Source organism: Poecilia mexicana, unplaced genomic scaffold, assembly GCF_051168715.1.
Source record: "Poecilia mexicana isolate PSO_F unplaced genomic scaffold, ASM5116871v1 scaffold_12, whole genome shotgun sequence".
Classification (NCBI taxonomy): Eukaryota; Metazoa; Chordata; class Actinopteri; order Cyprinodontiformes; family Poeciliidae; genus Poecilia; species Poecilia mexicana.
The window spans coordinates 24,050,948-24,195,126 of NW_028263381.1; the positions used below are offsets into that span (position 1 = coordinate 24,050,948).

Sequence of the window (144,179 nt, forward strand, 5' to 3'; positions counted from 1 at the left end):
ACTACAAGTGGCAACAAAGTCAGTGATAAGAATCAAAATATTCCCCCACAAAATTGGACACTTATTTTTTATTAATCTACTCTGAATCAGCTTGTTTTGTTCTTCAAGACCAGATTTTATGAAAAACTGGTGATTTGTGAGCAGAAATGTAGTATAAACATACAGAACGGATATAATCATACAGATATAAGCTGATAAATCATATATGGCTATTTTTACATGATTATTATATTTATTAATGCATGACCCAAATCACTATTATTTTATTTTCAATTTTATTGCCATAATGTTTTATTAATGAGTTTTCTCTCACTTTTTTAATCACACATTGATTCATTTTCTCTAATATTTCTAATATGTTCTTTTTTTGGACATACAATTTGGCACATTAATTAAGATCAATAGTACACAACAAAAATTAAAAATGAGTAATTACTTTATAAAGCCATTTCTGTATTTCTTTTTTTTTTTTTGCCAATGTTGGCAGAATCAGTCCTCCATAATCAGCAACTGACAACAGTAATATTTATTTATTTAGAGAAACTGAATATTGGAGTTTAAGCACAATAAATAAACACTTGAAATATTGAAATCTGTTTGAGTGTCAATTTATTTAAATTACTGAAATAAATAAACCTGTTTCTGATTATGTTCAGTTTAAATTATACATATTTTTATAGCATAAAATGTTAATTTATAGGAGTTACAACAACATTTAATTTATCTTTGAGATCAATAAAGTATTTTTGAATTTGATTTTAGTTCATGGTCTGAATGTAAATATTCCCTAATATACATTTTATATATATTTTTTTCTACTATGTGGTTTTATAATTTTTTGTAATTTTTTGAAATAATATTTTTTGTTTAGTATATTTATTTCTTTATTATTACTGCTGTCTGTTAAGTTTGTTTTCCATGAACGCAGCCCCTGACGTCACCAGCAGCGCTCCCACCGCGGGCCACAGCGCCCCCAGCGGCCGCTCCCGGCAGCGTGTCGCAGCACTCTGCAGGTTGCTGATGGAGTAGGCGGGTCGGAGCCGCTGTTTTCCAGCATCAGCTGCTGCTCCTAAAGGCGCTTTGTGCTTCGCTAATCAGCTCTGATGTCACGGTGCGGAGGGAGGGGGCCGAGCTTTCCGTTTTAATCCCACCAGGTTGTCCGGAGGAGGGAGCAAACCGAGCCGAACCGAGCCGACCCGGGCGGGACGATGTGGACCGGAGCCGGGCCTCTCCTCCTCTAACATGAAGGTAAAATCAGCGGCTGTCACGTCCGACAGTCGATCATTTATTACATTCGTTGGGATTATTGTGCACCTGCGGGGGGAAATCATAGACAGCGACGTTTATAAAACCGCTCCGACATTTTTGGATGGATATATTTTCAAAATAAATGTCATTAATTTCTAAAATAAGGCAGCCAAGGACGTTTTGTTTCAGTCTCTAAATGACAGGAAACACGGGAACAGAGTGACCAAACAGGCCCGGAACCACAGATGTTTTTAAAAAAGAGGAACCTTTGGGCCTTAATGAAACAGAACATGACCACAGGAGGGGATTTAAGGCCTTCAAAATAAAAGTACCTGCCTGTCTTTTTATTATTTATTTATTTTTTTCTCATGAATTCATCATCATGAGCGGTCGTGACGCCTGTAAGGTGATAATTGATGCATCCCAACACGGAGCATATGCTGGCTGGGAGCTTGTGTTTGTCATGGTGTGTGACTGACACACACACACACACACACACACACACACACACACACACACACACACACACACACACACACACACACACCCTGGATGAATCAGGCTAGGAAGAAATACTCACATCGTCTTTAATGTGAAGGTTTCTTAAAATAAAACTATATTATCAGTTCTTTAGCCTCACAAAATGGCTGTTTCTCCTAAATGTTTCATATTTTTCACGTATTTTAAGTGTTGGAACAGTAATCACACCTGTAGAAACACCTTTAATGTTTTTTGGGATCTGCTTCTCTCTGCTTTTCACGTCTTCGGGTTTTTGAAGAATTTGTAAGGCATGATGCACATGTCAAATGTTTTTAATTGGTCTCATCTGAGCAAACTACTGAGTTGTGTTCTACGATAGAGTATTACTGCCAGGCTAATTAAAAAATAAATAATTAAAATAATATGTGAGAATAAAATTGTAATAATACAATAATAAACTCAGAATATATACAGAATACAGATATGATGCGAGAATAAACTTGTATTGAAAAAAAGACAGAATATTGCAGAAAAAATTTAAGTCTTAAGAGAATAAAGTCATAATTTTAACAGAATAGTCATAAAATGATAAAATAGTCGAAATAAATGAGAAAAAAGAGGTAATGATACAAAAATAGTAATAATATTGCCAGAATAAAATTGTCATACACAAAAAAAGTACAAGTCTAAATAATATGTTGATAAACTTGTAATATTAACAGAATAAAGTCATAATATTGTACTACGTGCATTAATTCTCACAGTGATAACCATTTTAGCACTACCACAAACGCTGACATCATTGGTCTTCCATATTTCCTCTGGAGAGTTCAGCCAATCAGCACCAAGGATTGACTCCTTGAAACCAGTCAATAGCGTTTCAAGTAGCAGAGAGTCTAGATAGTCCAGGTTCCCAAGCTTCATTATTTTCCCAAATATTTTAGTTATGTGCTACAAACAAAATCCAGGAAGAGGCAGATTGTTTTTGCCAATAACATGGAATCAAATTCCACAGAATAATCTGATATTATTGCACCAATATATAAAAACCTAACTTGTTTCATAGCAGAGGGAGGTAATAAGCTAAAAATTAAAGTCTTGCTTTCTCACAGCCATTACATGTAGAAAATGTTTCTTTATTATGTCAAACATCACACTGCCACCTACAGGCCTGGAGTAGTTACTACAGCGTTCTGGGTTATTTTATATGTTTGAACGGATGAAAATATTTCTAAAAATGATGAGTTTATGGGAAATTTCATTAAAAATTGCTTTAGAAAACCAGTTTTTGTGGCATCTAAAGCAGTCAGCTGAGGCGCTAACCCTTTTCCTCTGCAGTGAACTCAATCTGCTGACTGTCGGTTTCTGACAGCCTGCTTTCAGGCTACACAACAATCAGAAACCATATTTAATTTATATTGCTTCATGTTCCTCTTTCTCTGCAGGTTTACATATTTATTTTATTCATGGTAAGCATATTTGACAGTTCAGAGAGAGAAACAGAAGGCGTCTCTGCCTGAAGGAAAATCAGAAAAGGAAGATTTATACTTGGTTTCTTTGTGCAAACAGACTGTGGGGATTTAAAATATGCTACTCAGGCAGCAAAATACATTTTATAAACTTAGCAAAAACAATACAGAGAGGCTGTATGGAGAGGCTTTACTTTTTTCTAATACCTAAAGGCCATCTTGGCATTAATAGTTGGAAAGTGTCGCCGTTTCTCATCAAGGTGTATAGCAGTATTTCAGAGGCATCAGCTGTTTTTTCTGTGCAGTTTGAAATACTGCTTTTCCACCATCATACAACGTTACTGCAGATTTACTGTCAGATTGAGGTTCCTCTGTCCATCTCTGCTCTTCAGTTTCGCCCTTTTCACCGTTACAGTTGCTAATCAGTCCTAAACCTCTGGTAGCCACTCAGCAGATGCATCCAGACTCCACTGCATGCTTGAGGTGTCGTCAGGATATGTTCAGCAAGTTAATGATGCCTCCAAATCCCCCCAGCAGCTTTCACTGCAGATGGCCAGATGGAGGCGGCTCCGGCCCGGTCCGGCCATCAGCCTCGCTGCCGGGCCATCTGTGACCCAGACTGCCTTTTCCTCCCGACTCTCCTCGTCTGAACACATGACCGCCGCCTGCCAGCTCCTATAAACCCCAAACGGGGAAGACTATTAAAGACTATTAGCCTTTCTGGTCCCATCCTGGCAGTTGTGGTTGGTGCTCAAATTACTGGATCACTATTAACCTTTACTCTTACACCCGTTTATCCGTTTCCAGTCCAGATGCCATTATGTCCACATTTAAAGGGATCTGATATTCAAAATTCACACATTTTGCATGTTTTTGTAGATTTCTGCTTCTAAAAAACAGCCCTGTTAAATTTGATTTGTGTTACTTAAACTGGAGCAGTTTTGAACATATTTTTACAATGATTTGATTAGTAAAATATTTAAGCACACAAGTGTTATATTAAGGTTTTAGAAAAGTAGCTACAGTGGCCTGGATTTGGCCTGCGTGCCTCCAGTTTGACATCTGTGGAGAAGAGACAGTTTGAACTTTCCTCTTCTCTCTCTGCTCTACATCCATCAATCCTTCTTTTTTTGACTCCTTTGGGATTCAAGGTCGTAGTTCAGGTATTTTTTTAGCTTTTGAAATGCTAATCTGCTGCTCCTGCTAGTAAAAAGAAGAAAAAAAGGCACCTTGTTGCCACGGTTACGTGTCATAGCAACTGTCAGAAAGTTAAAAAAAGTAAGAGGAAAAAAATCCTCCTATATGCATCTAAAATAATTGTTCAAACATGCAACAACTCAACCAGGAAAACGAAGAACTAAATGATCTGATGTTTGGGTAAAATAACTCTAAAGGCTTTTTAAAAATCTTAAATCAGGTTTTCTAGTTTCTGTTCTTCCTCTGACCTTTTCTGGAGCTAATCTGATATTCGGTGAAGTTGCAGTAAATTCTGGTCATCTTCTGAGCATCGTATTAAATAAATAGAACAGGTCTGGTTGTTTTCGTTCACAGAGCATATTTATTATTCAGAGTGCTGCCCGATCTGCTCCCCTCTGTCAGCTCCTATCAGGTACCAGATAAAGGTCCCTCCTTGTCCTCCTGCCCTTCCTCCTCCTCCTCTTCCTCCTTGTGCCATCTGCCAGCTGCTGGTGGACGGATGAACGCTGCAGATTAAAGTGATTCTCCGAGGATTTACATTTTTAGTATTAGTGAAACAAAAACAGGGTGGGGCCAAAGTTAAACATCATGTCATGTTTGCCTTTTTATTTTCACTCAGTGCCTTGAAAATGTTTTTATACCTTCTAAACTTTTATCAGTTTATTTCATTGGGATTTTATGTGAAACATCAACACAAGGTAGTGTATAATTGAGTCATAGAAGATAAATACAGTGACTTTATTTTAACATATAAATACACTCACTGTTACATGGTGTCGTTTGTAAAGTTACAGTTTAAAATGATCAGCAATAAATTAGATTATTTAGCCCATCAAATAAACATGGGACTTAATTTTGAAACCAATTTTTTTCACCTCTACTAAGCTATATATGGTAATGTTAAATATTGTATCTATCCATGCTAGTATCCATGCTATTTAGTTAGCTTGCTAAATATTTAGATTGAAACCAAATATTTAGTTTGAAGGTAGCTATTTAACTTGCTAACTAAATATTTAGCAAGCTAAAATTAACATCTTTACCCAATTAGCGCTCATTAGCGCTTTAGCCAATTAGCAGAAGTGTGTATCTTTACAATAAAAAGACAAACATATATTTTTAAAACAAGCTGTAGCTGTCTGCAGTGGCAACAGACAGCTATACTAGCTAGCAAGCTAAATATTAAATTTGTTAACTGAAATCATTAATCATAAAAAGTAGCTTACAGACATAGTACCTTGTGAAATCTAATGCTAAAGTGCTAAACGTCTAACTTATTGAAGATTTCTTAACAGTCTGTAACCAAAACTTCATTACTGATGTCAAACTTTATGCAACTGAATGTTTCCAAAACAGTCGAGCAAAATGGAGCTTTATAACCTCCAGGAAAAAAATAACTTAGTTGAAGCTAAACGTTTTCAAAGTTAGCAAAAATGCTGAAGCGCTAAATGAAATATTAGGTATTAGAACATTAGCGGAAGTGTGCCCACAACTGGACTTTATTGTGACAAAAAAAAACTTTGAGGTTGTTTTAAATATTTTTCACAGTGCCCCCAAGTGGTAGCAAACAGCTACAACAAGTACATCTGAAAAATGTGACATGGGTAAAAAGAAAATCACAACAACACAGATAGTCATCTGGTTTTTGGAGTACTCTGTGTTCAGTCTTTTTGTACGCTTTTATTCAGTTTAATGAACAAACTCCATGACATTTCCTGCCTGTCTCTTGCCTCTTTCTCTTCCAGGTTGGTCTGTGAGTGGGCTGATGATCTGCAAAGCCGTTTGAGTCCAATCCCATCCCAGCAATGAGTCAAAAGTATCAGGAAGATGCCACAGGCGAAGCAGATGAGGAGCAGATGGGGGCCTCAGTGCCTCCAAGAACCAGGCAGTCCAACGGAACCAACGGCGAACCGCCCATCCGTCGCTCCTGGAGGCCATGTCAGATGCAGAACCAGGATGGGGAAATGCCTCCTCACCATCCCCACCGGCATCACCACCACTCTGCACATCATCACCACCATCACCACCCTGCAGGTCGTGGACCTCCTCGCCACCGCCGGCGGCCTCCGTCTGGCCAAGTTCAGAGTCCTGGTGGGGCCCCGATGGTCGTCTCTGCCAGGTCAGATGGGGCTGAAGGTCAGGATGCCGAGCCCCGTCCCGTGCAACAACACCGCCCTGCCGTTACCCGCTACCGCCGTCATGGTGACCCAAACCCCAGACTTAGAAATCACAGAGAGAGGCAGCAGTTTAGAGAAATCCAGGAGTCTTCGCCCGGCGTCGGAGAGAGAGAAGGTCCAGCTGAGATACGGGAGCAGGAAGTCTGTTTTGTTGATCCTGTACTGAACCAATCACAAGACAGAGGATCTCCTCATCAGACTCCAGTTGCTATTGTTACTCCTACCCACGTCTGTGTTGCTCCTGCAATGAATGACGTGCAACTTGAGCCCCAACAAACACCGGCTGAAGCTGAAGAAGACCACGTTGAGTACAAAGCAGAGCATGAAGAGGAATCTGAGGAAGTCAAAGAGAAAGAGGAACAAAAAGAAGTAGAGGAGGATGGAAACTTCCAGCCCACTGGCGGGAACCCAAGCTGTAGTCAGAATGAAAGAGCAGAAGAAGCAGAAAGGGTGGAGGAGGACCGGGAAGGTGTCATGGAGAATGCCGAAGAGGATCCTACAGCTCAGGGAAGTGAAATTACAGATCTCTGCTCAGACACGGAGAGCGCCGCCTCGCTGAGCATGGATGGACCTCTCCACAGCCCACCTCCTTTACAATCCCCAACTCCTCCCTCGTCTCCTGACGTACCACCTTTCCCCCAGCTGGATCACTTCAGTGAGGACATCAGTATGAGCTCGCTACCTGACAACAACCCTTTACCTGAAGAAGAGGAAGAGGATTGCTCTGAATCTTGCTCACTGTCTCACTCAACTTCTTGCTCCGAGTCTCACCCTAAAACCTATGCAGAATTTTACACGGAGTCCCACCAGAAGACATACACGGAGCCGGTCTTCGAGTCGTATTCTGAGCCAAAATGTCATCCAAACTCTTTCCCGGAGCCTCTGAAGACCTCTTACCCTGAAATGCAGCGGGAACCTTGTCGGCAATCTGGCTGGAGACCCGAGTCTAACAAAGTCCAGCAAGAGTCCCAGCAGGAGACCTTTGTCGGACATAGACTGAAGAGTGTTCAAAAAGGGGCGCCATCCTCCCCTACGGAGAGTTCCCACCACACTCCAAGGCAGGGTAGGAACCGTGGGTCCCGTCCCTTCCCTATAGACCGCTCTGTTGGCTGCCGGCTGCACCACTATGACGGGCAGTCCGACAGCGAGGGTGATGGTGCTGATAAAAGCCCTCTATCCAAGACCGGTAGGCTGGCAAGTAGGCAGCCACAAACCCAACCTAAGACCCAATCACCTGGACCGGCTGGTGTGGGTGAAGACAGGAATTTGGCGGGTCTCTCAGGGGACGCTGCAAAAGGATCGGGAGATGCCATCAGCCTGGCAATTAAAGACATCAAAGAGGCAATTGAGGGAGTGAAGACCAAGGCGGTGCGGTCTCCCTACACACCAGACCAACCGATGGAGCCGATCTGGGTAATGAGACAAGAGATCAGCCCAACGGAGGAAGCATACTCAATGCAAACCAACGTTAGTATAACTTTCTGGGCATATTTCACACCTGTAGATTGTTAATTTTGGTCAGAGTTTGTAACTTGTTACTTTTTCCAATGAAGAATCCATTTCTACAAACCAAGTGAGAATGTTCAGTCTGGGGTAGAAAACCAGATGTTTTCCTAGTTGGTAGTAAACAACCTGAGTGAAGTTGGCCCCACCAGCTCCTTCAAATTAAACAAAATTGGTGTCAAATGATAGTGGCACAAATTTTCTGTTTGTGCCGCTATCATTTTAAAGATATTGATAAATGTTTCCAGAGATCATCAAAGGTCAACCAGCCAGTCCACATTTACCAAATCAAACACATTTGGTGTCAATCAACTGCGCTACGAAATATTTTAGCAGCACGTCAGTTTTGTTTGATTTTGTACATTTTGGACTTGAACAATTTTGTTTTGCATTTACTCATGTTTTGTGTTAATACCAATGAGTCACACATTCTTGAATTATTTTTTCAAGGTTTTCTGAAGTTCTTAACTAGATTTGATCTTTCAGACTGTAAAAGGGGATTGACTTAGATTGATCAAAAACACCATAAAACCTTTACTGCATGTCTCCCCCTCTCTCATTGCTAACTTTCTTGTCAATTCAATATCAAATAAAGATCACTAGAGCCAATAAAACATAAAAAATAGTCGTATTTAATGCGCCAGTTCGACGCTATGAAGCTTATTTGTTATTGCTTGCGCCTTAAACAAATAAAATCTACTGCGAAAAGAGGAATGCGAGTTGAACAAAATGGCTGTTAATGTTATTTCAACATTTAGAGGCGTAGCCGACACGGACATGAACGGCTTCGTTCGCTACTTCTGCCGCCATTACTAAAACTATAGGCAGACTACAGCGCAGAAAATTGACGTCACGTTCAGAATTTCTCCTGTTCGCTGATTGGCCCGTTAGAAATTCTACCGGAGGAAGTTCTCTGCTTGCTAGCTTATGCTAGGTACTAACTTACAACTTTTTCCGCCATCTTCTCCCCGCAGACGTCTCCTCACTCCCCTTCTCGGTCGGCTTTGGAGTCTCCGTCCCGCTACAGCGTCAGTCCTCTGAGAGCCGAGACATCCAGGAACCCGCAACATGGCCACGCACCGCCGTCCCAACACAACCATCACCACCACCAGGGCTACCAGTCGCAGCCACGGGCACCGCAGACCTACACACCCACGACGCCGACTCAGCAACCATCAAGTCAACGTCTGCAGCAGCAACAGAGTCCGGAGCAACCTTCTGCGCAAGCGCAGCCATCCTCGCCCCCTCAGAAGCCGTCCATCCAGGAAGTAAGAGTTTAACAACACTGCGATAGAAACACATTAATAAGTTATTCAATAAATATTTATAATTTAAATAGTACCATATTATCAATATGTAACAATATGCCAAAATATTCATAAAAATATTTACTAATTACACTGTGGAAGCAACAATAATTACTTAAGTTTTTTTTTTTTGGTAATTCATAATCTTATTTTCAACTTTGCAGTAAAACAAACTTTAATGTTCTTCTCAGTACTAAATTATAGTAATTTAAAGATTACAGTAAGTTAAACTCTCAAAGCAGCAGAAAATCCTGTGGAAGGAAAACCTCTCTAAGGTCCTGCTTTGCGTAAATGAGTTTTGGTCTTTGGTGTGAAAGTGACCAAAATGCTTTGTGTTTTTGTGATTTCTCAGATTCGCCGAGCTCTTCCTCCTTTTCCCACGTTTGTGGACGGTGAGTGAAATCCTGGATAGAACAAAACAAATTATCCTTTTTGTTTTAGAATAATGTCTTGAAATATAAACTGCTGTTCTGCACATACAGTAAAATCATCTTAAATTTAAATATAAAATAGTTAGAAATCTTTTCCTGTACATTTTGTTTTGGTTTGTTGTGGATGTTTCTAGTGCTAACTGCTGCATAGTTAGCTTTAGCTAAAAGCAGTTCTTTGTCTGGATTCTCTGGTTTTGAAAGAGAGTTTGGGTCAATAGAACTGGTGCTAAACAAGCACTAGCACCAGTTAAACCACTGGATCCAGTTTGGTAGAAAAGACTTCCAAAGTGATGAGTACTTTAACATCTGTGCGTCGTTCCTGCAGTCCCAGGACCGTGCGACCCTGAGGATCTGATTGACGGCATCATCTTTGCTGCGACCTACCTGGGCTGCACCCACCTGCTGTCGGAGCGGACGCCCTCCAAGAGCGCCCGCATGCAGCAGGCGCAGGAGGCCATGAGCAGAGTCCGGGTGAGAAACACAGACGTTACAGGAACATTTCACTGGACCGGATCTACGACACTCAGATCCAAAACATGGACCTTGTTGTTTTTTTAAAACTAATTTGGCTTTTTATGTTGGTTTTAATACATGAATTAACAATATTAATGGCTTCTTCCTCACTGATTGGCCTTTCACCACATTAGTATAACGTCCTGCCAGCATCTTGACGTCTTTTACTTTTTAGTCTTTGGTTAATTAGCATAAATTCTGTCTCATTCTGACATTTGATTGATAAAAATAATTTCGCAAAACCTGAAAAAATTTAACTTTTATTCTGATTTAACTTTAAACCATAAGGAAAAATTATGTCAGATGTATTTAACTTAAATATTTAAAGTCTTCATTTCTGTTTATTTTGATAATATTTAGCTTATGAACTAAATATTTAGCTTATAACACAAGTATTTATCTCCAAAATAAATATTTAATAACTAAACAGTTAAACAACCTTTAGCTTGCTAGCTAAATATTTAGTTTGAAAATTAAATGATTAGAAAAAATATTTTCTAAATTGTAAACTAAATATTTAATCTACAAGTTAAGTGTTTAGCTCTAAATTACATATTTAGTTAGGAAGCTACATTTTTTAATTTGCTAACTAAATATTTAGTTACAAATTTTAACATTTAGCTTTCCAGCTAAAAGTTTACCTTGGAAAATAAATACTTTGTTTTCCAAAATAAACATCATCTGAATATTTAGTTTGGAACGATATTTAGTTCACAAGCTGTGACATTTATTAATGTACAATTAATCTGGTGAAAATATGACATGAAAAATGAACAAATTTAATTAAATTCTTCCTGACAGGCTAAATAAACCAAAATATTTCTGTTATTTTTTGCTGTGTGATTTCACAAATGGCACTCCATATATAAATGCTTGAAAAGCAACTTTTAACCTTTAAGTTTTACTTTTTAAGTAAATTATTCAATTCTTAGTCACTGCAGAGATTCGTTACACTTTTTAAAATGAAGTAGAAGCTTTTATTAGTTTTTATTTTTGTGCTTCCAGACTCGCTGTCACGTTGCTCTTTTTGCAGTCAGGTGACGCCGCCTGCGGCTTTGTGCGGCAGGATTACTTTTGGATCGCTGCGTCCTTCCCAGAGTCGGTCCGGCTTTTCCTCCGGGGCCCCGCTGCTCGGCGACGGCGCTGGGGCCCCAGAGATGTCAAACACGGTTAGCGAGAAGCTTTTAGCTTCATTCTCTGGCAGCAGAACCACCAATCCACCAGGATTTCTGCTTGTATTACCGTCCAGGAAGTAAATAGTGCAGAAGCCACAAATATATCTAAAAAAGAGACGATTAAGTGGAGAGATTGGAGAGCTGGCAGGCAGGAAGGAGAGACGAGTGAAGGAAGACGGGAGATTTTAAAGCTGCTTTAAACGTTTTTCTGTGTCCAGATCTTATTAGCATTCCTCCTGCAGACTGAGCTCATTCTGCAGCCTGGATCCAGAAAGACTTTATTTACTCCAGAAAGAAAGGAGTAAGTAGAGAAATCAGAGCTGAAATCTGTCAGCAGACGACTGTAGATGGTTGTTTTTTAATATGATTACACACATACACTGTAAAAACACAAAATATTACCAAGCTTGTACTGCAAATACCTCGGTTCACTTAAAATAAGAGAAACTTTGAGATCAATCTCAGAAACTTTCTAACGGTAAAAAGCCTGGAATTTTTCTAGTTTTAAAAGTTGAAAATTTTCCAGAAAAACACTCAGTAACTGAGAGATTCATCTCAGAAATTTTTGAGAAAAACTAGGACATTTATGAGTTTGAAAAGTTTAAAATTTGCTAGAAAAAAAGTCAAACTTGGGAGTTTGATCTTAGAAATTAAAAAAAAATTGCAGAAAATAATGAATAATAAATGAATAAATCAAGAATAATACCAAATGTGTCCATCTAATCCTTAAAATGCATCTTAAAATCATGTACATTTATAACAAAAGGTGAAAAATAATCTGTTTTTAAAATTATGCTCAATTTTAACATTTCCAGAGTTTCTGAGTTAATTTTGGTCGCATTGTGACTCCGCCGGCCGCCTCAAACACATGCGGTCCGTTTTGTCTTCAGGCCGCGTTGTGTCACTCTGATGCAGAGGAAACTGGTGACGATGTCAGTCGCAGACGCCACTGGCGTCCTGCTGCTGCCAAACATGGCCGCCGCTGACCTCCCACACACACGGAGACATAGAAACAGAAACCTCTGAGCCTCTTTTGTCCCTTTGTTTGGCATTTGGAGTCCAGTCAGTCTGCGGCAGACGAGGCAACTGAGTTTTTCTGAAAATGTTTTCTGCTTTCTGATCTGCAGGCGGCTCAGAAACAGGCGAAGAACAGGAAGAAGGTGAGTCGCTGCTGGGTGGTTGTGTTTATGTAAAAACTGAAGCTGATTTACTGCCAGAGGTTTTTTATTTCTGTGTCTCCGTAGAGTCCAGACAGCGAGAGTCCGTCCACAGCCGAGGTCGACCTGTTCATGTCCACACAGAGGATCAAAGTCCTCAATGCAGACACGCAGGTAAAGAACCATAATCAGGCATTCCTTTTCTGAGCTAAAACCACAGCAAAGCAGAGAAATACGCCACCACACATTCTATAGAAGCAGGAGATTATACCACTAAAAAAACTGAGGAAGTAAAATGAATGTCATTTAAAGGCTTCCAGCCTTCAAAATGGCTCATGTAAAAAAGTAAATACAAATGTATGTACTGAGTGATGTTTTTATCAATGGATTTTAATGACAAAGATATGGAGCTAAACTGGGGCCAGAAAGTTAGTTTAGAAAATACATTTTAACACAATAGTTATTTGAGCCTGAAAAATATTTCTGAAACTGGAAAAAAGTAAAAAAAAATAAAATAAATTAAACTAGAACAAATTTAAACCTGAAAAATTATTTTAAATCTGCAAAAAAAAAAAAGTATTTAAATGTATTTATATTTTATATTAAATTAAATTGAAGATAAGACAGTAATATTCCAGCATCTGGTCTGATTTCTGGCCTGCAGGAGGCGCTAATGGACCTGCCGCTGAGGACCATATCGTACATCGCTGACATCGGCAACATGGTGGTTCTGATGGCGCGGGGTAAGATGGTGAGGTCGCGCAGCGCTCAGGAGAACCTGGACCACACATCTGAGCAGACGGACCTGAACCACGACGACAGGAGGATGTACAGGATGATCTGCCACGTCTTCGAGTCCGAGGATGTGAGTCATTGTCGAGTTATTAAAAAATCAAAATGGTGAATCAAAAGGTTTTCATTAACTTGTTTGAAAAAGTAGCTCAAAATGAGTAAAAATGGTGATTTTAATGTCAGAATATGCAACACTAGTCATGAGTCTGTCGTGTTTAATATGAGTGAATTACATAACTGGTTGACAAAAGGAAAAAAATCTAACATGTTTTAAAACTTTTATAAGTAATCATGTCAATATAACACTCTGGTCTGAACAAATCAGTTTTCAAACCCATCAAAATTAGTATGGAGCTAAAGTAGAGCCATAAAGTTTTTTGAAAAACCCCAAAAACCTCAAACTAAATATTTTTGAGAAACTTTTTTTGTTTGTTTCTACACATTTAAAAAAATGTTTTAACAACAAATAAACTTCATGGCAAAATTTTGGGTCCATACAATTTAGAAACTACTTAGACTGAAGGTTTTATTTTTATTTTTTTGTTTCAATTTGTTTTTCTTAAATAAACTTTATGGCCCCAATTTAGTTCCATAAATCACAGGTTCAAAATAATTTTTAATTTTCCAGTTTTAGAATGTTTCTTTTTAGCCAACTAGATGGCCCCAATTTAGCTCCATAAAAGTTTGGAATACTATCATGAAACAGGAGCGGAATCCCTTTACAGATAAAAAAACTTGGTAATTTGAGTTTTTAGTAAATATTAGTTAAATAAACCTTGTTTTTAAACAGTTTTCGTGACGTTTTTTATTTCAGGCGCAGCTCATCGCTCAGTCCATCGGCCAGTCCTTCAGCGTGGCCTACCAGGAGTTCCTCAGGGCCAACGGCATCGACCCCGAGGACCTGAGCCAGAGGGAGTACAGCGACCTGCTCAACACTCAGGACATGTACAACGACGACCTCATCCACTTCTCCAAGTCCGAGAACTGCAGAGACGTAAGCCCGCCACCAGAGGGAGCTAAACTAACTTTGTTTCACCTCTGTGTTACTCTGTAAAAAACTGTAAAAAAAATATTTAAAACTAAAATTATATTTTTTTTTACAAAAGAAAATTTGAAAAGTACTTTTTTTCTGGGGGTTTTTTCTACTTAATGGCCCCAATTTTGCTCTGTAAAACTGGGTCCAAAAAATGTTCAGCTCCAAAAAAAAAATAAATAAATATTTTGGAACTGAAAATTAAGTTCCAAAACTCCTTTTTAGGTTTAGTTTAAAAAATCAGAACAAATACCCAAACAAAAAAGTATGGAGCTAACATGGTGCCATAAAGTTAGCTAAAAAAAGACCAATTTTTTTAAAACTGAAAAGAAAATTAACTTAAAATAAGTTCAAAACTGCTGTTCAGATTCATCGTATTAAAAGTAACAAATATGTTGAGGATTTTTGCAAACCATAGACACCCAAGGATGCTACGGTATAATTTTTTTTTTAAACTGAAAAAAAAAAAACCTCAAAATGAAGTTCAAAACTACTTTTGAGATTAAATAAATAAAAAGTATGAATTTATTGTAAACAGCATTACCTCCTCTTCTGTGCTTGTTGTCTCAGTCATTTTTGGCCTCTCTGGCCCTCCGGCAGGTTTAAATGAACAGCTGGTTTTTCAGACGCAGCTGTGCAGCAGCTTCATAAACAACCTTCCTGATCTCAGCTAAGATGAATTTCTCAAACCATTTCCCACCTGCAGGTTTACATCGAGAAGCAGAAAGGCGAGATCCTGGGTGTGGTGATCGTGGAGTCAGGTTGGGGCTCCATACTTCCCACCGTCATCATCGCCAGCCTGATGCACGGCGGGCCGGCCGAGAAGTCTGGCAGGCTGAACATCGGAGACCAAATCATGACGATAAACGGGACAAGCCTGGTGGGGCTACCGCTCAGCACCTGCCAGAGCATCATCAAGGTACCTGCAGCGTTTCTCCTGGTTTTCCTCTCATGAGAATAAATTTAACCGCGTTTTTGTTTCCTTCAGGGTCTGAAGTCTCAGTCGAGGATCAAGATGAACATCGTCCGCTGTCCTCCGGTTACCATGGTGTTGATCCGAAGGCCGGACCTGCGGTATCAGCTGGGCTTCAGCGTCCAGAACGGGATCGTAAGTAACGAAAACGAACAGAACTTTAGCAGAAACAGCAAAGGACAGGAAGTAGACGATAAAACCACACAGAGGTACTTTCTGTGGGAAAGAAAACCAAAAGTGTTTAAAAGATCTCTGTTTCAAACAATCAGCTCTGAACCAAAAACTGGAAGTCATAATACAAAAATTATGTCATATTATCAGAATAAAGTCTGAATAACATGAGAAGTCGTACGACAAAGTCATAACTTTGAGAATAAAGCAACACCAGAAAAAAAAGTCAATATTAAGTCTTAGTAATACGAAAAATTGTCATTCACTGAATAAATTCAGAATGCAAAAATAAAGTTGTACAACAAAACATCATAATATAAACTAAAAGAAAAACAATAAACGAGTGGACCAGGAATACTTCCTATAGGAAAGAAAAAAATAAATGTTTGAAAGAAATCTTTCAAATGTTCTGTCTGGAAATGAAATGGGGAAAAAAGAAGGAAAAACCCCCCTGGATCAGGTGTGCTTTCTAATAGGAAAGTAAAAACATAAGAAGTGTTCAGAAAGTAACTCCGTATGTGGCTCCATCCAGAAAGACGATTCAAAAACAAGTAAATGGAAAGAAAACTGAATATGAAGTTACTTTCTATGAAAAAAAAAAAAATTCAATCAATGCTATTGACAGCAAAACAACACAAAAACACTGGACCAGAAATGCTTTCTACGAAACAAAAAACATCTTTCAAAGTCAATGGTTTAACTTTAAAACCATTAGTTTGGGTTTCAGATCATTTTTTTATTATTTTATGGATGTTTTGTTTCTCCGTTCTTCGTCTTCTTCCTGCAGATCTGCAGCCTGATGAGAGGCGGCATCGCCGAACGTGGCGGCGTCCGCGTCGGCCACCGCATCATCGAGATCAACGGGCAGAGCGTCGTGGCAACGCCTCACGAAAAGATCGTCCAGATCCTGTCCAACGCCATGGGAGAGGTGAGAATGGAAACCAGTTTGGAACTGGTTTCCAGGACAAAATGTCTCCCATCACAGCCAGCAGTAGGAACTGGAGATAATTTATAGTAGAAGCCAAAGGTTTCCCTGATGAAATTTAAATTACCAGAGAAAATAAAAGTATTTGAAAGATTCACTCCACAGTGGGTTGATTTAATTAGCCGCTTTGCTAACTGACGAAGTAAATGATTAATTTTGAGCAGAATTTTCATTTTTCCCAGATACAAACAACGTTTTGGTTTCTTTTTTCTCCAGATCCACATGAAGACGATGCCTGCAGCCATGTACCGTCTGCTGACGGCGCAGGAGCAACCCGTCTACATCTGAGCTGCTCTTCTCTAAGCTCCGCCCCCAGTTTAAACCCCGCCCCCCTGTTTAAGCCCCACCCCTCATTCCGGATCGATCTCACTGGACTTGCCTTAATCTGTACAGCTGACTGTCGTGTAAATCGTCTGCGGTGTGGCAGCAGAAGGCAAACCGTCTCACTTTAGGCCGAGTGTTAACGTGACATTTTAGGTTCGACCAAAGATAATCTGTGGGTTTGTTTTTTTTTCTTGTGTATATTTAGGCTGCAAACAGAGACAATATTAGATCGGGTTGAATAGCCGTAATATCTGAATGTATTTCAATCATGATGGACCTATAATATGAAAGAGGATTGCATGTACAATTCTGCAGAATAAATGTATGAAAATATAATAAATTCAGTTTTCTTTTGTTCATTATTAAGAAAAAGTAAATTGCTGAGGTAATGAAGGTTACATGCTTAAATCCATCATAAATAGAAAAAAACTTTAATATATGGAGATATATTGGTGTCAAAAGGCAACATTTTGGCTTAAACAAGCCTTTACGCCGTTTTTATTTCCCCCTGAATATAAAATAAATATTTTACTGTATGTGTAATCTACAACTTAAGAAATACAAAGGTTACAAGACTAAAGTTGTAATAATTCCAGAAAAAAGTCACATTACCAGAATGCAGTTATGTGACAAAAAGTCAATTTTGCAAGAATAAAATAAAACGGTAACGGTACAAAAAAAATTGTTGTAATGACTCAAAAATGTTGTTACTTGAATAAACTCAATTTAAGTTGTAATTTTAAAGCCATGATTTTAGAGCATAAAGGCCAGAAAAAGTCACAATATTGCGAGAAAAATTTTGTATAAGAATTAAGTCAGTATTTTATGAGAATAAAATTGTACGACAGTAACACGAAATACAAGAATAAAGTTGCAATAGTAAAAGAAAAAAGTCGTGATACGAAAATTATGTCACATTGCCAGAATAAAGGCAGAATACAAGAAATCAAAACAAAGTCATAACCTTAAGAATAAAGTAATACCAGAAAAAGAGTCATATGGCGAGAATAAAGTCGTATACCAGTAAGTTGAAATACAAAAAAATTGTAATTGTAAATTGTAAAGTTAGAATAATACCAGAATAAAGTCGTAATACTACGACAACTCCTACACACAAAAATAATAAAATAAGGAATGTTGAGCATCATGTGAATGTTAAATTATCTAAAATATTAATAAAACTTTTCCCTATTGGTATTTAAAATACTAACATTAGAAACTACTCCAATCTCGAACATTGTTTTAAATCTGGAAACAAAACCCTGAGCTGTTCCTTTTAAAATCCAGCATCTCCCACGTTTTATTTCCCCTGCAAAAGGTTTGAAAGTGACACAAAAACAGAACCGAAACTTTTTAGAATGTGTAAAAAAAATGTTTTATTTATCCGAATTTTCCAAGAGTGAGAAGTGAAACACTCAGATCACAAACTACAAAAACCATAAATCACAAACTAAAGACATCATGATTGTCGCCATTTTCCTCCTGTGCACAAACACTTAGACTAGAGTGGGTTTATATCGTCAGTATAAAAATAGAAGCAGTAAAAAGGTGATTGTCTCGGCTCAAAACAACCTTTTTAATTTCTCGCTCGGTTTGTTCCAGAGGAAACCAGAAATAAATGAAAACTTTCCCTCCAGACTGAAGAATCGGCTCAATAAAAACAGTAACAGCAGGAATTTACAACGTTGCGTTACGGCCAGTTTAGGTGGAAACAACAGGACTTAATTTCTGACAAAAAACGTAGAAATTTTTAGATTCTCAGAAATTTTCTAGAAAAAATTTGGACATTTCTGAGTGTCAAAAGTGAAGAAAAAAAATTACTTTTGGAAGTTTTCATAGTTTGAAAAGAAAACAATTTCCATGATTTTCAAGAAAATTACCGAGATTTTTTTCTAGTAAATGTTTGACTTTTCAAGAAGGATTTTAAACGTCAAGTTTTAGTTTTAAGTTTTTAACAGGAAAACAAACCGAATGCTTCCAGGTTTTCCATCCAGCCTCTGAATTTGACAGCAGCTTCATTTCCCAGCAAGAATCAGGAGTAAAAAGGCACCGCGACAGTTTTCTGCTACCCAGAATGCAACTGTCTCCCCCAGTAATCTGGGTTTTATTCTGGAAATCAAGAAGCCGCTGGGAAAAACTACTTTTCCTCTGATTGTTTATTAAACTCTGTTTTTAGGGGAATGATTTCTGCTTAAATTGTGACACGAGACGGTAAATATTTCATCATTTCACTTACACTTAAATATGCTGAAATTACATAAATAGTTCTGTACAAAAGTCTCGAGTTTTCCCTCATTTCTTCCAAGGCATCCAGATTTTCTAAACTGAATAATTCAATCAATAAATCGCCACAATTTCTGAAGGTCTGAATGTTTCTTTGGACTCTGGCAGCTTTTTCCAGTTTAACGGACAGAAAATGATTCTAGCAGCAGAAACATGATTATTTTATTCACCCTGACAGCAGCAAAGTGTGAATAAAAACTGAAATCAAACTGTTTGCAGCTCAATTTCACAGCAGTTATGGTTTACAAGCAAAGCAAAGTCATTAAAAATGTTGTGGACGTGTCAAACAGAAACAGATTTTAAATTATCTGCAGAAAACTGGGGAAAAAAAGTTCCAACTGCAAAAACTAAATTTGTGATTTTCAGCAATAAAACACAAACAAAAACAGCGGTTATACTTTGTGTTGTAGGTAAAGTCACTCCAAGCTGCAAGGAAAGGAAACTTTATTTTAATTTAGTTTTGTAAAATGTTTAGTTTTTTTTAGAGCAAGAAAATCACAATTAAACTGATGAAAAGAGACATTTTAATGTTTTTGTTTCACAGCGGTTACACTGTGAAACAGAATTAAAGTCACCAGAAGTTCATGTGTAAACTTCATTAAATGAGCCATTAATGTGCATTTTTTTATTTTCACTAAAGAAAATGTAGACAAAACAGCAGCCAGGCATCAATACAAGATGGTGGCAGGAAGTGTCAAAACAGATAACATTCAAAATAAAAGTTGTTTTTTGATGAAATTACCAGATTAAATCCCTAAAAACATCTTTAGGGAGAATATTAGTGCCAATCCACGTTGAATTTAATGAATAAAAATCAATTTCTCCACTATTTTTATTCATATATTTGATTATAAGTCGTCTAAATCGTGACATTCATCATGTTTTACCTCATTAATACAGGTTAAAGTTTCCCATTTCTGGAAAATATGAGATGTAAAGGAATTTAATCTGAAATAATGGAATTATTAAGCTATATATAAGCTCAGGGTCAATTATAGGACCAATTTAGACCAGTTCTGTTTCAATTTTAGAATCTGGACTCAATTATTTTATGTTTATTGCTGAAAAAAAAAGAAAAAAAAGTGTATTGATGCAAATCCTGTTTTAAGATAACAGACAAAAAACAACTGCTTGTTTAGTTTTTTTCTGTGGGGATATTTAGATAGAAATAAAACTTTTAGACGGTGGAACATGATTACTGAATCTCTCACCTTGTGGAATCAGGCAGCAGCTCTGGATTTGACTTTGAGGTGAAATTGACTGGAAGGAAGACCTTCCAGGAACTTTTCTAGATGCTGCACCTTTTTAAGACCTTCAGAAACTCTGGATGAATATCACCAAACCAGCTTTAAAACCTTTAATCTGCTGCTTGGAGGAAAAACAAAAATTAAAGTTAAGACTTCTGCTGTATATCTGTGATGGATCCAGAAACCCTCGACTCGCCGGTGAAACACTGGAGGCTTTTAAACCCAAACTGAACATTTCGTCTCTGGAAATCAGGACCGACATTTCTTCCTCTGTGGCGGGTAACGCCACCACCGGCTTCCACAGAGTCTGGACTCGAAGCCGAATGTGAGAAAAAAGAAGTTCAGAGAGCGACAGAAGCTGTCGGACGACCTCACTTCCTGTCAGGAGCCTCACAGCTCGGTGTCCTTGTACTTCTGGGGGTTGTAGTATCCCCTCCGGGTCTGATCTGCCAGCTGGCGGCGGTACTCCGCCTCGGTGTCCTCGTTTCCTCTCGTCTCCGAGTACGCGGGCCTGGACATCGTCTGCGGCTCGGCGTTCGAGCTGAAAACACGAAACAAGTCAGATCGGGTGGAAAAGGGCAAACAGGACACCGTCTACCAGTTTAACAGAAAATATGACTTTAGCAGCAAAAACATGATTATTTTAACAGCAGTGTGATTAAAATGCTAAATCAAACTGTTTGCAGCTCACAGCAGTTACAATTTACAAGCGAAGTAAAGTAATCTGAAACTTTGTGGACGTGTCAAACTAAAACAGATTTTAAATTATCAGCAGAAAAACAGGAAAAATTAAAAATGACGACTGTTACAGCGGTTACAGGATTAAAGTCACCAGAAGTTTTTGATGGATAAACTTCTCTAAAATGACCCAAACATGGTTAAAAATATGCATTTTTTCAATTTAGCTCTAAAGAGAATTAATCTCTTAACTCTGAAAGTCAGAGTTAATACTCTTCTGTAGAAAATATACAAAATAAGGGAAATATAGGATAAAACAGGCAGGTGAGAACAAAACTGTTTGTTTCTAAACACAAAATGGTGGCATGGACAGAAAATATGACTTTAGCAGCAAAAACACCCCGACAACAGCAGAGGGCAGAGTGAGGAAAAACCTCAAACGCTTTCCTGAAAAAACAAACAAAAGGAAAAACTCAGAAGTTTAACGGAAAACGAAAAAACTCCAGAAAAATATTTAAGTTTGAGCTTCAGAAGTCAAAGAATTTCGATTCTTGAAACAGAGTCAAACGTTACTCAGCAGGTTGTTGCTAGGCAACCAAAGTTTGAAACGGCTTCCTACCCAGCAGCTTGTTGCTAGGCAACCAAAAGAGTCAGTTGATTCCACCAACTTAGCCTAGCTTAGCTAGCTGTGCAAGGTCGAGTGGCTAACGTCCTCCTCTGCCTACATCTCCCAGAATGCTGTGCGGTTCTGGATTGGAGCTCAGTGAATATCCTATCAGATGCATCATCTATTGATATTGATCATGTGTCTATTGATTAGATGTTTTATAAAAAATATCCAGGAGATTCTGCTGCTTTGATTTTGATTTACATAAACAAAGTGAAGGTTTAATCACTTTGTGCTTCTTCCTGTATTCTTGCCACTGACAGGAATTTAAATCGTTTCCTTTTCTGTAGAAAATGAGACAGAAAAAGCTCTGACCCGATTGGCTGGGGGCGGTTCTGGTTGGGTTTTGGCAGCTTCACTGGGACGGCGTAGATGTCTGGATGCTTCTGGGCGATTTCCAACTGGAACAGACCCAGAAATGTCAGAGTGAATCGCAGCAAAACCACAGAGGAGCCTTTCAGGAAGCTACTGTTCTGGCAGCCGGACCCGGAAACCTCAACGGGTCTGAATGCAGACTAAACGAGCGGCGGGTTTTCACTGACTCGAGCGTTTTCCGCCTCCTGCAGCTCCAGAAGACGCTGAGCTCGGGCCAGGTGGTCCATCTTCTCAAAGGCTTTGATCTGGAAGAAAACGAGGTTCAGTTAGTGGAAGGAAGAAAGAAAGAAAGATGGCCGACATGGAGAGTGGAGGATTATGGGCTGGTTGTGACTGATGGACCCGGGTTCCAACACGTCTATTTTATTGATTCATTTCAGCTCATTTTCATTAATTTTTATTTTAATTGCCAATATTTTCATCTCATTTTGAAATTTGTCGTTTTTCTGTCTAATTTTGCCAACATGAAACTAATTAAAACCTCAAAAGCAAATAAAAAGTTAAATGTGTTTTCCTCTAAAGCTGATTAAACCTTTCCACCAATATTTAGAGGAAAAAAACACATTAAAATGAACTAAAACCTTAAAATCAATTGAAAATTCAGTTCTATAAACTACTTCAGCTTAATTTCAGCTGTTTAAACCATTTTTAAATTAAATTTCCAAAATATTCAGCTCATTTCAGACACTACTACTTTGAATTTTGTTTTGTTTTACAATTTCCAACATATTTAACTTTTTCTTTCTAATTTTGCTCAAATGAAACAAATCAAAAATGTTAAATTCCCCCAAAAACTTGGTTTAAGTTCAACTATTTCATCGTTTTCATTTACTTAAACCGTTTACCAACCAATATTTTCAGAAACTTTATACACGATTGTTAGTTTCATAGTTTTAAGTTGTAAAATTTTCTTCAAAAAACTTTAATGAAGTTAAAGTTTTAAAATCCACTGAAATTTAACAGCCATGAATAAAATTACAGTTTTACCATGAAATCAAACAAAAACTTTCTTTTCTAAAGCTCGACTATTCCAGCCACTTGAACCATTTCCTTATTATAATCATTATAATTACCAATATATTGAGCTCATTTAGACATGGCTACATTTAATATTGTTGTCAATGTGTTTTAATTTCCAAAGTTTTAAACATTTTCTGCCTAATTTTGCCAAAATGGAACAAATCAAAACCTTAAATCCAGCAAAAACTCTATTTTCTCCAAAGCTCAACAATTTACAAACCTAAATTTTGATCAATTTTATACACGACTGTTAGTTTTAACATTTTTGCTTCAAAAAAATGAACGTAAAACCTTAAAATTCAACAAAAGCTGAGTTGTCCCTGCTAAAACTTTCCATTTTAATCCCAACTTATTCATCTCATTCAGGATATGTTGACTTTTCAAACCTTTTATTTTGTTAACTTTGTGTAAAATGTCAAACTGAAATTAATGGAAATCTTTAAAATTGTAAAACTATTTGTTAATAAACTAACTCACATTAATCTCAACCAATGGCCTTCTTGTTTATAGGCAGGATAAATACCACATTATTTTTCTCAAATATTTGCGTAAAACTTTATATTTAATATTAAATTTACAGTTTTTTTTATCATAGCTGCATCATTTTCAAAGAGTGAGAAGCTTAAAGTGTGTCGAGCTCAAAGGATTCAGGTTTAACTTCTGCTTAAGTCCAGAAAACGGAAAAGTTTTGTGCAGGAACCCAGAAACAGGATGTGGACAAGTGGAGTTACCTGATTGGCCATTCTCTATTTCATAACAGGAAGAGAGAAAAAGCAAAGAGGAAGAAAAGGAAACAAGTTTACTAAGCGAAGCGTAAAGGCAGACGGCAGTGAGAAAGCGAGTCTTGAAGGAAACGGGTCGTTCTGTGTTCCCACCTTTCCCAGGAAGGACTTGTTGGCGGGGTCTTCCTCCTCCTGCGGGTTCGCCGGCGCCGGCTCCTCTGGGGCCTGGTGCAGGCGGGCGATGTTGGGCTTCAAGGCCACCGGCGGGGGAGCCGGCCGGCTGGCGGCCACCGCGTCGATGCTGCTGATGGTGCTGCTGGAGTGGGACTCGTAGCTGCGCACCGAGTCGGTCCGGGCCTGGGCTCGGACCTGCAGCCGGGAGAGAGACGCTGGGAATTCATTCATGATGGGACCTTAGTGCAGCTAAAATATCATCTTAAAGATATTAATAAATGTTTCCAGAGGTCATGAAAGGTCAACCAGCCTCCACTGTCTTCAAACCAGACAAATCTGGTGCCAATCAACTCGGCTACGTTTGTGCAGCAAACATTTTAATTTGTGCTGCTGCGGCTGTGAAGATCTTAATAAAGCTTAAAAGTCAAAAGGTCAACCAGCCACCAGCATCACCAAATCTGACCAAAGTTAAATTTTGTGCTGCAAAAAATGGAGATGTAGATTATTCATACAAGATGACATAAACCAGGAAGGCCCGCCCTCTTTGAGTCACCGCTGTTGCTAAGCAACGCATCAAACACTTTAGATGATCAAAAATGGTCGACTGTTTATAAAAGGTTTCATCCTTTTATAAAGTTAAAGTTCTGAACTTGTTCCAACTGGGCCCAGAATCGTCTGTTTGGTGAAAAATAAACAGATCTTGCAGCTCTTCTGCTGCGACGCCATCTTGGATATTTTCTAAAGCAAAATACGGAGCATCATCACGTAAAATACGTCAAATCTTTATTGGAGCAGCTTAGCGAGGCGTTGAGCTGCGGCTCCCATCCTGAGGTGGAAGGTTTGAAATCTGCCGCTCACCTTTGGTGGTTCTGGAACAAACGAAGGCGGCGGGCTGGGGTCCCGGTTCAGAACCTCTCTGCTCCCGGGCCTCTTGGCGCGGCGCGGCTCTTCGGGCAGGACGGGCTCCGACGACCTGCTGATGGCGGAGACGGGCGTGGGGTCGTCCAGCGGCTCGTCCAGCTCGTTGTCGGTGTAAGCCCCGCCCTCGTCCGCCGTGTCGTCGTAGTCGCTGGTGAGGCGGCTGTCCATGCTCAGGTAGTCGGCGCTCATGGCCGACAGGTAGGACATGCGGTCGTCCTGAAGGTCCAGGTCCTCCTCTGACCCGTCCATCTGCAGGGGAAATTAATCAGAAACTTATTTATTTCAAAACTCGGATACAAAATCCTGGTGGAATTTGAATGAAATCATTTCATTAATATTCATTTACAATGTTGTGGTTGATGTTTTACTTTCTAAAATATTTAACTTTTTCACATGTTTTGCCAAAACAAAATTTTAGAATTGAAATAAAATCTTTGTTTTCATTATAGCTGAACTGTTTCAGCCATTTTCAGCAACTTAAACCATTTAATCACCAACATTTTCAGCTCATTCCAGACAAAACTACATTGATTTTTTTGTCAATTTGTTTTACAACTTAAAAGATTTTCAACATTTTATGTCTAATTTTGCTGAAATTAAACTAGTTACTTTTCCTTTAAAGTTTAAATACTTCAGCCATTTAATTATCTTTACTTTAGGCTCATTTTACACCTGGTGGTTAGATAAAAACAGATCATTTTAGTCCAGTAAAATGTCAGTTTCATAGTTAATTTTAACAGAATTTTAAAAACGACCAACCACTTCCAGCTACTTAAACACTTGTATTAATTTATTTACCAATCTATTCATCTAGTTTCAGATATGGCTGATTTGAATCCTGGTGTCGACGCTTTTAATTTCCCACATATTTAACTTTTTCTAATTTTCCCAAAATTAAACAAATCAAAAACCTTAAAATCCAACAGACTTTGTTTTTGTCGTCTTCAGCTACTTAAACATTTACAGACTGATATTTTCAGCAATTTTATGATTTGATGGTTTGTAATTTCTGTAATTAGACTTTTTCCTTCCACTAAACCTTCCATCAGTGTTAGCAGCAACATGTCTGTCTGTGCATATTTCTAATAAATTAGATGATATTCTGATTTCTTTCTTTCGACTCACCTTCCCCTCGGACACCCACACGGCTTTCTGCTGCTGCTCCCGGATCGAGTCCTTCACGCTGCCGTACCAGGCGTCATTCGACGAGTTCAGGTCGATGGTCGCTGGATTCCCAACAAACAGGAGCATCAACAGTGAGCGAATCGGACAGAAAGTTTGAAATGCTTCGCTCTGAGGCGCCACTGACCGGTGAAGAGGTGGGAGCAGGTCTTCTTCAGCCGCACCGCCTGCTCGTACAGCTTCCGCGCGCTGCGGTTGGATCCGGGTATCAGGCGGGTCCTCATGGTTTTGACGCCCTGCTTGCTGTCCGGGTTCAGGAAAACCACGATGGGATACCACTGGGTGTAGTTCAACGTGTCCACGGCTTTGGGGGTGACGTCCAGCAGCGCGTGGAGGTCCTACACGACGCCGCGTTTCAGGATTTTATTTCCACCAAAAAAAGACTTTGAGCTAAAAGTGATAAAAAATAAACCAACTACCTGCTCAATGATTTCTCGGATGGTGTTCAGTCTCACCACTCCAGAGGATTTCTCACTTCCAGCGTCTTTGGGCTCAGTTTCTGAAACACAGAAGGTTTTAAGTTTAAAATAAACTTTGGTATAAACCATAAAGTTAATTTTGAATAATAAAAAAAATGAGTTTCTACAGTAACAATTTCTGTAGTTCATTGAAAGCGAGAGAGAAAAATGTCCATCTGATAACAGGAAGGCTGAACGGAAAACAGCAAAATAAAGTTTTGAATTTCTTTTCAGTTTTAATTCTTAGTTAAATCTTTTTCCATTTCTTTTTTTAATTTAGCCCCATTTTAGCTCCATATCCTTGTCATAGTTGACAATTTCTGTTTTGAATTTAATACAAAAACGTGAATTTCTTTTTTTTTCCCACAGAAAAAAATTAAACTGAAAACAAAACAGCTAGAATTGTTTTATTTACTTTTCCTTATTTTCCATTTTTATGTTTTATTCATTCCAAATTTCATGGCCCCAATTTAGCTCCATATTTTTGCATCTTTCCAAAGCAGAAACTGTAATCAGCCTAAATCAAAACCAGCAGGTGAAATATTATTGACACACATTAATCAGAGGTCGAAGGTCTTTTTGAGGATTCCTGACCAACAAAACAGAAATTATTGATTTATTGCTGATAGTAAATGCTAAAATGTTCTTCATAAGCACTGGAATTAATTGTAATTACCATAAATTCACAATTACAACATCCTTGAAGAATCCAAATTGTATTTTTATTTGAACAAAGTGCAGCAGTTGTTACTTTGAACGGTTTCTAACAGAAGCAAGTTTGGACGATACTTACTGGCAATAATGAACTCTTTGGGAAGGTCGTTGGCCAGTTTCTCGTTCACTACGTCGGAAATCGGTCCGAATATGACCACCGGCCTCCTGAAACCAGCTGCAAACAAACTGGATGTCAGGGTTTACCGTCGCCAGCAGGAGAACATGGGAGGAAACGTTTCCTACCTTCTCGGAGCACCACTCTCTCGTACGCGGGGAACTTGGTGGTGACCGGCGCGGTGCTCAGGTCCTCCCGGCTCTTCCGCAGGTCTTTCTTCTTCGCCGCCCTTTGACCTCTCAGCCTCCAGAAGTCTCCTCTGTCGTTGCCTGACGCCGCTCTGGCAGCGTTCTGCACGTTGGCCATTTGTTCAGCTCTGAGACACAAACAGAGACTTTCAGAGGTTTTCTGCACTGACAGGTTCACGGCTCAGACGCGTTTCTCTGACCGCCCACCTGCTCTTGTTGGGGATGATTCCCTTTTTCACTTCGGGCGACTGGTTGTCCTGGTCCATGCGGATGGCCAGCCAGTGGCCCAGCTTGCCGTCGTACAGTGTGTCGGTGACCTTGAAGATCTCTCCCCTGCCGAACGGGAGGCTCTGCGGCGCCTCCTTCTCGTACTCAAAGTGGGTCCTGATGTAGAACGAGTCGCCGCGTCCGGATGCCAGAACGTCTTCATACACTGAAGCCAGAAAAACACAAATCATCTTGGATCCACAGATGCGTTGTATTGGTTCCATGTACGTTTCAGTAACATTAGTTATATAAGCTTCTTATTGAGGTTTCTCTGTTGTTTTTCTCTTTCTGCAGGTTTATAAACAGACTTTTAACACCTTATCTTGTATTCTCTCTACTTTTCTCTCCTTTGCCTTTGAGTTTATTATATGTCAAATAAATCCAAAGCAGTTTCTGAAACAGGGTTTCTGGAGGTTTCACCATCTTTTTTAAGACCATTATGAATGAAATTTAAGACCTGTACAACAAAAAGGTACAAAGGGAAACTAATGTATTGTATTAGTGCCAAGCACATAGCATCAAAGACAAATGTCAACCAATCAACTGACGATTACAATTTTCCAGGATATGCGCTAAATAGCTAGCAAGCTAGGAAGGTATATTAGCAGCTAGTTAGCTGTAGCATCAACAACATGAAGCTACAAAATGTAAAAAAAAATCTGTGCGTCTCTCACATTTGCTTGGTGAAAAAGTCACTACAACATTAAATATTTCTGCCAAGACAACTTTTAAGAACTGTGATTAAAATATTTAAGGCCAACTTACATTTCCCCCCTGAATTTAAGACATTTTAAGGCCTTAATTTCAGTTAAATTAATTTAAAACTTGTTAGGGATGTGCAAACACCCTGTAATAAAGTTTTATATATAAACATCATAGTGAAAGCTGTAATGCTCCAGTCGTGGAAGTGAATTTGTTGGGCTTGGATGGAGAAGTTCTTATTTTTACTTTAGTAAATTTTCTGGATTTTCCACCCACTGAATGAAAAACAAACATGTTTAACCAAAATGTCACCAGACACAGACACACCTGCAGGTTTTGTTAAAGTTTCATAATTTTGAAAAACATTTTTTAGAAAAAAATGTATTTTGAAATTCTGCTACTTAAATGAACTATTGTCATTTTGATCTTTAAAATACAAAAATTTCAACTTTACATTTTGTTTCGTCTGATTATGTAATTTTTAAATATTAAATGATTGATAATTTGATCAGTTACTCAGTGCTTGAGTCGACCTTTTACCACATCATTTTTTACTCTTACTGGAGTTTTATTTCTGTGTTCGTACCTTCTGGTTTGCTCTGAGCCAGGATGGTCACGTCTTCTCCTTTTGGGATGTCCAGCAGGTAGAGGACGGCGTCTTCACGCACCATCCCTCTGAAGTCAACGCTGTTCACCTGAAACAGAGACCAGAAAGTCACTGAAGGGTTTTCATTAGATTCCATGCGAACGTTGGAAGACGAGGACCTAAAAGCGGCACCTTGACGATCTGATCTCCGGTCCGAAGACCCTCCTGCTCGGCCGCACTGTCCTCCTGAACGCCAGCAATGAAGATGCCGACGTCGTTCCCTCCGGCGAGCCGCAGCCCGACGCTGTCGCCCTTCTTGAAGCGCACCATTATCGTGTTCGGCCTTTTGTCACGAAAACAGTCAAGTTCAGAAAAACAGACAAATTCTCCTTTAATTGCTCATACAGACCGATCTGGCAGGGGGATAAAAAGCTGCTGGCTTAAGATGACTACCATTGGTTTTAGCTGTTAGCATAACGTGCTAAATCTTAAATGAACGCCTGATGTATAAAAGAAAAAGGGACGCAGTGCTTTGCTACTAATTATCAACACTACAACTAGATAAGATCAGGAAAAAGTTTTGAGAGAAAAGAAATGGCGAGGAAGAGAGAAGCAGGTCAGCTATGCTAGCTTGACTATGACAACCTGAACATGTAGATGTGCTGTGGAATTTGGCGTTTCAGTTCAGTTACAAAATATAAAAAAATGTAAACTACTGACCCGTAGACTTCCTGATCCTCCAAGCTCGGCTTCAGTGGGACTTTTGGAGGAACCTGAACTCTTGGGGCGACAGCTGCTGCTGCGAATGAAAACGGTAAAACGATCAGATCAGCCATATTGTGCTTTAATCAGCTTGTCTTAACATCTTCAGAAGCAGAAAGACATTTACCTGGCGGCGACACAGATCGAGTTTCGTCCCTCTCTGGCGGCAAAGGGGAGGAATCTTCATGCCTCTCCAGACTTTTGAGAGGCGTCGGCATCGCGCCCATTTTCGCCAACCTGCTAGAAGGATCGTCTCTGAAAGTAAAAAAAATAAAAGTTAGCAGGAAATGCTACGAATAAGTATTACACAAGAACATCGTAAGTCATGTTATGAGAATAAAATGTTTGTGATAAAAGAATAAAGTTGTAACAATGAGAATAAACTTGTAATACAAAAATAAATAAATGACCATAATAAAGTCATAATATGAGAAAAACGAACATTTTAAAATTCAAACATCTCTAGGAGTACCACAAGGTCGTGTTCTGACCCACGAGAACTTGAACCACAAATAACAGTTTTTTGCCATCATTTTAGCTGTTGCCACCAACATTGTGTCATTAATTTTGACGATGCTAACTGACCTGGAATAGATAAAGTATTACTGCCAAACAGAGAATACAACATCTTTTTACAGGTGTATTTAGCAGGTTATTCCTTACTTTGAATATGTGAATCAAAGCTAAACTGTGTTATTTTAAGATGCTGAAAATAGACCAAAGCGAGCCGCGTTTGGCTGCATGACAGCGTACCTGGGTTTGTCTCGAAGCCTCTCATTGGACGAGTGTGAGGAAAGGTCGGAGGGATGACCTCGCTCCTGTGGAGAGTAAGAGCGGTACGACTCGATCTCAGAGATATCTGCAAAAAACACGACAGACGAAGTGAAAAATGTCTCTTTCCTGCAGCCCAACGAGAAACTGAAACACAGACGCAAAACAGATTCACCTGTTTCGAAATCGAACGTCCCCGACTAAATTACAAGCATAAGCAGATCTGTGGATCTTAAACTGAAAAGCATCAGACAACGACAGCAGCACACTGCAAAAACACAAAATATGACCAAGTATTTTTACTCTAGTTTCTAGTGTAAATATATTAATACACTTGAAATAAGAGAAAACTAAATAACTTTTCACCAAGACATAGGAGCTTGTTTTAAGTGAATAATTTCTTAATATTGACAAAGATGTTCTGGTTCCATTGGCAGATTATTTCACCTATGGGAAAAATCTGCCCGTTACCTAGCAACCCCAGCAGAGTTCCGCCAGTCACCTAGCAACCAAAGCCTGTGCCACGCAAAATATGTTCACTACATTCTTTCTTTGCACAAAATCATTTGAGGAAAATAAGATTTTACTCTGGTTGTTATTTCAGTTATAATATGGGAACAATGTCTTATTGAAATCATCAATGAAACAAGCACATTTTTGTCTATTTAGGAATAAAATAAGCTGCTATATCTTGCTGAAAAGTTACTTTTAAAGTTAGATTTGTCTTATTTCAAGTGTGTTAAAATATCTACACAAGAAACTAAGCAAAAATACTTTTTGTGTTTCTACAGTGCAGGGAAAAAAATGAAGTGGATGGATGATGTTTGGGAGCTAAAAAAAAATAAACAAAAAAAATCCTTGCATTGTGGAAATCCAACAGCAGGATTATAATCTGGGATTAGATCACCCTGCTGGAGGGGAATGAACACTTTCACACATGAAGACAAAACCAGACAAAGTGGGTCACGCTGGACCAATCAGAGTCCTCCGTCTGGGTCATGTGACCCCAAAAAACCAGGTATAAAAAGAGGAGCTGCTGCTGCTGCATGGAGTGAATATTTAAATACGACTAAAAGCGGATGAGAGTAAAAGTACAAGCTTTTATTTGATGAGCGTAAAACAAGTTACAGCAACATTATTGGCAACAATTTCTTCACAAATGGAAGTTCACATGTGCTGGGTTATTTTTCTCTCTTAAGCGATTTAAAAGTATGTCTATGATGATGGCGGTGATGATGATGATGGCGGCGGCGGCGAGCATTCACACCGGGTAGGTCCTGCTGGTTTTCAGTTTGGAGGGTCTCTCACCATCGAGCTCCGAGTCGCTGTCCACCATCGGCGGGATGCGGATCAGGATCTGGCGGCGGTCGCGCTGAACCACCAGCTGCAGCCGGCCGCGAGACTTCTCGATCAGCTTCCCGGCGTCGCCGAGGGAGAGGTTCTCCGTCACCGTGCCGTTGATCTGAGGGAGGAGGGACAGAGGTCAGAGGTCAGAGAGGAGGAGAGACCAGTTGAGTTTATAGATAGTTAAAGAAAAACCAGATAAAGAATGAGGAGTAATTTCTCTCTCTCTGTTTATTCTTGTTTTCTGGGCGATTCTGTTTTTGTAGCAGCTGAATAAACTCTGATCATGAATCCCCCTCCCTGCCTCTCTGAGGTCCCACCTTCAGGATGATGTCTCCCTCCTGCAGGTTCCCGTCTCTGCCGGCCAGGCCGCTGCTCGTCATCTCCTTGATGAAGAGCTGGCTGCCCAGGCGCAGGCCGTACTCTGCAGGACGAGATCACAAACATTTCACATTCACTCTGATGTCAAACCTGGACAAGCTTACACACACGTCACATTTTAAAGACAAATCTGGTATGAATCTGGAAAAAAACTAAATAATTATTTTTTGGAAAAGTATTGTTTTACCCTGAGAAATATAGAAATTTCAGCCTTTGATTTGAACATACTTAGTGAGGAAGGAGAATAATTTACCGCTGATTAAAGGTTTTAGTTCAGAGCAGCAGCCTGCAGTAAATACTGAAATATTTTCAACCTCTAGAAACAGATGTAAAGCTTCTCATTGTCTTTAAGTCTTTTTTGTGTTTTTATGCCTGTTTTGTCCAAGATGAATAATTTCATAAAAATTTAATGCATCATTATTTTTGGAGAAATGAAAGTAAAGAAAACAAACTCTTCATCCTCGGGTCCCAAAACATTTAATGTCAGACTTGGAGATGAGAAAATTTTACATGTTGGAAGATTTAAAAGTAGAGGAAGTCACATTTAAACTTATTAAAGTGTTCATAAATGACCATTTCTGCATAAATCCCTCCTGGTTTAGGAGTTTTAATCCCATCTGGAGCCAACTAGGCTAAAAATCTTATTTTTTTCCCTTTAATACTTCAGTAAATTCATTATTTGCATCAGAAGAATCACCACTGGAGACTGGATAAAACTATTAATATGTTGAAAAAACTACATTAAACCTAATCCTTAGTTTTACTGTAATAATCTCGTTTTATGAGTTTAGCTTTAATCAAACATCTGAGCTGCTGCTCTGCTAATCTGTCAGCAACTAAATCAGATTCAAAGGAAGAGATGAAGGCCAGTCGCCGCTAATTAACCTCTCAGGTTTTATTTTAATGAGCATCTCCATTCTGTTCTGAAGATCTGGACCCAGAACGACGCTGACGTGTGTATGCTAAGCTAAGTGCTATTTTTAGATGTGAAGGAAAACCAAAAAAGAAATGGCTAGAAAACGACAAACGGTCAAAAAAGTGGAAACATTTTAAATTAAACCGAAAACACAGAACAGTTCAGTGCACAGCAGAATTATCTAGGAGGAAAATTTTTAGCTAATGTTACATGTGACAACTAATCATAGTGGCCAACAACCTGGGTGTTAGCCAGGTTGTGTCAAAAAACAACAACTGTGCAGCAATTAATGTAATGGTGTCCAATAGATACAAGGTTATAGCATTTTAAGCTATATAATGTTTATTTAAAATTGAATTAAATTGGTTGTTTACTTAAATGTCTTTTTTGGGGGATGGTAATAATCATAAAATGTGGATTCCCCAGAACTTAAGTATATTGTTTTCCCAATTACTTGATTAATTGACAAAATAATCAATAGAGTACTGAGAGTCTCTGCATAGTAGACACACAAAAGACTAGCTAATTAGCAAACAGGGGTTTGTTAGCAGCTAGTTAGCGGTAGCCGCAACTACCTCGAGCCACAGAACGCAATCATGATGTTTGTGTGCAACAAGCTTTTTGACTGACTGAAAAGTCAAAAACTATCACGACTTTTTTACATTTCTGTCTCAGTTGCTGCTCTTAATGTGTTGTTCTTTCAGCAAATGGCCTTTTTTAAAAGTTTGTTTAGTCCAGTTAGCGATTAATTATTTCAATAATCGATTAATCATGATTAATCGCTTCAGTCTTAAAGATACCAAAGTACATTATGAAACTAAGGAATATGTCAAAATTATTAAGTCAAATCTGATTAACTTATTTTATCATCAAAATATGTTGTACATAAATTTAACCATGCATTAAGGACTACTACAATTTCAATAATTGATTAATCACGATTAATTGATAAAAAATTAACATTAATTTGAATAATTGTGATTTCAACAATTGATTAATCGTTTCAGCAAATGAAACAATTAGTCGTTTCAAAGAAGTCCATGCATTAAGGACTACTATTACTATTTCAGTAATCAATTAATGATTCATGATTAAACAGATTAATCACTTATTTAAATAGATGATTATTTGGATCGTGATTTCAATAATTAATCATGACTAATTCAATTAATTATGATTAATCAAGCATCTTGATAATTGAAAATAATCGATTAATCACAATTAAAATCATGATTAATACGATTAATCGTGACTAAGTGACTGAAAACATCCATTACTGACAATCAGTGATGATTAATCTGCTTAATTGTGATTTCAATAACTGACAGTTGTGATTAATCTAATTAATCATGATTAATCGTTTCATAGACCAAAGCTGAGACCATTAGAACCGTGGACAGATCGTGTTGTTCTGCAGAGTTCGGGCCGCTCACCTTCGTTGGGATGGTTCTTCAGCAGCAGCACGTTGACGGGTTTCTCCAGCGGCTCCTGGTCGCGGCCCGGCCGGGGCAGTGGGATGGGAGCAGCAGGGGGCGATGGTGAGCGATCCAGGCGATCTCTGCTGGCCGTCCTACGGACCGGCTCGTTGTACCTCGGGTCCCGGTCTCGGTCCCGGCCGCGTTCGAAGCTCGGGTCGCGCCGCTGGCTTCTTCCAGGGCTATAGCCGTCCCGGCCGTAGCGCGGCTCCGGGCTCGGGGCGCGGTCCAAAGCTCGCTCGCTGCGGTAGCGTGGCTCTGGGCTCGGGGCGCGGTCCAAGGCTCGCTCGCTGCGGTAGCGCGGCTCCGGGCTGTAGTCACGGTCGAGGGTTCGCTCGCTGCGGTAGCGGCAGTCTGGGCTGTAGTCGCGGTCCAGGGTTCGCTCGCTGCGGTAGCGGCGGTCTGGGCTGTAGTCGCGGTCCAACGTGCGGCCCCTGCTGCCGTCGCGCCGGTAGCCCCGGTTGGGGCTCAGGTCGCGCTCGGCGCTCCTGCCGCGGTCATAGTTCCGGTCGTAGTTCCGGTCGTCGTAGCCGCGGCGCTCCAGGCTGTTGTCGCGGCCGCTGGTCATGCTGCGGCGGTCCGGTTCGTAGTTGTAGTCGCTGTAGTTGTCGTTGCTGAAGACCTCAGGCGAGGCGGGCCGGGGCATCACGCTAACTGGGACTCTCTTGGCGCGCTTGACTGTCTGCAGAAGAAGAAGAGAAACCTCGCAGTTTGTGGATGTTACCACGGCAACAGCACAGTTCCTTTAAGTCACGGATCCAACAGAACTTTCCAGTTTTCTGTGAAAGCAGGTCCCAGCAGAGATCGTCTATTAGGGCCAATCTATGTAACCAAGTTCTGCATTTTTCCTCACATAACAAAAACTGTTGATGTTACCATGGCAACAACACAGTAGTAGCATAGTGAAATACTACATTTAGTGGCCAGGAAGAGAGAAATATGCGTTCTAACAACAAAGGAAGAAAGGAAACAAGAGCAAAGGATAAAGGAAGGAAAGAAGGAGGGAAATGAGGACAAATAAAGGAAGGAAATAAGCATAGTATGAAAGGAAACATGAAGAAGGGAGGAGACAGTCGAGGCGGGCCTGTGTCCTCCTCATATGAGGTAAGAGCAAGGTAAGGAAACATCTAGGAAACAATGGCAAAGGAATTAAGAAAACATGAAATAAGGATACATCAAGGAAGGAAAGAGTAAAGATAAAGGAAAGAAGAAGGGTGTGAAAGGAGGGCAGAAGAAAGTAAGAAAGAAAAAGAGAAGGAAAAGAGAAAAGAAAGAAAGGATACAAGTAAGAAAGGAAGGAAGGAAATAAAAGCAAGGGAGGAAAAGAAATAAAGAAAGAAGGAAGAATACAAGAGCAAATAAGTCAATAAGAACAAATAAGGAGACATGAAGGAAGGAAACGAGGACAGAAGGATGAATCCAGTGTAGCTCTGAGTTTTGATGTCATTCTTACGATTTTGGCCGTTTTGCCACATTTCCTGAGGGTCTGAACAGCGAAGGAGTGCAGCGCTCCCTCCATGGGCGTGTTGTTCACCAGAACCACGCGGTCCTTCTCACTGAAACACACACACACACACGGGTCAGCGCTCTGAAACACACACGGGTCAGCTCTCTGAAACACACACACGGGTCAGCTCTCTGAAACACACACACACACGGGTCAGCTCTCTGAAACACACACACGGGTCAGCTCTCTGAAACACACACACACGGGTCAGCGCTCTGAAACACACACACGGGTCAGCGCTCTGAAACACACACACGGGTCAGCGCTCTGAAACACACACACACGGGTCAGCGCTCTGAAACACACACACACGGGTCAGCGCTCTGAAACACACACACACGGGTCAGCGCTCTGAAACACACACACACGGGTCAGCGCTCTGAAACACACACACACACACGGGTCAGCGCTCTGAAACACACACACGGGTCCGACCCAGACCCTCTGACATGACACTCACAACAGCAGCCCCTCTGCCGGGCCGCCCTGCAGGACGTCCGACACCACGATGGACGTCTCGCCCGTGTCCTCGTTCGGGTTGTCCCGTCCTCCTGAAACCGCGATCCCAAAACCCATTTTGGAATCCTGGGGAAAAAAAACAAATACTTTAAACATTTAGAACCATTTCCAGGAGAAAAGTGTTTTTCCACCAACGACCCGGTTTAATCTGGTTTTTATTCCACCTGGTGATGAACCGGTTTTCCCACCAGATGAGATTAAGTTGGAGATTTGATGACCTCGCCTCTTTATCCCTCCCTTCAATCTGAACCATTTATAAAAACAATTCAGCGCTTCCCTCCGTCTCTAGCAGATGGCCGATCGAGCAGAGGGAGGGAGAGAGAGCGCAGAGACAGAAGACGAGCCGCCATTTTGGTTTCGTCCTTCCACCAACGGTAAAGAAAACACTTTAAATGGTTCAGATTAAAAACCTCGGTCTGGTTCGGTTGAACTGAACTGACGCTGAGCGGACCAGAGATCGCTCCGAAGCAGGAAACCAACTACAGGCCATTCTGGGCGTGTATCCAGTTTAACTAGAGGTTAGTGGAGGTGTTGTGTCGGTTGTCATGGTGACAGGTATTCGTGTAGCATAAAGTCGACCCAAACAGCGAGGAAAAGCAGAATATAAACGGTTTAAAGTTATTTTCCACCTCGTTTATCAGCCGCTATTATTTTTAAACATTCAATAAAACTGGAATATTAATTAACTTGTTTGTCGAACTTGGTGATATTTATACGATCAAATAGGGTCAAGTGTTTCCTAAAGTATATAAGCCGTTTTCTGTTGGATTTTAAATTATTTACCAATGTACAAGAGAAATTTGCTTAGTCATCTCTGGCATCTTAGCAGAATCCAAACTGTTTATAGATTTATTTATATCCAGAGAGAATAAATATTTTATGAATAAAACCCATCAGCCATTTTCTCATCTTTAATTTAAGCCATATTTTACAGAAACCGAGTAAGAAATAAAGGCACTGCGACCATTTCAGTGACGGATTCCTCCTCATATTGCCACAGTCTGGTTTTGTGGACATGACTCAGTGACTCTCAGTAATGGCCGCCTGCAGGAGCGTTGCTAGCGTTAGCGGCTAACGTCCAAACCAGTAGTTTATATTAATGGAGGAATCCTAACACCGCTAAAATCTGATGCTAATCCATTTCTGTTTACATTTTGTGAAGCAGGAAGTTGTGCCCAGCGTGAGATTTGTGACGTTTCCTTCAGTGGTTCTTGGTGCAGCGCCCCCACAGGCCAGGAGGGGAACAGGTTTTTCAATTAGTTTGGTTTGTTTGACTCGGTGCAAAGTGAAACAGCACCAGCAGCTGAAAAATGTAACAAATGTTGCAATTTTGGTCCCCAATCAAACCGAATCTACCGAACCATCAGGTGTGAAAACAGCCTCACTGTATTAAACTGAAATAGTTTGAGAGAAACGCCGTCTCAAGAGGATTACTGTTAACATAAAACAGTAAACTGGGTGTCGTTTGGTCATTTATTTTGATCCAGCAGGGAGAGCGAAGCCGCCCGCCTCACCTGATGACTCTAATCCAACAAATATCACGCAGCGTTGAGGCATCAGATAATGAACGGCAGGAGAGCGACAGCTGGCTGCCGGAGGGGAGGGGTAGGAAAAAAAAAAAAACGTTTCCTGCATTAAATCAGCTCCGTTTGTCCTGCACGTGTTCACAGTCAAAACCATGCAGAGGCCTGATATGATTGTCAATAAATCAAATGATAAATTAAAACAAGCTCAATAATTTAAATTTTCATGATTTATCATCTTTTTTTCTTTTCTACCAAAACCTGGATGGTAAAAGTTTTCAGTTTGGTGTCAACTAAACTTTCTTTGAAGGATAATTTTGTTTACAGAGACTTCATAATTCATTTTATTTTTATTTCTGTTTTGTTTATTTACTTTGGATATTTATAAAGTATAAAACTGTTCAGATTTAGAGCGTTAAAGATGCTTCAATTAGTTTAGATCTGGATATTTCTTCCAGTTGCAGTTTTAAATGCTCATTGGAAATTAAAGTTTGTTGATCTCTGATTGTGTTCTTGCTTTATTATTTTGCCATTTCCATTATATTAGCTGAAAATGGTCTCAAAACAACAACATAAACTAATGGGACCATTTATGGTCCAGTAAAGTTTGTCGTGTTGACCGGCCTGAACACGCGTCATCTTCTGCTTTTACAAGAAAAGAAAAGTGAAAGTGTGTCCATCTTTAGCCGTCACTCAGTAATAATTCATCAGCACTCAGAGCGTCTCTGTGGTGAATAATGTAAAGATGGCGGCGTCTGGGACTCACCCTCTGCAGGGTCACGGTGTACTGCTCCCACACCGTCTGCTCCATGACCGGGTTCTGGGGAACAACACAAACATTTCCATTTCAGACTCAGATTAATAATGCATTCTGTGATGTAACCAACAAAGCCGCTCCACTGGGCCCGTCGTTACACAACCAGAGGAACGGCGGCGGCGGACCGCTCCCAGCTGGAGACCCACCGACCAACCGGCCACAGATCAGAACCAGACGATTTCTCACTCCAGCATATGGAGCGATACATCATGAAACACTCGGTTGGAAACTTAAAGAACTTTTTAGGAGAGAAATAGAAAAAAATCTGATCGGTGCGTCTGAATGAAGCTGCTAACAGTAATTTAACTTTTGTAACATTTTCAAACTATCAAAATACTTTTCAAAAGAACAGAAATCTGAATTTTTCTACATCACAACTGAAGCTTCTTTCTTCACAGGACAAAATCAGCATTCATTAAGTTTTCTTGTGACTAAAGTGAAGAGCATTTTAAAATATTTTTAATTTATGTGTCAATTCAAGCAAACATTTTGAGGATTTGCATTAAAACCAGAGTCGACGTTTTAGCAGCAAAAAAAACTTCCGTCTGAATAAATGATCCATTATTCAGCAAGTTGTCAGTTCTCAAAGGGAAACTCCATATTGGTTTAAATGAAACGTAAAAAAAAATTAAATATGAACTGGAAAACAAAAAATTTAAAAGGAAGAAAAAACTTAGATTTTTTCCAAGCAAAAATAAAATAAACATTTTCCTCTAAAAAAAAAAAAGACAGGAACTGATTTCCCGTCTTTAAAAATAAAAAAATTGTTAAAAGTATTGAATAAAAATACAGAATTTTTTGTTTAAGAAAAGTTATTTTCCCCCCATGAAAAATAAAATTAAAAAAAGGTTTCCCTTAACAAAATTATCAGCTTTTTGTCTTAAAAAATAGAAGCAAAAAATAAAAACTATACATTTTCTTTGTAAAAGAAAATTAAATTCCACTTATCCGCCTCCAAAACATGGCCTCACTTAAAACAAGCAGCAGTTCAACCACCTGAGCAGCAGGTAGGAAACCTGGGTGAGGATCTAGAAACTCAAGTTTTCAAGATTTTCACTAAACGTATGTGAAAGACAGCAGACAGTGAAATCTGCAGTTTAACTTTTTCTGACTTAAAAGCTCCAGAAATCAGTACAGAGAAAAACCTGACTGGTCAATCTGTGTGAAATAGATTTTCAAAACACTAAAGATTAAGATTAAACGGGTTACAGAGAGAAATTAGAGGCAAAATTCATGTTGGGATTAAATGAAATCAAAACTTTCAATGCAGAACCTCAAATCTTTTCTAAACCCAAATCCCTTCCTTCTCCATCACACAGCCTCCATGACCAGCCGGGTCCAGCGGCGCGACTCGGACCCAAACCGGGTCGCCGCGGCGACGGAGCGGCACTCACAAGTCCCTGCAGGATGCGGATGGTCTTGACAGCGTGCGCCCATTTCCTGTGCAGGCTGAGGACGGTCTTCATGGTGGCTTCCTAACCGCGTGTGTCCTGGTTCAGATCGATGTGCGCCACAGCCTCCATGACCACATCTGCACACATCTGCAGCTGCAGCAGCAGCAGCAGCAGCTCTCTCCCTGCCTTTGACGTAAGCGGGATTCTGCTGGCCTACATTCAGCACAAATCCCACCGTCTGCAGGAAGTGGAAGCAGAGACGCTCCGACTTCTGGGCTGCGTTCAAACGCTCAGCGCAGGAAAACTCCAGCTCTTCCCACCACTTCAGAGGGAAGTTTGGAAACTTTTACAGCACCGCAATTCAGAGATACAAATAAATAAATAATTAGTGTTATTTATTACTGGTATTGCTAAGGTGTTGCTGTGGTGTTCTACACTCTACAGCAGGGATAAAACAGATAAAATATAAAAACATTTCATGTTAAATGTCTGATTGGTCCAAGAGGGCGGCTCATTTAGAGTTAATTTAAAATGTACTATACCTTCTTTTATTCTAACAGCTGATTTTTTCATAAATAAAAAATTAAAAACACTGATTTTATTTTTGCTTAAAAATATTTTTTCTTTAAAATTATTTATGTTTTAGGCTTAAAAAAGATATTTTAAACAAAACTTAATATTTCTAAGTGAATAACTTTTTAAATGGCTTCACTCTCTTAAAAATGCAGTAAGAAAATGGACCAAAAATTTGAAAAAGATCCCATTTGACGAGTTTCATTTAAAGCTCAGAAATGAATTTAAAAAATGTCATATTTTGGTGAAAAACTGATCCATAAAAGACGATATATTCAAAACGATAAGACGGGCATTTGGGTCGATTGGTTTTTAGTTGTAGTAAAAGTTGTTTGGATGTTTTTGTTGTTTTATTGTAATATTTCTTTAAATCTTCTTCTGTATCAACCGATGGGATCGGGGGCCACTTAAAATCCATCAAGAGGGCCACAAATGGCCCCCGGACCACACTTTGGACACCCTGATATAAACCAACCTGTATTTCAGATCAACAAATCAATGAGTCATTAAATATTACATTGAAAGTATCCAAACAAATTAAGGTAAACGCTTAAATATAAAATACAAAGAAAGTCACAAAAAATTCTCTAAAATGTGTTTTCACCAAGTTTTATAGTATTTAGCAAATATAAATAATTTTATTGACCCTAACTGACCTAAAATAAGAAAAATGTAATCTGATTTAACTTCAGACACTGAGAAAAAAAAAAGTTTGTTTATCTGGTTTCAACTAAGTAATGTTTTACAGATTTGGGCTTTTAATCAGACATTAGATTATATTTTATTACAAAACTGTTGCGTTTACATATAAAGCAGTTTGAAGACGCAGATGAATAATCTGAGAATAAATCAGCGAAAGCTTTTCCTCTGAATGTCGAGAGTCATTACATAAACGTTTCCTCTGATGAGGATCAGAATCACAGGATGCGACTTAAACTAATTATTTACAACAAGAAGAAAAAGAACCAGGAAGCTGCAGGGGAAAAAAAAAATCTACTCTGGGTTTATTTTTAGACGCCACATAGAGACGTGGATAAAAACCTTCAGATATAAAAAGGAAGCAGCGTTATTTGAAGAAACTCTCTCTCTGAAGCAGATGGACAGGAAATGCTAATGATGCCCCATGCTAGCTGCGCTAACGCTACAAGCTAATGCTACAACACGGATGTTTGGAAGCAATTTAAACTCCAGCTTCTGCTTTTTGTTCCTTTAAAGTTACATTTCGAACACAGAATCCATGTAAGCCCTTTAGAGTAAGACTTAACTGTTTATCAGATTCTACCAGAGTAAAAATGGTATTTTCAGAGATGAGGGTAAAAAATACATAAATTAAAACAGGAAAAACTGGTGGGAATTTAAGGCTCAGTTAAAAAAAGTGAGTAGCTCAGAAAGCCCCAGTTATAATCCCAGGCTTTTTCCACTTATTTATTAATGAAATCATAAACAAACAATTCCCACAAAAAGGAGGAAAATTCCATATTTCATTCCCGTTAGATGGGAGAACAATAATCTGTCAAATTCAGGTAAAATAAGGACCTGTGTCTTCCTGCAGGAGGCGCCAAAAGCACTAAAACCAAACCACACAGAGGATGTTTCAGAGCGCTGACTCACCGTTACAGAAAATTATGAAACAAAGTCTAATTTTATCCACAGAACAGATAAAACTTGAACAAGTCAGCAACCTAGACTCAGCATAAAAACCAAGAAAAACATTTCTGTGTCTCATTGAACTGAAATCAGATCCATTTTGTTCAAACCGTTACCAACAGAAGCAGATTTTGTAACAAACTCAGGGTCAAAGGTCAGATTAGACGACTCTGCTGGACAATACAATCTGAAACTAATGTTAAAAACTAAATTAGTCTTTTTTTTTATACTTCTTTCCAGAAAAATCCCAGAATCTAAAATCTAATGGATGCTGGGAGAAATGTTATGCAGTGGCGCCCTCTGCTGGAAACAAAGCAGCATTACACCATGGATTTTAAAATGAAGAAACAAAATTATGAATAAAAATCTAAATTTAAATACAGAACAAATTCAGTTCTTACCTAATAATACATGAAATTTTTCATGACCACAAAAAGAAAAAGCTACAGAATAAATCAGATACAAAATTTATCTTTTAGTGAGAAAAAAAAAGATTTCACATCTTTTAATATCAAACAGACATTAGCATCTCATGAGATATTTGACTCCTTTTAAAGAAACGGCAACTATAACCATCAATTTAATTGTTTTTCCCCTCATAAAGGAAAAAGTGATTTTAATGTCTTTATTGCCTTTTTATACTCTTTACATGATATCTTGCTTGCTGATTTTAATAAAATAAATTTCTTAAGCATGCATTTCCCCAGATAAGTTATTCTACTCTTCCTATGAAATCCTTAAAATGTCTCAGGTTTAAAACATTTAATCTATTTGTAAAAACTGGAAAAATGTAATTTGGACTGAAATATCCTAGTTTATTTTTTTTAATCTGTCATTTCAAACCCTATAAATTAAATCCAGTTGCTACTACTGTGGTCAATTTTTACTTTTTATGGATAGAAACAGAAAAAGTGCCAGAGTTTTTAATTTTAAAGCAGTTTAACACATATTGCTGCCCACAGTCAGCCAGCTGGCTGAAAAATCTCTCTGTTTTTCCTCATACTGGCAAGAAAACACTAATTTCTCTCACTTGAAACGCATCTAGTCGCACAAAAACAATCAATTTGAAATATTTGAGTGTAAATACAATAATATTGTAACGATCTGGTATATTTATACTCTAATTTATGTAGGGATATCAAACTTCCTTCCCACTGATTATTAAAACTCATACTTGTGACTTCTAATAATAGAAAGTTACAATTTTATTTAAGATAGGTTTTAATTTAAAAATGCCACCCTAGGTGAGGCTGAGTTGTAAAAATGTTTAACTAGTTAAACTTTGATTATTAGTTGATTAATACACAGTTTGTCATATAAACACCAACATAATGTTCAAAATAAGGTTTTTTTTTTTAGGTTTAACCAAGAGTGGAAAAGTTCCTGAGGATCACAAACTGTGTTTTAATGAATGTTAAGTTTTGAGTAACTGGGTTCAGGTTCAGGCCTGGAGCTGATTAATAATCCGTTAAAAACGGTGGAACAGCCCTTTACTGGAGCTTCCAAACGGACGCCAACTTCGGCGCCGTCCTATCAGCAGGTGCGGCAGGATGCAACAGGCTTCAGTTGGGATCCACAGGGGAAAAAACCCGAACATTCCCGGTTTTCTCCCCCTAAAAACAGCCACACGAACCTCTGTGGCCGCTCCAGTGTCACTTCTACTCCCGGTGGAGGTTTATAACTTCAGTTTGTTTTAAAAACGGAAGATACTTACGGTTAAATTGCGGGGCGTAAATCTTCTCAGAGAGAGCAGGGCCCCTCTGTTCACAGGCATCACGCACTTTGAACCGTCCCGGACTGGTACCACTGGTTTCCAACCGAACTCCCTAACTGGATGAACGTTTCCGGGTGGCACGTCGGCCAAAGTGACGAATAAAAGTAGGAAAATACACAAGTTTAAAGATTTTACAGCCACTTCGGCTTGACTTTAAATCACGAACTTCGCTCCCTAAAAAAAACATTAAAAAAAAAAAAAATAGCGCCGAGGGCTGTGAGCTCGAGCCGGACTGAACCAACGCAGGCAGCGGCGGGGGGTGACGCCTTCACAAATAGTCAGGATAAATCCACTCCGACGTGAAAATCTCCTTATAACCACACTATTAAGTCGTTTAGCTCATCTTTAAATATTTCATAACAATTAAAAACCAAACCGGAAGAATAAAAATACATTTACACAAAAGATGTTGGCGTCTTTAACACCCGGTCGGATGGAGTAGTCCGAATTTCCCATTGATTTTTAAAGCTGTGAAGCTCCCAGGCGGACAGAACAAAAAGTATGACACAGGAAAACGACATCTGAGCGTAATTTATCTATTTTTAGACAGACTAAAAATAAATCTGCATCACAGACACAATGACTTTTTACACTCCCACACATCAAAAAATCCCAAACTGCAACATCTAGCATTCAAAGTATTCACACCCCTTCAAACGTTTTCACATTTTGTCCGGTTAGAGCCACAAACTTCAGTTTATATTATTAGGATTTTATGTAATAAAAGGAAAAGGTTTTTTTATTTAAACAAATGTTTATAAATGAAAATCTGAAGTGTGTGGCATGCATTTGTGATCCACACAGATGTTCTTTATCCAATCTGACTAACTTAGAGATATTTTGCAAAGAATACTGGCACAAATTCTGAACTTTGTGTTGGTTTATTACATAAAAACTAAACAAAATCCATCCAAAATAGTGGTTTTAAAGTGAGAAAAAAATTTAAGCTCAAGATATATTAATATTTCATGAAATTATGCTAGAAATAAGTTCTCTCTAAAACTATTTAGAATAGTTTAAAAATAAAATGTAGAGTTACTAAACTATTAATTGTCTCTGTAAATAGTTAAAAAATGTATATTACATTCCAAATGTAGTTGCTTTTAAATTATATATATGTATAACAGCTTTTATGACTTTTATTTTATCTTTTTTGTGAATAATTGTACAAAGTCTTTGGTGGAGACGTCAATTCAGACCTTATTAATTTGATCTTTTGTGTGTTTTGTTGTGCCTAATAAATATGACCTCATCATAATCTTCTAATACAACCAAACCAAATTGTTTCCATATTCTGCCGCCACAATGTCTGAAATATAAAAGGAGGCTATAAGTCGAATTATCCAGGCAGATAAAGCAGGGATTGTCCCAATTATAAAATCAGGGATTAGTCCATGAAAAGAGGTTCCCAATTAACAACAAACAACAAAAAAAATGAATCCAAAGTCTAGCAGATGAATCATGGCTGCAATTATTTAAATTTGAAAATGAAGGATTATTTCTGACTCATAACAAGCAGATTGTTTTTTTGAAACCTTTATCCCATATAAATATGATTTTTTGTCATTTACTTTCAATTTTTTACTTATTGTATTTTTATAGCAATTGTTTTTTTTTTTTACTTAATTGCATTTTTTTCTTTTTAGTATTAGTACTTTGTAATTTTTGTATTTTTTACACTTTTAAAAAATTAAACCATTTACTACATATTTTATATCTTCATATTTTTACTTTCATTGTATAGCTCACTTTTTTCATAGTCTGATTTAATTTCTATTGTATATTTTATGTGAGTTGAATCCAGTATTTAATTTTCCAACTTTTCAGTGGACAGTTATCTCCTAGTATTCACCCGGTTATTGATCCCAGCCGCCCAAAAATAGCTAAACACCTTAAAACTCCTTTAAAATGCTTATAGCTACCAATTTTAATAGTACAAACCTTAAATATATCTTGATATACATGAATTCACAGAGTGGAAACCGTCTTAGCTAGCTAGCGCTGCTACAGAAGCTAACAACAGTCTTCCTAATCTCCACTGTTGGAGTATTAGCCAATCAGCATGAAGCAAAATAAAAGGTGCTCCTGGATTGGCTGTTACATAACGGGTAGCCAATAGCATGTCACGTAGCATTGTACCTCAGTGTTCTAGCTTCGAGTTAAGTTCCACAGAAAAATCTCAATACGAACCCGCAAATAAGGGAGGATTCACTGTTTAATGAGTAATAATACCGATAAATTATTTTATTTTTAGCCTGTTTTGGCCAGAACAATCAACTTAATCTCAGCAGTTTAACTTTCTTGATAAGTAAACAGCTGTTTCAGGTTTTAGCTGCAGTAAAACAACATAAATAAGCTAATTTCAAAACAAATGCAGCTCTTCTGCACTTTGGACACACCTATGACTTTTTTCTGGAAGAGGAGTCAGTGTGGTAGAAATAAGCACATTCCAGGGCTGCTGAAAAATGTCAGGCACAGCTCAAAATAGGCCAACCTTATGCAAAGCAGCCTCCCTGACCTGAATTATTTGTGAGACTGAGCCATTAAAACAATGAAGCTTTCTGGATCTGACATGTCTCTCTGGTTAATCATCATCCTGGGTGGGGGAGAGCAGGAGGAGGGGAATCTCTGCAGGAGAGAGGAGTGTTCAAAAATGTTGATAAAAAAGGAAAGAAGCAGACTGGGAAACACCGAGTCACTGATTCTTTTAAATCCATGTCAGCACACTGATTCTGCTTTCTGAATCAAGGTTTGAATCATCCGGGGCCAGGATTATAAAACGGCTTCATTAGAAGGTAAAACTAAATTTTTCGTTAGTGCAGAAGCTTGAAAATAAAACCAAAGACAGAAAGACTGATGCTAATCTTCCAGAAGGAAGTTAGCAACATCCATAAGATATGATAAGACCTAAACTAAACAAACAGAAGGAAGTTTACTGGATTTCAACGGCTGGTCTCCATTTTACACCAGATTTCTATCTTTAAGATTTCCCTAAAAGAAGCTTCAACAACAACAATCTATAAAGTTAAACTCAAATATATAAGGATGAAAATAAAAACTGCATTTCAGTGAAACGTTATATACAAATTAATGGCACACAAAGTGATTTCAAGCACTATTTTTTGTTAATTTTTCCAGGTAAGGCCTACAATAATACAAACGTTTTGTGGGAGAAAAAAGTGTGATGTAAAAAGGCTCAAACCTGACCTTTAAATTATATATTTCACAAAGAGGGTAAGCCACAAAATGTCATTCCTAACTATGCTTGATGATCACAGGGGGAAGTATCTCAGTTTATAAATGGAAAGTTTAGTGGAAGGAAAAACTGTGGTAGAAAAAGGCTCCAACCAGACATGTAAATGACATCCTTCACAAGAATAACAAGCCACACAAGGTTATTGCTGACAATGCTCGTTTCAATATAGAATGCTGTACCACAGTAAGCAAATGGAAAGTTTAGTGGAAGGATAAAGTGTGGTAGAAAAAGGCTCCGACCCAACAGTTGTTCTCCAGAGTATAAATGACATCATTCACAAGAAGGATAAGCCACAAAATGTCCTTCCCAACAATATACACTGATCACAGAACTCTGTACCAGAGTATATAAATGGAAAGTTTAGTGGAAGTAAAAACGGTGGTAGAAAACATAAAGACTCTGACCTGACAATTGTGCTCCAGAATGTAAAAGACATTCTTCACGAGGTGAATAAGCCACAAAAAGTCATTGCAAACAATATTGACTGTCCACAAAATGCAGTATCCCAGCTTACAGGGAGAAAGTTTAGTGGAAGGAAAAAGTGTAGAAGAGAGCTCTAACCTGACAAAGAATAAATGACATCCATCACAAGGAGGAGAAATCAGAAAACATTTCCAACAGTGCTGAATGATCACAGAGTGCTGTATCTTATTTTGAAAGTTTGGTGCAAGGTAAAAGTGTGGCAGAAAAAAAGCTGTGATATGACCTGAAATGACATCCTTCACGCAGAGGATAAGTCACAAAATGTCACTGCTAAAAAAGTTGTAAAATCCTTTATCTGTTACTACCAATTTTACAAAAATTAAGACTTTAAATCTTTAAATGCATCAATTTACATTTAAATGACTTTAAATGTAAATTTGTTTCTGTAACAAATTTACACAAAATTTCCCTTCCAAAACTAATCACTGAAATAAATTACTTGAATATTTACTGATTTATAATAGGGAACATACTGAGAGATGTGACTGAATTTAAACTATTTGCATCAACACCATTTAGTTCTGTTGGTTGGGATTTTACTCCCTGTGGTCGCTGCATCATAAAACCACAAAACACGTTGTATCCAAATCAGAGTTTTTAACCACATAAAGGTAAATATAGTAAACCTGGTTTAACTACATCAGTCCCCAGATTAGTTTACCATCTCTTATTTTTCAGCTTTTATTTGTATTAGATCAGGAAGCTGCTTCAAATGTTTAATTCTGATGGAACAAATCAAAACAATAACAGCTTCTGATTTATTGCCAAGATGGAGGAAGAGACTATGATTAAATTAATGGTAGAAAAAGGAAAAACACTGAGAAAAAAAAAATAAGGTAAAAGATTTTTGAAAAAAAAAACACAAACGAGAAAAGGTGCCAAAAATGAAAAAAAGGAAAATGTGGAACAATTAAAAAAATAAAAAAAAAAATAAAAAAAGGAAAAGGTGAAAAATTTAAAAAATGGTAAAAGGTGGAAAAATTTTAAAAAAATAAGTTAAGGAAAGAAAAATGAGCGTTTAAAAAAATATTAAGAAAAAACATTAACAATGATATATACAAAAAAAGACAAGAGGGGGGAAGGAAATATCCAGCGTTTACTAAGAACATATTTTAACGTTACTCCATAGCAAACATACATCTGGATCTATAAGCTGAATTTGACATAAACATCTGAACTAGAACCAAAGCTGCTGTTCATTTGGTGAGATTTTAAACTCTGGGTAATAAATAAAATCTCTTTCACAGCAGCTGCATCATCACAGCAAAGCTTCCTGACCCGAAGCTCTGACCCCATGTTGACCCCTAAACATGGAGGACGCTCCCTCTCCAACGCTCAGCATGTGAAACGTACCATGGTGATGGCGGAGAGGCTCCTCGACGACAGGCGGCGAAGGTACAAGTACTGGGCTTCTCTGGACCAGCAGAACTTACGGCTGGACTTGAGCAGGTCAGTACTGGTCTGGTCAGAGCAACCCTGGTCCCTGAGCAGAAGAAGAAAAAAAAACTCAGGATTTCTCACAGATCAGGGACGTGTGAAAGGGCAAAGGTCGATTTATTAAGTTATAAAAACTGATCCCAACATGACCAGTTGGGATTACAAAGGGTAAAACTAACCAATTATCTGGATCATAACACATTTATCATCTTATTAAACTGAATATAATTATTAAAACGTTTGAAAATGAATAGAAGTGCAATAAAGTAGGTTATACGGAATCATATTGCTGCCAAAAATGCTGAGAAGCTTGTTAAGCAAATTAAAACCGCACATTTATTAACTGATCACAGGCATTTCTATTTATTCACAGCCATTACATCCGTTGGAAAAATTGTGCTTTTAATGTATACCGAGTATTAGTCAGAAAGGGAGGAAGCAGTTCTGATTGGTTGGATTTTCAGAGTACACACAGTGACAGCCAACAGGAACAGCATACAAAGAGGAGGAACACAAAGAATATAAGGAAGAGGAAAAGTTGTGATTTCCCCCCTTCTTACATTCAACATTTTTGGCATGAATGTGACGCCATAAGAACGGACCCAAGTTTTTCCTGTCACTGTAGAAAATGATGCAGATCTCAAACAAGGCAAAAATAAAATAAATTTAGATGAGTGTCAGAGAACTGCAGTGAAAAGTGAAATAAATTGTAGATATTTAAAAAAGCACTTCCTGTAGACTTAATTATGGCAGCACAGAGGTTCCCAAAATGGGGGTCAGGGATTTCTGGAGGGCCACGGGACACCAAATGAGGGGTCATGAAATGATTATCAGAATCATAGTAGAGCCAAAATTAAATAAACACATCATGAAGTAAACGTACCAATAAATGTCACATTAAATATCAAGGAATATAACTTTTAATCATTTTTATAAAATAAATTCATTTAAAAATGTTTATTTATAAGAAGGATGTTTGTCCTTCCAAAGGCCGACAAGGATAAAAAAAATTTTTTTTCTAGATTTAATTTAAAAGTTGGTTTATTACAAATTTTTGCTTCTAAAGTAAGAGATTAAAAAAAAAACTTTTCCATCATTTTTATGCCAATAATAAATTCTGCAAACACCATATTGAGTTTATTTAGCTTAAAATGTGATAAAAATCTGAGAAAACCCAACATTGCAGTTATTGTCACCGATATTATAGAACTGAGCAGAAATCTGTTTGTAATTCTGGATGTTTATGAGCCGTTGTGACGAAGCGCGCTGCGGCCCTCAGCTTTAAATTTTTAACGACGCTTCTGAAATATTCAGAGGGAAAGTCTCAGCGGCCGGACTGTCAAACTGTCAACTCTTCAGTCTGAATCACCCAACACTTCAGGATCCGCTTTTAGAAAGTCCAAAACACAGTTTGACCTTTAAAACCTGCAGCCAGACCAGCATCTGCCTCAGATTATTATTATTATTATTGATCTTTATATTCTAAAAGTAAACTAATTTAGTAAACATCAGCTGTGATTTGATGATGGAAGACGTTAAATGTGATAAGAACAAAGACGTTTCTCGCTCTTTTCTCACCCTGACTAACCGTGAGCGACATGTTCAGTCCTCTGCCAACATGGCTCTCGTTTCCCTCTCCAGGTTCCCATGGAAACGGGTCCCTGAATAATGGCTGGTGCTGCCAGCTATGCGCCCGCAGCGGGGAGGATGTGAAGATGGTCGGGGGTTTCTGATGGTGACGTTTTAGGAAAACAGCTGCTGAGACGATCCTGCGAAACTCTCATTTTATTGGTTCATAACATTTTCCTCCACGTTGGTCGTGGCGACGGATTCTTGAGGATTTACATCAACAGTCCACAACAACTAGCCTCTTAAAGATATTATCATAATGTCACGACTTTATCTTGGTATCTAACATTACAACTTTGTGCTGGTAACCTTACAATTTTATTTAGGTACGTCTTTTTCGTATAACTTTATCCTAACGTCGCGACTTCATTGTCTTACAACTTTATTCTGAAAATATTACAACTTTTTTTCATGATATGATGTATAATATTTTTGTAACAAAGACATTCTCATATTGCGACTCGTAATACTTTATATTACGAGTTTTAACTTGTAATATATCTATTGTTGTACAATTTATTCATGTAATATTACGACATTCTGGAAATGTGACAATTCTCTCACATCACAACGACTTTGTTCTGGTAATACTACGACTATCATAAGAGTATTCTCATATTTTTACGATATTCTTGAAACATTATGAATTCATCTTGTAATACGTCGTCATACAATTTATTCTTGTAATCTTACGACACAGTTGTAATACTTCTTTGTTTTGCGACTTCTCATGTCACCATGACTTTATTCTAAATGTCTTGCAGCTATTTTCACCTCATTACGACTTTATACTTCGGCCCACTCCACTGTCCGCTGCAGTGCATTCACACCTAAAGGTTCGGACCGACGGGGGAAATGAACTCTGGTCCGTTTAAAGCGAACCGAAACTCTCCGGTGTGAATATGGAAAACCGGATCATTGTTCTCTGGGAACGGCTTAACGAAAGTCAGAGGAGTTTGTTGTTGTGTCATCGTGCGTTTTCTGGATCCAGAGAACGCTTTAATCAGACATTTTTAATGAATATCTTGACCTTGAATACCAAAAGTGAGCGCCGTCTCAACCACATATTTTCTTAATAATTCCTCTTGCAGGTGGAGTTTCTTTTTAAATTAATGTCCTGTGTATCGGAGCACAAATAGGCCGATTCAGACTGAGGTTTTCCCCTCTGAGAATAAAACCGCTCCAACAGAAAACAAAAGGTCAGTCATCCTGACATTTCATCTCCGTTTGCTCCACTCAAATAAACCTGAAGCAAAAGTATATTAGATTAAAAAAAAGATCAAATCAACCCAAAGGACTGGAGAGAGCTGCACTGTCCTCCCGTGACTCAACAGCTGCAACATTTAAAGCAATCCTCATTTCTGATGCAACAACATTTCCAATCGGTTTCTGCTCGTCAGCCTCCAACATTCGGGAAACTGAGCAGAGAAAAAAGACCTTGGAAGCTTAAAGAGCTGAACTCTGAATGCAACAATGTCTCCTTTTACTTCAAAATATTCTGTTATGACGCCTGGAGGCCAAAACGACCAGATATTCAACTCCTCCTGCTTTCAGTTCACCGGACCAACAAAGTTTGGACTTTAATCCAAAATATCAACAAAAAGCTCAATTTTCACAAAAAATAAAACACCCGTTAAAACAGATTTCTGGTTAGAAGCAGAGTTTTTGGGGGTATTTTCCAAGTTATAAGTCAAGGGTGTTCAAAGTAGGGTCCGTGGGCCGTTTGCTGCCCCTGGATGGATTTTCTGTGGCCCACCTGACCAAAACTCAAGAACAAATTCAATAAATTGGGATAAAACTACAATTTTAAATTGAAATCTACTTACAAAATTGTTAGATGCAAAACAAAGTGATCATCTTTTCAAGTTTTCTGTTTTCCTTCTGTTGTCATGGTAACAGAGACAATTTACGCATCGACTTGTAATCTAAATGACAGATTGATGCATCCAAATCTGCTTTTAATTGTTGTATTGAAACAGGAAGTGTTGTCAAATAAAGACCAACTTAGATCCTGTTTTTATTGATGAGAAAAGATTAAATTAAAATCGAGCCCAAAATAATAAAAGGTTTTTCATTTTACAATGAAAACATGCTAAAATAATTTGAAGTTTTGTATCTATTGCCTCAAACGTGCAAGAAAAAAAAAGATTTTTAATTAAAATAGTCATGCTTCGTCTATTGTTAAAAGAAAATGGATTTACTTTAACCGCTAATTATTTTAATTTGTTTTATTGTTGGTTAAAAAACAAGAAAAATCAGAAAAGAAAAACGTTTTTGTTGATTTTAATCTTAAAAATTACATTGTTTTGACCAATAAATGATTTTGACCCACGTGACAAAAATATTTTAAATTTTAGCCACTTTCTTTTTTGGCAATATGGCTGTAATATAGTTTAAAATTGCCGTCTTACTCTAATATCTAAGATGTTTCTGAAAGTACGAAGCACATAACGTAATATTCCAGGTTCAGCCATAAAGACTCGATTCCCTTGATACACTCAGTTTAAATATAATGTATTACAGTGGACAAATTAACACACAAAAAAGAGAATAATAATGATCAGTATTTTTCTTTTCATCTTCTCTTATTGGTGCTGATGTTATTTTTAAAGCTGAAGTCTTAAAGGTACAGAATCCACCTGTTCCTTCCCTGATTACCAAACACTGAATCTTTTCTGTCTATTTGTGAAACGTCCATCTCACCCCGGGGGTCGCCACAGCTTCCTGCCCGGCGGCATCAGCTCCCGTTTGTTCAGCGGAACGACCCCCATGGCCGCCTGCATGATGGTGATGAACTTCTTAAACTTCATCTTCTCTTTTTTTAAATCTCTCCTCTAGCATCCATCAGACCGCCGCTGCCGCGTGTCCATCTCATTTCCTCTCATCTCCCCACGTCTGACTCATCAGATGCTCCGTCTCCGCGCCTCACAGCATCCGCTTCTCCATGGCAACGAGCCTGGGATCCAGCGCGGAGGTCGGCGACATCCCCGCCGCCGCTGCTGACGGACCGACGTCCTTTTGGCTTCTCCGAGCAGGAAGCAAGCCGCCACGCCGTCGCTGGGATGGCGTCACGCTTACATAATAACAACGGAGCGTCTCTGGGCATTACACTAATGAAAACGCTGCTTCTGCCGCCACCACCATCATCATCATCATCGTCGCTGCTGCTGCTGCCGGAGCCGCTGGGATAATTGTGTTACTAAGCTCTGACAGATCATGGAGGCTCCCCGCCCCCGCCCACCATAATCCCCCCCATCGAGGCTTAGTCTTCTCGCCACTTAAACGGCGACCCTTCAGCCGACACACCCCCCTCCATCAGCACAGCTACGGAACACCAGAAATGTCCAAACCTCTGATACACATGTTCAGAGTTCAGTAGTAACCAGTTACATTTACTCAATTATATTTACTTGAGTTACTTGTTTGAAAAAAAAATTACTTTTACTGCACTTTTTACTTTTACTTGAGTAATTTTATTATGAAGTATTTCTTCTCTTACTTGACTAATATTTCTAGATTTTCTACCCACTGAATGAAAAACAAACATGTTTTAACCAAAAATTCACCAGACACACACCTGCAGCAGGTGGTTAAAGTTTCTTCAGTTTTTTTATTAAAGAAACTGATTTGGAAACATTTTATTTTTGCCTGATTTTGTTATATTTTGCTACTTGTATGAATTATTGTCATTTTGGTCCTTAAAATACCAACATTTCCACTTAACTTTATATTTTAGTCCATATAATTATGACATTTTTAATTACTAAATGATTGATCAGTCACTCAGTACTCGAGTAACTTTTTATCAAATACTTTTTTACTCTTACGCAAGTAAAAATGTGTTACTTTTGGAAGTAAGCTGTCGTCACTCAGCAGTAGCCAAGTTTCCATTACAAATGTGACCAAATTTTTATGATATTGTGCGTTTTATTTCACAATTAATTTAAAAACGCAGTTAAAAATCACGTGATAAGTAATTTAAAATCATGCGGTGGTCATTTCTTAAACTAGATAAGGAAACCTTTTACTTTGATTTCTTGATAAGCTAACATTAACTCACCAGATAACATAAGCTAAACTGTAATAAAAGATCAACTAAGCTAAAATGTGCCAAGCTGTTAAGTCAAAACCAGCTCAAATATATATAAACCTAAAATAACATGAGTTAAAATAAGATAAAGTAAAATATGCAAACCCATGATAAGCTAAGGTCATAAGATTTACAAAGCTAATAACCTAAAACAAAAACATAAGCTAAACTAAACTGTGATAAAAAATAAAAAATAAAAAAAAATAAAAAAAGGTGAGTTAAGGTAAATTTAACTAGAAGATAAAAATCAAATTAGGATAAAAACAAGATAAAAAAGCAAAGCTATGCTAAATCAACTTAAGATAAGGTTATCTAAGCCAAAGTAAACAGAGATAAGCTAAGCTAAATATGAAAGTAATGCCAAAATAATCAATAATAAAGTATATTATGATAAAATAAACTAAATGAGGTCGTTTCTTTGCTGGTTATTTGCATGTTCGTCATGAATCATGACTTTGCTTCATGCCAGGATTTTTCTTGCACAATGTTCAGAATCAGTCTGAAGTAAAACTGGAGCCGTTTCATCAGACGGAACCACCAGCCAAGAATCTGCTGAGGTTTGTTACAACGTTTGGTCCCGACTTGCTCAAACACACACCAACCTCAAAAAGTATAACTTCATGATCTTTTCCTGCATTATTTCCGTTTATCCTTTTTCAAGCATAAAGTTTTTAAAGATAAATTGTGTGTCGTCTCCTGATGTAAAGTCAGCAGAGCCAGATTAATAATCCACCATCCAGTCTCCAGATGACAGCAGATATGCGTGTCCTGGGGGGTTCAAATAATAAAATATTAATCTATGTGCCCTCCCGATGAGATGCCAGCTAATGCAACTCCGAATGGGATTTATGCTCGACCAGCCTGGGCCTCTGGATTACGGCTTTGGATGGTGGAGCCACGAGAGCTGCTGCAGATTTCAGAGCAGGAAAACAACAAAAAGGAGGAACACCATCAGTACAACAGGGGGGAACAAACCGAGAAAGTGATCGTCTTCATGTTGACTTTTTAGGAAGTTCTTTAATAAAATGTTTTCATCTAGAGAGTTTCTGCACCTTGTCATAATTTGGGTGTTTTCCCACCATTTGGTTCAATTGGGGACAAAAACTGCAACATTTGTTACATTTTCAGCTGCTGTTCTTTCACACCGAGTCAAATGAACCAAATCCTATAAAAAACCTGTTCCCCTCCTCACCTGTGGGGGCGCTGTACCAAGAACCACTGAAGGAAATGACACGAAAACCTTTGAAGACACGGAAATGTAAACCAAAACGGAACGGAATCAGATTTTAGCAATTGGAGGATTTTGTTTTCCTCTTTGGATAAATGACAAACCATTTCTCCTGCTAACGCTAGGCTAATGTGTTTGTTTTGGTTGTATTTTCCCAGAATGCCCTGCGCTGTAGTTCACTTCCCGCTTTTCGATCGGTCTCAGTCCGCTTGGCGTTCACATATGTATTCGAACTGAATCAGAGTTCACCCCTCCTCAAATGAACCGAACCAAATGAACTGGAGTTGGATTAAAGCGGATTAATCAGGACTAGTGTGAATGCATCCTGAAAAAGTAGGCAGACAATTTAAAACATTAAATTGTCTTAAATGTAATGTCTTAATTACTGCTCTGGATATTTTGTTTTTCCAGCAAATGGCTTTTGTTTTACGTATAAATATTCCATTTAATTAAATTAGTTGGTGCTTCAATCATTGATTAATCACAACTAATCCGATTGTTTCAGCCCCAGAGGCATCAAAATTAATTATGAAGCTAAAAATAACCTAAAACTACATTTAAATGTGTTTTAACTGGTTTCATCTCCAAAATATGTTGCAGATGACTTTAATCATGCATTAAGGACTGAAAGCGTCAGTGAAGTTCCCATTATTAACTATAGCAGACGGCTGAGCGTGACTCAGCCCTGCAGCTAACTCCTTTGTCGCTGCATGTTCTGTTTCTCACCAACTTTCTATTTTTAATTCCTCAACCGGGTGAGCGAATGTGGCAGGAGTTGCTCGGTCTTCTTAATGCCTTTACATAAGCAGTTTGTTTCTCTGGCCCTTGTCACTTCCCCACGTGTCGCGTAGTGGCTCGGTGGCGCCGCGTTCCCCCGGCCCAGGCCATTACGCAACGTCCAAATGCAGTGCATGTGCGAGCCAGATGGAGGGACACATGCCAGCCGCAAATCTGTGGCGGGAGCGTGCGAAGGGAGAGGGAGAGGGAGTGGACGAGGCAGATTGACAGGGAGCGAGCGAGCACATGCTCTGCACAGGTGGAGTCGGGATCATCAGGGATGATGGGCGGGAAAAATGTCTGATTTTTCAATCTGCAGGGACAGAAAAGTTGTTTTTTTCTTTCCTTCAGCAGCGGCACGTCATGCAAGGAGATTAAATAAGCAACTTATCCAATGCTGTATCTGATCTTTCAACAAATGGAGGAGAGAAACCCCGGCATTGTGCATAAGAACGAGAAAAACCAGATTCTCTAAGCTGTGGATGTTAACTTCCTATTACGTCAGGGTTAACGATTATTTTAATAACCGATTAGTCAAATGAAAATAAGACTTTTTATTTAACCTTTCAAGCCTTTTTCTGCCATGTCAAATACATTAAAATATGTCAAAAACATATTTCAATTGCTTTTTAAATAAGGAAATAAACATTTTATTGCCTAAAATGCAAAACAGCAGCATTACTTTAGTGATCAGTTGTAGTAAAGAAAGAATCTGCTTGACTTTATGACATGTATGGCTGATCTGATAATTATTTTATCGGTTAATTGATTAATGATTGGATAGAAAAAGATGAAGCAGGTGAAGCTGAATCTGCACTTCAGAAGTTTGAGATATTTACAGAAAAATAGTTTTCTTTTTATTTGCTGTGGTTTCATCACTGCTCTGCTATTCTTTCACCATTTGGCCTTTTTTGAGTCAATTATCGATTCATCCATTACTGACTGTGTTGACTATCATTTTAATAATGAATTAATGAAAAATAACCCCATTAATCATTATCAGAGTTGATTTATTAATAGATGAAAATGAAGCATCAGAAATGTAGTAAAAGAAAATGATGTTTTAAACCATCTTAAAATAATTTAAATATGTATAAAATTAAAAATATGGCTGAAATATGTCAAAGAGTTTTAAATTTTATCCTTCTGGGACTATTTAGTAAAGTTTTTTAAAGTGTAGTTCTTTCAGTTTACAGTGAGTTGTTTGTGTCTACTGTCGCCACATGCTGCTCAGGATGACGGATTACTGCAAATCAGTGAATCGATTAATTTCTTCCCTTGATGGATAAATTTACCAGCTGACATTTAATGACTGGACCGAACCCTGACTGCATGATTAAACTGGAACATGTTACATTTTGGATTTTTTTCTTTAATTATTTGGTAGGCCTGATAAGAAATGTTGCTGGACAATAAATCATCCCAGAATATATGGCCATAATTTTGCTGTTTTAAGACCATTTTCAAGTAATTAAATGGCATAATAATGTAAAAACACGTTCTCAAAGATCAATAAACTTTAAATTCTACTGAACATTTAACTCTGGAACAGAAATAAATCATAAAACATAATTATGAAGTCTCTGTAAAACTATAATCAGATCCGATTCTCTTTTGTTTTCAAACCGTCTGCAGTCTGAACGATCACTTTGCATTTTATCAGATTCTTACAGCAATGACTCGAGTTCGGCTTACAGACTTAACAGTTGTGTGTAATTCTGACCAGTTTGTCCAGTTAAAGTCTCTTTAAATTGCCTATTTTGTCAGTTTGGATGATGTAAACAACCCAGACTGTATTAAAAACTGAGTAAATTATGTTTAAGCTCAGTTTTCATTGTCTTATTAATACCAGTGAGATCTGCTCAGGACTTCACAGACTAAAATGTTTCTATTCAAAGGAATGCTTGGCAAACGCTGCCGGCTGAGCAGATGAAACACCTCCCTGCTGCGCTGATCCACAACAAAAACAGAGGGAGGATCAAACATTTTAGAACAAGCAGGCCTCTCTGCCCCTTTTTAACCCATTTAAAAAACATTTCTTCCTCTGTTCAATGGAAATCTGCAGCCAGCACTTCCCTGCCAGCCCACTTCTCTCTGAAATGCTCAGGTTTAGTAATCAGGAGAAAAGAAATTTGAGTCATTAAGCAGGTTCTCCAACCGGTCCGACCAATCAGCATGTAAACAACATCTATATGCCTCCATTACGTCACTAAAAAGGGTCGTTATGTTTGACAAAAACCCAATAAAAGCAATTACTAGAACTGAACGTCGACAGGTCGGGAACAATGAAGAGGAAATGGAAATAAAACTGAAGAAGTTCCAGAGATTAGAAATGATTAACAGACCATAAAGCTAAAAATAAAAGACTAATATCAGGAATTTAAAGGCCAACAGGAAGGTTTTTGTCATATAATCACATTTTCCTGGCTACTAAAGTGACCACAGCCTCACCTTTTCTTTTTCCACCAAAAATGCAGCCGTGGTTATCTGCTAATGCGCTAATAGACGAGCTAATTTTTAGCCTATAGCGCTTTTGCCAACTTTGGAAACATTTAATCTCACCGAGCTTCCCCCAATTTAATTCTGAAGCGCTACTTTATTTGGCCATTTTGTAAACTTTTAATTGAATAAAGTTCAACATCTTTATTGAAGTTTTGGTTATGAAGAATCTTCAAGTAGCTAGACGTTTGTATTCGTGCCCTTATTTTGAAGGGGTGAAGACTGTTAAGGCAGTTCCATTTCCCCTCATTTTTCTCAATAACTTTATTTAAAAAAACAAAATAAAACAGACAGTAGAGATCAAGATAAACATAAATAAAGTATCTAAAAGCTTTTGCTTCTGCTAAATACTTTGTTGGTATAGTGCGTTAGCATTAGCTTTTGCTAAATATGGTGTTGATGTAGCACTTTAGAGTTAGCATACTGTGCAGCAAAGGCTTAGAAAGATATAAATACTAATCATTGACCAAATTTAAAAAGATGTGGGTTTTTTAGTATTTCTTTCATAGAATAAAAATGTATTTAGAAATATTAAAAATCCAGTTAAATATTTTATAAATTCTGAACAAAACTTCAAATTTGTCATCTTTTTCACTGATTTAATTTCTTAAGAACCTAAAAACTTAAAATTGTCAAGAATTCTAAAAAAAAATTTACTGCAAATATTTAAATATTTTGTAATTAAAACAAGCATGCTTTTTTAAAACAAACTTAAAAACTTTCAAAATCCAAACATTAAACTGGTTTTCCAAAAAAAAAAAAAAAAAAAAAAAAGGGGGGGGGGGAATGTTTAGTAAAAAACAGAAAGCTGAAAATATTTGTAGATTTTTTTAATCATCAGAAACTGTAAATTATGTTAATAAAATATTTAAAACCATTTTACTAAAGAAAGCCTAAATAATTATTGTCCAGGAACATTTTAAAGGCAAATACTCCATTATTTTTGTAGATAAAGTCTGACCAGTGTGAAGCACATCATCATACAAAATTATGATCATCTGCAGTGACTTTCCCCTCTAAAAGTCATAAAATAAAATTCCACATTTGTATTTTTCCTCATTCAAAACTATTTTTTAAACTAACCCAGTAAATTTTAAACTAACCCAGTAAATTGAGAATAATTTCCACACATTGAATCTCCCATGTCTAAAACTTTTCTATCATTTTTACAGTTAAAAAAGCAAAAGTATCCAACCTCAATTTATGCTTGAAACTTAAAAATTAAACGGTTAAAAGAAGAAATGAGATCATTTCTTTGAATATCTCTCATATGAAAGATGTGAAAGTGAGACAAATAACCGGAGTTAAATATAGAAAAATGGTTGAATATCTTATATGAACCCCATTAGAGGTTAAATATAGTGGATAAGTGTCTGGTCATCTCATTAATAACACCTGAAGCGAACCTGCAGGCCACAGACAGACAGACAGATACCGTTTATTCCTGGATGGACGCCAACAGAGCCGCGGCCTGGACACGAAGTGGGTCAAAACCAGCATAAATTAAACCTTTAATTCCACCTTAAAACTCACTGAAGGTGGTTATTACACCTTAAAACCCTCTAGGTAAGTCATTATTTCTCGGTCTGTGTCGGTATTCTGATCCAACATGGCTGAGAAACACGGAGAAAAAAACACACAGAGGCGACATTTGAGCGGACAGTACAGGGCGTACTCACCTGGCGAAACCGCGACTTTCTGCCGGTTCTGCCGGTCCAACGCAGGTTTTATCCCGAACCAACGGCCCGGACGGGGAGGAGGTGGGCTAGTTAGGGTCTTCAGCTGGGAAAGATATCGGTGAATGTTTTGGAGAAGTCCATATAATCTCTTCCTGGTTGTGGCAGGTATGTGGGCGTGGCTTAGTGACTTCAGGTGTGCAGTTGAAACTGCAGTAGGTGCGGCTGATGGTATCGCTGCTCTGACTCATCACTCATTTACTGAGCGGGATTCAAAAAAGGCCATTTTCTCACCCAGAGGCTCTGCTGAGGAAAGACTGAACACGGATTTATGACGCATATTTTAAACTTGAAATAAAATCTTTTCATTCAAAATAAAAAATCATGTTGAAAACTGATGAACTGATTTCAGATTTTTCTTCTGTTTCTGTACTTTGAATAAAAACCACAGGAAGTCCTTAATATTTCTATGTTTGTCTGATTTTATGGAACATATTAACTGATCATCCGTAACAGAAAAACAACAATGGAAAATTGTATTTTATTTTATTTTACTATATTATTTAACAAATTAAATAACAGATACAGCAAAAATGGATGGATGGATGGATGGATGGTTTGTTTAATGGATAGATGGAGTCTGTTTCCCTCTGTGACCTTTGACCCCTCCCTCCAGTGCTTCTCCAGTGGTTGGCTCAGATCTCCCTGTTGGGATCAGGCCGGGTTCTGCTCTCCATCAACCAAACCTCCTCCGTCCCTCTGGGGGTCCGGTGGAGGCGCCGCGCCTCTTTCCCTCGACGACGAGATCCAGGAACAGATACGGAGCACAAATCCTGCGGAATTCACTCGGACAGGAAGCTGGACTGGAGCAGGAACGCTGTGAGCGCTGAACAGGAAGGAGCAGAGCCGCCTCCTTTTCCTGTCAGCGGGTTCTTCAGCATCTGACCACGGTTTGTCTTCTGCCTTTCACACACACGCTTCTCTCAGCTGACAACAACAAGGCAGAAAGTCGCTGGGACACACTACAAAAACACAAAGTCTTACCAAGTATGTTATAGTTTCTAGTGCAAATACCTTAGTGTACTTCAAATAAAACTAAGCGAACTTACAAGTAACTTTTCAGCAAGAAAAAAGTAAATAATTCCTTAATATTTATGAATAAGTATGAGTTCCATTGGCAGATTATTTCATTTATAATGTGGGAAAAATGCTTTGTTACAAGTGAAGTAATCTGCCCCGTTACCTAGCAACCCCAGTGGAAGTCTGCCCGTCACCTAGCAACCAAAGCCTGAGCAACACAATATGTTCATGACATTTGTTTGCACAAAGTCATTCTTAGGTAATAAAATTTTAGTCTGGTTATTTTTACAACATTGAAAAATATCTTGTTACAAGTGAAAAAATCTGACGGTGGAAATTTAACTTTTTAAAATCAATATTAAGAAATTACTGATTTAAAACAAACATGTATCTTGCTGAAAAGTTACTTGTTAGTTTTGTCTCATTTAAAGTGGATTAAGATATTTGCATTAGAGACTAGACAAAAAATATTTGGTAGGATTTGTTTTTGCAGTGCACTTCTAATGACTCCCTGTTCTACTGTAAGAAAATAGTATTGTGAAATCAATTTTACTTAATGTAACTTTTTGGGCTTAGTTTCCATTTTAAGTCTATAAAATGTTTCTCAACAATTTCCTATCATACTATGTATTTAGGAAAATATAAGGGGCTGGTGTGACAAAGTCTGTTTTTGAGTAAAACCTCACTGGATCTTTTGTGACGCACAAAAAAAAGTATTGGAGGGCCAAATTTGTGCAAATCTTGAATTGTGGTTGGGGGCCACAAATGGCCCCCGGGTCACATTTTGGACACCTCTTATGAGCTTTCACTGCTTTTTTAAAGTCACTGCATTAATCAAAGAGGCCCTGAATGTCCTATTACTAAATCTATATAAAACAGGAATATAAAGGAGTTAAATTAATAAAAACAGTGGTTATTAGTAATTTACCAACTAGTTTTTAAAATAAAAATAACCCATTAGCATAATGCTTGGTACTCAGAATTCAAGTCAAGTCATATTATAATTTCACGCTATAAAAGATGAATTTCTCTGATTATACGAGCAAACAAAACAAGAGATCACAAATAAACAGACTTTAAATATTAATTTATTTTCCAGAAATTTACAATTGTAGTCTTAAAAACCACAGAAAAACACATTTGGTTTAAACAATATGTGGACTAAAGCCAGACAAAGACAACAAAAAAAAACACTTTTTACATAAAATTCAAATTTGTTTAAGGTATTTTAAACAATCACAACTTTTATTGAATAATCAAAAATATTTTGACAATGTTTATTACTTACTGTAGATAAAATGAGACTGTGCCTGTAAAGTGTTACTATGACAACACAGTTTGACAATTTAATAATTAAAAACAACGTTAAAGGCTCCGTCTTGATGAAAGTTCGTACAACATGTTGCAGGAAATGATAAACTAATATTTCTACTACTGTATTAAGCTCAGACCTATAGCATTTGTAGCTAACAAATTAGCATTTCATGCTAACATGCTAATGTTTACCTGTTGCGTTCAAAGCAATTTTCGGACATAAGGGTGTTACCATGGAGACTTACCAATCAGTTAATGTCACAAAAAAGTACAGCTGTGTTCAGATGCTACCAGGCTCTCACAGTAACAACTACCGCTAAACAACTAAACAGATATGCTAATGTTTAGCATGCTAACAGACTAACATCTCCAAATTAAGGAAATTAACACATGGTATTATTTATTCATCCCTGAATTTTTATATTTAACTTATAAGTAGCTAAGCAATCTTACATGGTCCTTATTGTTCAGGTCTGTCTGCTGGCCAATCAAGCAAAGTAATATCACTGAACTAGCTTTTGGGATCTTTAACGGTCTTGGCAGGTACCAAGTCCTGCTGGAAAATATCTGCATGTCCATAAAGCTTTAGAAGGAATCACAAATTGCTGTAATATTGCTACACAGCTGGTCTTTAGAAAACCCAGTAGACCAACACCATGGCAACCCAGACCATCACCAACTGGAAACTTAACGCTGGACTTCAACCTTTCCATCAGTCTGAGACCTGCCAAGTTCAGGGATGGTAAATGTATGGAAAGTATCTCATAAGGTTCAGGAAATAAAATGCTGCATCCCAGGAAGTCGTAGGTCAGTAACCGGTAAGTCACAGGAAAATGCTATTTTTTTCTAGAAATGTGTGTTAAGTCCAGGAAAGGTGCCGAGAATATTTCAGGATAGAGACATGAAATTATGTGATGGTTTTCAGGACAGCACCTGATAAGCTACAGAGAGGCCTTAGGCCAGTAACTGGTAAGTTACAGGAAAGTACCAATGGCTTTCAGGAAAGTGCCTGGTAAGTTCCATGAGAGATTCTTGGGAGGTGCCTAGTAGGTTCCATGAAAATGCCAGGATAGCACCTGGAAAGTTCCAGTACAGTACCTGGCAGTTTCCAGGAACGTCCCTGGTAAATTCTAGGAACAGTTCCAGGAAAGTATCTGGTACGTGCGAATGAAGTTCCAGGTTGGTACCTGGTAACTTCCAGGAAAGTCTCAGCCCAATAACTGGTAAGTTACAGGAAAGAACCCAATAGTTTCTAGAATTGTTTCTGTTAAGTTGCGAGGAAGGTTATAGGAACATTCCAGGACAAGTTTCAGAAAAGTCTTAGGCTAATCACTGGTAAGTTTCAGGCAAGTATCTGGTATTGTCCAGAAATGTATCTGGTATGTTCTGAGAACATTCCAGATTGGTACCTGATCCATTCCCAAACCAATAACTGGTAAGTTACAAGAAAAGTACTTGTAGTTTAAAGAGATGTGCCTAGCAAGTTCCATGGAAGAATCCTGGAAAGTACCAAGTAGGTTCCAAGACCATTCCAGGATCCTGCATAATGGGTTCCAGAAATATTTTAAGCCAATAACTGATAAAGTTTAGGAAATTATCTGACAGGTATCTAGCAAAAGTCTCATTGAAGCCCCTGGTAAGCTCCAGCACAGGAAGTAGTAAGTTCAGGGAAAGTTCAATCAGTATTATTTAGTGCTATCAAAAGTTTTGCATGATACTGTAAGTGTAGGAGAGCACAACCCTTCATTGAAATATGTTATGCAAGAACACAGCAGTCCAACCTGCACTGTGGTACTACAGGTGACAGAATCGCCTCTGAACATAATTTCTGGGAAAGTCATTCCTGTCCTCAGGGATCCAGCCGCTGAGAAAGTTGCATATTTACAGTAAAACAAAGAAAAAGAAGCAAAAGAGAACAAAGTGAAAATTAAATATTTACTGCCAGCACAGTGAACAACAGTGAGAGGAAGAAGCAGTGGCAGCTTAGTGTTTTTTTTTGTCAGAACAGTGGATCTCAAACCACACAAACACCTTCTATTAATAGGATAATAATGGATCTACAGTGATTTGGCACATTGATGGCAACACAGAATGACGATGATGGAGGCTCAGAGTGACGCTGGCAGGCGAGGACCAGCATGTTGCTGCCTGTAGTCTTAAAAGTTTGCTCACAGGTCCTTCCTCACTGGAAAAGAAAAATAAAACATCATTCTTATTTAATACTTTTCAGGAAAAACATAAATGACAAAAAAATAGAACCTATTATAACCACCCGCCTGACCCTATGCGTCTCATAACTGAACTTTTTATATTTATTTAATATTTATTAATGTAATGTGTCACATGTAAATTCTTGGCTTTTGTATGTTCTGTTAAAAATTGTTGCAAAAATCCTACATTTATTATCTTTATAAAAATAAAATCAGTTTTTACAAACGTGCATTGTCGCCCCCTGGTGGCTCATATTTGTTCCTACACATTAGACATTTCCTGTTTTTAAACATTTTCAACTTTTAACTCATCAATTCTGGGTATTTGTGTTATTTTATACTACAAGATGACTGTTTTAAAATAAACCTTAGTTTATTTATTGTATCTTAAAACTAAGCAGATTAACTGTAATAAAGTATTTTCAGTGTTTATATAAAATTTTTAATGATTTGACATTTTTAGTCATAAAATTTCTTACAGGTTATTAGATTGTTTATGATGTACGGAAATATTTATTTTGGTTTCAAATAGATTCAAAACTGGAGGAAAAACAATTAGGTTCAATTTTTTACCCAAGGACATTATATAAACGAGTTTATGCGAACTAAATGACTTTTTTGCGTCTGTGCTCCAGTTGTTGAATTTCTCTGTGCTCCTCCTGAGCCTCTGAGATCAGATTAACTCGGACGTCTGCTCAACACGGGCTGGAAAACGGCGCCATATAAGCCCGAATGAGGATTTGATGGTTATGTAAGCAAATTCACTGAGGTTTTCCCAGGCTGGAGAGCAAAAGGGAAAAAGTCTGAGCTGAGTCACTCAGGCTGGACGATGACAGCGGGAACTTTTGACCCTTTGAAACCACAACCATCAAGTGGGAAAGTATTTTAACGATGAGACAAATTGCATGAGAGTGATAAGCAGGAAGATGAAGTCGTGTCATTAGCAGTAACATCTCATGGCTGCAGGGGAGTTTACTTATCATGAGTCACTGAGTGTAATCTACGGGTTTCTATTTCTGTCCCAGAACGTCTGATGAAGGGAAAACCGAATCCCCAGAAGTCCCTCAGCGTCTCCAGTTTAAAGAAGAAGAAAAACAAGTGAATGGAAATGTTTGTAGATGTAATTTAATGCTTACATTTTTATGGATGTTGCAACACAAACGAGTGATCAGCTCCAGCTGGGTCGCCTGGGCGAGTCTGTATGAGGCTGAAAATGTATTAAGGCCACATTTTGTAAAGAAATGTAGGATGTTATTTAAAAAAAGCGGGCAGTTTAAAGGTGTTGGTGATAATCTTTGATAATCAAAGAAAGGAAATATTAGAAGCTACACCGCCTACTAAAACAAAAACAGGCATTTCAGAACTAAAATGTTGGCAACTCCTTACAAAAATATGAGCTTTTTCTCCCCTGTGTCACAATAAACTTTATATTTTAATATTATAAATAGACAGTGGTGGGCACACTTCTGCTAATACGCCAACAGTGAAGCTAATTTTTTTGTTTAGGCTTTTTCCCAACTTTCAACACGTTTAGCACTTAGCTTCCAGCAGATTAATTTTTACGGATATTTTCTTGGCTGTTTCATAAACTTTAAGTAGAAAAAAAGTTCGACATCCGTGTTTAAATTATCGACGGTTAAGGTTCATTCAAGCAGTTGGACGTTTATATTCACGCTCTTATTTTGAAGGAGGCGAATGCTGTTTTAGCAGCAGTTCCGTTTCCTCTCCTCAAGTTTTGTCCTGTTTTTTCTGCAATAACTATTTAAAACAGGAAACAACAAAATAAAAACGGACAGTTGAGAATTAGATAAACATGTAATTATAGTGCATGTCAGTTATTAAAAATTTAATTGGTGCTCAAAGGTTGTAGTGTTTCGAAGGTAGATATGATTTAAAGTTAGCAGGTTAGCATTAGCTTCTTCTAAATACCGTCTTGGTGTGACGCATTAGCATCCCAGCATTAGCTTATCCTATATGTTTATGATTAGAGCTTTCTGATTAACACAACAAAAATTTTTTATCATTACTGCACATAGCTTTTTAGCTTTGGAAAAAAAATCTAGATTTTATTTATGTTTAATTGACTTTAAAAAAGTTTTCTTGTGAAAAATTATGAAAACCTGTCATTTTTATTTCCTCTATTGAAAATTAACAGATTTCTGGGAAGATTTAAGGGCTATGAATGCTTGTGCAAGACATGCTAGTAATAAAACTGAGATTTTTACAAAAACAAATCCAACCTGATGAATTATGAGTCTACATTTCCCTTCTTTCATCAAGTACAAGTGATAATAAATTATGTTGAATTTGATTCTAACTGGTCAGCAGTGTTGCATTTAGCAGAAAGGAATAACGCAGATGTATTATAAATATCGTGTTTATTATCAGTAACTTAGAACCATTTAGAGTTGTGGATAAAAACGTTTCATACCAAGTAAACATCCAACTCAGAGTCTGATTGGCTCCTGCTGAGCGACGGCAGCGGATCGTCCAGAGCTAAAGTGGAGCTGGAGTCCCGGCGATCGTCACTGGTACAGGAAAAAAAAAACAATTTTAGATTTTTATGCACTTTACATTTTCAGAGTTGAATAGTAACTACTTATATTTACTCAATTACTTTTACTTGAGTAATTTTATTATGACGTATTGCTATTTCTGAGTAAAATTTCTGGATTTTCTACCCACTGAATGAAAACAAAAATCCAGACAGACACACAGCTGCAGATTTTGTTAAAGTTTCATAAGTTTTTTAATTGAAAGAAACTGATTTGGAAACATTGATCAGTTATTCAATACTTGAGTCGAATTTTCACCAAATACTTTCTCACTCTTTCTGGAGTAGTTTCTTGGATTGATACTTTTTACTTGAGTGAAATGTTTCGATACTTTACCCACCTCTGTGCATTTTAGGGGGAAATATCTGCTTTAAAACAAATTGTTGTCACTTTAGATGCAAAACGTCTTAATGAAATGATTCCAAAATTATTTCACATCAAATCGGATGCATTACATGAGGTGAACTGAGTTCAGAATTTGGGGTTTTCATATCAGGAAACAAAGGTTTTTTTTTCCTGTTATTGTTGAAAACAACAGGATGTGAACCTAGAAGGTTGCCATGGAGACAAAGTACCTGTTTTCAGTTTCCTCTTCGTCGTTTCGGATGGATTCAGTCAGAGCAGATTTGGGAAGCAGATCTGGTTGTTTGGAGGAACTATAAACTGTTGAATCACCAGAAAGTGAATCAGAAGGGATAAAAAAAATAAAAATAACATTTAAAAAAAAAAATGGATGTAAAGTTTAATTTACAGTTTCCATCCAGGTTGTCCATGCTTTGCGCCTTCTTCTCCTCCTTCTCCTTCTGTGTGGACAGAAACTCCTGAGACGCCGACTTCCCTGCATGGAGGGAACTCCTCTTCCTCTTGGAAGACGCTCCTCTTAAAGCTGACGTCATGGAAACAGAAAACACAAACTCATGAAACACAGACTATAAACGGAGGATATTAAAGCAGAAAGCTAAACTTACGATGAAGTTTCCTGAAAACAGTCGTTCCCATGAACTTTAAAAACCTGTCTGCGTAGAAACCGGGCCTGTGGACCGACACGGTGTCCTGCAAGCAGAGAAACGGTCAAACAAAACATTTAATCTGTGGGTAAAATAGAAGCACAGGTTTACAAACCGACCCCGTCGTGAACGAGAGCCTTCCAGGAGTGCTCAACCTTCTTAATGAACCTGGAAAACAACAAGAAAGTTGGAAAAGATCAATCAAATTTAAACAGAAAACAATAAAAAATTCCCAATGGATCCATTTTAAGGGATTACAAAAATGTTTTAAATGAAAATATAAAGGAATGAGGTCTGAAATGATTAATCTGACTAATCATGATCAAAATAATCAACTAATTTAATAACCTATTAATTGTTACTCAAGACATTTGCTGAAAGGACAACCAAATGATTCCATTAATTTTTCCTCTGCTAAAACATATATAGTATTAACAATAATTTAATGTAATTAAAGCAGACATTAAACCAACAGTGAAAAACTAAGATGTTAAGTCAAGCAGAAAGAGCTGAGTTTTTTCCAAGTTTATATAACTTCATATATTTTTTTCTGATGGAAAACTCAAAGTTTAAGATTAATCTCAGAAATTTTGTGGAAACAATGAAATGTATGAGATCCAAAAGTAAAAAATTTGCAAGAAAAAAAATGTAATTTTCATTAACCTCGGAATTAGAGTGTTGAAGAAAAAGTGAAAATGTCAGTTTTAAAAGTCAAGTGGAAATTTTGGTATTTTAAGGACCAAGCTGCTAGAAAAAAATTTAAAATTTTGAGATTAATGTACATTTTTTTTCTTTAGAAAAAAAAAAAAACATATCGGTTTGAAAAGCAAAAAAGACTCAAATGTCCAAGTTTCTTTCTTGAAAATTTCTGAGATTAATCTAAAAAACTGATTTTTGGTTGAAATGTACTCTTTTGTTTTCCACCACGGCCCTAAAACGCTGCGTCGTGTTTTTTGTGTTACCTGTATGACTGAAGAATATCAATGATTCCCAAAAAGATGAGCAGGTTTTCATCTTTGTGTTTGGCAGGAATCCCACCCAACCTGGAGAGAGCAGAGACGATTATTTAAACATATTTAATCTCCAGCTTGATTAGAGAATAACTTTTTAATGAGACGTTTGCTGACGTGTCGTCGTCTGCGACCGGTTCTGGGTCCTTCAGGTTCCCCTGGATGGACTCCAGGGCGGTGGAGTAGAGGACCTTCTGTCCTCTCCTGCTGTCGCAGCGGTTCCCTCTGCTCAGCGGCTTCCTGTCCAGCACATGGACGCCCAGCAGCAAACTGTAGTCCATGATCTTAAAGCTCTCCAGGACCTGAGGGGACAGGAGTAAGGAGGAGAACTGAAAACCAGCTATAAACAACAAGACTGAGGATTGTTTTGAGTCATTGCAGATTAAAATAAAATATATATACATTTCTGCCAGAAAACAGAAATTTCCCCCCAAAAAATTAAGTTTTTAGTTTCAAAAGTTTAAAATTTTCAACTTTTGCAACTCAGAAAATTTCCAAAAGTCAAAAATTTTCCATTTCTCAAAACCAGAAGTTTTCACGTATTTTTCTGAAAAGTTTGAGATTAATCTCAATTTCTTTGTTTTTTTGTCCAACTAATTTTTGACTTTTCAAACTTTGAAGTTTTTTGTTTTATCTAGAAAACTCCTGAGATTTTTCTTCTTTTTAAATCTACAATTTTCCTAAAACAGCATCATAAATTCACAACTAAGACATTCACCACTGGTTAGCCATTAGCATGACACCAAAGTTTTGATTCGTACTTTTTATCTCAACAGCAAACAGTTGTTAGCTTGACTCTAATTAGCCGTTAGCTTGACTCCGATTAGCCGTTAGCTTGACTCCGATTAGCCGTTAGCTTGATCAGAATCTAGTTTATTAGCCATGTTTGTAGCTATTAGCTTCTGCTAAGACAGTTTCTCCTGTGTGTGTTGAGACGTTTTTGATCTTTAAAAATAAGCAGTTAGAGTCTCTAGAGGGAATCTGCAGAATTCAGCTACAAGCAGGAAGTTGTGAATATCCACTTTAGACGTATGCACTGAATATTACATCATACAGTTTGAAAAAAAAAATCCTTCACAATTGTAGAGATGCGACTTTTTAAAGTATTGTTTGAAGCATTTCTATCTTAAAAGGATAGAAAATGGACTTTGGGATTCATGTAAGCTGGTATTAAAGTTTAAAAAGGTTAAACCAGAAAGTGCAGAACGCTGTAAGCCTCTGAACAAAGAGACTCTTAACACACCGAGTTACCAAACACACAGACTGATGTTCCACACAGCCGACCAGTTAGAGCTGGTCAGGTGCTAATCCTTAATCAAGTGGCCATTGTTGTTTCCGTTTAGTAAAACAGAAGCAGACGTCGGCTCAGCCTGCTGCTCTGCTGTGTTGCGTAACGTCATCAAAGTGGGGAATTGTGCGGCGATCATCGGCTTAGCGAGGAGCAAAGAGCGAAACCCGCTGAGGACCGATAAGTTGATTGAGACTCAATTTCTTTGAGCGTTTGGTCTGATGGAACAACAAGCAAGTAAAATGATAGTGGAAATAAGCTCCAGCTGCTGATTCACTAATGAATATTCCTCTGTAAGCTCAGATTTATTTCTATTAGTGATCAGCTGAGCAGTTAGCATGGCTGCCTGTGTTCACAAACCATTTCTGTATTTTAGAACCACATGATCTTCAGGTTACTGGAAACATGAAGTTAAAATGTAGATTCTGGAAACTTCTGCAGGTTTTCCTACTGCAATACGATGCAACACAGCCACTGTTATGACTTTGACTAGGCCTTTCTAACTAAAACCACTCTGGCTGTTGGTTTAGAGCTGTTGTCAAAAACTGTGCTGAAGTACAAAGTATCCGTCCAAGAAATGACAAAAAGTATTTGGTAAAAAGTTACTCAAGTTCTGAGTAACTTATCAAATTATCATTTAAAGCTGAAAAACTACATCTTCAGATGGACTAAAATATAAAGTTAAGGGGAAATTTTGGTATTTTAAGAACCAAAATGACAATAATTCATATAACAAAAAAAATGTTTCCAAATCAGTTTCTTTTAATAAAAAACTTAAAAAACTAACAGAAACTGCAGGTGTGTGTCAGGTGAGGTTTTAGTTAAATCACGTTTGTTTTTCATTCAGTGGGTAGAAAATCCAGAAAGTTTACTAAAGAGTAGAAACACTTCATGATAAAAAGACTGAAGTTAAAGTACAGGGTGGGGAAAAATACACATAATGAGACTAATGTCTTGTATTATAGAGCTAATACTTTTTCCATTTTAATTCCTTAATAAGGAATTATTTATTCCCAACAAGCTCCTATGTCTTGCTGACAAGTAAGTTTTGTTTTATTTCACGTTTACCAAGATATCTGAACTAGAAACTAGACCACACTTGGTCAGATTTTATGTTTTTGCAGCCATGAATTCAGTCCAGGAGTTTCCCTTTGATGCTGCGCTGGAAAACCCTTTAGCATCAGTGGAGTTAATATTTATGATTATCGCAGAAAATGTTTTAGTCAGAATAAAAACACAGCCCAGTTTAGGCAACAAATAAAAGTTGTTGTCTGAACAGGCACCTTTGGTTTAGTTTCTAGTACAAATATTTAAGTTCACTTGAAATAAGACAAAACTAACTTATAAATAACTTTTCAGCAAGTAATAGGAGCTTGTTGTCGTCAATAATTCATTAATATTGATGAAAAATAATCAACCAGTAGAACAAGATATTTTCCCATACAAGTTAAAATTTTAAATGTTTTACTGGGAGATTATTTTACTTATAAATTCTTTTCATCCATATTAAGGAATTATTGACTTAAAACAAGCTGAAATGTTTTTGCTTTATTTCAAGTGTATCAAGTTATTTCCACTAAATCTAACATGCAGTGTTTTGCAGTGCGTCCTGCTCACCCTGCAGTCCCTCTGCAGCGTCTTCATCAGGGCGCTGTAGGTGTCCGGGTCGAAGTAAAGCCCGTCCTGGTGCATCTCCTGGAAGTCCAGGTCCTTGAAGGTCGGCGAGTTCTTCACGCGCTCCTTGCGTGAAGCGCGGCGTTTGTAGGACGAGCCCTTCAGGTCGTACTTGAAGTGCATCTTCATGGCTCGAGGCAGGACGTTGTTCATCACCACCACGCGAACCGTCACGCCGCCGCACTGGATGCAGTACAGGCCGTAGAACTTGGGCAGCAACGTGCGCGGGTTCTGGTTCAGATTCTGATTCAGAACAAACAGGGAAGACATGGAGACACGGTGGAGTTTAGTTATTTTTAAGCAAGTCTTTCCCCTGAAATTCCTTCATTTTTCACTTAGTCAAATTAAAATAACAAATCTTAAAGATAACCTGATTAAATATAAAATACATTTTTAAATGACTTTTTATTTAAACCAAAGAAATGCTATCCAGATCCTTGTGATCCCAGTTGTATATGTAATATGCATAACTCAATGATTGTGTTTATTGTACATAACTTTTTTTGAAATTCTGATGTTTTTATGCGAGAATGAAATAAAAGTTGGTTCTGCACCGTCTTTACGTGCTGCTGAATCTTAGTCTTATAAAAATGTAACTGCATATAAAATACATGTTTCTATTAGGTGGGAAAGTTTAGTACCATTTCATATTTTCTCCATTTGTGGACAATCGTTTTTCTGCAGTCAAAGATTTAGAAATGATTGTTTTTCGCTTGTTCTCATCAGTAATTTTGATCCATTCATTACAAATTGCACTTTGAGCTCTTCTGGCCTACTTCAAGTTGTCACAAGGGTCCTATTGAAGGGATTAGTTCATGCAAGAGGTCTATTTGTATCAGGGTTGGGTGAAGCTGGTGAATTTAAATGGGATTTATTATGCAAAATTCACATATTACAATTTTTTTTTACACTTATTTGGCTTTCTGTTGTTCTGAAAACATCCAAATTGCTTGAAAAACCCACCCAGGCATTTTTGGTGTCAGGAAAATGATCCGTTTCAAAAACCTCCCGAATGTAAAGTATCAGCAGGCACCACCCGTTACCTAGCAACCCCAGGCAAACTCTGTCCTGTTACCTAGCAACCCCAATAGAGTTCCAGGATGCTTAGTCAGCTGGTTTTACCGCTGTATGCGATGCAACATGGCTGTTGGAAGAGACAAGCGTTTAGATGTTGACTTAGCATCCAGAAACCACTGCTGGTTATGCAGGAGGCTCCACTTCTGCTTTTCAAAGATGTTCAGTTGTATAATTGTGCATCTGTTTGCAGCCATTTTCATGCAAGTGTTAAAAGTTGAGTTAGGGGGCGTGGCCAGCAGCTTATTTGGATTTAAAGTGACAAGTCCCCCTAAAACAGCTAAAATCTCATTATCTAAGATTTATTTTATGCTAAAATTGTAAAAACATGTTTTGTATAGGCCATAGACTGATGCTAACCTGTTCAAGGAAGCATAATAGTTACACTTTAAAGCATTTATTTCAGTATTTCTTTTCTCTTAACAAATAAAGAGAAAAAACTAAAACAGCTTTTAGTTTTTATTCCGGTTAAATATGTGATCTAGAAGATCACATGTCAGAAAAGTGCAGAGCGCTCTGTGGGAAGACGAGCATCTGATGATGTCACTGTTGGGAAACGTGTGACTCAGCCACCCACCATGTAGTAACCAGGAAGCAGCTTCTGCAGAAACTCGGCCTCTTTGTGCTGCACCGTCTTGATGATGAACTCGTCGTCACTGGTGAGGTAGAACCAGGAGCTGCTGGCGCCGGGGTTGGACAGCTCTATCAGCGGCTCCTTACAGATGGAGTACTGAGACGCAGTGACGCAACAGTCAGACCGTTTCGCAAACAGTTACACGGAAACTCACATCACCACGGTGACGAGTCAGTTTGACGTTGTGGTTTCAGCTCACCAGATAGTCGTCAGGCTTGATCCCAAACAGCTCCCTGAAGTAGCGGAAGGCCAGCGGCGCGTACGTTTTCAGCCGGAAATCTGGGAAGTGATGCGCCGGAGTCAGGTTGCTGCCTTCACTGGAGATAATGGTAATAAGAAATGTTAGCTAACTGGTGACGCTGTTTGACCAGTCAGAGGGTAAACCAAGCATTGCTAAAGTGTTTTCTGACATCACATTTCCAGAAAATGTCTGACCAAGAGTGACGGCTTGTTTGTGTAAAATTAAACCAACACCTTGTGTAGACGTGTGTTTTCCTCCATTAATTTGTTCTATTGAAAGATTTAAGTTTCGGCAACAAAAATGTTCAGAAATATTTCTTAAAAAGAAACAAAATGTTTTTAATGTTTTTAATCTTTTTCAAAATGTCTCCCTTTCTCACTGTTTATTCAATGTCACATGCTGTTTTTATTTTAATTATGTAAAGCACTTTGAAATGCCTTGCTGCTGAAATGTGCTATACAAATAACATTTGATTGATTGATTGATTGATTGATTGAAAAGTAAATTGTGCCACAGTCACTGGCAACCATGTTGGTAATATTTGTACAACTGGAAACCAGCTGGACAGAAACTATAACATTTCATTAGGTTGGAGTTAAACCTTTCACTTTCTACTCTTGGCATCACCCAACAGGTTTTCAAATCATTAGATCTGGATAAGATTATGGCCAAATATTTCATTTTGACTAATAAAGTTGATTTTCCACATGGTGAATCATTTCTCCATATATTATGGATTATTATTCAGCTCAAACACCGATTTTCATTTTTCTGACAGAAAAACTAGATTTCTATCTAAAATGTCCTGATATTTTATTGCACACTAAATATTCATGTCAGACACAACTGTAGTGTATGTGTAATACAAGTCCCAGTAGTATTTATTAAATTATGCATTTATGTTTGAGATGGTAGGACAGAAAGTCTTATTTGTACCTCAGAGAAACAGGAAGTTTGATCTTTTAGAGGCTGTATCTCAATTGATTTGTTTAAAATAATTTTGCATTTTTTTCCTCCATTTAATGATTAGACACAAATTAACAGGCAGATTATTTCATTATGAGACTATGCACCAGCAAATAAAACATTCAGTTCATGTTTGACCAGTTTGTATGCTAATCCATTCTACATAACAAGTAATAAACTTCAGAGTGCAGCCGCCCCCACAGGATGTGCTGCCCTGGGTGGTGGGCCATTTCACCCTTAATAGGTTGGCTAACTGAGCTCAAACTATTCTCAATCTTATGAGGAGAAATAGTCAAGTCTCCATTTTCTTTCCTGGATAAACAAAATGTGAGACACTAACTATCTGTTATTCCACTAGTTTCTGCACTAAACTGAAATTGATTTAGCCCTATTTACACTATATGTAAACATTTACCTGGGTAAGAAGACGGTTTCTACCATGGAGAAGTCCTGCATCAGAACATCTCTGTCGGGTTTGGAGCTCAGGTTTCCAACAGCATAACCGATTCCCAGCTGGATGGCTCCTTTCAGGGCCTCTGGTGTGGGCTGACAAACACATTTATAAATTAAAAAAATAAACTAATTACTTCTTTCTTGTCTCCACGCATAACCTTTACTTTTGCCCCGTCACGAACAGGCTATATTTAGCATGTGTTAACATTTGGTCTAGTTAAAAGTGTCGGATTAGCACGTTCCCTCGGGATAAATCATGTTAATGACTCTGTTGACTCCCTCAGCTGCACTTGGCTTCGTGTTAATTAGCTTGTAAACATGTTCAGTGGTGGCGGTGACCTCAGAAACAAACAGAAATGCACGGATGTTTAACCACTTTCAGCCTCACCCTGAGCGCGTGGTGTTGTTTGGAATTATGCTAGCGTGTAGCCGCTAACTGTTAGCACCACTTGCTAACTGAATGTTGGTGTAAATAGCCTAGATCCATTTCTGGGAAAAACACAATATCATGTTCCTCTCCACAAATACTGGACTAGTTCACCGTGTAATCTGATCATATCTGTGTCAATTTGTTTGCATTTTTAAAGTGACACCCATCTATAGCCTGCAGCTTTATAAAGCTAGCAGCGTTTTAAAGCTAGCTTGAATGAACAATAAGGAAATAAAAAAAAAGTTCTTGACAATATTTCACATTTGACAAACATGTAAAATATTGAAACTCTACAAAATTATTAGGTTTTACTGTAGTGGACAACTAAACTTATTTAACCAAGAAAGAATAAAGCAGACATCTATATTTCTTGCAAGTGCTACTAACAAATAATGAAATGTAATGTTAGCGCTGTATGGTAAGATTTAGGACTCAAAATAATTGAGGGAAACTACATTTGATTTAGGGCAGTTTATAGATTCAACAAAGTTTGGAAAATATTGTTTTAATAGAACATAGACCACCAGAATACTATAAAATTAGGAGTCAAGACATCAAAAGTCACCAGTTTACACAAAGTTCTGCAGTCTTGGTGAAAAATCTAAAGTTATTTACATACTTCCACTTTCAAAACCAATTTTAACAAGATATTATGAAGTTGCTTGAGATTAGTTTGTTTTGAAAACCAGGATAACATCATCATTGCAAATTATGCCCAGCAGGTCAATTATTATAATGGTTTTGTAAAAATATTTCAGACATTTTGGCTGTTTTAATGATCATGCAGCTGCTGCAGATTACACCAAAGTAGACTATATTAACATTTTCATATTTACATTTCTAGTTTAGCTAGTCTGGAGTTTTTCTGCACTGTACTGTGTTTTATTTCTGTTATTCTTTTGTTCTGTCCACTTTCTTCTGTAGCAGCTTAAATTTCTCACTTGTGGGACTAATAATGGATTATCTTATCTAATAAAATTCTATTGATTGAGATCTTGTAACTAAAGTGATCTCATCGTCATGGCTAAACCTTTTAAATATTTTGTTCTGATACTAAAACATTTGCATTGATAAACGACTCTCACATGAAACTTAGGGAGAAAGTTGCACCTAACATTTCAACATTAAAAATACTGTCAATAATTAAATATTTATGAAATAGTATTTTAAAAATCAGAAGTAATTTGACAAACGAGGGGATTTTTTTTTTTTACCTTTTTGTGATCCTTTGACGTTTTAGAGGTTTTGGTTCCTCTTCCGTCCTTGTCGACCGTCTCTGTTGACATCTTTTGGATTTAGAGAACTTAATCAAAGGGAAGCTCGGCTGTTCTTCCTCCAACTTTCACTGACTTCCTGTTTTATTTGCGCTCACTAATGAATGAACCAACGATGCACAGCTTTATGACTGATGGGCTTCATGGAAACTTCATTTCCCCAGCTGGCAGCTCCTGTAGAGAGAAGACATTTGCATGAAGATAATTATATCAGTTTGTAGAAACCAAGAGATGATCATTATTTTCCTTGCATGGATCCTGACCGTTCTGTCTGAGCTACTCCATCACTCTGAGGTACTCCTCAGTTTTTGTAAGCATGTAGCTCCAGAATCCTCCACCGTAAACCTTGGTCCCAATTAAACAGGATTGTAAAATCTGTTACATACACAAAAATCTCCCACTTTCATAACAATGAGCAGCAATCAGGGCTTACAGCTTAGATCCTGAATTTCCAAAAACGCAACCCGGGACAAAACAAAGGTTTGTTCATGACTGAGAAGGTTTCCACATCTCTGCATTCTTGGCTGTGAAGGTTCTGGGTTCAAATCCAGATTCTGGATGAGGTCAGCATGTTGGAGAAGAGAAGCTCTGTTTGACTGACCTAGCAGAAAAAAGCTAAGTATTCATGAATAAGAGAGAAGTGGTGAAATTTAAAATGAACTGGCTATTCAGTGCATCATAATTTGTTTAATGTTAAATATTATGTTTTCCATGCATGTATTTTACTCTTGAACTTTTAAGTTTTATTTATTATTTAACATTTTGCATCGTTTTCGCATAATAGTAAAGGAGTGAAAAGAACCTGTAAGACAGCAAATGCTAACATCTACTAGCTAACAACTGTTTTATCAGTAAATAGTGAGTCTTAACATGTTTATAGTCCTGAAAATTAAACATCTGGAAAATCTTCCAGGATCATATTTGTTTTTATTTCATTCACCAAATCCACACGAGTAATTTCACAGTAACCTAGCATTAGCTTAGCTAACTAGCATTAGCTTAGCCAGCTGTTTTCTGTAGATTCAAAGCTGAAATAATCAAAGCAGTTTGTTATATTATAAAAACTCAGTTCAGTTTGTTTTATCTGGAGCAGAAATGGTGATCTGCTTCATAAGACAGTGGAGCTACACTCTTGAGTTGGATTATTTAATTATGTAAAGAAATTAGCACTCTTATGCATTACTGAACCCAGATTATATTTAGAAAAGCCCATTGTTTGTAGTGATATTTCTTCTTTTTCCAATTAGTTTTAGAAAATAAATACATTTTTTCAGTAGTTGCACCAAGTTGTTTAAAAATAATGTGAATTACAGTGATCATTTCTATCACTTTTCACTGTATTTTAACCCCCATTTAACCAATTTCTTTCCAGCTGCTTTTGAATTGGCTACAAACTCTTTTAGTTAAAGATAATTCTTTAACTGCCAGAAGTTATGAAACTGTTACTTTTTTCTACTCATTTGTTTTGTTTCTTTTGGTGTCTGATGCAAGAGACACTTTCATACTCAACAGATTTTAAAGCCATTTATCAGATTAGATGTTTTGGAGCCATGAGTAAACCTGCAGAAAGCGGCACAGACGACCAGAGAAGCTGTTTATTTTAAGGCTCTGCTTCAGGATGTGGTTTTGTGGTTTTGACTCGAGGAGGCGAACTGGGTCGAGGAGGTCGTCAAGAAAAAGATCAACGTTTTTCAGGGATCTGTTCTCACAGCTTGACGTTAGATTCCTTATTGATATTCAAGGCAGAAAAACCTGACGGGAAAAATAAACCGTTCATAAAAACATGACCCAGCAGCTGTTTTAGGTTTCTGGCTGATGATTTGGTTTGTAGATGGTGTAACAGATTAAGAGGGGAGTCAAAATTAATTTAATGATAAATAAACAACAACTTACATATGAGGAGACATATGGAGCAACAGCAGGTAAACAAACAGGAAGCAGAGAATCAGAGAGGAGGTTAAATACTGGGAGCTGATTGGCCAACAGGATGCAGGTGTGGGGAGACAGAGAGAGAGAGAGAGAGAGAGAGAGAGAGAGAGAGAGAGAGAGAGAGCATAATCTAAGTAAAACATAACGAGGCTGGTCAAATCAAAAATAACAATAACTGAGGCAAATACATAACAAATAACAAAAAGACACTTGCAATCCAGAAAAGTCTTTACTAAATTATTCTTGGTGAAGTTTATAGTCCAAACATCTTAGTACATTTAAAATAAATAACTTTTCCATAACAAGTAACTTCAGCAAAGTATAGGAATTTAAGTCAATAATTCCTTCATATTCATGAAAAGTATTAGTTTCACTGGCAGGTTATTTCTTTTATAATGTTGGAAAAATTTGTTTTTATAAGTGAAATAATCTGCCAGTGGAACTAACACCTTTTAAAAATCAAAATTAAGGATTTATTTACTTATTATCTACTTTATTTTGCTGAAAACTTACTTATACGTTAGTTTTGTTAGTTTTGTACTAAGATATTTTGACTAGAAACCAGACCAAAAATACTTGGTAAGATTTCGTGTTTTTGCAGTGTTTCCTCAACAATGACAATAAAAAAGAAACACAATGTAGATAAAATATTTGCTTTCCAGTAATGCCTCTTTTTTTGAGTATGCTGTTCTTAAAAATTGGGTCAAAATCAATATCTGATGTTAAACATTTTTGGATGTTTTTGTTCTTCCATTTTTGCCTCGACTGCTTCTAAAGAACAAAAGGGCCGAAAACAAAACCACGCAGCTGTTTTTAGGCAATAAGTTCATGTTTGGTGTCTGGAAAATGAGCCGTTTGAAAAACCTTCAGCATGTCGAGACACAAATCAGCAGCCACTGCCTGTTACCCAGCAACCCCAGCTGAGCTAACCCCGTTGCCTAGCAACCCAACTGAACTCCATGCTGAACTCCAGCATGTTTGGTTTTACCGCTACAAAATGGCCACTGGAAAAGGCGAGACATAACTCAAGTGAGGAAACCATAAAAGTTATTTTTAGTTATTTCCCCTCATGGTGAAACACTAATCACAAACAAAAACACCTTGTGGAAGAAGAAACAAACCGAACAATTGGCCCGATGAAGAAGTGTCAGGTCTGGGTTCTGAAAGTGAGGAAGTTAGAGCTGATGTGCCCTTTACCTCAACCTTTACCTCAACATCAGGTTGTATAACAACAACCATTATACAAGCTATCTGCTGGCTGCAGATTAATTTAACTTGATTCCTTGAGTTAATTCAAAACAACCAACTTGGTGTTTGATGACTATTATCACAGAGGCAGACTGGACTCTAATGGTTTGATCCACTCAGACTGGAGGATTTGAATGGTTTCAGCTTGATAGTTGTTGAGTTTTGCTAGCTCTGATGCTAATTTACCCTGTTCCACCACAGTAGGGATTCGGTCAGAAAGCCTGCAGGACATCAGGAGATTTTAAACTGTTTACAGAACTCTGAGTACAAAGTAAACATAATTCTCACAAGTGGAGACTTCAAAATAAGAGCATGAATATAAACATCTACATACATGAAGAATTCTTAGGAGTTTATAACAAAAGCTTCAACACCGACATTCAACTTCATTCAACCAAAGGCTTACAAAACAGCAAATTAGTGCTTTAGAATTTAGGGGAACCCAAAAGTGCTAAAAAGTTTTCAAAGTTAGCAAAAGCACTAAATGTGCTAATTATTAGATTAGCAGAAGTGTTCCCCTCCCATCTCTCTTTCTTGTTGTTAAATCATGAAGCTAACAGAGGCACTGACGCCTCAGAGCTCTACATGTTGCTCTCGGTTCTTTAAAACGTTTTTGATGAGGTAATTTTGATGAGCCAAACACTTCCTGGTTTCTCCATTTGTATCAACTGGTTCTATGGAATCCTGAAACTGTAAAATGACTTTATGTTTAATCTATTCTTGTGTTTCTGTAGATTGGAGAATGATATGTGGCCTCAACAGATTGTACACTGCATCTCTACTGGAACTGATCCAAAATGTTTCGTTTCATCTTAAAGTTGTTTTCCCATCTCACAGTTTGATACATTTGGTTCAATTTTTCGACCAAAATTGCAATATTTGATACATTTCCAGCCTCTGTGGGTCACCTCTAATCTGCACCGAGTCAAACCGACCAAATCTTTTGAAAAAGCTGTTCCCCTCCTTGCCTGTGGGGGCGCTGCACCAAGAACTACAGAAGGAAACAAAACAGAAACCTCTGAAGAAGACGCAGTGCGAAATTTCGTTCTTCGCAAAATCCAAACAAAAATGGAGTGGCGTCAAATTTTACTGGTTGTAGAATTTTATTTTGTTTTTGGTAAAAGACCACGAGACTTTTCTCCTGCTAGCTCTACTTTATCTTGCTGAAAATTTACTTGTAAATTAGTTTTGTACTAAGATATTTTGTACATATTGTAAATATTTTGGGCAACTCCAGGCCTGGAGGGCCGGACTCCTGCAACTTTTAGGTGTATCTACTTCAACACACCTGAGTCAAATAATGAGGTCGTTAGCAGGACTCTGGAGATCCTGACTGCATTTAGCAGGTGATTCAGCTGTTGGATTCAGGTGTGTTGGACCAGGGAGACTTCTAAGAGCTGCAGGACACCGGCCCTCGAGGACCAGGATTGCCCACCCCTGGTCTAGACTCACACATTTGTTTTGGATTTTATTACCCAGAATGCTTTGCATTGTAGTCCATTTCATGCTTTTAGAGCGGTCTTGATCCGCTTGGTTTTCACATTTAATTTGAATCCGAACCAGAGTTACTTCAACCGAACCCAGACTGAGGTTTCGGGTTTTTGGTCCGATTGACGTTCACACCTCCCCAAATGAGCCGGACTTTCTAATGGATTAAAGCTGACTAAATTTGTTTGATGAGACAAAACAGTATAGAAGATAAACATTTCTCATTGAGCTCTCTGTTTGAGGAACTGTCACTTTTATTTCATAATCCTCTGTTTTCGGTGTTGACTGTATTTTTAAAAGTTACACCGTGGCGTTAAACCAACAGCTCCTGTAGCTGAAGTGATGAAGAGGCCTCTAGTAGAGCAGGGTGTAAACCGCAAACAGGCCTGTGTTTAACTAGACGCTCAGGTGAGAAAAAGCAAATATTTAAGCCTGCCTGCTGCCTTTACATGTATGTAAATGTCAGAAAGTTCTCCTTCCAAGCTGGTAGCAGATATTTCACTTTTTAGAGTCTGACTGAGGAAGTGGAGCTGATTTCCTCTTGTGATACAATCTTCAGCTCATGTTCTCGCAGCGGGACGCCCAGCCGACAGGCCAGACGGAGCTGAGCGGAACCGGCCGGGTAAACGGCAACAGCCGGCAGGTAGAGGCTGGATGTGTGAGGAAGAGGAGAAGTCTTACCTGAAGCGTCAGGATGCTGAGTTCAGGCGTGAGGAAACTCCAGCAGCAGGTCGACGTGAGCTGAGCTGCTGAGAGACGAAGAGCCGACTGCTGCTGCGACTGTAAGGCATCCTCACCACTTCCCCTCCGTCTTCCTCTGTTCGCGCTTCTCTCCGCCCACCTGCTGTGCTCATCCTCGTCTGGGCTGGAGTTTTGATCTGCTGCTAACGTTGAATTTAAAACACACCAGAACCTTCTGAACAGGTTCTGTAGAACCAGGTTCTGGAGGTTTTATTGGAAAACAAGTCCAAACTGCATCATCCAATAGGTTATAGAAACACTTTCAGCAGCAATGACTCTGACCACCACAGCTTTTCAGTCAGGTGGAGGTCTGGTCTTTGACTAGACCATTTCTGCACCTTGATTCTTGCATTCAGCCCTTGGTTTTCCTGTTGATGACCTAGTTTGATGAAAGATTCACAGATCTGTTAAAACTCAAACGATGACGTGACTGTTTGCTGAATTTAGAGCTTACTTTACTGGAATGTGCAAGAAAACTTCCAGGATTTTAAAAAAGTAATTTCTAGGTGTGGGAGCATCGCTAACTAAAAACCCTAAAGAACTCATTATAAACATTAGTTCCACTAATGCTAAAACGCTACACCAACCCGGTATTTAGTACTAGCTAATGCTAAAGTGCTTCACCAACCTGGTATTTAGGAGTAGTTAATGCTAAAGTGCTACACCAAATGATAGTTAGCAGTAGCTAATGCTAAAGTGCTACACCAAATGATAGTTAGCAGTAGCCACTGCTAAAGCACTACACCAAGCTGGTAAATTTCTTCAAACCGCAGTCATGGAGGAGGTGGAGGAGTTTGATCTTTTTACAGATTATCTGTCTAATGCTGTATTGACATGACGTAACAGGGTGATTCTCCGAATTCGGTGCCTTTTGTGTCCCACAGGTGCCATGGTCTTGAGCCGGAAAAGGGTAGAGTGCCTTTTCCAGGTCAGGGGGGTCGTCCTGCCTCAAGTGGAGGAGTTTAAGTATCTGGGGATCTTGTTCACGAATGAGGGAAGAAGGGAGCGGGAGATCGACAGGCGGATTGGCGCAGCGTCTGCCATGAAGCGGGCGCTGTACCAGTCCGTCGTGGTGAAGAGAGAGCTGAGTGAAAAAGCGAAGCTCTCGATTTACCGGTCAATCTACGTTCCCACCCTCATCTATGGTCATGAACTTTGGGTCATGACCGAAAGAATGAGATCACGGATACAAGCGGCTGAAATGGGTTTCTTCCGCAGGGTGGCTGGGCTCTCCCTTAGAGATAGGGTGAGAAGCTCGGTCATCCGGGAGGGACTCAGAGTAGAGCCGCTGCTCCTCCATGACGAGAGGAGCAAGTTGAGCCTCGGGCATCTGGTAAGGATGCCTCCTGGACGCCTCCCTGGTGAGGTGTTCATGTCCCACCAGGAGGAGGCCTGGGAACGCCTTGGGGTTCCCAGGCCAGCCTTGGGGTTGAACATTGGACTGTTGTTAAACCAGCTGGTGGGTTCAACCCCGTAACACAACTCATTGTTATAATTTTTTTTATAATAACAGCAAATATTAGACTAATATCTGTTGGACTGTATGCAAAGTTTCAAGAATGATTCAAAAACATAAAAAAGCCTGATTAAATTTTTATTTATACGTGTATTATCATAAATTATGAGAAGTGTTTTTACATCAAGTTGCCATATTCTACTTATCAGCCTAATTATTCTGATTCAGAATCAAATAAAATATACTTACAATTAGCTATTTTAATCAAGGGACAGGTGATTTCAAAGGAATTGGAAGAATTAGTTTAATTATGTTATGCAGTTATACTGATAGAGAATGAAATTGTCCCGTTACGGGGTTGAATTTAAAGCAACCTAAGTAGCAAAGAAATGCGTATTAATGTTTGGGATTTCATGCATAAGGTGGGGAGACACATTTTCTTGGAGGTTCAAAGAGTCCTTCAATAGATGCAGTGTTCAAAAACACTATTTTTTGTGGTTTATTTTTAAGTAACAATAGATCTCAAAAGGCACCGAATTCAGAGAATCACTCGACAGCATTTTTCATAAATATGTAAAAAACATATTTTTTGATAAAAGCTACACAATGCACCTATAAATGTCTGAATTTGTTCAAACTACTAATTCTGCACTGAGAGTCCAGAGTTCTATTTCGTGTAGGCCTCGCCCTTTAAGGCTATCGCTGGGTTTATCCCTCGCGCGCAGCGCAGCACTGAAAAAAGCTTAGTCCACGCCCACCTACTGGGTGGGCCCCACCCCGGTCTGTATAAATAGCGGTCAGACAAGACAAACGGCTCCCTCTTTTTCTTCAGCGTAAGATAGCACTGTTTTAAGGGTGAACGTCTGTTTGCGTCCATCTTGTCAGACGGGGTACATCATGTCCTTTGATGGGCACCGGATCTTCGAGGGATGCCTGGGTCCCCAGCACTTTGACCTTGCCCTGACGCCTCAGCCCTCTTACCGTTCCTGTGCTCTCCTCCCGCTGGAAGAGAGGAACCGGAGCTAGCCGTTTCTAGGCTGGCGCGAGATGGGGCGCCAGGCCCACCGAGTCCGGTCGCTGCTCGTGGGAGATGCTAGCTACACTGAGCAGGATGACACTTGCTACGCTGAGCGTTTATCGGATAATCCCACTGGCAGAGAGGACGACAGCGATGAGGACGACAACAGGACCAGCTGCGGTTCGGATGTTGCTTCCCAGCTGGGAAATACCGTGGTGGAAGGTAGGCGGTTGAGCGGATACTCAGTCAACCCCGGGGTCCGTATGTCCGACCCAAACCCGCTCCTAGCTGTTGGCTCGTTCCTCCTCGAGCTACCTAGCTTAGCGCTGGCTTCGAAGAGCCGGCTAGCGCTACGGGGCTTCCAGTCCCCCAACCTCTTCCGCCACGTTCGAATGACCTGGCAGGACGGTTTAGCTCCGCCCTGAGACGCCGTCCAGACCCCATCTGGCCTCAGTTTTCGGCCGTAATGGCTTACATAACTGAGGCAGCGGCTGAGCCCGCGAAGCTGAGGGCAACTATCACCAAGGTGGAAGGGTTAACTGAGCGGAGTTTTCCCTTTGTTACCGCTCTGGATCCGGGCCTCTCAGACGTGTTTGGGCCCTCCACCAGGCACGTGCGGGGAGGGGGGTGTTTTAGCACCTGCCCTTTTTGCTCCTTGCCCCCAAGTGCCCTTTTGGTCAATTTTTTTATTTTATTTTTTTGGCATTATTTCCTAAGCCCTCTTCTGACACATAAAAACATGTACTAAAATTATTTGCTTTTTTGTTTCTTTTTTTGTATAACATAATAAGCCAGTCACCTTGTTACCTTTGACCTTTTGCCCGTGACGGACGAAGCAATCGCAGTGAGGTAAGGCGGCTAACTGTGGAGCTCAATGTTGCGAACATTCTAGATTACAGAACAGTTGTTGGTGAATTTAAAAAAAAACGTTTTTGGTGAATAAAGTGGAGTAGACTTGCTACTTGTCAGATGACGGAAAACGTTGAAGTATCGTTTCTGCTTCAGCACGGAGTAGCGGTTTAAGCAGAGAGGTAATGACAGGCCTCTGCGTCTGCTTTACTCTGAAGAACTACTGAGTGGGAGGAGACAACCAGGTGAGGAAAAACTGTTCTTATCTAGCGATTCAGTATTTTTATCATACAGACATTAGGCTGCTGTTTTTGTTGTGCTATTAGCTAGCTGCTAGCTACGACTTTGCTAGCAAAGCAAGATGACTAAAAAGCTTCTCTCCCATATCTTTAATGATATCAGTCATTCTTTAGTATTGCTTATGGAATAGGGGTAAATAAAAGTCCAACGAGGATATTAATTTAGAATTAAAAATAACTCACCCTGAATTACCATGATAGATATAATGTATGTAATAAGTGTCATTAATGAAGGGGGGAAAAACTCAATCCAGACTTTAAGTAAGTTTAGGGTCTGGTTCGTAGAGTATTAAGTTAAATTTGTTTCCCAGTTATTCAATGAAAAATAAACTAACCTCAGTTAAGTAAAATAAAATTGTAATCAAAACATTTGGAATTGTAATGATTCCTTAAAATAAAAAAATATTTTTTTTAATTAAGTCATTTTTACCAAACAAACTTTTATTTGCACACATCAGAAATATTTTGTTGTGATTTTAGGCCCTGTCCACAACATCATGTGAGAATCACAAGCAAAACTTTGAGTCACAAACAAAAACTTAGAATAGCAAGAAAAGATTTCTGACATGCGCAAATAAGTTTGTTTTGAAAAGAAAAAATAACTTCATGAGTCAAAAATGTGTGATTTTAAGTTTTTTTTTAAAGCAAAACTTAGTAGGCCTTTCTCATGGTGACATGCATTAACAATTCAATATTTGCTTTTGTTTTTTCTGCAGTTCCATGTTAAAGTTTGATGCAGCTCTGCTTTCCTGAATGGACCATCTTCATCTCCACTGCAAGTGTAGCAAACAGGCAGCTCTTTGTTTTATAAATTACAGTCACTAAAAGGTTGCATTGTGCCCTTGTTTACATTTTTAATAGTGTAATTCTGTAAAGACAAAATATGTCTGGTCTCGCTCTGATTTACGTATCTTGCTAAATTGCGGGTTTAAATATTGCAATACTTTCCTATAACAAAATAGACCTGCAGAAAGAAATTACTAATAAAATATCTTACATATGCATAGTGTTATGCTCTATATAGGGATGTTCGTTAGCTTTGATTGTATATCTCACAATTTTGTAATTTATCATTGGTTATTAAACTGAAAGTTGAGTGGATTTGTTAATATTCTGTCCTAGAATGCGGTTAGATGTGCCCATTTTTTGTTGTTCAGTACCTGCCCCTTTAGTGGTCTCTGCAAGGCCCTGCCCTCCACAGTTGCTGCAGCCTCTTCCGGTTCTGCTCCGCCACCATCCTCCACCTCTCTGTGGTTTTTCCCGGTGTGACTGCCAGCGAGCCAGCGCCTTCCCAGAAGACTTCAGACCGAACCATCCGGACCGGCCAGCCGCAGGGACCACGGAGAAGGCAAGCTAATAGTGACTAGCTGGGAGGAATGTGTGTGATAATGTGAAATGTTTTGAAATAAAACGCAAACATATCGCTGAGAGCAAAATCCCTGCAGGTTCCAGCTCTGTAAGATCAGCTGATCTCACAGCAGCTTCCTCGCACGCATTCCCCCCACACAGTGAGCTGGCGGCCTCTAAACAGCTGTTTAGGAGGCACTGCGGTTTCTATACAGAATTTTTCTGTCTCAGTGGATAAGTCTGCCTCTTCTGAGCAGTCTGAATCTGAGAGCACGTTTTGTGAACAGTCAAAGCCTACTGTGATTCCGGTTGCAGCTTTGCACTCATCTCACTTTGTGAGTGGCGACTGTCATCTGTCCGGCAGCGGTCCACGCTGAAATGGCGTCTTAAGCACCCTGACTCCACTTCAGGAAGCGCGCGGGTTCGCCCTCTGCCTGACATGAACACGGCCGCGTCATGCGGCATGGAGGCTAACAACCAGCCCTTATCTGGCCACCATGAGTCCCCCGGAGAATCTCCGAGGCAGGGGACGGCGGTAGGGGCTCTGACTTGGCTATAGTTCATGCGAACCACAGCACCTCACATGAATGCACGCCTGCTTTCAGAACATTATTCAGAGTGGCGGCGCGCGTGGTCCTTGGACAGGTGGATGGATCGGCTCATCAGCAGGGGTTACATGCTGCAGTTTGGAGGCAGGCCTCCGCCTTTCCAGGGGAACGTGGAGATGCTTCTACCACCTCCAGAGCAGAACGCCGCTCTCATGTCAGAGCTGCAGGAACTGGTGCCGAAAGGAGCCATTTCCACGGTTCCCCAGGGAGAAGAAAATGCAGAGTTTTATTCCCGCTATTTTCTGGTCCCCAAAAACAGGAGGAGTGACACCTCTGTTGGAAATTCTCGATCTGTTCCTGTTCAACAGCTCGATGGTGGAGAGGTCATTCCACATGCTGACAATCAGACAGGTGCTAGAAAACGTTCACCAGGACGACTGGTTCTCCTCCATAGATTTAGATGCATAGTTCCACGTCTCCATCATCCTGAAACACAGGAAGTATCTGTGTTTCTCATTCCAGGGGCCCAATATCAGTACAACTGTCTGCCGTTCGGTTATTCTCTCGCCCCACGCACATTTTCCGAATGTGTGGAAACGGTCTGAAGCCATTGCACATGGCAGGGATGAGAGTCCTCTTCTATCTGGACGACCTGATGTCAGCAGCTCACGTGGTGATTCCGCTGGGTTTCCTACACATGAAACGCCTTCAGAGAGACACATGAAGGCGTCTCATGTGTAGCCTGCATAGATCCTGGATCCTGTGCGCAAGAAGAGGCACACAATCTCTGTTCCTTCTTCAGTGGGAGCCGATCTGACTGAGTGGGGAAGCCCCAGCATTCTGGCAGAGGGAGTTCCCCTCAGCAGACCTACATCACACCTAACGGTGTTCAGATGCATCCCTGTTGGGATGGGGAGGAACGTGTCTGCCTCAGGTGGTTGGAGCACAGTGGCCAGACAACATGACCCTTCATATAAACATGCTGGAGCTCCTCACAGTGCTGGAGGTGACTCAGCACTTTGCTCCTCTGCTGAAGGGTCAACATGTTCTGATCCACACGGACAACAGAGTGGTGGCAGCCTACGTAAATCGCCAGGGAGGCGTGCGCGCCGCTCTGCTGTTAAACATCGCCAGACGGCTGCTGTGCTGGGCACATGTTAACCTGCTCTAGATCAGAGTACATCCCCGCCGCAGGCCCAGCGGCATTGAGGGACATTGCCCACCCACAGAGTCTGCCGAGCCCCCCTCCTGGACTGGAAGTTGTTTGTTGTTTTTACGTTAGAGTGGTCAACTCTCTGTGTTTCCTATATCAGTTTGATACAGTAGGGGCTTCCACACTTCCCATATCTGTGTCCTCTGTCACTTTTATCAGCAGTTAAACTGTTTAATCTGCTGTTAACGCATCGTAACCTGTTTTTCTGAGCCGCCTTTAAACGCAACATGAGCGCTGAGACGCTTGCGCTGGGTTTAAACGGCAGCGACGGAGACCTGCTGCTGTGCAGAATTGCGCAGGAGCTGCTAGACTTATGACAGCAAACCAGCATGTTGCAAAGAAATTTGCACAGTTTTTCCCTCCAAACTAACCAACTGAGTTGAGTAATGCTGTTGAATGCAGGTGATGTTAGCTAAAAGATGACTAGCTAATATCAATACAGCACCTTCAGCTTTTTAACAAGTAGCCTGTAGGCTACTGATGTTGTGTATGTTCAGCTATGTCGATTCATTTTGCCCCCCAAAATAAGTCGATGCCCCATCCTGTTAAATTCATCTGGAGCCGGGGCTGCCCCAGCATCTTGAACAGAGTAGTGGACATCATGTCCAGGAGTAGTCTTTTATGCATTTACCCCAGTTCCACTGATTCCATGGCTCCTGGACCGAGTTCAGGAGGAACAGCTGTCTGTAATCCTGGCACCCGAGCGGAAGAATGCGGCGTGGTTTCCCAGTCTGTATCAGCTGGTGTCAGGGCGACCGTGGAAGCTGCCATAGAGGATGCCCTCTCCCAGGCCAGGGCAGCGATCAGGAGCCACCCAGAGACAGGCCAGCATCTCTGGGTCTGGCGGCTGAATGAGGGCACCTAGAGAGGCTCAGTCTCCCTCAGGATGTGGTGCACACCATTCAGGGTGCACGAGTTACTTCTACCACAGTGTTATATGCTTCGAAGTGGTCAGCCTTTCAATGCTGGTGCGTGGGACGGGGCATGGAGCCCATTTCATGTCCTTTAGGCTGCATGTTGTCATTTCTCCAGCAGCTGATGGACAAATTTAGCTTTCAGCACCATTAAAATGTATGCTGCAGCTATTTCCTCCTGCCATGAGGGTTTTGGTGACAGAACAGTTTTCAACCACAAGCTGATGAAGCGGTTTCTGAGAGGTGTGCGTAGAAGCAGACAGGTGTCATGGTTGAAGCTCCATTTGAGCCTTTAGCAGAGGCTCCTCTGAAGTTCCTCTCTTTTAAAACTGCTCTGGCCCTTATGTCTGCAATGGGAGTGAGCGATTTTCCACACTCTCTGTTGCTCCTTCTTTTTCTCGGAATATGAGCCAACTGCGTCCCAACCTTGCTTTTACTCCTCAAAGCATCACAAGCTCGTTCAGATTAAGGGAAATATCTTTGGAGGGTTCTTATCCCCCTCCTCATAAGTCTGAGACAGAAGCTGCTTCTCATCTTCTCTGCCCCATGCGCACGCGCTCTCTTGTTATGTAGCGCGCACGTCTGCAGTGCGTCGCTCTCAGTGTCTGTTTGTGCATTACAGAGATAACTCAGTGGGGCGTCCTCTGTCTGCCCAGTGTCTTTCTCACTGGTTGTGTGAGGTCATCTCACTGGCTTACATTTCTTCTGGATTGGATCCTCCAGAGAATCTTAGCGCTCAATCCACTGGAAGAATTTCATCCGTGGAGGTTTGCACACATTTGTAACAAAATGCAGAAAGTGGGCGTCAGAGTTCTGCGTGGAGGACATTTGCACAGCAGCTTCCTGGTCATCTCCGTGCTCATTTATTCGGTTTTACTTGTGTGATTTTTCCACGTTCTCTATGACCCATTCTGTCCTCAAAGTTCTGACAGAATAATTATTTTTGTCACGTTTATTTACAAAGCATTTGAGAACAACATGGTTGTCCAAAGTGCTGTATAATAATGCCCCTTTTCCACCGGCTCTACTTCAACAACCTGGCTCGGCTCTGTTTTGGATTGACCGCGTTTCCACCAGCCCAACTTGGCTCTGTTGCAGGGTACCGCCTCCTGGTGGCGGGGGGGTGTAGCGCCCCACCTCCAGGGGCTATGTGCTGTGCTTCGTTACATGCGACTTGACTTGCTGTTCTGATACAAAAGAAGAGAGAGCTGAGCTATTTTTTTTAGAGCCTGATTGCGATTTTTCTGAGACTTCAAGAAAATGTGACAGTGGGAGGAATACTGCGATGTGGTGAGGAGGAGCTGATCTCTGCCTTGCAGCGGAAGGAAAGCAGGTGGCTCAGACGGTGCAGGTAAGCCAACGATGGTTTTTGTATTAAACTACGATAAAACTTGTAATGGTGCCGAATATACATGAGCTAATGTTAGTGACAGGTTTTGGAAACATTTTCTTACATTGAAGATTCTGCAGGAAGACAGATAAACAGTGAGTGGATAGAATGATGTATAAACTAGAAACCAACAAACATGACTTGTATTTTGGGTTCTTGTTAATAGCAACCCTGATAATGTCAAAATGTTTGGTTTACTGAATAATGTATTCAGTTTTGGATGGCTTCATTGATAATCTACAATGTTAAGTTCAGTGAAATATTTATATAATGTTGTTTTCGCTCTGGCTAAAGCTTCTCATATTTTGGGAGGATTGTATAAGGACCTTGATATAAACTACAGTAAGTACAATAATGTGTGGAGTGAGCAGAAATAAAGACTTTGTTCACTGAGACGCAACAACTTTTATTTTTCTTTTGTCTCAATCCTCTCTGGAGCTCTGCCATTTCTGCTGGTAGCTGCTTCCTCCTGGAGGAGATCCAGGTGTTCTGACGGTTCTCCATCATGTCAGCCATGTTGCTCTCCTTCTGCTCCCTGGGAAAAGTAATTAGATGTTATAACTTATAGTACATAAATGTAGATGAATAACAGTTACTAATGTGGAAATTGCATGCACATAAGGAATTATTTAAAACAGACGTGTTATTTTATACATACAAACACTTTTTTTTTAACCATCCCAGCCATACAGAATTATAAATAACTGGAATAGTGTAAATTAAAGACAAAATGTAATTGCTTGTAAGTTTTAGACCTATGCAGACATACAGCCATGGATAAAATACCACTATCGTTTTCTTCAGATTTATTGTTCATTCTACAATTACTAATTCATAACAATTTGATTAGAGAACTGATATATAGACATTTTACAATAATAGGATGTCATATAACATGTTTTATTATCTCGCAACGGGGGAAACTCAGATGCAACAGCAAAATGAGAAACAATCGAAGCACGTAGATTCACACAAAGATAAACAAAAGAAGGTAACATGCTGTACAATATTGAGTTATTTATAACTGTAATTTGCAACTGAGTGTCTTCAGAAAATGCACATGTGTTTGAGCAATAAAAATACAGCAGACTTTGTGTTTTAAATGTCTTCCATGACTGTATGTATGCAACCTTAAATGTAGTGAAAACCAGACAGATGTATCTACAAACTGCTCACCTGGCTGGAGAGCAGCAGCTGCGTCTGGTCGGTGTTCACCGTGGGGCTCCTTCGGCTCCGTAGCGGCTAACGAGGCTTTACATTCGCTCCACTACTGACAAAAACGACTCATTCCTCACGGCTCCATCGAGCTGCCGCTGAATATTGAAATCCGAAGCAAAGAAAAAGGCCGGCATCTTTTAGTTCACGGCTTATTTGTATCTTCCATCACTTTCGTGTTGCAGCGAGTTTCAAACATTGCGCCTTAATTTTTCTCCTCTCTCCGCTGCTCTGTTTGTCCACACCCTCAGCCAGTCAGTGAACAGCAGCGAAGGTTGCGTCACCCACCAAACCAGGGCCGGCCCGGCTGGCCCTGCTCTGAAGCAGGACCCTAAAAAGCAGGGCCAGCCCCGTAAAAAAGCCAGTGGAAACTCTCGGAAAGCGAGCGGAGCCGGGCTGAGTCAAGCCGGTGGAAAAGGGGCATAAGTTACCTGTTCTGTTCATCTTTACACTGTTGCAGGTCGTAACATTCGTTGTTCCTGTTCACAGCAGCAGGTCTGTTTGTCTCAACCTTTCTTACCAGATGTTATTCTCCTTTCTGGTCTTCTGCTGTATGGGAGGCTGGGAGTGCATAATTACGCACTCTAGGCTGAGACTGTTTTTGTTATATGCGAGCAGATGCTTCATGGTGGTGGTCTGGATGGACCCAGTGAGGCATAGACTACATCCTGCTTCGCCTTTAACCCACTAGTAATAGCCTTAAAGGGCAAAGCCTATACTCATAGAATCTGGGGTTACCATATGTAACCAACGGTTTTTCTGAGGGAATAGGCAAAGTATCATCTTTTAATTTTACAAATAATGTTTCCTATGATTGGAAGTGATGTTAGTGACTCTGATGGATTCAGCTAAAGATGAGGCTGACCTCAAAGATTTGAAGCTTATCGTTAAAGATTCAAAATATCAACAACATGCAAAAAGCTGGACAGCTACTATAAGAAGGTTTTGACGGCTTTCATACAAAACAAAGGAGTGATTACTGGGAGTATAAAATGTTCAACATGGCCTTTTAATAAAACCTAAATAAAATCCGCTAATCTTGTTTTTATTTAAATGATGCTCTGTAAAACACTCGAGTGTCTGCCATATTTCAGGAACGGTTGGGAGTTTTTTTCTGGTATGTTTGGTTTAAGTTCCTCTAGAACGTGAAACTGTTGAATTTTGACTATAACCTCAGGACTTTATCAGCCTGTCATCAGATTGTACTGAATTTTAATCCTGCATGTTTTCAGTCTTCCTCAAATGTTTCACAAACATCTTTAACCACAATATTGTGAAACTTTGAGCCAAAACACGAAAACTGAAGGCAAGAAAAGTGTCACTTGTTCTTGTTTTTAAAAACCAACAGCATATCCCATTATCAGACCCTTTCCTAACAGATTTTACCTAAATATTTTGAAGGTAAAGGGCGGACATGTTCGGATTAGCAGAGAGATGTTCAGATCCAATAAGACTTTCACATCAAAACCATTCAAAGATTTTAGGAAAGAAATGAACCTGAATTTAGTTGTTTCTCCAGATGAAACCCCAGCGGTGAGGCTGATGAGCCCTCTGGCCTGGTTATCAATAAGAATCTAAAACCGTATCAAACAAAACAATAACTGATGTAAATGAAGGTTATTATTCTTTATTTTAGTGTTCCTGTCACTAAACATCTCACACATAATTTAGATGATCTATCATGATTCCTTGAACAAGTTAGGAACAAGTTAGGATATATTTTTGCAGTCATTCACAAATAATGACATTTTAGCTGTTTTATGGTGTCCTGTCCCTTTAAATCTAAAACAACAGCTGCTGGCCTCCCACTCATCTTTTACACTCGCATGTGAAAATAGCTGCAAACAGATCTGCACACCGTGAAAATTAGAAGTGGAGCCTCCTGCACAGCCAACACAAAAACATTAATGCAGTAATCAACTTTGTAACAAACATTTCCCTCATAAAATCAGAATGTTCAGTAGATTGCTTTTATTTTCTGAACATTTTAAAATTTTATTTTAAAAACTTGATAAAACTGAAATTTTCTATCTCCCAAATGTAAGTACAATAAAAACAAGATAATAGTTCAGTTTAAGTTTAATTATTGTAAGCAGAGCCAAGTATAATGAATAATGTCATCATTCACAAGTTCCCCAAATGTTGCTTCTTTCAAAACAGAAAAGATTTCAATGAACTTCTAAACCTTCATGTTCCTCCTGCACTGTAAAAAGAAATGAGTTGAACCAACTGAATTTAATTGCTTCAACTGGTAAGTAATTCAATTGTTTATCCAGCCTCATTTATTAAGTTTATTCAACTCTGTATATTGTGATCATCTGACTCAATGTTTTATTTTTAAAATCTGAATTTATTAAGTTGGTTTAACTACAAAATGTTTATTTATTAAACTTTCTAACTTGTTTCCTGCAGTTCCAGGGTGAGTCTTTCTTCATGACTCTTTAAGGAACGAGAAGCTCAATGTTTTTATCCAACCTTGTTATTAATCAGTGAAATAAGTTGGAGGAGAGACGTTTGGTTCCTGCTGCAGCTCAGTGTTAATCTGGTTAATCTGAGAGATGAGCTCCAGTCTAACACTGCAGTGAGGATTAAAAGCGGCCAGACAAGGTGAGGGACGGAGGAGAGGTCACCATCAGGAAGTTTGAACCTCTGCAAAAAACTGCATTTTAATCCCAACCAGCTGCTGATTTTACTGAGTTTTGGGATTTCCAGTTAAATCCTTTATTTTCCGGTTTGGGTTGAATCAGGTGTGGCCCACGTTGGGCTGTGGCGGGTCGTATCCATGTTGGTTTATTCTCAGCTAAAATAGGTTTACTGTTGTTATCAGATGTAAAATATGTCAGAGATGCAGCGATCACAGCTTTTCTGTCCATCACTGATCTCCAGTTTTCATTCTGCTCTAATCTTCCAGTTCCTGGATTTTTTTTCTCCAGAGAGAAAAATGTTCTGCAGGTTCTGAGTTTCAGGTAGAAGTTCTGAATGAAACAGAAAATATTAAGATTTTATCACATTATTCCTCAAAGCATTGACCTCTGACCTTTGTTAAGGAAGAGTTTCTCTGAATTAATTAATTTTGGAAAAAGTCTGGCTCTCTCTTCCTCTTGGATCCCAGGTCCCCCCGGCGGGCCGCGTGTAGCCTTAAAGAAAACAACAATGCGTGTTGACGTCACAGAATTACAGAGTTTAATCCAACAAAAGACAATGTATGAACTTACACAGAAACTGCAGAACAATGGAGACATACATTCATTTACCTGACAGACTTGGAAAAAGAAGGAAAGAAAGAAAAGGAAAGACGTCTTTCGAGAGTTGCAAGAGAAAATCTGATTTGTTACTCTATGTGGAAAGTTTTATCTTCTTTAATTTATTCAAATAAGGCGTATCTTTGCTCATCCAACCAGGAGCTATCATTAACAATTTACACCCAACTGTAACTCTATATAATTAAAAGTCAGCAGTGACGCAGGAAATCTATCAACAATTTTAAATGAAATAAACATTACATAGATGTTGATTAAAGTTGTTCAATTTTAAATTACTAATTTTAATTTAGCAAGAGCTTCTCTCTCAAAGACACCATATTTTAGTCAAACAGGAAGGTAATTCAAGGGCTTTTTACCTAAATAAATCCATAATTCACTATTGTTGAATGAAAAAGTCAAAATTATTGATTAACAAATTTACAATTAACCATATCTATAAATTGACAAGGAATTAGGGTCTATTTCTCCTTCTCCCCCTGTTGATACAATAAAATTATCATTTTAAAAGCAATTTGTACTGATTCCATTTACCACATATCTCCCCAGATTTCAAACCAAAATTCGTCCTGTTGAAAGTCTTAAACACAATTATTATAACACCATGGTTGAAAGAAACATAATTATCCAGTAGTTCTAATAATGTTTTTTCAAGTGAACCAGTTTTTTTTCAAGTGAACCAGTGGTGGTGGTCCAGAACCGAAGCCAGAAGTGTTTGAGATGGTGTCCCCTGGTGAAAAAGTAGAAACATTTGTAAATCTGTCATTTCATACTGTACAATTCTACATAAAACACAATTTCAAAATAAATTCATATTGAAATCCAAAAATCCTGAAAAACTGAGCAACAAAAGTCAGTGTTAACAGAACAGCTTTTAAAAACTCCCAAATGCAAATGATTTGGTCACTCAGTCCCCCGCAGTGAAACAAAGGACTGCAAGATCTGTAAAAGAAATCTCTGTCCCACAGAAACCATGTGCTCCAACAGGCCATGTTTTAACAGAAATTTAGCAACATAACACAGAGCAAAACCATTTGACAATATTTCATAAAATATTCTCATTCACCATCCACCAACACAAAAATCACAAGACAAACAAATGCATAACACGTAGTGAAACACAATTCTCTTCTGCACAATCTCAACACAACTCAGACAGAGACAGACAGGCAGCAGCGCGGTGAAACATAAAATGGCAGACAGACACAAAAGCAGTACACACTAAAACAAATAGATCAACCCGCAGCCAAGCACGCACACAAACACACAAAGAAGCGTACAAAACACAGAAGCACAGATACACAGACGACGTCGTAGTTCATCCAAGAAAAGACAGAAAAGAAAAAGAAAATGTCAGGTGCCAGCTATGAAGAATATTTAATACATTTCCCAACTTCATTTCAAACAATATCTCTTAATCACTTATCAACTTCTTCACAAGCAATCACTGTTAATCACTTTTAATCTCTATCAATCACTTTTAGGGATGGGTTAAGCCCAAAGCCTCAATTACAGCTTAGGCCTTCAATCGATCCGCCCAGCGACAAAATTTATGTCCCAGCGGAGAGGGTGATTCAACCCGTATCAAATTAAATAATTTGTCTCAGTCCTTTATATTCATGGCAAGTATAAAGGTCCCAGAGAAAGGCGATACAACCTATATCAGTCCTTTAATTCCCACGAGTGATACAACTCGGTCCAATTAACCCAAATAATTATTAGTCCACTGGAGATGAGTCGAAATTTGGCCGATGCAAGCCAATACTATCAAATACACAAACTTCTAAAATTCTTTTATAGAGGTACAGGCCTGGATCCTCAGGGGAAATAATTTAAAAATGAAACCCAGCTTTAGGACAGAGGTAGCGTAAACTCCTTCTGTCTGGATCAGCTACGATCCCCTGTAATGTGCATGTATTCAAATCTTTAAACAACAGACTCTTTTAGGAAGAAATCTATATACTGCCACAGCCTCTAAATTCTGCGACGCCACACACACAGAGAGCAATCAGCTACGGTCCAACCAAACGGCGCTTCAGACAACCAAAAAAGTAATTAAATACTGTCTTATCACACCGAAGCGTCGGGCCGAAACGGATCAATCAGGGACCAACAGCCACCCGCCAAGATTCCAGAACCGGCAAGAGCCCCCAAATTGTTGAGGAAGAGGTATCTAAATATTTAATTTTTGGAAAAAGTCTGGCTCTCTCTTCCTCTTGGATCCCAGGTCCCCCCGGCGGGCCGCGTGTAGCCTTAAAGAAAACAACAATGTGTGTTGACGTCACAGAATTACAGAGTTTAATCCAATAAAAGACAATGTATGAATTTACACAGAAAATGCAGAACAACAGAGACATACATTCATTTACCTGACAGACTTGGAAAAAGGAGAGAAAGAAAAGCAAAGACGTCTTTGGAGAGTTGCAAGAGAAAATCTGATTTGTTACTCTATGTGGAAAGTTTTATCTTCTTTAATTTATTCAAATAAGGCGTATCTTTGCTCATCCAACCAGGAGCTATCTCTGACCCTTTGTCTCTAGCCAGGAACCCCTGCTGTTTTATGGCTTTTCACAGATGAGTGTGAAAAGCTAGAACTTCTACTGTATTATTTTCCCACAGACAAAAGGCAGTTCAAATGATCCCAGCGAACCATCTGCTGTAACTACAGGTAAAATACAGGTCAAAAAGCCAGAATACATTACTGATTTTAAAACTATAATTAGACCTTTTGGATCAAGACATGTTAAGTTTTAAAACTAGCTTATTTGAAATTTATTTTCTCAACAAATCCTAGATTCCATCTTTAAAGGACTGGAAGAAGAAAAAGTTTCCAAGGACTCAATCAGAAAAGTTTCACCAAGAAATAGATTGTAGAGATGAACTATCTGTTCAACAGTGAGAGAGTTTCTCTGACTGGAGGAAAATCTTTAGACTCAAATCAGCAAAGAAGCACTGAAGAGGGACCAGATATGGACCCCAAGAGCCAGAATCCAGGAATCAGAGGTTCAGTGAATGTGGTGTTGAAGGTGTGGAGGAGGATCAGTGAGTCAGAGGAGACTCTGTAGAAGGACAGAATGCCAGCAGGACAGTCCACATACACTGATACTTTGTTAGAGAAGAAGGAGGAGGAGGAAAGACGAGTTTCTATGTTATTGTGACAGACAGAGTAACCAAGAACATCACAGCATTTCAGACTCCAGGAATGATCATTATATCCAAAACTACAGTCTCTATTGTCTCCTTTCCTCCTGATTCTTCTGTAACTCACTGATATATAAACATATCCTCTCCACTCGACCTCCCAGTAACAGCGACCAGTCAGACCAGTTCTACACAGCAGCTGATCCCAGTGATCAAATCTGTCTGGATGATCAGGATATGACTGAAGCTCCTCCTCACATGTCACCTTCCTGTTGTCTTCAGAAAGTTTGAGTTTTCTGCTCACTGTGTTTGTGTCGATGGTGAGTTGACAGGAATCTGATGGAGAGAACAAACACAATCCAGCTGCAGTTATTGATCATTTATTGATCTTTGATGATGATCCTGAATGAGTGATGTGACAGTTTGAAGATGGTTGAATGTGAGCTGCTTTGTTGTCATGAATCAGATGAAAAACACACTTACACTTCCTCAGACCTGGTGTCAAGAATGGGCCTCCAGCAGGCTCCACCCTGAAAGGAGGAGGGGGGTCAGACCATCAGTCTCTTTCAGCAGCAAACATGGACATTACATGTCTCTCAGACACACATTGTCCTCCACTGAGACAGGAACAGTCCAACATCTGGATTGCAAACTGCAGTGGATGTAGGAAGGACAGTTGGTGCTGCTGCAGCACAACTCATTTCTCCAAACACAGGAAAAGCTCCAACAGAGAGGAGAAAGGAAATCTTAGTCATCTTAGTGAGCCATTCTTAGGAGAATATTCCAGAAAACTGGGTAATGATCTCTGCCTCCAGATGAGGCGTCTAAATATTTAATGATCAAACTAAATATTTCTCTTCAAACTAAATGTTTCCCATCAGACTAAAGACGTTTCTCCTCTTCCTCCTCTATCAGACCTTCTCTGCTCCTGCAGCAGGTTCCTCCATACCTGAGAGCTTCCAGTCTCCAGTCTGGATCCTTCAGTCCAGCCGACAGCAGCTTCACTCCTGAGTCTCCTGGATGATTGTAGCTCAGGTCCAACTCTTTCAGATGGGAGGGGTTAAAGGTCAGAGCTGAGGCCAGAGAAGCACAGCCTTCCTCTGAGACCAAACAGCCTGATAAGCTGCAGACACACAATTCATCACATGATGAGAAGATGAGAACATTGAGGTAGAGCCCAAGGTCTGAACTGGTTGGATGGATGGATGGATGGATGGATGGATGGATGGATGGATGGATGGATTTGTGAATAAGATAGCCAAGCAACTGCTGGATCTGTAATAATTCATCTTTTTGCACCTAAGATGCAGCAATTTGTCAAGAGCCCAGAGTTACCTGAGAGTTTCCAGGTTGCAGTTTGGACTCTTCAGTCCAGCAGAGAGAAGCTTCACTCCTGAATCCTGCAGGTTGTTGTTACTCAGGTCCAGTTCTCTGAGACTGGAGGACTGGGAGCTGAGAACTGAGGACAGAGCTTCACAGCTTCTCTCTGAGAGGTTACAGCCACTCAGTCTGAGGAGACAGAGAGGAAAATCTGTTATTAACCGGTCTGTCACGAGAGGACCAAATTTGGGTCCTCTCGTGACAGAGGTGTCAAACTCCAGTCCTCAAGGGCCTCTGTCCTGCAACTTTTAGATGTGCCTCTGCTGCACCACACCTGAAAAGAATAATTAGGTCATTAGCAAGGCTCAGGAGATCCGATCTACACAGGGAGGAGGTAATTAAGCCATTTCATTCCACTGTTTTTTACCTGTGGCACATCTAAACACTGCAGGACAGCGGCCCTTGAGGACTGGAGTTTGACACCCCTGTCATTGTGAATGACAACCTGAGACCAACAGGTTAAACTATTCATCAGAATTTATGTTCTTTGTTCCAGTCAACAATGTTCTTTTTTCACAGATTGAAGTAAAATGTCATATATTTCACATCTTTATGATACAAGTATATCTGCTTTATTTTTTAGTTGGGCCTCCAGCCTTAAAAGACTGAGATACAGCAGCCAGCAAAGAGGCTGGCAAGAGAAAAAATTTCATTAATTTCCATAATGAAAAGCATTAATCCAGTTCAGCTTCAACAGAAAATATAATCTGTTCTTTGAACATGTAGCATTAAGAATAGTCATGTATGAAAGATGGTCTCTCTTTTACTCATCATCTACTAGCGACTAACTTTGAGAAGACAATGAACCAGTAAAAACCTGATGAAGCATGACTCAATCACTAACAAATTTCTTTAAAAAATACCTGCAGTAACAATGTGTGTCCTTACAGAGCTTTGTTGGAGGCTTTAACCACTGGCAGCAGCCTCAGAAGAGCCTCCTCTGAAGCAGAGTATTTCTTCAGGTCAAACACTTCCAGATCTTTTCCTGATGACACTAAGATGAAACCCAGAGCTGACCACTGAGCAGGAGACAGTTTATCTGTGGAGAGACTTCCTGAACTCAGAGACTGTTGGATCTCCTCCACTAGAGAACGATCATTCAGTTCATTCAGACAGTGGAACAGATTGATGCTTTTCTCTGCAGACACATTCTCACTGATCTTCTCCTTGATGTACTGAACTGTTTCCTGATTGGTCTGTGAGCTACTTCCTGTCTGTGTCAGCAGACCTTGTAGGAGTCTCTGATTGGTTTGCAGTGAAAGTCCCAGGAGGAAACGGAGGAACAAGTCCAGGTGTCCATTTGGACTCTGTAAGGCCTGGTCAACAGCTCTCTGATGGACAGACTTTAGTTCATGTTTATTAGATGATGAAGATTTCTTAGATGTTTGTCTTTCTTCCATCAGGTTGACTCCAGAGTTGATGAAGGTCAGATGAACATGAAGAGCAGCCAGAAACTCCTGAACACTCAGATGGACGAAGCAGAACACCTTGTCCTGGTACAGCCCTCTCTCCTCTCTAAAGATCTGTGTGAACACTCCTGAGTACACTGAGGCTGCTCTGATATCGATGCCACACTCTGTCAGGTCTGATTCATAGAAGATCAGGTTTCCTTTCTGCAGCTGATCAAAAGCCAGTTTTCCCAGAGACTCGATCATCTTCCTGCTCTCTGGACTCCAGTGTGGATCTGTTTCAGCTCCTCTATCATACTTGACCTTCTTCACTTTGGTCTGAACCACCAGGAAGTGGATGTACATGTCAGTCAGGGTTCTGGGCAGCTCTCCTCCCTCTCTGGTCTCCAACACATCCTCCAGAACTGTAGCAGTGATCCAGCAGAAGACTGGGATGTGGCACATGATGTGGAGGCTTCGTGACGTCTTCATGTGGGAGATGATCCTGCTGGCCTGCTGCTCATCTCTGAATCTCTTCCTGAAGTACTCCTCCTTCTGGGGGTCATTGAACCCTCTGACCTCTGTCACCATGCCAACACACTGAGGAGGGATCTGATTGGCTGCTGCAGGTCGTGTGGTTATCCAGAGGAGAGCAGAGGGAAGCAGTTTCCCCCTGATGAGGTTTGTCAGCAGAACATCCACTGAGCTGGACTCTGTAGCATCAGTCAGGATCTCCTTGTTGTGGAAGTCCAGTGGAAGTCGACTCTCATCCAGGCCATCAAAGATGAACAGAACCTGGAAGTGTTCAAAGCTGCTGATTCCTTTGGTTTCAGTAAAGAAGTGATGAACAAGTTCCACCAAGCTGAACTTTTTCTCTCTCAGCACATTCAGCTCTCTGAAGGTGAATGGAAATATGAAGTGGATGTTCTGGTGGGCTTTGTCTTCAGCCCAGTCCAGAGTGAACTTCTGTGTTAAGACTGTTTTCCCAATGCCAGCCACTCCCTTTGTCATCACTGTTCTGATTGGTTGATCTCTTCCAGGTGGGACTTTAAAGATGTCTTCTTGTCTGATTGTTGTTTCTGGTCTGTCATCATTGACCTCTCCAGTCCCTCCCTCTGTGATGTAGAGCTCTGTGTAGATCTGGTTCAGAAGGGTTGGACTTCCTGCTTTAGCAATCCCCTCAAACACAGACTGGAACTTCTTCTTCAGACCAGATTTAAGTTGATGTTGACAAACTGCAGCAAGATGTTCTAAATTTACACAAAAAGTAAAATCAGGGATGAAACAAAAATACCTTCTGAAGATGATTTAAATAAATGTGATTCCATTTCTTCAGACATCAGTAAATGGTTCATTTATCCATCAGGTCAAATCTTCGTAGAAATCCTCTTACTGCTCTGCAGACGGTCAGCCAGCTCCTCCTGCTTCATCCTCCTCAGGAAGTTCAGTGTGATCTTCATCACTGCCTCTCTGCTGCTCCTCCTCTGCTCTTCATCATCACCTCCCAACACTTCATCATCCTCTCTCTGACTCTCTGAGCATTCTGGGTAATCTGAACTAAGAACCTTCTGGATCTTCTTCAGCTCGTTCTTCACAAAAGTGACAATGTTTTCCTCCAGCAGCTGGAACAGAATAATAGATGAAGGAAACATCAGACTGAAATCATGGAGCCAAACACCAGATGGATGTTGGACAGACTGACAGTCCTCTGGTCTACTAAGTGCAGCATGGAGACTGTGAACAGAACCATGGAAAAGTAGTTGTTGTTCATGTACAGACCATAAATATGGAGTCCAGCTGTGTTTGATGCTGCTGGGCAGACGGACCACTGGGAACCTCTGAGCTCTGCTGGTCCACTCTGTGGAGGAACCAGGAACAATCAGGAAGGCAGGAAATATTCATCCAGCAATATTTACTAATAAAATAACTAAGAGTGTCACATTAAAGCAGAAAACAGAGCATCACATGAACACAATACAAAGAAGTTAGAAAGAGGAAGATGAACTACAAGGATGAAGACCAGTAACACCAGAATCACCAGTAGACATTTTAAAAAGTTGGTGCTGAACTTGGACTTGAAACTGTCCACACTGTCAGCAGATCTGATGCTGGTGGAGACAGAGTCCCAGAGCTTGGGGACAGTGGAAGTGAAGGCTCTGTCCACACAGGTCTTCAGGACAGTGTGGGACATCCATCAGGTTCTGATGACTGGATCTGAGGTGATGTGGACATGGAGGAGCTCTGAGATATGTGGGTGTGTCCATGTGGGATCCTCTCCTGGATGTTCTAGAGGATTTAAAATGGATCCTGTAGATCCTGGAAGCCAGTGAGCTCACATTATATCTGTCCACACAGAGACAATCAGAAGGTAAAGGTCCATGAAGTGATATCTGGATGTGAGCAGTGAACCAGATGATCCAAGTAAAGATTTAATGTTCCTGCTGATCCACTAAGAACCAGCAGAACCTCTGATGGTCCACATCAGCTCAGTCTGGTTGAGTTCCAGCAGATCTCACCAACCACATCATGAAGCTTTCCTTCCTGCTGAACTGATCTCACAATGCACACAGGAACCAAGTCCTGATGGACCAGACTGGTTTACCAGCTATTTCCCAGTGGGTGGTGGAAATGTGTCCCACTGTTAGTCTGACATGGAGCCAGGAAGCAGCAGAACATCATCATCATCACCCAGAGATGAAGATATGAAGGTGTTTTCATTAGAACAGAGCAGCTGGTTTAGATAATGGATCAAAACTCTGTAAATATAACTGGGAACATCTGAAACTTACTGGTTCAGTTTACAGCAGGTAGAAACAGCTCACCTCTCTGATGGTGGAGATCCAGGAGATTTAAAGCCAATGGGATGATCCATTAACATGTCAGTCTGAAAGGACACACAGCTGGGTTCTGGTTCTGGTTTGCCTCTCTTACGGCTCCTGACAGAAACATGATGATTAAAACTGAATCTGTTCAGTCTGGATGAAGCAGCAAAGAGGAGCAGCAGCAGCTTCATCACCACGTCTGTTTTGGCCTGATATAGTGAACGCTGTGTGAAAAGGGCTGTGGACAGTTAGAGATGGTGACCTCACCTCTGACCTTTGCTCTGGCTCTCATCTTCCCCACACAGAGTGGTTTTAGAGGGAGGGACTCCCTCCTCTCTGTCCTCACACTGATCCATGCTGCTGAATTCACATCAGCTCACACACACTTTCTAGCTTCACCTGCAGAGGAAACACACATCATTCATCTGCACATCAACTCTGATCATCCTTTACATCATTAGTGCTGGAAAAAGATCAGCTGCTCCTCCTCTGATTGGCTCTTCTTCTCTGCTTCATATCAGTGTCAGGTGAATGCAGTCAGACAGCAGAGAGGCAGAGGAAGCTGCATCAGCTGCTGCACTTCTATCAGTCCACTAGATGGAGACATGGAGCAACATTTACATTCACTGATTCAACCTGCACTTCTACTATCAGTCCACTAGATGGAGACATGGAGCAGCATTTACATTCACTGATTCAACCTGCACTTCTACTATCAGTCCACTAGATGGAGACATGGAGCAACATTTACATTCACTGATTCAACCTGAACAACAGGAAGGATTTTAGTTAATTATTAATCTCTACAAATGATTAACAAATAATTAATCATTTGCAGTGATTGGATTATATTCTGCATCAAAGATTATATCGATACTTTACTTTGAAAGGAAGCAACAAGTTGTTGTTTCTGACCTTGATGGTGGAGACCAGAGTTTGATCACAGGAAATAAAAACATGAAGCAGATTTTTCAGAGAATAAATCATAGAAACATCGTCCTTTTATCATGTTGTTTGATTCCAGTTTATCAGTAATATAATTCTGGCCTTCAATCAGCAGAGAGATGAAACTTTGAGCTGAAATAAGCAGTGAATCTTTTCTCCAAACTTTAGAGCAGAAAGAAACAGGAAAGTTCCTGAAGACAAAGTTCAAGTAAACAAATCAAACTTACAATTTGTTCAAACGATCAAAAGAGTCGAAGAAAAACATCTGAACAACAAATAAAGATCCAACAACCTGATCAGAGCCGCACCTTAACAGTGTCATTGAAACTGAAAGTAAATGTGACGGCTGTTGCATAACTGATGACGTCACAGCTGATGTGGGTTGTAGTTTCTTCTTTCAGAGCAGCAGAACCAGGAAGTAGAAGGTCTGCAGTGAAATCAGAGGCAGGTTGATAAAATCTTCATGAGGATTTACTTTGTTTAGACCAGTGTTTCTCAACCTCTTTGGGCCAGCGCCCCCCAGCCTTCATCCAGGTCCCTCACCGCCCCACCAAAGAATTTGTTGGCTACTTTGCTCTGACTATTATTTTATTATTAATGTTACCATCATTATTGTAGATGTTTTGATCTTTATGCTTATTTCTGTATTTATCATCAAAAATAATTTCCCAGAGAACAAAAAGCCATGTGAATAGAAATTATTTTCACAGGTGTCTACGAAAAATGCAATGGATATTCAACTTAAGCCTAACAGCAGCCAATCAGAGTGGAAATATATTCTTATTCTGTGCCATTTTCTAGTTGTTAAAGTTGTTCATTCAAGTAAATGATCTCGCTGCAATCAGTGTATTCAGACAGGGTTCATAAACAAAACTTTAAAGATTATCACAGCCGAGCGGCACAGATGTTTTTAGCAACCCTCCAATTTTAGAAAGTGGCAACAACAAGCAGGCTTATAAACACTATTATGTGACTATCATGGCTAATTAAACGTATTAAGCACAGGTACAGTGTACAGGTACAATTAGCCTCTAGGAGGCTAATTTAGCTAGCTTACACCGTGGCGTTTCTCCCGTTTCTATTTCTAGTGCTGCTGTAGGTGTTGTTTTGAAGGCTCCAGTAAACAATCTTAATGCTTGATGTTGAATACTGTCTAATTTATCCAGATGAGTTTTAGCTGCTGAACTGTAAACTAAACAACCAAAATCAAAGTTGGATCTTATCATCCCTGTATAAATCTGTTTTAACGATTGTCTGTCTGCCCCCATTCACTACCAGCCAAACACCTCAATATATTCAACTTTCTCTTACATTTATCTACAATCTTTTGAATGTGAATATTCCATTTTAATTTTTCATCAAACCACAAACCTAAACATTTTATGCTCTTTACCTGCTCTATTTTTTGATTATATAATTTTAAATCTATTACCTTGTTTGTTTTTTTTCTGAGAAAATATAATTCCTTTAGTTTTATCCACTGAGAATTTGAATCCCCATTGCAGTGCCCACAACTCTATATCAATAATGACCTTTTGTCATTTCTTTACTATAAACTCAACATTTTTCCATGTTGCTCCATCATCTGCAAACAGTGAACAACCCACATCCTTTCCAATATTTCTGAATATGTCATTTATCATAACAGAAAACAATAATGGGCTTATGATACTCCCCTGTGGCGTTCCATTTTCCACTACATATTTACCTGAAACTGCTTCACCAATTCTTACCTGTAATTTCCTGTTTGTTAAAAAGTCTTTAATCCATTCATATATTTTTCCTTTGATCCCCAATTTGTGTAATTTAATTAATAAACCCTCTACCCACATCATATCAGATGCTTTTTCAGTATCGATAAATTCTGCCGCTACAGTTTCTTTGTTTCCTTGAGCTCTTCTAACTTCCTGCTCCAGACATAACGTTGAGTCATTAGTGCTCCTCCCTTTACCAAAACCACTGTGATCATTAGAAATATATCCCTTTTATTTAAATAATACACTGATCTATTATTAATCATTTTTTCCATTATTTTACATAAGTTTGAAGTTAAAGCTATTGGCCTATAACTTTCTGGTTTTGAATGATCTTTTCCTGGTTTAGCTATCAATAATCAATAATAATAATAATCAATAATAGATTCCTTCCATAACTCTGGTCATTTTCCCTCCTCCCAGATTTTATTAAATAATTGTAATATTATATCTTTTGACTTATCACTGAGTTGACTTATCATTCTATACCAGATTTTATCTTTCCTGTATTTTTGGTCTTTTTAAACACACAATTCAATTCCACTTTGGTAAACTCAACATTCAAAAATGATTTATTTCTTCATCACTCTGTATTAAATTTTTATACTTAAGTACCGTATATTCTCTTCCTTTTCTTCCCTCTTTGCTAATATTATCTGTGCTATGTATCTTACTAAATAATCTTGCCAATACCTCAGCTTTATCCTCATCTCTAATTATATTAACATTCTCTACTTTTAATACAGAATAATCAAACTCTTTTTAATACCATTCATTTTTTAATTACTTTCCAAATCTTCTCAGTTTTTGTATCTCTCCCTATTGAACTACTAAAATGTCTCCAATAATCTCTTAGCTTTCTTTATAATCCTCCTTACTGCTGCTTGCTTCCTTTTATAATCAATAAATTCATATAAACTGGGTTATGTTTTAAAACCTTCAAGGCTTTATTTCTTCATTTAATTGCTTCCTTACACTCACTTGTCCACCATGGCACCTTTTTCTTATCATTAATACTCCCTGACGTTTTAATAGAGTTTTCTGCTGTTATTATCTTTGAGATTCTTGCATTTACTTCATTTATATGCATTTTAAAATCTACCTTTTCTAAATACATTTGACTCAAATATCTAAACTTACTCCAATCTGCCTTATTAAAGTTCAATCTCTCCCCACTATTTTTATACTTATTTCCAATTATTCCTACCCTTATAGTTATAGGATAATGATCACTACCTACTGTAGTTTCTCTATCAACTGACCAATCACAAATACCAGCTGTATCATTGATACAATTGTTAGATCAATAGTTGATTCCATCCCCGTTCTTATATTGATTCTTGTTCCCCTTCTCTCATTAATACAAACTAAATGTTTCATTTCCATCACTTCTTCTATAACCTGCCCATTTTTATCATCACTATTAGCCCACAGTGAACTATTAGCATTGAAATCCCCACACCAAATTACTCTCCCCTCCAAATAATCTAATAATCCCACCATTATTTCAGCCGATAACGATTTACATGGATTATAAACATTTATTATTTTAAATTTACCTCCCTGCTCCCAGAACTTAATTACTATGAATTCTAGTTGTTTTCCTAAAAGCTGATATTTTATCCCTGGTTTTATAAATATTCCCCCTCCCTCTTCTCCATCTCTTCTTATACCATCATATCCTCTAATCACAAAATGTAATGTTACTTTTAACCAAGTTTCCTGCACACATATTAAATCCGGTTGGACTTCAAGCTGGTCAATATAACCTTTAAATTCCTGTCCATTAGCTACCAAACTCCTAGCGCTCCATTGCAATATGAACATAAACTACTTTCACTTGCTGGTCCCGACTTCTTATCCACCTCTAACTTTTTATTTATTTCTTCCCATGTTCCTTCCTTAAAGCCCAAGAATATTTCAGCTCCTCTCACTATTATTTTAATCTTCTGGTTTTGTGCTTAGCTTGATCAGTACAGTTGATAACAGAAGCTATGAATAAAACTAGATTTTCCACTGAGTAAGTGACCTTTTCTTCTGCTAGTATTTTAGTTTGCTGTATTGTTTGACTCCCCATTTGCTCCACCTCTTTTTTCCTGCTCCTTCACATTTTTTACAGCTTCTGCATAGCTTATATTTGTAGATGTTTTAATCTGCACAGCTTCTTTAGCCTCTTCCTTACCTCCCATCCTCCGTACGTAACCCTATGATTCCCCACAGTTACAACATTTCTCTTGTACATCTTCCTTACATTCTTTATGATCTTCCCCACATTTTGGACATCTCTGCTTTCCTTTACAAACTGCCGCAATGTGTCCAAACCTTTGGCATTTAAAACACCGAAGTGGTGGAGGAACATAAGGTCTGACTTGGAAACTTATAAATCCTATTTTTATATTACTTGGCAGCTCTTTTCCTTCAGACTCCACTAGGACTGACTGACTCCCCACTCTCTCACCATCCACAGTTCTTCACAGCCTTTTCACATTAGTCACCTTTGCTCCAACAATATTTCTCTTAAGTTTTTCCAGATCCTCATCTAGAGGGATCCCATAGATCACCCCTCTAATTGTTTTATTTCCTCCCAACATTGTTTTCTCCAGCTCAGCTCTTTTACATATATTATCCACATTGAAGGCCTTATTCTTTTCTCTATATTCTTACATTCTATCTTTTGGTTGAGCAAAGTAGGAGGGACGACTGCTCCAAGATGGCCGCCGTATTTCCTGCGCCGGAGTGGTCCATGAGGCGTCTATGCTTATATTATGTCTATGGTAAGCAGCCGCCAACTTCTTTTTCCCCCGTAGAAGAAGTGCGCGGTGCATGCTGGGATAGTTGTCAGAACGCTGGTATGTTAATAAAGTTTGATAATACATTTAAAGCCAGGGGAGGAGGGGCAGGGGAAGAGAGACAGAGACTGCAGCATAGACATAATGGGCTCTTTGCACCTCAGCTTCGGGGTAAAGCGGCTCGATTGTTTCCGATCCAATACAAATATCATTTACACTAGGTGCTTGCAGTGCTTGGCCAAAGTTTGTACATCGATCCGAAGCCCCAACAAGTCAGCTGGAGAAAGGTTTTAAGATGTTCGCCTCGTTATACATTCACTGACACGAAGGTGAGTTTTACTTAAACTTTGTGGCTAACATTAACGTTAGCTTATGCTAGTAGGCAATATTCTCGGACATTGTTCTTGTAAAATGTGCTATTTAAGTATCTAAACATTCTAACGGACAATGTATTTATCTTATTTTCAAGTATATTATGTGTGTTTATTGTCGTTAGTGTCACAGACTAATGGGGAGGTTACGGTTTGGGCTTTTTACTAACGAAGCCTGACGGAGCTCAACAAGCCTCATAGCTTGACAGTAGCGCAGCTCTGGTGTCAGAGATCTGCTTCAGCTGTTCAGGTTCAAAGTTGCTGCTTTTAGAAAAATATGACCGTGTTGCTTCATGTCTCCGTGTTATTTCGTTTTATTACCTTTGCATGTTTCTTGTGAAGAGCTCAGATAGGACGGTGTTTACAGCAGGATGTACAGGCGGAGCTCTGGTCTGCTCTCTCGTTCCCATAAACTCTTTCAGGCTGAATATAGAAGTGATTCCATGGAAATAACTCAGGGAGGCTCCTTTATTTACTATCCGTATCCCCGGTAGTTTTAGGCTGATCCGGAGTGAAGTGAAGGCTGCAAACTTTGCTGTGCGGCGTTAGCTGGTAGCGACAGATATTTACAAGCCATCTTCTTAATTCAGGATCGCTTGGAAATTAATGAAAACTTAAAAGCCCACACTGAAAAAATGAGAATTGAGGGGTCTTTCATTTTGCACAAACAAAATAAGTTAATACTACACAAGACAATCATGTCTCTTGTATTTACACGATTGAATAAAGAATCATTTACTTAATTATCAACAATAATGAAACTACACATTTTCTTTATGTTGGTTTAACGTAATTATATTACATTACTAAAACCATTGTAATCATGTTTTATCATCACCGGAAATGATGCAACATATCAAAAGACACTATCAAATATGATTGGACAATAATAAGAGTGGTCTTTTTAATCTTAACCAATCAGAAGCCAAACAAGATATTTGTAAAGATATCGCGATTGCCGCCCAGTTTCTTCCGACTCCTCAGCGACAAGAACGTTTAAGACAAATCTTTAGAGGAATATCGATTAGGTAAGTGATCTAAATATATATATTTTTTGTAGTTCAGAATGTTTCCACATGATTATTGTCTTGTATAATAGCTCATTGTTAAACTATCTGCATGTTCTTTGGTTTTCATTTTGCTAGCTATTCTTATTAGTATAGCTAATGGCTGTAGCTAAATACAGTAGTACAGAACAGTATGCTATAGTCCACAGAAGACGGTTGTTACCGATCATATTTGTAATTTGTGTGCTTGGGATAGATCAACGAGGTGGTTTCAATAGACCCTTTTCACAGTGACGTCAGACAATGGCCGCCATAACTCAAACCTGGGTATCTTTACTTCCGGTGTGATTTTGCCTTGGGAACCAAGCTGAAAAATTCCCGCATTCTCATCATCTTAAGGATATAATAAAAGGTAAGTTTAATAATAACAGCATTTAAGTGTTAGATAGCTGTTATTAATCATTTTAAAATCACCATTCTCTAACTGTGTATAAAATAAACAGCCTCCGATCGGAGAGTAAACCACCTAGCAGCAGCTTTAGCCACATTTAGGAAAAAATATACTCTCTGTCAGCGCTGTAACGTTTAGAGGTTCACTTTCTGTATTTTATAAAACAGTGTTTACGTGTTAGATAACCGTTATTAGTCATTGTCAATTTACCATTCTCGAACCAGCCTCCGATCATGAGTAAACCAGCTAGCAGCAGCTTTAGCCACAGTTAGGAAACATATACACCGCCGCCTGTCAGTGATGTAACGTTTAGAGGTTCATTTTCTGTATTAATGGAAAATAAAGGACATAAAAATAACTTTAATCTGATTACTGGATTTGAAATACGAGCTCGTTAGATTATTCGTTACCGGAAAAAGTGGTCCGATTAGAGGAAGGCATTACAAAGCAGCGGCGGGACCGGACATCTCTGCTTATAACAAACAAACCCCTATTTTATGGGATGAGTGGCAACTCCAGTCTATAATATAAGAATCTGATCAAGATTAGAGCCTAAAACGTTATAGTTCAAAAACAGTAAAAAGTTCTGGTTAAGGAACAGTTATGTCACGTAGTTAGCTAGCTAACAAAATTCACTAATGCTAAGCTAACGGTTACGCAAAACAAAAATACCTACCTTCATAGTCAAACAGGTATTGTTTGGTGAAGAATTTCTAGCCTTTGTCTAATTTAGATTTTATTGTCAGAGAAAATTGGTTTGCAAATCGTGATCTATCTTCAAATCTTATTTTAGGCAAATGTTTTAGAGACTGTGTAAACTCCATGCTCCGGTGTTCTGTCTGATCAACATATGCTGTCAGATATATACATATATATAAATATCTAAATCTCTCTTTCTATATATATGTCTCTATATAGATATACATAGATATATATGTGTCCATTTTACATATATATATATGAAATAGACAACTTTATCGTTACTTACTATGTACACCGGAACTAAGGATACACAGCTTCGAGCCAAAACGGAGGTTGTGTGACGTCATGTGAAAAGGGTCTATTAGGGCTGAAACGATTCCTCGAATGATTCGAGTACCTCGATTACTAAAATTCCTCGAGGAAAATTTACCTGCCTCGAAGCTTCGTTAATTTATGTTTTATTATTTAGCGCACCGTGTTCCGGCCGGGACTTCATTTGCGTTGCGCGGAGCTCTCACTTCCGCCTCTGAGTTGTTGACAAAAGCTAAGTCTCAGCGGCATAAAGTCCAATCTTCAAGATTGGCCCATGGGGATTTTATTGATTGATGATAATGCCCGACTTTTTATCGTTTTTTGGGGAACCAATAAGCATCCTTAAAATGACTGGGGGAATGCCTGGAGTACGGCAGCATTTCTCCTCCGGGGCTGCTGGTTGAAAGCGAACGGCGGGAAGAGCGCTGAGGTGAGCGGATAGCCTGAACAGGGCGGGCGGCTGAGTAGCTGATGCTTACCGTGTAAATGTAGCTTTACCGACGAACAGCACAATAAATTTCATATCCCGGTCAGAAGAAACGGGTGGCGGAGCGCATCGTACATGGCTGGTAGATGAGTTTCTGAGTGTGACCAGTGAAGGTGTCTTCACTGGTCACAGTAAGCACAGCGTATCTGCGTAAGCAGTATTACAAGAATAATTTCTGTGTTGTAGAACCAGTTGAATATATCCTTGATGTTAAAAATAAACAAAGCTTCCAATATGTACCATTACTGAAGTTGTTACAGCAGCTTTTGAATAGAAGTGATATTGTTGATGAAGTAGTTGAATGCCACAAAAAACAGAAGGAAACAAATACTACTGGTTCATATTGTTATCGGAAATCAAGTGATGGTTCCTTATTTAAGGAAAATACTTTCCTTACTGGAGAGAAGCTAAGGCTTTCTTTACGTTTTTATGTGGATGACTTTGAAGTGTGTAACCCACTTGGTACCTCACGGAAGAAACACAAGCTTTGTGCCATTTATTGGGTTTTAGCTAACTTGCCTCCTGAATCTCATTCTTCCTTATCATCCATCTACTTAGCAGTGTTATGCAAAACCACAGATGTTAAAACCTATGGTTATGACAAAATATTCGAACCCCTTCTACATGATCTGAAAAATCTTGAAGAACATGGCATTTATGTTCCACTTTTAGGAGAGTCAGTTAAAGGTACAGTCATAAGTGTAGTTGCAGATAACCTTGGTGCACACAGTGTTGCAGGATTTATGCAAAGTTTTTCTGTGGAATATTATTGCAGATTTTGCACAGGTAGAAGCAGTGATATTCAGCTACATTCTGTAGCATCTGGTGTTTTCCAGCTAAGAAACAAAGAGCTTCACCAGGTCCATGTAAAAGAAGCTCAAGAGACAGGTACAAGCTGTTATGGCGTTAAAAGAGAATGTGTCTTCTCAAAAAATCTGTCGCACTTTCATGTAATTTTTGGTTATCCACCAGATCTTGCCCATGATGTTTTTGAGGGTATAATCCCAGTAGAGTTGGCTCATTGCTTGACAGTCCTCATATCAAAGAAGTTTTTCACATTAGCCGACTTGAACAATGCGATTCTGAAGTTCCCCTACAAATGGGCAGATAAGACAAACAGACCTCATGTAGTGTCACAAACCTTCTGTAGCACAAAAACTGTTGGAGGAAATGCACACGAAAATTGGAGTTTGCTTCGGTTCTTGCCTTTTTTAGTTGGATCACTTGTGCCTGAGGATGAGCCTGCGTGGCTTGTTCTCATGGATCTGAAGGATATAACCGAACTTGTTGTTTCTCCTGCTCATAGTGATGACTCACTGGCCTTTTTGGAAAGCAAAATCATAGAGCACAGACAGAGATATCAGGCACTGTTCCCTGATATCAAGCTACTACCCAAACACCATTATTTGGAGCATTATCCACAGATGATCAGGCTTTTCGGTCCAGTAGTTGGGCAGTGGACAATGCGTTTTGAAGCTAAGCATAGCTTTTTCAAGCAGGTCATCAGACACACAAGCTGCTTCAAAAATGTACCTCTCTCATTGGCCTCAAAGCATCAGATGATGATAGCATACCATCTAAGCTCCCCATCTCTTGGCAAGTCTAAACTTGAGGTCTCAGCTATAACAACATTTCCAGTGGATTTGCTTAAAGAAGAGATAGCAAACATCATTAGGCATAGATTCCCAGACATACTAGAGGTCAACCTTGCACAGTGTGTGACAATAAAGGGCATAACTTACAGAAATGGAATGGTACTTTCTCACAGGGCAACAGGAGGATTGCCAGAATTCTGTGAAATAAAACACATCTGTATTGTAAACCACAGCATATACTACATTGTCAGAGAGCTGGGTGGCTGGTACAGAGAACATTTCAGAGCTTTTGAGCTCAAGTCAGTGTCCACAAGAGTATTCACTCTTTTTTCACTTAGTGAACTCCTTGACACTTATCCACTTGTTGACTACAAGATTGGGTCAGTCCGCATGGTGACTTTGAAAAGACATATAGAAATACAAGGTATGCAGAAAGTGTGTTGTTATGACTTGTAATTCAATTAATTGATCACATGCATATAATTTATTTGCTATATTAATGTCTTATTTTTAAAACTATCCTTTCTAGATGTCTAATTTTTATTTTCTGTCCACAGAATAACTGTACAAAATGGGGTCTCCGCTGATCCTTAAGATCATCTTGACTGACGGAACAAGTCAAAGGCTCACTCTGTCCAGTGGGCCGCCTGAATCAATTGAGGACCTCATTGTTGAAGTAAAGAGACAGTGTTGTCTTGAGGGCAATTTCAGACTTCAGTTCATGGACTCCTTATTTGGGAACGAGTTCCTAAACCTCACCTCAATTTCGGAAATAGAAGACAAGGGGACAATTAAAGTCATTGATATTTCAAGGCCCACTATTATTCAGCAGAGTAATTCTATAGTTCTTGATTGTGTCCAAGACTCTGAGAACCCCAGTACTTCTTTTGATTACAACTCTTCCTTCATGACTGACAGATCTATTGATACAGATGTGTTGCCAAGTGAGTCAACAAGCTCGAGGTCTGCTTGGCCTGCTGTCTTTAAAGTGCCCAAGTTTCCCTATGATGCTGAATTAAAACTTCAGCAGGCAAGTATGTTATACAATCAGAATGGAACTGTACTTATTCCAGATCCAAAGTTGAAGTCAGCCATTCTTGATGGTTTGGTTCAGGAAATTCTGGTGTACAAAGTGTATGATCAATGATAAAGAAATGGATCAAGTTGCTCAGAGTTTGATCAAGAAGCATCCCTGTCTAACTGAGAGAGGCTCCAGCACTGGTTATGGAGCATGGAAAATGAGCTTAAAATATAAGCTCTCCAACTATCGAACCCATCTACGAAAACTGGGATGCCCAGAAGTGACTGTGAACTCTTTAAAGAACAAACCTGCTGGAAGATGCAGTTCAGCCTTTGGTGTCAAAAAGGCAAAGAGAGCAGAAGTGAATTTTTGTCCATCATACCCAACAGAAGAAACTCAGGAAAGTTTAGAGGCGATGCGGAATGCTTTACTCTTGGAGACAAAGAAGAGGAACAACAGAGACTTGGTGAAATGCCAGATGGAAAAAACTTTTGCATACAGAAGACATGAAGTTGTTCGTGATGCACCGATGGAGGCTTTCATGTCAAGATGGCCTGGTCTATTTGACATTAGAGAGGTATGACCTGTCTCATACATGTTTTTTTGGATACTGTGTTAATCTAAGATGTCTAGGCACATTTACTTCACTGTTCACTTTGGCAACACGAGTGATTGTGGACTTCTTCCAGATGTTTATAATTTGAAAATCATTCCTTTGTGCTCATTTTTTCAGATAAATGCTGAGTTTAAGAGAATTACGACCATACCGCTTCATTCAAAGTTCTTCTCTCAACTGGATCTCCACTGTGACAACCTGAGGAAGCTCTTCAAAAGAAGAGGAGGACAGCTCGGACAAAAGCTTAGACAAATTGTTGCACAAATGGATGATGTAAGTGATGTAGCCATAACACAACTAATAATATAGAAAATTACATTTTTCTTATTTTAAATGTTGTCAACTTGGACTTTTACTCTTGCTTATTTTCATTTAAAACTTTACTTTTAACTTTATTAGTTTCTATCTCTTCACCATAAAAAACATTTGGGTAAAGTACATTATTAAACTTCATTGTGAAGCACAAGGCTTGAAAAAAATTCTAATTTTTTCATACTGAATTTCCTTCAGTGTGAAGATGTTGATGTTGCACGGGAGTGTGTCATTAAGGGAGTCTGCATATATATGGGAGAAGATCCAGCCAAGTTCATCCATAAATATGTGGTATGTATCTTAATGTGTATTTACACCTAGTGATAGATAAATCAATCTAAATATAGAAATAGATTTAGATCTGCATATAGTTGTATCTATATAGACTTAGATGTCTCTAGATATCTAGAGATAGATCTATCTTTACATGAATAGACACATAGATCTGTCTATATCTACATGTAGGTATACTTAGAGATATCTGTAGAGAAAGGACTAGAGATATCTATCTCTATCTAAAACTATCTATTTCTCTAAATCTATCTCTAAAACTGTCGATCTATATAAATCTATCTATATATCTATTTCTTTCTCTATGTTATGTTAACTATATCTATATATATCAAGAACTAGATACAGCTAGGTCTAGAGAAAGAGATTAATTTGTCATTTCTTCACATAGGGTGTGGATGAAGCTACTATTGAAGAGGGTATTGGAGCCACCACCATCGGTGTTTTTCATCTTAAAGACTGTTCTTCAGCAGATGAAGACATCGGGGTCGTTCTTGAAGGCATCAGAGTGTTGTCCAATATGGATAGTGTGCCAACAGCTGGTGCAATGCTTTTTGGACTGATATATGCAATGAACCTCGCCTACCCTGCTGACCTCCGCTACACTTTCGAGGTATTACAGAAAATAGTAATGGAACTGGATGGAGGTAAACTGTCAAACAAGGCATTGTCCCTTAAAAACCACCTCTATGAGTGAATAGAGATTTTCTCATGTTTAATTTGGTAATGTTCTCATGTTCAGTTTTTGTATTTCTTGTTGTATTCTTTATTGGAGGACACAAATGTATTTTTTTAATGAGGAACGTTCACCTGAAAGACTGGGCTTCAGCAGCTTTTACGTTCCAGTATGTAGTGCTACTTATAACACTACTGCTTCTTAGTGTTACAAATATGTTAAGGAAATTTGCTATAAAAGTTACATTACACTGATTTATTGTCATGCAAATTACATGTTCAGAATTGTTTTAGAAATTTTACATACTTTTCTAAATCATTTTGTCTTTCATATTAATATCTTAAAGATAAACTTTTAAGCTGTAGTGTTTCCTTTGTAAAAAAATGTTCTTGTTTTTACACATTTGTTTAGACTATCACTATGGTATTACATAGTAATCAGTAAGACTTGTGACAGATAATTGGTGTAAAAAGTTTAGCTTTGTCTCATATTGACATAACATACTGATAGTTTTAACAAATATGTTAAAAAAGTCTGTAAAGCTATGTACTGCAGCATTAATTAATGTCATTTGAATACATGTTCAAAAACAGTTTGTAGAAATTTGACATACTTTTCATAATCTTGTACATCTTTTATAGAAATATGTCCCAGGTTTTCCTTCATGTTCATAAAAATTGTATTTACTAAATTTTAAAAAATTTATGTCTCTTCAATTTAAAATATGTTAAGTACAAAATGGTGTGATTTAAATTTTCTTTCAAATAAAACTAATTTGTTCAGTAGCACTCGCTTTCTTTGTCTTTCTTGTCAAATATCAGTCTTTAATTTTTTACAGTAGAACAGCATATAGATAACTTGAAAAAATTAAGTAGGATTTAAAGCTGTAACATGTGTTCCATTAACATGATAGAATTGTGTTCGCCCAACACAATTTCATTGAGTAATACTGGCAATGAAAAATAAGCTGGTGTTATTCATTACAATAGTGTTGCTGAGACATAAAAAAAGTTATTGATAATACATAATATATTTACATTATGGTAAGAGATAAAATGTTTGTAGTTTCAACTTAATATTTTCAAGTAATCTCATGTAAATAAAATATGTTGATTTGACGAGCTTTAAGTATTTGAGGGAAAGAGGGAAAATATGTCGGTTCTACTTATTTGCATTGTGTGGGACGGATGTACACAATAAAATTAAGTAAAATGAACAGCTTTTTTCTTTCAGTGCATTATGTTAGGAAGACAACAATGTTAATAGTATTGTTTTCCTGCATCTGAAATACGACTTAGTCTTTTCTACCAGTCATGGTAACTCAAAGCAGAAATAAGTGAGCCGCATTAGCTCCTGGAGATGTGACGTCAACGCCGTAGGTGCAAAGAGCCCATATAAGAGCAGACCCCGCATTGGCTGCTCCAGCGCAGGAAATACGGCGGCCATCTTGGAGCAGTAGTCCCTCCTACTTTGCTCAATCAAAACAGCAGAAGATGCCTCAGCACTAGGGCTGAAACGATTCCTCGAATGATTCGAGTACCTCAATTACTAAAATTCCTCGAGGAAAATTGACCTGCCTCGAAGCTTCGTTAATTTATGTTTTATTAGCGCACCGTGTTCCGGCCGCGGAGCTCTCACTTCCGCCTCTGAGTTGTTGACAAAAGCTAAGTCTCAGCGGCATAAAGTCCAATCTTCAAGATTGGCCCGTGGGGATTTTATTGATTGATGTTAATGCCCGACTTTTTATCGTTCTTGGGGAACCAATAAGCATCCTTAAAATGACTGGGGAATGCCTGGAGTACGGCAGCATTTCTCCTGCTGGTTGAAAGCGAACGGCGGGAAGAGCGCTGAGGTGAGCGGATAGCCTGAACAGGGCGGGCGGCTGAGTAGCTGATGCTTACCGTGTAAATGTAGCTTTACCGACGAACCGCACAATAAATTTCATATCCCGGTCTGAAGAAACGGGTGGCGGAGCGCATCGTACATGGCTGGTAGATGAGTTTCTGAGTGTGACCAGTGAAGGTGTCGTAAATATCCCGTATTACTTCCCCAGTGTTCGTCCCCCAGTCTAACGGTTCGTCAGTCCGCTGGTCTATTTCCTCCCCTCCATCCATCTTACGTTCGTTCATTCGCCCTCTCCTCCCACTCCAGGCGGCATTTCCCGTATTTTCAAACCCAAAGCGTGACAGGTTAGGTGGCAAGGTGAGTTTAATTAATCTATTAAACTCACTGAAGATGAATACATAAACTAAAAGATGGATTGTAGACATTTTTATAAGCATATTTGTGAGCCTGCCTCTTTATTATTCAATTCAATATAATTTCAGATTTTTCTATAACTTTTCTTCTGGTTAACTTAGAAAGTGAGCTATTATTGTTACAGGTTAGTTTTCTAAACTGCAAAAAAGCAACTGTTAGGGATGCTCAAATATGAAAAATTGGACTGATATTGATATCTGATAGTAACACCGGTATTATGCCAGATTTACCAATATTTCATTTTATAATTTTTTTTATCCGATTACTCGATTAATCGTAAGAATAATCGATAGATTACTCGATTACTAAAATATTCGTTTACAACAGCCCTACTCAGCACTGAGGGATATTGTTGTTCTGGTCGATGGATTATTGATGTGAGGGCTCCACAGACAACATTTCACAAGTAAGATGGACATATTATTGTGTATAAATTGTGATTATAATATTACTTTACAGTATTTAGGTCCACCGGCGAGATACCAGCTAATATTAGCTACAGTGCTTGGTGTAATACGGGTTCAGCCCCGCTATGAAGACTAACTGAGATTCCGTAAATCTAAAAAAAATAATTATTCTCTAACATTGACTTAGATTATCTGACACAAGGGCCTATATTAGAAATGAAACAATATAACACATATTATAAAACTTATATTATGTGTTATAACATTCACCGGCAAAGTTTACACAGGTGGTAAAGACTATTATTTATATTCTTTCACTCTGTCAAAAGTAAGATACATCCTAAATCTTCCGTTTTTGTTTTGAAAGTTTCCTAAAGACATGATGTGAGGAAGAAGAGGGAGATAGATATCTATAAAGAGAGACGGATTCACTGCAGCACGGATGAATCTCACATCGGATTTTGGACTCGTCGGCTAAAAAAAAAAAAATATATATATATAAAAAATTCCCCTCTCACCCTCCGTGGGTGGTCTCTTTCATCCTCTGAGCTCGGGTCCTCTACCAGAGGCCTGGGAGCTTGAGGGTTCTGCGCAGTATCTTGGCTGTGCCTAGAACTGCACATTTCTGGACTGAGATGTCTGATGTTGTTCCTGGGATCTGTTTGAGCCACTGCTCCAGTTTGGGGGTGACTGCCCCGAGGGCCCCGATGACCACAGGCACCACTGTGGTCTTCACCTTCCAGGCCTTCTCCAGTTCCTCTCTGAGGCCCTGGTATTTCTCCAGTTTCTCATGCTCCTTCTTCCTGATGTTGTGGTCACTTGGTATTGCTACATCCACCACAACGGCTTTCCTCTGTTCTTTGTCCACCACCACAATGTCCGGTTGGTTCGCCATTACCATCTTGTCTGTCTGGATCTGGAAGTCCCACAGGATCTTAGCTCGGTCATTCTCCACCACCTTTGGGGGTGTCCCCCATTTTGACCTCGGGGCTTCCAGTCCATATTCTGCACAGATGTTCCTGTACACTATGCCCGCCACTTGGTTATGTCGTTCCATGTACGCTTTCCGTGCCAGCATCTTGCACCCTGCTGTTATGTGCTGGACTGTCTCAGAGGCCTCCTTGCACAACCTACACCTTGGGTCTTGTCTGGTGTGGTAGATCTGAGCTTCTATTGCTCTGGTGTTTAGGGCCTGTTCCTGGGCGGCCAGGATGAGGGCCTCTGTGCTGTCCTTGAGTCCAGCTTTCTCCAGCCATTGGTAGGATTTCCTGATATCAGCCACTTCAGTTATTTGTCGGTGGTACATCCCATGTAGGGGCTTGTCCTCCCATGATGGTTCCTCCAGCACCTTGTCCTCTGTTCCCCATTGCCTGAGACATTCGCTGAGCACATTGTCCGTTGAGGCTTTGTCCTGGATGTATTTATGGATCTTGGATGTTTCATCCTGGACAGTGGCTCTCACACTCACTAGTCCTCTGCCTCCTTCCTTACGGCTCGTGTACAGTCTCAGGGTGCTGGATTTGGGGTGGAACCCTCCATGCATCGTTAGTAGCTTCCGAGTCTTAACATCCGTAGCCTTCATCTCTTCCATTGGCCAGCTAATTATTCCGGCAGGGTATCTGATTACTGGCAAGGCATAGCTGTTTATTGCACGGATCTTGTTCTTGCCATTGAGCTGGCTTCTCAGGACTTGCCTTATTCGTTGGAGGTATTTGGCTGTGGCTCCTTTCCTTGTGACCTCATCGATGTTGCCATTTGCTTGCTGTATTCCCAGGTACCTGTAGCTGTGCTCTATGTCTGCTATTGTTCCTTCTGGGAGTGAGACCCCTTCTGTGTGGACGACCTTCCCTCTCTTTGTAACCATCCGGCTACATATATATATATATATATATATATATATATATATATATATATATATATATATATATATATATATATATATATATATATAATTAAGTATTAATCATTATTTATTTGTGTCATTATTAATCTTTATTTATTAGTGTTTGTATAGTTATATAAATATGTATTGATATTACTAAATAATGTATTAAATGATGAACGGCTGTGTGCTTTGTAATATGCTCTTCATACATCGATATCAGAATATTCCATTCCTATTATATTGTTATAGCCACTAAGCATATTTAAATATGATGAACTATGTATTAAAAACATACTTAAAAAATACAATTGTTTATAAATGTTGCTTTGATAGATGTTTGAATATGGTTTACAGAAACAAAAAAGTGTGTTATGATCGATTAAATCCGCTGATACGTCATTGTGTACCGCTCCAAGATGGCCGCCCTAAATCTCGTCAGCGACAATAGGCAAGAGCGGTGCATGAGGCGTCTATCCTTATATTATGTCTATGGACTGCAGCGGCAGCGTGTCGGTTGGTCTGTGTTACCCAGAAAGCAGTTGGGCACAATATCGCAACACCGTGAGTGAAACAACGACTGGGCCAGCCTAAGTACTCGGGGACCATTACTTTATAAATGTGGATGTGTAATAATAGAGTATGAAGCGCCTTATAATGCGGTGCGCCTAATATATGAAAAAAGTTAAAAAATAGGCCGTTCATTGAAGGTGCGCCTTACAGTGTGGAAAATACAGTATGTTTATCCAGCCTCATTTATTAAGTTTATCAACTCTGTATGTTGTGATCATCTGACTAGATGTTTTTATTTTTTTAAATCTGAATTCATTAGGTTGGTTTAACTACAAAATGTTTATATTTATTAAAGATTTTATCACTTTATGCTTTAAAGCATTGACCACTGACCTTCATGGGATGGGAATGTTTTACTTTAACTAGGACTTTCTGAAAGGCAGAGTTGATTAAAAATATTTTTAATGCAAATATTTAAATTTGAACAGGAAAAGAACAGAATGAGCAGCAAATGAACCAAATGCAGAAGAAGAAAAATGTTTTTATTTCTCTAAAACACATGAAGAAAAACTGCAGCAAATAAACAAAAGGAAGATTTAATATTCAAATCTGACGAGTTTAGAAAAATAGGAGCCGACAGAAACAGAAAATGTTCAGAGAGAAAAACTGATCAACATTTCAATGAAATCTGATGAATGAGAGGAAAAAATAAGAGAAACATCTTGATATTCAGTGTGAAGCTTTGACTGGAAACAAACAGGAAAACATGAGGATCCTGGAATAATCCTGGAATAATCCCAGCTTCCATCTTTAAAGGACTGGAAGAAGAAAAAGTTTCCAAGTGTAGCAAGTCTGTAAAAAAAGTGTATATTACACCTCAAATCCATTTTTTTATTTATACTTTTATTTTCTTGCTTCCTGTTTGGCGTCATATCCTGTGTGTTCCCGCTGCTCTCCTCAGCTCACGCCGAGCTGCGCTGGGCAGAGGTAAGTGTATAAAGTTGTCTTCTGTTTATGTGCTAAAATATTTGAAAGGTTCTTAAAAGTATGTTCACTGAGCTCACAACTTGTTGTATTCTGTTGTTAAATTGTTTTATGTGTAGCGCAGCACTTTTGGGTATTTAATTCCCACATTAAAGACAATTATCGAGTTTACCATGCAAACTGTTTTATTTTTGTTCTTTTGGCTGGTTAAGGTCTGTGTGGGGAGGCTGGAGCCCAGGAACTGCTGTGGTAAATGCAATTTTGTTTTGAACAGAATAAACCCGCCTTCCTGCTACAACACACCGTGGGTCCTCGACTGCTGGTTTCTTCCTTCACACACACGCACAACGCAGAGTACATGGAGGAGCCACATGACAGAGATTCCACACGTCGGATTCTCTGTTCTCTGTCCTACACTAGGACTCAATCAGAAAAGTTTCACCAACAAATAGATTGTAGAGATGAACTATCTGTTCAACAGTGAGAGAGTTTCTCTGACAGGAGGAAAATCTTTAGAGTCTTTAGGCTCAAATCAGCAAAGAAACAATGAGGAACCAGAACTGGACCAGAATCCAGGAATCAGAGGTTCAGTGAATGTGGTGTTGAAGGTGTGGAGGAGGATCAGTGAGTCAGAGGAGACTCTGTAGAAGGACAGAATGCCAGCAGGACAGTCCACATACACTGATACTCTGGTAGAGACGGAGGAGGAGGAGGAGAGACGAGTTTGAATATTATTGTGCCAGACAGAGAAACCGGAAACATCAGAGCAGCTCAGACTCCAGGAATGATCATTCCCTCCAAACACACAGTCATCACTATTTCCTTTCCTCCTGATTCTTCTGTAACTCACTGATATATCAACAAATCCTCTCCACTCGACCTCCCAGTAACAGCGACCAGTCAGACCAGTTCTACACAGCAGCTGATGATTATAATCAAATCTGTCTGGATGATCAGGATATGACTGAAGCTCCTCCTCACATGTCACCTTCCTGTTGTCTTCAGACAGTTTGAGTTTTCTGCTCACTGTGTTTGTGTTGATGGTGAGTTGACAGGAATCTGATGGAGAGAACAAACACAATCCAGCTGCAGTTATTGATCATTTATTGATCTTTGATGATGATCCTGAATGAGTGATGTGACAGTTTGAAGATGGTTGAATGTGAGCTGCTTTGTTGTCATGAATCAGATGAAAAACACACTTACACTTCCTCAGACCTGGTGTCAAGAATGGGCCTCCAGCAGGCTCCACCCTGAAAGGAGGAGGGGGGTCAGACCATCAGTCTCTTTCAGCAGCAAACATGGACATTACATGTCTCTCAGACACACATTGTCCTCCACTGAGACAGGACTTCCTCTACCAACCAGCGCCACCAGGTGGCGCTATACACACTTGTGAGTTTAGTTCAAAATCTTTATTTCTCTCTCTGAACTTTTAAACATCCATCTGACCAACATGGAGTTACTTTTCTTCTCATCTTTGCTCCTTGGGGCTGATTGGTCTGGAGCTCCATCCAACATTGTTTTAAAGTCCTTTCTGTCATCAGCAGATCATCATGGAAATCTAACTGAACTTCACTTGTATTCATTTAGTCAGAGTCCCTATTAAACTCTATTAAATCCATCCCACTCTTTCATTTTCCTTGTGAGCCGTTCTTAGTCAGGAGAATATTCCAGAAAACTGGGTAATGATCTCTGCCTCCAGATGAGGCGTCTAAATATTTAATGATCAAACTAAATATTTCTCTTCAAACTAAATGTTTCCCATCAGACTAAAGACGTTTCTCCTCTTCCTCCTCTATCAGACCTTCTCTGCTCCTGCAGCAGGTTCCTCCATACCTGAGAGCTTCCAGTCTCCAGTCCGGATCCTTCAGTCCAGCCGACAGCAGCTTCACTCCTGAGTCTCCTGGATGATTGTAGCTCAGGTCCAACTCTTTCAGATGGGAGGGGTTAAAGGTCAGAGCTGAGGCCAGAGAAGCACAGCCTTCCTCTGAGACCAAACAGCCTGATAAGCTGCAGACACACAATTCATCACATGATGAGAAGATGAGAATATTGAGGTAGAGCCCAAGGTCTGAAGCCAAGCAACTGCTGGATCTGTAATAATTTTTCTTTTTGCTCCTAAGATGCAGCAATTTGTCAAGAGCCCAGAGTTACCTGAGAGTCTCCAGGTTGCAGTTTGGACTCTTCAGTCCAGCAGAGAGAAGCTTCACTCCTGAATCCTGCAGGTTGTTGTTACTCAGGTCCAGTTCTCTGAGACTGGAGGACTGGGAGCTGAGAACTGAGGACAGAGCTTCACAGCTTCTCTCTGAGAGGTTACAGCCACTCAGTCTGAGGAGACAGGGAGGAAATATTAAAGATTTCTTCAAAAATTATGCTCTTTGTTCCAAACAACGATGTTCTTTTTTCATAGATTGAAGTAAAATGTCATTATTTTTCACATCTTTATGATACAACTATAGAGAACTGGTTTATTTTTTAGTTGTGCCTCCAGCCTTAAAAGACTGAGATACAGCAGTCAGTAAGAAGGCTGACAAAATAAACATTAATGTAATTAATTTCCATAATGAACAGCATTAATCCAGCTCAGCTTCAACACACTCTTTGAACATGTAGCATTAAGAATTGTCACCTATGAGAGCCGGTCTCTCTTTTACTCATCATCTGCTAGCGCAGTGTTTCTCAACCTTTTTCGGGCCAGCGCCCCCCTTGCCTTTATCCAGGTCCCTCACCGCCCCCCACCAAAGAATTTGCAGGCTACTTTGCACTGACTATTATTTCATTATTAATATTTCTATCACTATTATAGATGTTCTGATTTTTATGCTTGTTTTTCTATTTATCATCAAAAATAATTTCCCAGAGAACAAAAAAGCCATGTGAATAGAAATTATTTTCACAGGTGTCTACGAAAAATGCAATGAACATTCAAGATGAAATTGGTAGGCCTAACAGCAGCCAATCAGAGTGGAAAATACCTTATTGTTCTGTCATTTTCTAGTTGTTAAATATTCCACAAAATGAAAAGATGTTCAACATGCCAGTTTAAACTTTGATCTATTTACAAACCGACTGAGCTCTGCAGCATTAAAACATGGATAGAACTGTAACTACATTAATCATAGCTCTTCTTCTCTTCAGTGTTTCTGTTTCTGGTGGTGCAGCTCTGTGCTGCCTTCAGGAGAATGGGACATCAGTGTATCATCCATAAAATTTCACCCACATGGCACTCATTGTGCAAACTAGAGCTTTCAGGAGGGGCATCACTTATCATTTATTGATGCTCACCATCATTAATCTTCACTCATCACCTGCTGCGCCTCCTAATCGTCATGTGTTTCACATCATGTGTTGATTTTCCACTTTTCATCGTCGGATTCTCTGTTTTTATGCCATAATACATACAAATATGCCACATACAAGTGAGGGTATCGTGATTTTAGTAATTACATGTTTATAAGAGCGATTTTCTGTTGTCCTTCCATGGAAGCGGGCAGCATCCAGATGGAAATAAAACACATTTTAATATAAGTTGCTGCTTTGACATGATAACATAACTGCCAAAACATATGTACAAAAATACCAGACAAAGTGAATCACAGCACCGTCATCAGCCGGTGAAACGCTGAACTGCTGCGAAGCTACTAGTAGCAGGAGAGTGGAGCTGCGCCAGAAGCTAACAAATACTGAACAAAAGGAGAAGAAGGAGAGCTGCCACCGATACCATTGCAGCGAAGCATGACTTCATGCTACACAATACAGTTTTAGCAAGTTTCTCAAAGTCTAAACTGGTATTGTTGTGCATTTAAGGTGTGAAGTTTACCTTCGATCAAACGCCCCCCAAAGGCATCCCAGCGCCCCCTGAGGTCCTCTGAACGCCCCCCGGGGGGGCAGTACCGCCCACGTTGAGAACCCCTATGCTAGCGGCTAACATTGAGGAGACGATGAACCAGTAAAAAAACAGATGAAGCATGACCCAATATTTACCTCATCACTAACAAAATTTTAAAAATACCTGCAGTACCAATGTGTGTCCTTACAGAGCTTTGTTGGAGGCTTTAACCACTGGCAGCAGCCTCAGAAGAGCCTCCTCTGAAGCAGAATATTTCTTCAGGTCAAACACATCCAGATCTTTTCCTGATGACACTAAGATGAAACCCAGAGCTGACCACTGAGCAGGAGACAGTTTATCTGTGGAGAGACTTCCTGAACTCAGAGACTGTTGGATCTCCTCCACTAGAGAACGATCATTCAGTTCATTCAGACAGTGGAACAGATTGATGCTTTTCTCTGCAGACACATTCTCACTGATCTTCTCCTTGATGTACTGAACTGTTTCCTGATTGGTCTGTGAGCTACTTCCTGTCTGTGTCAGCAGACCTTGTAGGAGTCTCTGATTGGTCTGCAGTGAAAGTCCCAGGAGGAAACGGAGGAACAAGTCCAGGTGTCCATTTGGACTCTGTAAGGCCTGGTCAACAGCTCTCTGATGGAGAGACTTTAGTTCATGGTTATTAAAAAATGAAAACATTTTAGATTGTCTTTCTTTCATCAGGTTGACTCCAGAATTGATGAAGGTCAGATGAACATGAAGAGCAGCCAGAAACTCCTGAACACTCAGATGGACGAAGCAGAACACCTTGTCCTGGTACAGCCCTCTCTCCTCTCTAAAGATCTGTGTGAACACTCCTGAGTACACTGAGGCTGCTCTGATATCGATGCCACACTCTGTCAGGTCTGATCCATAGAAGATCAGGTTTCCTTTCTGCAGCTGATCAAAAGCCAGTTTTCCAAGAGTCTTGATCATCTTCCTGCTTTTCCGACTCCAGTGTGGATCTGTTTCAGCTCCTCTATCATACTTGACCTTCTTCACTTTGGTCTGAACCACCAGGAAGTGGATGTACATCTCAGTCAGGGTTCTGGGCAGCTCTCCTCCCTCTCTGGTCTCCAACACATCCTCCAGAACTGTAGCAGTGATCCAGCAGAAGACTGGGATGTGGCACATGATGTGGAGGCTTCGTGACGTCTTCATGTGGGAGATGATCCTGCTGGCCTGCTGCTCATCTCTGAATCTCTTCCTGAAGTACTCCTCCTTCTGGGGGTCATTGAACCCTCTGACCTCTGTCACCATGCCAACACACTGAGGAGGGATCTGATTGGCTGCTGCAGGTCGTGTGGTTATCCAGAGGAGAGCAGAGGGAAGCAGTTTCCCCCTGATGAGGTTTGTCAGCAGAACATCCACTGAGCTGGACTCTGTAGCATCAGTCAGGATCTCCTTGTTGTGGAAGTCCAGTGGAAGTCGACTCTCATCCAAGCCATCAAAGATGAACAGAACCTGGAAGTGTTCAAAGCTGCAGATTCCTTTGGTTTCAGTAAAGAAGTGATGAACAAGTTCCACCAAGCTGAACTTTTTCTCTCTCAGCACATTCAGCTCTCTGAAGGTGAATGGAAATATGAAGTGGATGTTCTGGTGGGCTTTGTCTTCAGCCCAGTCCAGAGTGAACTTCTGTGTTAAGACTGTTTTCCCAATGCCAGCCACTCCCTTTGTCATCACTGTTCTGATTGGTTGATCTCTTCCAGGTGGGACTTTAAAGATGTCTTCTTGTCTGATTGTTGTTTCTGGTCTGTGTGGTTTCCTGGATGCTCTTTCAATCTGTCTGACCTCATGTTCATCATTGACCTCTCCAGTCCCTCCCTCTGTGATGTAGAGCTCTGTGTAGATCTGGTTCAGAAGGGTTGGACTTCCTGCTTTAGCAATCCCCTCAAACACAGACTGGAACTTCTTCTTCAGACCAGATTTAAGTTGATGACAAACTGCAGCAAGATGTTCTAAAATAACACAAAAAGTAAAATCGGAGATGAAACAAAAATACCTTCTGAAGATGATTTAAATATATGTGATTCCGTCTCTTCAGACATCAGTAAATGTGTCATTTATCCATCAGGTCAAATCTTTGTAGAAATCCTCTTACTGCTCTGCAGACGGTCAGCCAGCTCCTCCTGCTTCATCCTCCTCAGGAAGTTCAGTGTGATCTTCATCACTGCCTCTCTGCTGCTCCTCCTCTGCTCTTCATCATCACCTCCCAACACTTCATCATCCTCTCTCTGACTCTCTGAGCATTCTGGGTAATCTGAACTAAGAACCTTGTGGATCTTCTTCAGCTCGTTCTTCACAAAAGTGACAATGTTTTCCTCCAGCAGCTGGAACAGAATAATAGATGAAGGAAACATCAAACTGAAATCATGGAGCCAAACACCAGATGGATGTTGGACAGACTGACAGTCCTCTGGTCTACAAAGTGCAGCATGGAGACGACTGTGAACAGAACCATGGAAAAGTAGTTGTTGTTCATGTACAGACCATAAATATGGAGTCCAGCTGTGTTTGATGCTGCTGGGCAGACGGACCACTGGGAACCTCTGAGCTCTGCTGGTCCACTCTGTGGAGGAACCAGGAACAATCAGGAAGGCAGGAAATATTCATCCAGCAATATTTACTAATAAAATAACTAAGAGTGTCACATTAAAGCAGAACACAGAGCATCACATGAACACAATACAAAGAAGTTAGAAAGAGGAAGATGAACTACAAGGATGAAGACCAGTAACACCAGAATCACCAGTAGACATTTTAAAAAGTTGGTGCTGAACTTGGACTTGAAACTGTCCACACTGTCAGCAGATCTGATGCTGGTGGAGACAGAGTCCCAGAGCTTGGGGACAGTGGAAGTGAAGGCTCTGTCCACACAGGTCTTCAGGACAGTGTGGGACATCCATCAGGTTCTGATGACTGGATCTGAGGTGATGTGGACATGGAGGAGCTCTGAGATATGTGGGTGTGTCCATGTGGGATCCTCTCCTGGATGTTCTAGAGGATTTAAAATGGATCCTGTAGATCCTGGAAGCCAGTGAGCTCACATTATATCTGTCCACACAGAGACAATCAGAAGGTAAAGGTCCATGAAGTGATATCTGGATGTGAGCAGTGAACCAGATGATCCAAGTAAAGATTTAATGTTCCTGCTGATCCACTAAGAACCAGCAGAACCTCTGATGGTCCACATCAGCTCAGTCTGGTTGAGTTCCAGCAGATCTCACCAACCACATCATGAAGCTTTCCTTCCTGCTGAACTGATCTCACAATGCACACAGGAACCAAGTCCTGATGGACCAGACTGGTTTACCAGGTATTTCCCAGTGGCTGGTGGAAATGTGTCCCACTGTTAGTCTGACATGGAGTCAGGAAGCAGCAGAACATCATCATCATCACCCAGAGATGAAGATATGAAGGTGTTTTCATTAGAACAGAGCAGCTGGTTTAGATAATGGATCAAAACTCTGTAAATATAACTGGGAACATCTGAAACTTACTGGTTCAGTTTACAGCAGGTAGAAACAGCTCACCTCTCTGATGGTGGAGATCCAGGAGATTTAAATTCAATGATCACATCCTTAGACATGTCGCTCTTAAAGGACACACAGCTGGGTTCTGGTTCTGGTTCTGGTCTGAGTCTCTGATGGATCCTGACAGAAACATGATGATTAAAACTGAATCTGTTCAGTCTGGATGAAGCAGCAAAGAGGAGCAGCAGCAGCTTCATCACCACGTCTGTTTTGGCCTGATATAGTGAACGCTGTGTGAAAAGGGCTGTGGACAGTTAGAGATGGTGACCTCACCTCTGACCTTTGCTCTGGCTCTCATCTTCCCCACACAGAGTGGTTTTAGAGGGAGGGACTCTCTCCCCTCTGTCCTCACACTGATCCATGCTGCTGAATTCACATCAGCTCACACACACTTTCTAGCTTCACCTGCAGAGGAAACACACATCATTCATCTGCACATCAACTCTGATCATCCTTTACATCATTAGTGCTGGAAAAAGATCAGCTGCTCCTCCTCTGATTGGCTCTTCTTCTCTGCTTCATATCAGTGTCAGGTGAATGCAGTCAGACAGCAGAGAGGCAGAGGAAGCTGCATCAGCTGCTGCACTTCTACTATCAGTCCACTAGATGGAGACACGGAGCAACATTTACATTCACTGATTCAACCTGCACTTCTACTATCAGTCCACTAGATGGAGACATGGAGCAACATTTACTAATTCAACCTGAACAACAGGAAGGAGTTCAGTTAATTATTAATCTCTACTAGTTGATTATCTGCAGGGTCAAAGATGATCTTTTTAGTAATTTGAAAACATTTTGCTATAATAGCATTTAACTTTGAAAGGATGCAGGATAAAATTGTTGTGTCCGACTTTTAACGGTGGAGACCAGATTTTGATTCAAGGAAATAAAATTATGAATCGTTTTATTCAGAGAAGAATAAAAACATCTGATGTTAATCAATAATCCTGCAGATTAACCTTCAAACAGCAAAGATGCAACTTTTAGCTGAAATCAGAAGTGAACATTTTCTCCAAACATCAGAGCAGAAACAGTCAGTAAAGTTCCTGAAGACAAAGTTCATGTAGAAAACAAAGCAAACTTACAGTTTGTTCAAACGATCCAAAGAGCTGAAGAAGAAAATGTGATCAACAAACTGAGACCCAACAGAACCGCAGGAGAACCAAACTGGTGCCACACCTGAAAAGACTGTAATGGGACAGGACTGGACTTTTACCTGATCTGAACGATTCAGAGTTCAAAGTCCAGGTGTTATAAATGCTGAATAACTGATCATGTGACGGCTCACCTGGTTTGTAGTTTCTTGTTCCAGAGCAGCAGAAGGTTTGCTGTAAAATCAGAGGCAGGTTGATAAAGTCTTCATGAGGAAGGAGAGAAGTTCTGATGAAAATGTTTCATGATGGTTAATGAGGATAAAGCTGCTACCACCACCTGATTGTTTTTCTTTCTGGTTGTAATCGTTTGTTAAGATTTAAATCTTTGTTTTCATTGTTATGTTTGCAACTTAATTTGAGCAGAAATGAGTCCAGAGAAAAGAGCAGCTGGTTGATTCCTGCTGCAGTAACTGGTCTGACTATGAATACAGTCAGAATATGAAGATAAAGTTAAACAAACTAAACTGTAGTTCTTAACATCACCACATTACTGCAGCTGAAACCACACGTTGTTATAATATAGATTATTAATATAGCTCCTATATAATCATTGATCATCATGTCAGTGAGGTGAGCAGAGTGAGGACAGTCTCTGGTTAAACCAGGATCAGCTGAGCAGGTTCTGCTGATCCAGGTTCAAACCCTGATTTCATTTCAATCATCAACCTGAATCTAAAGTCAGATCAGCAGCAGAAGGTGGCAGCTTGTTCCAGACTCATTATTTACACATGCAGCTGTTTTCCAGCTGTTCTCCACAGCTGGAGGGAGGGAGGGGGGATGTTTGGAGGAGAGAACCTGAACATTCAGCCTCCAGGTTTTACAGCTGGATTCTGACCTCAGCAGCTGGAACAACGACACAGATGAAACCAGAGACTCCTGGAAAATGGATGTTTGGATCTGATCAGGTCTGCAGATTCACTGACTGGGATTTATTCAGAAAATGTCTCAGAGCTGAGAAGAGCTGAGCTTCTTCAGACTGAATGCTGGGAAATCTTCACTCCTCCCATTCAGGAATGTTCAGGTTCTGAACTTTAACAACTAGAATCAGTTGGAAACATCAGGAATTTGGTCCATTAAAGTGTTAATAATAAAATCAAACCTTCTGCTGTTAGTTGAGTAAAGTCTGTTTCCACTAAGAACTGTGAGCGTTTCCTCCAGTCTGTGTTCGGCTTTAATCTCCTGCAGGAAACCAAACCTCCACGTCTCGACTGGAGTCGCCGTGGCAACGCCTTTCAGACATCAGGATGGTGGGTTGAGACTGGATGAGAGCCGATGAGTTGTTTTTATTTAGTGGCAGAGCTGCATTCATCCATTCATCATCCCAGTTTTCCTGCCATGCAGATTAATCTCCACTAATCTGAAGCTTGGAGACCAAAATGTCACAAACTGGGATTAAGAGAGTTGAGATGTTGAAATCTGTCACATTTAGAAAAGAAGCTTCATGATGCTATGATTTGTTCATCTGAACAACTTTTTAAAATATTTACTCTTTATAACAAATCAAACTGATCAGAATTATTATTTTGAAGCAACAACCATCAGTTTAATTGATCAATTATGTTATTGGCAAACTAATATAAAGTAAACTGATGTATGGAAGAACAAACATGCCTCAGTCAAGATAATCACCATTCATATCATATTTATAACCACATTAGCTAACAAAGCTAACATCTTGTATTCCACACATGTAAAGATTATAACCTTTAGATTAAAATGTGTAGAGAATTATAAACTTATGTCCAGTTTTATTTGCTACAACAGAGTTTTAGGGCCAAACTAAGGAAAAAATATAAAATAAAATACAAACTAAGTCTGTCTGTGTGGTGATAAAATGATCCTAAGTTCCCATCAGCTGATCATGTTATATTAATGCTTGTGAACTCTGACCTGAAGATCCTGTTTGGGTTAAACACACACAAGGTTGGAAGTTGTTTTCCTGCAGCTGAAGGGAACCAGACTGTCTCTGCATGTTCTGGATCCTGGATATAAAACCTACATGTTGACTCTTCCTGTTGGAGCTTTTCATCCTGAACTGATTCATTACTGATCGTCTTACAGGCTCTCTGCATTCTGCACAAGATACAAATAAACCTGATGGACTGATTTCATCTAACAGCTTGGAAATTAATGTTTTCCTCAACAGTTTGGTGCTGACCTGGACACTCGGCTCCAGCCTCAAACCTGGATTAGGATTAAAGAGACGAGGGCTGCTGGTCGGCTCCACGGCTCCAGAGCTGAGATCAACGAACTCAATCCACTGATATCTGCTGAGACTCACTCAGGGAATAAACTAACTTACTAATTATAAATTATAAAATACTAAAGGATCCTAATGACCTTTTTCCCTGAGGATTGAGATTGACCAGATTAATAGAGATTACAAGAGAAAGAAAAATAAACAATAGGAAAAGAATAACAAAGAATAAAAGTAAGAGAAGAAGAGAAGACAGATCTTTGTAAAGATTATTTTCTTGAAGATTCCTGCAGGGTGTCTGACAAAGAAATTGATACTTATAGAGATTTTTTAGTTTTTCTTGTAAAGCTGAATAAAAACCTTTACAGAGTTTTGATGGAGCCACAGGTTCTAGGATGAGTCCTAGTCAAAGTCCTTATCGGAGGATAAGGCAGGTATTTACTAGAGTTTTGGTTTTAAATTCAGGGAACCAAACCTTTAGAGAATCCTAAAGACTTTATCAGAAATAAAAACCTGTTAGAGGATGAAGAGGCAGAGCGACCTCAAAGCTGATTGGTTGGATTCTGTGGAGACGTTTGCAGTCTAAAGAGGAAATCCCACCTATTCAGAAGAAATGGGTCTGAGTGGTTCCTGGGTCTTTTCTCCTCCTCAGGGTGAATCGATTCACTATATAATAATGAAATATGGAGAAAAAAGTTTGCATGATGTGAATGAATGGATGAAAAGTGTCATTTCTCCTGTTCATTGAAGCTGATGGTTTAAAAGGAAAAGAAAGATAATTAGAAGCAGAGGAAGAAACTGAGGCAAAGAAACGAGAAACGAAGAGTCGAGTTGATCCTGAGAAACAAGGAAAGTTTGGAAAGTTGGATGAAAGAGAGAAAGAAGAGAAAGACAGAAAAATGATGAACAAATGGAAATGCTTCTATTTCTGAACATAAATCTTTAGTGGATAAATTACAGGCCTTAATATGTTTTAGTGTGTTTGAATCAGCAAATGATTTTATTTTGAAAAGGAGGATAATAAGTGACTAAAACAATCATGAAAAGGAAAAATAAGATGTAAATATTTATATAAACAATAAAAACAACAAAACAAACTAATGGATTTCTATTTGCTTCTTCTTCTCTCCTCTGTCTGAGCCTCACTGTGGTGCATCTGACCTCTGACCTCAACTCCTCAGCCCTGTCCTCCATGGACCAGATGACGTCCCTCTCACACCACCAGCTGATCAAAGTGATCCAGTAGATCCAGTGGATCAACAAGATGAGGAAGATGAAGAAAACCTTCATCACCTCCAGGCTCTGAAGTTTCTGTTGATCCTGATTTATTTGACACCAGAGAACTGATGAGACATGTCCATTCAGGGGACGACTGTCTGTCTCCTGTTGGACATTTGGACTGAAACTGTGTGTGACTGAGCTTTAACAACCTCCACTGGTCTGCTGTCCAGGATCAGAGCAGAGAAAGAAAAGATCAACCTGATCAGAGCTGAGAGGAGAAGACACCATCTGTGGACAACATGGACATATTGTTGCCATGTGAAGCTGGACAACATGGACATATTGTTGCCATGTGAAGCTGGACAACATGGACATATTGTTGCCATGTGAAGCTGGACAACATGGACATATTGTTGCCATGTGAAGCTGGACAACATGGACATATTGTTGCCATGTGAAGCTGGACAACATGGACATATTGTTGCCATGTGAAGCTGGACAACATGGACATATTGTTGCCATGTGAAGCTGGACAACATGGACATATTGTTGCCATGTGAAGCTGGACAACATGGACATATTGTTGCCATGTGAAGCTGGACAACATGGACATATTGTTGCCATGTGAAGCTGGACAACATGGACATATTGTTGCCATGTGAAGCTGGACAACATGGACATATTGTTGCCACGTGAAGCTGGACAACATGGACATATTGTTGCCATGTGAAGCTGGACAACATGGACATATTGTTGCCATGTGAAGCTGGACAACATGGACATATTGTTGCCATGTGAAGCTGGACAACATGGACATATTGTTGCCATGTGAAGCTGGACAACATGGACATATTGTTGCCATGTGAAGCTGACAGCTGTAAATGATCATTTGCTGACATTTATTCTCCAAAGTCATATTTCTCTGTAATCTTTAATCCAACATGCTGTCAGTGAGCTTTACTCAGTCACTTGTTTTTTACTCAGTGCCTGAGTGGGGCAGACAAAATGAGCCACAGCTGGATAATCTGGGGACAATTAAAGGTCCCCAAAATGTTCCATGTTGTCCCAAGATGACAAAATGTAACCAGTTAGATTAACGACGTCTCATTGGAGATGAGACTGAATTGATGTCTCTGACTTGATGACATTAGTCTGATTTCTCCTCTTCACCAGCCACTGCTTCAGGGAGTTTTGCTGTGTGATGATGGTTGAAGCTGTTGGGCCTTTATTTTGAAAGGTTCCTGTGTGGCTCAGACAGCGATGCTCTAGCATTGCTCTGTCTTTAATGGCTCAGTTAGGATTTGAACACATTTTACACAATGTTGGCACTTTTGACAAAGGTTGATGTAGTTAGTAAATCAAATGCTACTCGTCCTTTTGTTGCTGTAGATCTAGTAAAACTAGATCTTGTCTCCTTCTCTTCACATATTGTTCATCTTGGCAGTCATCAAATAAACAGGTATTTTTGTATTTTTATGTTTGAAATGTTTTTAACATAGATATGTATTTTAAAAAGACAAATGTAATAATTTCCTGCTATCAGGTTCCAGGTGTTTCTCAGCAAACGTCAGCATGTGAACATAAAGAGTCTCTATTAAATCTAATCTATTAAATATCTCTCATCATGTTGCTTTGAATTAAATCCAGTTTGCTGAGCGTCTGCAGGTGAAGATAAAGACGAGTTATGTTGTGGTCATTTGGACTAAATCCATAAAGTCTCAAACCAGCCTGGACACAATTTGTCAGATCAGACCAAGACGGAGCCAAAGACGGAAAAACCAGTTTGAGACCGTCTGGATCCCTGGGAAAAAGGGAGGTTCTGGTTCTGGTTCTGTTCTGTTCTGGGGATGACTGTGGGGCTACTGGAGATGATGGTCCAGAGGAACTTTAGATCAAATCAGGAACATTATGGATCACCCTGACCATCCTCTTCATCAGACGGCCTTAGAGAAACAGTGTCTTCAGTCAGAGGCTCCTTGAAATGTGCTGCGACACAGACCACTACAGGAGACTTTTCCTGCCCACAACCATCACCGCCTACAATAAGTCTTTGAAGAGCCTTGAATAATATGTGTTACATTTCATTTCCCCTTGGGATCAATATGTTTGAATCTGAATCAAGTGTTAAAGTCGTCATGATTGTAGTTCCTTATTCTCACTTTTATACTTTTTATCTTTGTGTTTATATTCTTGTTCAAACTGAAGTTGCTGCTCTGACAGCTGCATTTCTTTACCATGGTACGATAAGCTATACTTTGATTAAACTATCAGTTTTTATGACACTTTTATGTCCCTGTTTATTTAAAGGGTTCAAAGTAAAGAGTGATCCCTTCTACCCAAATAATGGAGTCCAGGACTTGAATCTTTTTAAAAATCTTTGTTCATCAATTAAAAATCCCACATCAGATCCTTGCAATGTCATTTCTTCCCACTGAACACGTAGTATTTCCTGTCTGTGTCCTCAGTTTCCCAGCATGCCCTGCTGGAGTGGTGGAGGTTAATGAGGGGGCGGAGTCTGTCCTCCTGAGCTGCCGATACTCTGATCATTTGCCTGAAGAGCCTCACTGATGTGGAACCGCAGCGATCTCACTCCTAAATCTGTCCACCTGAGGAGAGAAGACAACGATGAGCTCAAAGGCCAGAACCAGAACTTTACAGGCCGGACCTCCATGAACCCTCTGGACAGCAGAACCTTCAGCCTGACTCTGAGGAAACCTCACCTGTCTGACAGTGGAAACTACACCTGCATCATCTACGACGGGAGAGAAGAACTGGAGCTGGCAGCCGTTCACCTGGAGGTCAAAGGTCAGATTAACACCAGATTCTAAAGCTACATGTTGTGAATGAATCTGTTGCAGTGAGAAAACTGATGATGATGGTTGTTGGTCCTGGTCTCTGTAACCATGGAGACCAGCAGCAGCAGCATCCCAGAGTGAATGAGTGAAACCCATGGATGGATGAATGAGACCAAGGACTCAGAGGGAATCTATCAGCTGCTCTGTTTGCAGTAGAAACTTGATGTTCATGAAATTATTTGACAACAATTGTGGATAATTAGTAGAGTTGGATCAGGTGGTTTTATAACGAGCATTTTATTAGACTATGTAATCATACAAATCTAATAAAACAAAGTCAAACTAAATTAGATTTAGATGCTCAGATTGGAATCAACTGTAGAAAGACTTGAAGGAAATTCTCTCCTCTCTTGTCTCTTCATCAGTTTATGACTTGTTTTGTAAGCTTTGATTAATATCAAGTTGTAGTTTAGTCCTATTTCTACATTTGTGTTGCTTTTTTCTTCTTCCTTTATTATCTACATTTGACATGAATTGCATTTTGATGTAGTTTTGATCTGTAATTGTTTGTGTATTTTCTCGGCTAGGTCTCTTCAAAGGTTGATTTTTCATCTCACTGAGACACAATTGGTTCAATGAAGATGATATAAATAAATATACAGTAAATGTCATGTAAAAACAGCTGCTTGGTTTTATATCTTTAAATGAAAATCTTTTCTCTACTTGTGAAATTGACACAAATCCTTCTTTAAAAATGTCTGCCTGCTGATTGTGGACGCAGTAAACAGAGAAGACATGGCATCTCATTAACAGTCATCAGATATTTGCCTCTAATTTTCCAGCACAACACAGAAACTCAATGATATTAAATGTTGTAATAATTTCATGTCAGTTTCCTCCCCACTGGTTACATTTGATGTTTCCTCAGATGATCAGGAGGAGGTGGCGATGAATGAAGGAGCAGAGTCTGTTATCCTGCCCTGCAGAACGTCTGCTGACCTTCCTGAGGACACTTCAGTGGACTGGACCCGTCCAGAACCAGAACTCATGATGGTTCATGTGTTTTCAAACAGCAGCAGATCTGACAATAAGCAGGACAGCCTTTATGGCGGCGCACAGAGATGAATAAAGAGCTGCTGAGGACCGGAGACGCCAGTCTGACCCTGAGGGATCCCACTGACAGAGACAGTGGAAGCTACATCTGCACCATCTACAGGGGCCAGGACATCCTGAGACACACAGTGGTTCTGACACAGGTCAAAGGTCACAGAGACACAGCTGGAACAGAATCAGTTACCAATTCAATGACTTTATGTCATGTTTTGCTGATTCTATGTTGCATGACTTTGTGTTTAATGATGTGAAGCTCTTTGAAATATCTTGCTGCTGAAATGACAAATAACATTTGATTGATTTGATCTACTGATGAAGGTCAAAGGTCAGAGGAAGGTCAAACCTCATTTGATTTCCACAGGAAGCTTTCCATCCTGGGCCACAGCTCTCCTGGTTCTGCTGGTTCTGGTTCTGATCGTCTCTGCAGGCCTTTTATTTCATCTTCCACATTATTTCCTGTCAGGTGAGTCTCTAAACTTTTCTGCCTCTAAATGCAGATGGATAAAATGTGTCCTGTTATCAGAGGGTGGTAACTTTTCATCCTGTCAGATTAAGTCTGGTGTCATTGTAAAAATTCATGTTTATGACTCTACATTCAAAATAACATGTTTGTATTTTGTTGAAAAGCAAAGATCTGCATATTTTTCTCCTGGCATGGATTCACAATCTCAGACTCCTTCTGCAGGTCGTTTGATTCACCAACCAAACATTAAAACTCACCAAAAAATAAACGTCTCACATTTCTAGTCATCAAGAAAATTGTCACGTCTTCAGAAAGCTGAAAAACTCCAAACTTTACCTGATAGCAATTCCTCATTAGATACAAAGAAGATCTGAGTTTCTGATGGAGATTCACTTCAATATGATTCTTTTATTAAATCATTTGAAAACAGCATTAAAAGCAGAAACACAAACCAGGAGATGCTCTGGATTGTATTGCAAGATATTCCACCAAAGTCTGGATAAAAATCCCAAGTCAGCATTAAAATCCTGAGTCTAGTTGAGTAGAAGTCATAAGATGTTACATTTTAGTTTGAATCAAGTCATTTGGTCAAATACGCAAATTATTAAAAGACATTTTTAGATGAAAAATATATTTTAAAAGGTTTTGTTTGCTGGAGCAAATATCCAAACCCCTCTAACCTCCTGTGGCCTGGAGGGGGCGCACTGACCCTCTGTGGCTTTTACAAGGTTTTTATGTGTGTGGTTCTGGGAACTGACGGTCTGGCAGGACAAATCCCTGCTTCCCCATGTAACGATCCTCCTTAGCGTTATGCTAAGACCACAGGAGGGCTAACAGGGAGAAACCTCCAGCAGAAACAGAAAATGAACCAGAAAAAGTTCCAGTGTGAGCTAAACTGTCAACGGTTGTTGAGAAAGTAAATTTGCTAGAAACTTGTGAGGCCTGAGCAGGTGAAAAACATGTGTGGCAGATTGCAGGGTGAGCCTCCACATGGATCGGTAACATCTACCGTATTTAGGAAGATCTGCCAGCCTAGTTTTGGAATAATGACGTCTGAATAGCACTTTAAACTGAACCAAGCTCAGGCGGCACATGGAGAAGTTTGAATGGCTGTCAGGGCTGATTCCCACCAACGTTCATCAAAAACCAGCCCCAGTTCAGGCTCCCAGGCTCTCCTGGTGTTTGGAGCTAAAAAGACATCATATGATTGGACTGAGTTATAAATCCTTGAAATTAGAGCCTTTAGTGGCAGCGGGGGGTTCAGCTGTATAAGTTCAGCCCATGGCTGCTCAGGTGGCAGGTGAGGGAAATGGGAAAATAAGGATTTTTCACAGGCATTTTATTCTACAACAGTCGTATTTAAAGCGAGTGCCGTCGCTTTAAATCCGACTTTCTGCTTGTTGTTTCCTCAGAGTAGCAGGTTTGGCTGGAATATGGAGTAAAGTGGGTCCTGCTGCCCTGCAGAACCACAACCCGACTGCCTCACCAGGCTAAGGTGGAGTGGACAGATGGAGACAACAGGAAGGTCCATGTGTATCAGAACGGTTGGGACCAACCTGGAGAACAGGACCGGCTCTACAGAACCAGAACCAAGATGGAGGACAAGCTTCAACATGGAGACCTCAGTCTGACCCTGAACCACCCCACACCTGAAGATGGAAAGATTTACACCTGCAGCATCTGCAGCAGAGAGGAAACCATCCTGATGAAGAAACGGGTTCATCTACAGGTCAGAGGTCAGTGGTTGGACTCTGCTGCAGGGTTCTGGTTCTGTCCCAGTTTGATCAAACACTTTGGAGGAAGAGTTGATCTAGAACCTGTGAGTCAGGAACAGGATTAGTTCTCCCTGTTCCTGCCGGGTCAGTTGGACCCAGTGTTTGATTGATCTGT

The 144,179-nt window shown here is 39.3% G+C and overlaps 5 protein-coding genes, 1 long non-coding RNA gene and 1 pseudogene across 20 annotated transcripts in view; 4 read left to right on the forward strand and 3 right to left on the reverse strand.

Moving 5' to 3' along the window:
* The first annotated feature begins 657 nt into the window (after window positions 1-657).
* On the forward strand, window positions 658-17,275 carry apba1b (amyloid beta precursor protein binding family A member 1b). Its single transcript, XM_014973280.2, has 13 exons — window positions 658-1,248; window positions 6,140-8,038; window positions 9,049-9,342; window positions 9,734-9,773; window positions 10,138-10,283; window positions 12,628-12,660; window positions 12,745-12,831; window positions 13,322-13,522; window positions 14,264-14,443; window positions 15,189-15,401; window positions 15,471-15,590; window positions 16,414-16,554; window positions 16,828-17,275. Exons 2-13 carry the CDS (start codon window positions 6,200-6,202, stop codon window positions 16,897-16,899), a joined length of 3,366 nt encoding a protein of 1,121 aa, XP_014828766.2. The 5' UTR covers window positions 658-1,248; window positions 6,140-6,199; the 3' UTR covers window positions 16,900-17,275.
* Window positions 17,276-18,285: 1,010 nt separating this feature from the next.
* tjp2a (tight junction protein 2a (zona occludens 2)) lies at window positions 18,286-61,904 on the reverse strand. Of its 4 annotated transcripts, none has more exons than XM_088011133.1 (24): window positions 61,716-61,904; window positions 49,730-49,859; window positions 39,199-39,252; window positions 36,851-36,975; window positions 36,337-36,439; window positions 34,842-35,565; window positions 32,432-32,535; window positions 32,076-32,229; window positions 30,750-30,855; window positions 30,124-30,251; window positions 29,955-30,033; window positions 29,427-29,577; window positions 29,235-29,343; window positions 27,887-28,112; window positions 27,620-27,807; window positions 27,456-27,551; window positions 26,624-26,703; window positions 26,332-26,542; window positions 26,148-26,248; window positions 24,960-25,271; window positions 24,081-24,296; window positions 22,353-22,430; window positions 22,126-22,211; window positions 18,286-21,006 (listed from the first exon to the last, which is right to left on the reverse strand). In XM_088011133.1, exons 2-24 carry the CDS (start codon window positions 49,730-49,732, stop codon window positions 20,856-20,858), a joined length of 3,585 nt encoding a protein of 1,194 aa, XP_087867259.1. In that variant the 5' UTR covers window positions 49,733-49,859; window positions 61,716-61,904; the 3' UTR covers window positions 18,286-20,855. The 4 variants fall into 4 exon arrangements, with proteins under 4 accessions (XP_087867259.1, XP_014828760.2, XP_014828764.2 ...); XM_014973274.2 differs by lacking the exon at window positions 61,716-61,904 and adding an exon at window positions 54,146-54,460; XM_014973278.2 differs by lacking the exons at window positions 49,730-49,859; window positions 61,716-61,904 and adding an exon at window positions 44,578-45,285.
* A 1,958-nt stretch (window positions 61,905-63,862) lies between these two features.
* On the reverse strand, window positions 63,863-84,414 carry pip5k1ba (phosphatidylinositol-4-phosphate 5-kinase, type I, beta a). 5 transcript variants are annotated; one of them, XM_088011135.1, is made up of 16 exons: window positions 84,269-84,414; window positions 80,816-80,893; window positions 78,863-79,096; window positions 77,181-77,311; window positions 75,758-75,875; window positions 75,502-75,654; window positions 73,794-74,093; window positions 71,006-71,190; window positions 70,841-70,921; window positions 69,998-70,046; window positions 69,840-69,924; window positions 69,623-69,757; window positions 69,447-69,534; window positions 68,748-68,844; window positions 67,453-67,513; window positions 63,863-66,291 (listed from the first exon to the last, which is right to left on the reverse strand). In XM_088011135.1, exons 3-15 carry the CDS (start codon window positions 78,932-78,934, stop codon window positions 67,457-67,459), a joined length of 1,551 nt encoding a protein of 516 aa, XP_087867261.1. In that variant the 5' UTR covers window positions 78,935-79,096; window positions 80,816-80,893; window positions 84,269-84,414; the 3' UTR covers window positions 63,863-66,291; window positions 67,453-67,456. The 5 variants fall into 5 exon arrangements, with proteins under 5 accessions (XP_087867261.1, XP_087867262.1, XP_087867260.1 ...); XM_088011136.1 differs by lacking the exons at window positions 80,816-80,893; window positions 84,269-84,414 and adding exons at window positions 79,186-79,267; window positions 79,356-80,737; XM_088011134.1 differs by lacking the exon at window positions 80,816-80,893 and having other exon boundaries at window positions 84,269-84,412.
* A 13,323-nt stretch (window positions 84,415-97,737) lies between these two features.
* The window catches only part of LOC148156186 (NACHT, LRR and PYD domains-containing protein 3-like), a 67,849-nt gene continuing 21,407 nt past the window's right edge, over window positions 97,738-144,179 (reverse strand). For 3 of the 8 annotated variants that reach the window (XM_088011141.1, XM_088011139.1, XM_088011138.1), the window contains 5 exons: window positions 128,100-128,273; window positions 102,314-102,487; window positions 101,928-102,101; window positions 101,462-101,508; window positions 97,738-101,314 (listed from right to left, as the gene is read on the reverse strand). In XM_088011141.1, coding sequence (XP_087867267.1) covers window positions 100,776-101,314; window positions 101,462-101,508; window positions 101,928-102,101; window positions 102,314-102,487; window positions 128,100-128,273 — 1,108 coding nt within the window. In that variant the 3' untranslated portion in view covers window positions 97,738-100,775. Of the gene's footprint in view, window positions 101,315-101,461; window positions 101,509-101,927; window positions 102,102-102,313; window positions 102,488-103,246; window positions 104,997-105,139; window positions 105,369-105,525; window positions 105,605-106,568; window positions 106,683-106,835; window positions 106,968-107,740; window positions 107,858-128,099; window positions 128,274-129,982; window positions 131,769-131,911; window positions 132,141-132,300; window positions 132,380-133,343; window positions 133,654-144,179 lie in introns of those variants that run through there. The other 5 variants (XM_088011146.1, XM_088011145.1, XM_088011143.1 and 2 more) reach the window with 5 other exon arrangements.
* On the forward strand, window positions 118,418-119,918 carry LOC106904307 (uncharacterized). Its single transcript, XM_088010683.1, has 4 exons — window positions 118,418-118,579; window positions 118,736-118,891; window positions 119,129-119,221; window positions 119,613-119,918. Exons 1-4 carry the CDS (start codon window positions 118,418-118,420, stop codon window positions 119,916-119,918), a joined length of 717 nt encoding a protein of 238 aa, XP_087866809.1.
* Window positions 139,971-142,573, forward strand: LOC148156187 (uncharacterized; annotated as a pseudogene).
* The window catches only part of LOC148156188 (uncharacterized), a 1,145-nt gene continuing 905 nt past the window's right edge, over window positions 143,940-144,179 (forward strand). Inside the window, exon 1 of the long non-coding RNA XR_015764916.1 lies at window positions 143,940-144,025. This is a non-coding gene — a long non-coding RNA (uncharacterized LOC148156188). The remainder of the gene's footprint in view (window positions 144,026-144,179) is intronic.

Excerpts from the sequence above, each read along its gene's own strand:
- apba1b (XM_014973280.2), top strand. The coding sequence starts at position 6,200 with ATGAGTCAAAAGTATCAGGAAGATGCCACAGGCGAAGCAGATGAGGAG. Across the intron at positions 13,523-14,263 it reads ACGTCTTCGAGTCCGAGGAT|GCGCAGCTCATCGCTCAGTC; the intron begins GTGAGTCATTGT and ends TTTTTATTTCAG. Across the intron at positions 14,444-15,188 it reads AGTCCGAGAACTGCAGAGAC|GTTTACATCGAGAAGCAGAA; the intron begins GTAAGCCCGCCA and ends TCCCACCTGCAG.
- tjp2a (XM_014973274.2), bottom strand. The coding sequence starts at position 54,252 with ATGAAGTTTAAGAAGTTCATCACCATCATGCAGGCGGCCATGGGGGTC. Across the intron at positions 27,552-27,619 it reads GAGAGTGGTGCTCCGAGAAG|CTGGTTTCAGGAGGCCGGTG; the intron begins GTAGGAAACGTT and ends GTTTGTTTGCAG. Across the intron at positions 26,249-26,331 it reads CTGCTCCCACCTCTTCACCG|CGACCATCGACCTGAACTCG; the intron begins GTCAGTGGCGCC and ends TTGGGAATCCAG.
- pip5k1ba (XM_088011135.1), bottom strand. The coding sequence starts at position 78,934 with ATGTCAACAGAGACGGTCGACAAGGACGGAAGAGGAACCAAAACCTCT. Across the intron at positions 75,876-77,180 it reads GAAACCGTCTTCTTACCCAG|TGAAGGCAGCAACCTGACTC; the intron begins GTAAATGTTTAC and ends CATTATCTCCAG. Across the intron at positions 75,655-75,757 it reads TCAAGCCTGACGACTATCTG|TACTCCATCTGTAAGGAGCC; the intron begins GTGAGCTGAAAC and ends ACTGCGTCTCAG.
- LOC106904307 (XM_088010683.1), top strand. The coding sequence starts at position 118,418 with ATGCGGAATGCTTTACTCTTGGAGACAAAGAAGAGGAACAACAGAGAC. Across the intron at positions 118,580-118,735 it reads GTCTATTTGACATTAGAGAG|ATAAATGCTGAGTTTAAGAG; the intron begins GTATGACCTGTC and ends TCATTTTTTCAG. Across the intron at positions 119,222-119,612 it reads AGTTCATCCATAAATATGTG|GGTGTGGATGAAGCTACTAT; the intron begins GTATGTATCTTA and ends TTCTTCACATAG.